At 39.3% G+C, this 121,896-nt stretch overlaps 1 protein-coding gene and 1 long non-coding RNA gene across 3 annotated transcripts; one reads left to right on the forward strand and one right to left on the reverse strand.

The window, feature by feature from the left end:
* Positions 1–17,625: 17,625 nt before the first annotated feature.
* On the forward strand, positions 17,626–88,109 carry LOC129436099 (uncharacterized). 2 transcript variants are annotated; one of them, XR_012359244.1, is made up of 4 exons: positions 17,626–17,851; positions 17,934–17,975; positions 18,173–18,272; positions 87,809–88,109. It is a non-coding gene; the product is annotated as an uncharacterized lncRNA (long non-coding RNA). The 2 variants fall into 2 exon arrangements; XR_012359245.1 differs by lacking the exon at positions 87,809–88,109 and adding an exon at positions 19,524–20,038.
* A 1,127-nt stretch (positions 88,110–89,236) lies between these two features.
* c1ql1l2 (complement component 1, q subcomponent-like 1-like 2) lies at positions 89,237–109,947 on the reverse strand. The gene is made up of 2 exons (XM_055194002.2): positions 108,707–109,947; positions 89,237–89,682 (listed from the first exon to the last, which is right to left on the reverse strand). The coding sequence occupies exons 1-2, from the start codon at positions 109,316–109,318 to the stop codon at positions 89,503–89,505; spliced, it is 792 nt and encodes a 263-aa protein (XP_055049977.2). The 5' UTR covers positions 109,319–109,947; the 3' UTR covers positions 89,237–89,502.
* Between the last annotated feature and the right edge of the window lie 11,949 nt (positions 109,948–121,896).

Below are 121,896 nucleotides of genomic sequence, written 5' to 3' on the forward strand. Positions count from 1 at the left end.
TTTTACATGTATGTCTGCAGGCATGTGATTTTAAGCCTTGGCTTTAACAATGTAGCATTTGGAGTATGTTGCAGTTGACTGATCCAGATGGAGTAGTTTCCCTTTTCCTTATTTTAAACCTTCCTAACCTGTCAACTCATGTATTAATGAAGATATCACAAGCGACTTTCAATCAACTAGACTGCATAAACTGCCAATCAGATCACACAAATAGCCCACATCAATCAAATCAGCTTGAACCCGCCAGGCTGACTCTCCACGCTCACTAAACTTGCTCGGCTGGTTTCATTGGATTTGTCCGTTTTTATTTTAAATAGCTTCACTGGAACGGCATAGCGCTGTTGTCCATTGGGAGGGGAAATGGGTGTGCAGACAATGAAGCAATTTCGCTCAAATTCAGTGCTGGTGCCACGTCCTCAGTCACTTACCGGTGTGTTTGTGTTTGATGGAGCAAAGAGGATTTGCATGATGCGGTGAGTGAAATGGCGAGAGAGAAAAAAAAGCTAAATAGTTGAGGGAATAAGAAGAATATATATAAATGATGAGGGTTTGTGAAGCTAAATAAATTTTAGGAGTTTTAAGGCAAGATATAATCAACATGTAACCTCAGGTATGTGCGGACGCATATATGTCTTCCTTTAGATTGTCCACTGTATTGGTGAGCCGAGTACAAGGTATTGATTTCCTATTGGTCGATACGAGCTGGAGTTAAATAGCAAAAGGAGGGTGTTATGGGTAAACATACTCTTTTCCCATCTCGTTTGTCCTATTTTTCTCTCTTTTCTCCCTCTAGTAATCAGCAGTTTCATAAGCATGCACGGTGACCTTTTGAAGTCCAAGAGCCAACAAGCTGAAATTACAGTGAGCAGCACAAGATATGGACCGGCCTCCAGCGAATGAATAACGCAAGTAGAAAAGTATGGAGAGAGAGGAGTGGAAGGAGCAATGTTTGATTATTCATGATGATATAACTTGCCAAGACAGAAGGAAAGGGAGAAATTGGGAGTGAGGGCATACAGGAGGCCAGTGCTTATGGAGAAGTGCAGTGGCTTGTGGGATAGCTCCACATCTGCCTTGTAGGCCATTTTTCTCTTTTGTCATATTCTTAGATGTGACAACAGCCTCCTGGCCATCAAGTCCCACCAATCCTTTCCTGACAGTTAACACGACGCACATTCAAGGCGCGCACGCACACATATCCATGTTAACACTTTAAGCTTTTCTGTCTTTTCTCATCCCAGCTGTCGTCACTTTTTCATTTATTTCTAGCTTTATTCAAGGACAGATTAGACCAATGGCGCCTAAGCCCCATGGTTCCTGATTATCAGAGGCTTTTACCTGAGAAGTTAGTGGATGTTTGGAAAAAATCAACTGTATTGTAGATGTAAATTGTATTTTTTAGTCTTTAGTCTTCATGCTTGGCCCTCTTTAGCGGTAACATAGCGTGTCCTCTAAAAACTTAACTGAAGCTTTGTTTTATATTAATCGTGGTACATTGTCTCTTTTATAGCACATTATGCACCTGGTGTTTCAAGCAGCAACTACTGTATATATTTCATGTGAAGCTATAGCCTTGTGGGCAGCACTTTGAAATTTGATAGATGGGTGACCCGAATTCTAGTTCTGGCTCGAGGTCTTTTCCATTCCGGCCTGTCTGAATAAAAGCAGAATATGTCCACAGAATATAACTTGTTTTTTGTATCATTGTGATGCACTTTTCTTCTGATTTGGACTTTGTTTTGGGCTCCAAAAAGTCTGTTGCCCAAGAGACTTGCGTGACCATAATTCTTAACTTTAAATAATAGATAATGTTAATCTATTTCCATCCTAATCCACTTTATGTACTCACTCCATCTAGACCTCATATCGTTTTTTTCTCTTTTCATTTCCCCTTCATCACTTTACTCCCATGGCTCCTCATCCAATTTTGTTTTCTTCTTGCTCACTTTCTGACCACTTGGGGGCCTCCTGCTTATATCATATTAAACTATAAGAGTGAAATACAGTGTGTGTGAAAGAGAGGAAGACCTGTAAGTTAGTGTAATAATAAAAAAAGGGAATGCGGAAATAAGAACATTCAGTTACTCTGTGCAATTTATTGTAATTTTTCTCTGTGATCAATACAAATGAGAGCTGAGACCGCATCAGTCTGCGGCCCGCAGAGAATCATCATTTCAGGGTATGAAATCATCTCTCATCCATCTGAAAACGATGGATGGATAGATGGATGTTGGCGGAGACGTGTGTGTATGTGTGTGTTATCGTTTTCTAAAAGCTGTTCAAGAGGTGTCTTTTGTCTTTGTCACATCAGAGTGATTAATTTGTCTCTGGTTCTCTGTCTCGTCTACTGTTCTCAGTTCGAAGCATCTGTCACTCTCCACTTGACCCTGCCATCAGTCATTCAGCCCAATCCCCACTTCTGTTGACCTTTGACCACACCCTCACAGCTCTTCATCAGTCACTCACACACACCAACCTAAACACCTACTGATATAAAACTGACTGCAGCTGAATAGGTTTGTCTTTTTCTTATTTAATATGACTTTGATTCTGAATTATAAAGTAACCGTTATATCATGTTTTTAGTGCTAGCAGGCCAGGGTCTGAAAGCTTGAGGAAAAGGACATGTTAGATTTCTCACTAATACATTTATATTTATTATTATATTATATATATTATATATTTTTTTTCGTAGCAAAAATCACATATAGCAGAAAGTTGAAAAATGTTGCATTTACCTCACACAAGCGCAGCCATGTCCCCTGTTGCCATGGGAACGTTATGAAGTGACGTGATTATGTGACGTGAACATCATTCAAAAGCTGCAAACAGTTTTCACAATTTCCCACAGTTTTTGCAAATCCCCGCATATTCCATCGCATTTTTTGAGAAAACGTGCCGCAAGATCAAGGATTTTTGCACGCAGAAATCACAAAAAAACTCTGCGTTTTTCTGGAAGGACTGATTTACAACCCAGTGGGTTTGCTCTTTCCTTTTTGACCCAGTGCTGGATTAAAAATAACCTTTTTTTTATTGTTTAAGTCGAGTTTGTTGTCTTTTGGGGAACACAGTAAGATGTTGGCAGATTTTAAGCAGACAGTCTACTGATACTGTAACGACTGGTAGTTGACAAAAGTTTCAAAATGATTTATAAAGTCGACAGACACAGCCATATCAAAGGCCCCAATAAACATAGAAAAAGAAGCTGAAGGGTTGATCCATCACCGCCTTAAACTGCATGCACTACCCCGTGACTAGCAACGGCTGAGTGACGCAATCTTATTCATTTTAATGGAAGCTTGGCAATTTCCGGCGACACGAGAGACAGCATACGAAGTCCAGCTATTATAAACAAATGAGTATCTGTCCTCTCAGTAAATGATGAAAGATGGATGACGTAAACTCCACTGCTTCACTCTTAATAGGTATGTCTACATGCAACCAAATCATCTGTTAGTAATCGTATTGATGGCTCAATTGGATTGAAAAGCCTTCATGTAAACACCTTCATCAATATGATTGAGGTCGGATGCAAATTTCGATTGTATTGAAATGGGTTGTGTAGTCCAATCATTAGGAGAAAAGTACGCATGTAAACGTGTGAATTGTAGTATTTTCTCAGTTGGATGCAAATATAGCTTGTGCACATGTGCAGAAGAATTGTGCTACAGTTCACGTCTTATATTTACTTCTTATTTACGTTTTACATAATTTTTGTCACAGAAACACACAATAGCAAGGCAATGGCAAAATGCATTATTAAGGTAACGGGGTAACGTGCTGTACATTCTGCAGCATTCATGTCTTTCATGACATTACATAAAGCAGTAAAATACCATAGTGCCTTTGGAAAGGTTTGTTTTCTTTGCCCATATCTGAAAAGTTCTTAAGAACTTTCTCTAAGCTTTCGCAGCTTTGACTTAGTACATTTATCCAGAGATAAATCGTGATGAGAGATCTTGCTTTTTTGCGGACTTGAGATTTGGGGTACTTTTGGACTGTGAATAGTCATTGGGATGCTTTTGGGCTAGTTTTAATTGTTCATTGGACTGGTTTTGATATTTGAATCTGGCAACCCTGACTGTGTGCTTGTGAAAAGCGTGCCGCCAGGCCCTGAAAAGTAAAGCCAAAACGTCTCGATCGCCCCCTATTGCAGTCCTAGTATAGGTCAAAAACCCCGCCTTCCCCATGTTATTCAATTACACTTCAATTATCTTTTTTCCGAAGCTTGTTTCTGTCATTTACTGTAGTTTTTATCACGCTTATGTAAATTCAAGTGTTTGTTTTTAAAATAAGTTTGTTTTTAGTAAGTTATTTAATGCTATAAAATGGTGGTGTGACGTAATGATTGACAGCTGTGATATGCGCATTCTGCGAGAGCTAGGGCGGGGCCTTGATTTTGCTGCTTTACTTCCTGCTCACTACTACGCAGGACTGGTCCCAAAATCGCTACTGGGCAGACTCAATACCCAAGATGTCAGCGCCGTATCGGGACACTGGCGGCTTCACTTTTCACCAATAGAAGAGAGTAAACGGGCGTTGTCCATCTTTTTTTACAGTCTATGGCTTGCGCAGACGTTTGGTTTGGATTATATAGAATGTACATTTTAATCATATTGCAATGTTAAGGGTACATGTAAACTGTATTGTTGTAACCTGCAATCAGTTTAAATTTAGTCAGATTAACACAATTTTGTGCATGTAATATAGCCAATAGTAGCCGCTTCTGAAAGTTGCTCATCATGAAATTTTCAATTTGTCATGTAGCTGGACACGCCCACTTTATGTCGCCAACATTCCATTGAAGCGAATACAAATGAGCTCTGTCGTTGCTAGTCGTTGGCGCTGTGTACGCAGCTTTAGGGGGCGGCTGGCATATGTTTTCAATTGTTTCCAATAGAAGCGCAGCATTTTTCAGAAAAAAAGCCAGCAGCCGATGTTGTTTTTTCCACGCTAAGGGGGCATGCACACTGAAGCATTTATGCCCGCGCCTGGCACATGTTTTCTATTATTTCCAATGGAAGCTCTGCGTTTTTCAAATAAGCCAGCAGCTAGCGTTTTTTTTTTGCTCTAAAAGCTGGCGCTCTGTGGTTTTTCCACGTTCAGCGCTGAGCGTCGGGAGTTGAAAGAGATTCAGCTTTGGGTGAAAATCTCTGCTTGTCAATGTCAGTTCTTACACGGCCATCCAATCACAGTGGAGGAGGGGCGGGATAAACATCACAACAACCATTCGGCACATAGTTCAATGACTGATAAACAAAGCAGAAGTATCATAGCAACCAAAGCGCTTAGCTGAAATAAAGCTGGCAGTCGGCGTCCGCCTGGTGTTTTCAGCCGCGTTTAAAAGCTTTGGTGTGCACACCCCCTTAGAGTGTACGGTGCTGAGAGAAGCCTTTGATATTTAACTGTATTCATCTGATTAGTTTATCCTTCTTTATACTATATTTTGGTTCAACTGAGCTGTTCACTCTTGACATCAATTTTCTGAATTCATTCATCTTCTCTATAATCTCTAGTGGGTTTTTAGAATAGCAGATTTTTATTTCTTTGTACAGACATGGTCTGGGGTTAACATTATTTAATAAGGCTTTTAGATTGTAAATTCAAACATTTGTTTGCTTAAAAAAATGACATTTTTAATTTCAATGAAAGTTTTAACTTAATAATTACAACCACCAAAAGTGTGTGAGTTTATGCACTTGATGAATCTGACAAATTTCTAATGGCAACCATGAGTTATTTTTCTATTTTTATTACAAAGTAAAAATGCAAAAGGAAGAAAATGTTTTGATCTGTATTTTGGAAATAAATCCATAAAAAATGAATCAACTCTGATCTGAAGGTTGGAGGCTGTCAGAGGCTGATTTGTGGTCAGGGTTTACTTTTGGCAGAGTTACGGCGACAGACAGTTGAGGATATGTCTGACAGACTATCCCTAATGGAATCAAGACAATTTTGTTACTGTAAGAAGTAAAGAAGAAAAGATTTGACTTGCTACAACTTGCCTTCTCATATCTCTTTATTAAAGGATGTGCTCTTTATTTGAATAGTGATTTGGAAGAGCACCAGAAGGGCTTTTTCTTGGATTGTTCTCTTTCTCTGACATGTCTCTCATTCCAAAATCACTTTTGAGTTGTTTCCACTTTCACAGCTGTTTCCTATAGCCTGACTTTTTCTTTCCGTCTTCTTCAACTCTTCCGTTTTTGGTTTCTGTCATGCATCAAAGAGGCTGACATTTGTGATGAGAGTGGTCCCACATACCACTCCCTCAAGAAGACCCCGCTGGAACATCAGCTTTCTTATTCAACTCTTATCTGCCCCATTTCGGCTTCTTTCCATGGCAACGGTTGCCGAGTTAGTGAGCAGGAGCCAGGTCTCCAGCGAAGCCCAACCTTGCCTTAGACAGATGTCTTCTCCAAAATGAAAGACAGAAAGAAAAAAGACAGGAACACTGCTTGAAAGGGAAGCAAAGAAGATTTTGAGACTTTCTCTCTATTTATTATAAGTTGTTGCTGTGATTTTTTTTAATCTGAGGTTTCTAATTGGTGTGTTTATTGGTGATTTGTGGCTGTTTGTGATGTCTGAGAGAGTAGGAGATGCGAGGAAAGGCGCTGTTCTTCCCTGCAGAAATTTGAACTTCAGAGCAAAGAGAAACAGACTGACAGCTCAGAGCTTGTCCATCTCAGCTAAGAGAAGGACCCCTCCCAGGACATAACCCACATTTACTGCTATTTTTACATAAATACCTCACATTTACACGCACGAGTTTGTGTGCAAGCACACACTGTGCTCAGTGTACTTTTTATGGCCCTGCATCCTGCAGTATATAAACAAACAGGTAGACGTAAAATAAGGAAATATAAACAGCAACTTCATCCCAAATTATAATGAGGCACTTATGCTTATAACAACGGGGTGAAATTGCGATATCACGTAGTGATATTACGCACTACCCGAAAATAGTCCCCTGCCATTGAAAGTAACCAACAGGACTATTTTTGGGCAGTGTGTAATATCACTACACCTGCTGCAGCCATGTTACATCAGCAAAGTCCTTGATTATTACACCAGAATGAGAGTATAGTTCCTAGTCATATCTGCCTAGAAAATCACAACTTATACGTTTTTGTCGGTCTTAGTACAAGATGTAACTACAAAAGAGTCAATTTTAAATAGGAAAAATATCAAAACTCTTTGGTAATTTTTTAGGGCAATGCTAATGGTCTAATCAGATTTAATGGATTGTGCTAAGCTATGCTAAAAGTGCTAGCGCCAGACCCGAAGATCAGCTGAATGGATTTCAAAACAGTAAGGATATCTGAAAATTAATGTGTTTATCCTTTAAAACGTGTTACTTTTGCTAAGTTTACGCCTTTCATTTACACTTCACCACCGTTTTCGACCCTCATAAACAGATTCGTTCACAAACGCTGCAGACCCTGTTTTAGTTTGAGAACTCAGACGATACGCTGCAGTGTAAATGAACGTAGACGGAGTATTATTTAAACGAACAGCTGATGTTAACGTGACAGCGCATCATTTTCAAGTAAAAAATATTTTTATTCAGGTAAATGGAGGTTTGCAATGGAGGTTTTGTAAACAAAAATAGTAAACATCTACCAACCAGCTATTATAAACGCTATATCAGATTGTTTTAATGTGTGTCCCTATAGATAATGTCTGTTTTATATTAATGTTTGAGTATTGTTGGGTTTGAATATTGTTGTAATGTTGTTTATGTTTGGTTTAAATTTAGTTAGCTTATTACAAAAGATAGACTGTAATTTTAAACGCCATATAGGGCGTTGTAAAGGCCAATATGAAGGGAGAATTGTAATGGGTCAGACATTATTTACGAGTTTAATTTAAGTTTTGTTTGCGACTTTAAAATGAATTTTGTTTCATATAATTTTTCTCTTAATTTTAATCGATGTTTTGTTGATAAGTTTTTTTGAATATAAATTAATAAAACAATACAATCAACATCATATTAAGATTTAATGCTCGTTTAGCCGCTTGAGCTTTTTGCTTTTTCTGTGTTGCTAGCGGAGGACGTGCACGGACCTCGCACGCTTTTAAAAATTAACGTCATATTAATTTTTTATTAATTGATTGCACACTGAACAGCGACAGGTAAGGGAAGTTAAGTTATTGGTGTTTTTCTGAAGAATACAGTCAGTTCGTATGAAAATTTTCGAATGGACTATAAGATCATAAATATGAACTGCGAACAATGAATTATTATAAATATAACAGCGTGAAATGGCTGAAGAGGAACTGCCTACATTAAAGCAATAAGGAATAAGCATTTGCTGAAATTTATTTTTGCTTCAAGTTCGCTACTGTTTAGTACTGTTCACTTGAATGCTTCCTTTTTAAATCATAAAGACCTTTCTGTTTGGTTTATAACATCAACATGAACCTATTAATCACATTAATATGTTGTAGGGGGGAGCTAGAACAATATAAGACTTTCCCAAACACATTTTTATAGTTTCAAAAATAGTTGCCTGCAAGGATCCAGGTATGAATTTTTGTCAATATCGCACACCCCTAGGCTGCATAAATGCGCAAAGGTAAGCTATTGTAAGAGTAATAAGTTATTTTGCACTTTTATGCGCATGCCCAGTTACGTGCTTGGTCATGTTTCATGCGTTTATGGTCGTGTATAGTGTGGATGAAGATTCTTTTTAAAATGCCAGTATAAACGAGGATCGTTTTCATTTTAAAATGCCGTTTTAAAACGCAAATGCTAAACAAGGCCTAAGAATTCAAATGTTTAACTCTAGGGGAGCTGGAAAATTAACAGATTTTCACCAAAAGCGGAATGTACCTTTAACTAATCAGAATAGGTTAAGCAATTTCAACTTTTTTATAAGTTACAACAACTCATCACTAATCAAAATTCGAATAATAAGTTAAAATGGCTTGAACAATATACTTAAAAAATTGTAGGAAGCATCCAATTTTTTTCAGTGTATCTTTGCATTACCTATTGTTACACATCATTAACCCACAGTTTGTGTTCAGCTAAGCAAAGGAAGTCATTTGAGATGGAATGAGGATGAGTAAATTATAAGACAATTTTCATTATTGAGTGAACTACTCCTTCAAGGAAATGAAATTACTTTCATCCTTCAACTAACACATACAGTAAACAGCATAGCATTCCATCTCTCTCTTTCCATCTCTCGTTCTCTTTCTCTATAGGGAGTGTGTGTAGGATTACATGTGTTAATCTCAGTCACAGTCTGCCAGACTGAATGAAACGCCTCTGCAACTGTTGCCTTTATTAAACCCGCTCTGGAGACCAAGTGCTCACCACAATATAAAAGTGAGGGATAGACAAAGAAAAAAGAGAAAGAAACAGTTTGGTTTGATTCCTCTCCTCTTAGAACTTTCGCTCATTTTTTCTCTCTCAGCTCTGCCTTGTCACTCGCTTTCAGAGAAGTTGAGTGAGAGCTGTTTTTAAGGGGCCCGGGGACGGAGGGAAGCACACGAGAGACCGATCAAAGGAGAGAGAGAGAGAAAACAGAAAGAGGGATCCAGCGTGAAAACACAATGTTCGGTTTTCATAAAAGAACCGTTTAGTTGTGATGAGTCCAGGATAGTCCCTAAAATCCGGGCGTCTCATCAATTAAACACATGAGCAAAAAAAAAAGGAAACTTTTCTCCCTGCAGAGCCTCACAGTTTCAAGCCCTGCCATGCTACCGGGGACTTTTAGAGTTACAGAGCACAAATCCATCCTTCATTCAGTTTCCCCCCCAACCCTGTTATCCCCAATGTACTTTTCTTTCATTCCCAGTTTCCTGGTGCTGCTATTCCGGTTATCATGTGTTTTGAAGAGTTTTGCCAGGTGCCTCTGGCCTAGATGCAGGAAGAGGCCTACAGCCCGAGGTGGAGATAAGTGGGGGCCCAGGGTGAGACACAGGCTGGATGGATGTATGGACACAGAGGAGGAGACAGGGTGTTGGACGTACCTCTGAGAGCTTAAGATTTCACCCTAACTTCTTTTCTATTCTATCCACGCATTTCCAATCCATCTCGTCTTTTCTGGACCGGACTAACTGAGGTTGGGTGTGTTGGATGTAGCTCTTTTTGCCGTGGGATGTGGCTGCTAAGCTCTTGGTTGGCTCGGTGACCATAGCATGAATAGCATGCCCATGACTGAGCTGTCATTTGGCCACTGTCCCTCACGCCTGAGGAGTTTCGAGAACATTTCCGTGCCCAGTTCACATACAAACTTCTCACTTTCAGTTTGAGACATGATGACGGCCTGAAAGTCTCGCTGTCCAACTCGCGCAGATCTTTTTTTGCTTGTCCAATACATCTGGCATGTTGGAAAAGCCTTCAACTGATATACGTCTCTCAAACTCCTCCACACTTCAGGTGCTCAATGTACTTCTGGTGCAAAATTCACGTTTCTCCTGTTGTCTGTCATTGACTTCTTTGTTTATGTTGAATTCTCTCTATCTCTCTCTCATTTGCTTTGCTTGTTTCTTTCCACTTATCTGGGTCTGTTTCTGTTTCACAAATTACACATGTAGTTTTTTTATGCATTATAACTAGGTGTTTCAATTTGCATTCATTAACTCGTTTAATTCATTCAATTATTAACGCAATAAAACATTAACTATTAATCATGCCGCCTGACCCGTTCCTACCACAGAGCAATTCAAGCTTGAAATATCACCTTCATGTTTTGAGTCCACAGTCAAGTACAGCCTTGCTGCTACTGCATGCAATAATGTCTTTGAATTATCATTTCATATCATTTTTTTTTTCAGGAAATATTGATATTATGCCATTAGCTGTGATTAATGTGATGAATTAATCTGTCAGTAATTCATTTGATTTTTTTGTAATCATCAAACCTAATTACTTCATATTTCATTATATAGCTTATGTTCAGTTTTTTTGTGCAGTGATTCAATACTCCATATGAATCATTATCCATCATATCCTGTAGAACTTCACGAACAAGTTTATGTTCATAGTTTATACAAGAGGGATTTGGGAAATTTAGACAGCTCACATAACTGTGGAAAGAGAATTAACAGACAGAAATGGGATCAGTAGCTGTTTGATTAGGTGTAATGTAGTAGAGTAAAACAGTGTTGAGGAAAACACACACTTTTTCTAAAACTCAAACAAATCAAATCCCTTTTATTGCCATATACACAAGTGCAACAGAAGGTGAAAATCTTAGGTGCAATTCAGATCAACATAGCAGTCATAACAGTAGTGAGATCTGTAACAGTAATGAGACAGATATAAGACAATATTACGGTAGAGATCGGATATACACCTCTGATGAACTCATATCTATACGCATATGTAAATCAGGGGCATACAGTTCATATAAGCTGTGCATGCTCTGGATACTATAGGGCAGTGACAGTATTTTTCCACCCCAATGGTAATGCACCAATTCACCATGGTGGTGCGCTGGTTATAGAATGTGTGCGGGGGAGGGGACACACGCATGCACGTATATGCATGCGCATCGATGCATATAGGCTTATATATATATAATGCATATATTTTGAAATATAAAAAATTTAAACAAGGATCAGATATACGTTTCTTAAAAAATGTGCGTGTTCATAATAGGATTTCTTTTTCCGCCAGTGGGTGCTCGTCACAACATCAAGTAATGCTTAGGTTACTTAGCAACGGCAGACGCTCTGGAGTGCCCAAGCACTTTGAAGAAGAGAAATGTGACGCCGTCACGTTCACCGCGTGATTTTAGACGCCAAATGTGAAGCGCTTGAGCATAATTTGCTTGGCCATTTCGGTGGGTGCTCAAGCCGAGCCCTGAAGCACCCACGTGATTGGCGCCTATGTTCATGTTTATTTTAGTACTTCCATCCGTGAAACAACACATGGTTCAAATGAGAAACCTTATTGGGGTAATAATGGTCCCCATGCAAGCATCTCACTCATAATAAACCAAATACATCGTACAATCTTCACCAATCTTTTTTCGTTCAACTGTCTTATCATTTCACTATTACTTGTTTAAATATCCATATACTGTAACACAGTTATAGTGAAGGCCTTCATTTTCCAGGCTTACCGAGCCTCACCCTGCTTGTTTGTTAGTACTTTTTATACCACACCTGTCTTGTTTACACCTTGACCTCTTGCTTAATGATTCTGAAACCTGTAATGGAGTTGGTGTTTACACACTGATTTTTAACATTATTGTGATATGTATAATAAAGTGAAATATCTGTTTGTGTGTGTCTAAATATGTACATTTCTAGTTAACTGAAACCTTGGCTGTTTTTCAATTCCAAGAACGCAAAGAACAGACTTGCTTTCTCATGGAGATCGGTCTTGCCAGGCAACCTTGGAAAAATGAGAACACAGAAGCGCACTTGTGAGAATTAAGATGTGTGCGATCTTCCTGTTGGTCACCTGACCTCCCTAGATTCAACATCGCAACATTCATAAAGTGACAAACATTATCTGCATTATTTTATACATTATTTTATTTTTTATTATGTCATTTTGTAATGGCAAATACGTAAATATTTCAGATACCTTAAGAAATAAATAATATAATCTAAAATAAGAAACTCAATCAAGATTCAATAAAACATACATTTAAATATCAAATTTGATTCAAGTGTGATGTTCTCTTAAAGCTGCGTGGTGTCTCTTTTAAAGTGAACATAAATCTGCCTCCCACATTCATTACATTTAATTGTGTAAAATTATTGGCAAGAATAATATAATAATAATAATACTTACATCCTTAATCAACTTAATATTGAGCGCAACTTTAAATCTGTGTTAGTTGCTTAAAACAACATTTAAGTTGCCATTACTCAGTGTAATTAGCCTTATAACTTATTTTTTCACACCAGCTAAGTTTTGGGTATAGTAGTACATTTGCTTAGTTCGTTGAACATTATCTTACATATCAGAAGGCATTTAGCTGTCTTGTTTTGCAACCTGATAGCATTAAGTATTGTTTATTAAAAACATGGTATTTTAGGATAGTGTTGTGTAAGTAGTGGCCACATTTGAATCAAATCAAATAATGTGAAAAAACGTAGAACAACTTTATTTTTATGAGTAACTTTTTATTTTTAACACAATTTTCTAAGTACATCTATATGTTTGTTGGTTAAACTTAATTTTAGAAGTTTGTTGTGGGCAAATTTACTACCCTTTGTGTTGTTAGTGGCCAAAAACGCCCACTAAATTAAACTTACTCAAACTTATACTCTGTTTTTTTGCACAGGCTTACTAAAGGGTTAATGGTGCCACATGGTGATCAACAGTAAAAATGACAAATTTTACCTTTTTGCAAAAGGAAAAAACACCAACAATCAAGAATGCATGATAATAAGGTTTCATGCCTCTGCAATCAAAACATTTTGTTATAATGGAAGTCAATGAGGCAAAAATGGCCACAAACCATAAATGAGGGAGAAAAAAATAACATGTGATGCTGCACAAAAACTAAAAATGCATCGAAGCCAATCTTTTTACTAATCTTTTACATGTCCCAGACTGTGAAAAAGGTGAAAAAATCCAGTCCACAATTAATTTTTATATTTAAAATCAGTCATTTTGTGTTTTTTCCCCAAATTACTTATGAACCTGGCAATTGAAGAGTTAAAATCATGGAATTTTTGTAAACATTTGGTAGTTTTGATCAGTACTGAGGGTGATTAACACATTTATGCAAACAATTTGAAAAAAAAATCTGATACATTTTTCACCCCTTTTAATTTAGTGGCCTTTTTTGGCCAATAACAACATGAAAGGGCAGTGAATTTGAACAGTGCACAAGGGTAAACCCAAAAAGCTGTTGCATTATTTTTTTGTTAAGTGTAGAATATTCAGAAGTTTGTTATTTCTTAATTGACAGCTATTTCATAAATAGATTAAACAGCCTGTTCTCATTTGTACTTAGGTAGGTGTTACATCTCTCTTGGCTTTTTGCAGTATTATAGCATAATTATGTACATTTAAAATATAGTAAGTATACTTAAGAACCAGTATAGGTAGTTACAGAGATAAGAGATCTATTAACACTCGCTCAATGGTCTCATGCTGTTACATGATGTGTGTGGCAGAGCCGAGACTAAAATGGGGGCAAATCAAAAGATTTTTGTGGAAGTCTGGAGAGCAGAAATATGCATTTCGAAAAAAGAGGTAGACAGTGTAGAGCCGGTGAGAAGGAGAGTGTGAAAGAAAGCACAGTTGGCTCTTTTAATATTACAGGACCACTGATGCACATTTCAGCTCAGTGTCTGGCCTGGCCTTCTGTATGTTAGCTTGATAACACAGCCGAAATGCCACTCTGTTCTCAGGGAGCTGTGAATTAAACATACCTCTCCCCCGAGTGCCAGACTTTTCGTATTTTCTTATCTCTGTTTTTTTTTTACCTCATCTTCTTTTAAATTGTTGTAATGCTTTATATTATATATTTATCTGACACATTGTGTCAGTAAAATTTTACATATCACAAAAAATTCCCTAAATTCTTGGAAGTCTGCATTGTGTCACTATCATCATATGCTTTTCATCTCTCTGCGCCTGTTCTGTCGTTGGGATTTGCAGTATTGTTGAATTTCTGTGTTCATGTGCTATTTTGTGATGCTTAAATGATTTAAAATATGTGTCATAATGTTTCAATGGAGTAAGTGTCTGAAAGATTTTGAGCCGAGCATGCAAAATATCAATACTTTAAGTAAAGAGCAGATGACCAAATGCTTATGCACAAGGTGCATGTACAGTATATATATGTGTATACATATATGTGTGTGAATGCTATAGCTCTCCTGCTGCAAACTCTATTCCTGTGATCTGTAGGTAAAGGAGAGGCAGGGGAAGGATAGGGGGGATATTTTATTAATGTGGCTTGTTAATATTCCAGCACTGAGGGACGACTCCTGTGTCTCTTCTCCTGAAGAATGATGAATAACTCAACACCTCCACGGCAACCTCCACGGCAACTGACTCCTAATCATGAATATTCACAACCTGCCTGGCTGGGACGGCCCTCTCTGGACTGCAGTGATGAGAAAGAGAGAGCGAGGGGAAATTAGAGAGAAGTAAGTACAGTACTGTGTGTGTGTGTGTGTGATTGACTGTGTGTATACAAAGAGGGGTGTCCACAATACATATCAAACTATAATCAAGTTTTAGTCAACTCAGCTGTATGCTAATGTAAATTATGATTTGAATCTTGAGTTATGAAAGTTAGATTTTGTTAACATAGTCAAACTTACACAAAGTAAGGGGTCATTTTTGGGATGGGGGTTTGGGGATGTTAGGCACTGTGATATTGCATAGTCATCCTAAAATGTTCTTCCTTGACTTGTGAACTGGAGCTGGAGTCGAGTAGAAACTTCGCGACTGAGGCATCAGTGGGAAGCACAACCTGCGCTTTTAGCGCACACCAGCGTGTGAAATATTCTCCCGAAACACTTCTTTCTTCAGAGGCCTTTCTCTTCTTGTCATACGATTTGTTGACACTTTTTCTCTTGCGAACCTCAGACATTTTGAAAAAACACGGTGAGAATGCGAGCTTCAAAGAATGGCTGAAGCCGTAGCCCACCACACATATACACCTCAAAGTGCGCATGTGCAGAAAGCTAACCTAGGGATGAGCACGTACGACGGCCTTAGGTCAACATATTGATGATCCACCCGGAAAAATAAATTCTTCAGCTATACCTTTAATGATATGCAAAAGATACATACGGCAAGGTAAACAATGACGTGAGTTATCGTGTCCAACATAAATTTTTTTTTTGGACTACAACAAACACACGAATTGTACTGTAGGCAGCAGTTTACTTCCTGGGGCCTGTACACGACGTCATAACCTTCTGTTAGCATTGCATTGTGAGCGAATCTTTCAGACATGGTAAAGAGCGTCACATTTCCGGCTGACGTCAGAGGTATTCAGGCCAATCACAACGTACAGATTAGCTGGCCAATCAGGGACACAGCGCTTTTCAAATCGATGAGTTTTGTAAAATATCAGTGTTTGAGGAAAAAAGTATATCTGGAGCTACAAAAATTTACAGTATGTGGAAAATAATGTGTTTTTTAACCATAGACCACGCGAACACATTGTATTACAGGTATACCAAATACACAAAATAACACTGTTTTTAGCGAATAAATACGTGCACTTTAAAGACGTTGTTTAGTGCATACTGTATGTGGTTATTCACCTGTCTGAAACCTCTAAAATGATAGCTACTACTAAATTGGCAGTTTGTATTTTTTGTTGTTGCTGTGTGCCATCTTTTTGTTGCTCTAGCATGAATCTTTTGTCTTGCTTCTTGGTTTTTGTGTGTGTAGTTGTGCTTGGATTCAACGAGTAGTGACTGTTCCACCAACCATCCTAGGGGGAATTCATGAAAGGCCAAAACTTTCAAACATGGCTGCCACACGACGTCTGGTTGTAAGGAGAGAAAAGGGCCATTTAGAAAGATAGGGAAGATACAGTAACTGGCTGTATGAGTCGGTAGATAAACGGCTGAGCTGTAATTTAAAGATGTGTCTTAAGAGAATGTGATGAACGGAGAGAGTGAGAAAGTAAATATAATCAACTCTTTATAGACTTTGTCTGTGAACACTCAATATTTCCTTATTTGATTTATGTACCTATAAAAGTTCGTACTGCACTCAGAAATTGAATTTTTAAATGAACCTGAAACGGTGACCCAAGCCAAGGGATTTTGTTGTGAAAGTACAGTCAATTAAATCTGAGTTTAAAGTATAAAATGCCTGCTGTTGTTGAAACACTGGGTATACTGTATATAAAATTATTATTATAAAAGAGAGTACAAATAGCCAAGTTCACCACTACACTTAAATGGATGGTACTTTACAAAAATTGTTCTTCGGAAAGCTTGGCCAAGATCTTCAAATTGTTTAAAGCAACACCAAAGAGTTTTTTTTTACCTTAAAATAACGTTTCCAAAAAAGTTTCAGTCGTTCATCCACTCGAAACAGGGTGAACGGCACTTTCACATTCGCTTTGTAGCCCTCTATTGGCCAAAACCGCACTAAAGAAGTTTCCAACCGTCGGGTCGCGGTCCTGTAGTTCGAGTGAAATCTACAAAAACTTGCTTTACGGCAGACCTACAATCCAATCAGAGCCAGCTATGCTCCAGTATTTACGACAGTGGTAATGGACAATTACGCTTCTAACCTGTAGGGGGAGCAAAGAGCAAAAAGTCTTTAGTGTTGCTTTAAAAAACTAGCAAGCTGGTTGACAGAGCAATGGTCACGCAGGCAAACTGTGTCCTGTGAATCAGAGAGGTTGGTTGGTTGAATTCATGGGTATTTGAGATTGGTCGATTAGTTGACCCTGCAGTGCAGACTCAAATGAATGCTGCTGAAATTATGGATGTTTCAACATCAACAGTTCAGAGAACATTGTGTGAAGAACTGGAAGAAATTATTAAGTCACCCTATAGGGTAGGAAAAGAGGCATTATAGGACAAATAAAAAAACTGGACATGTTGTAGTACAGACAGATAGCTAGATGAATAGATAGATAGATGGACTTATCTCACAGAAGCAACTTACATTTCTGGGTTGATGTTTTCTCCTGCTGTGCATGTCCGTTTCATCAGCTGTATCTGATCAGCGTGTGTTTCTCCACAGAGGATCTAGAACCCTGATCCCCGGCAGCAACAGCCCTATGACTTTCTGCAATGCTGTTTCCTATTACGGCCCGAGTATGGCGGATTACTGCCAGGAAACCAGGATAATGGTCGTCACGGCAGCGGAAATCCGCTTTCCTAAAGAATGGCACTGAGAGGCGTGAAGGCCAAATCCTCCATTTAAAATCACAAGAGACAGGTCCCTATTATAGCATCTTACCCTTCTGTATCCAACACTCTCTCTTGTTTTTCACTTTCTTTAAAGTTTACACTACTCCCAGGCCCCCTTCGGTACTTCGGAATGCTGTTTTTGAGTTAACTGGGTGAGTTAAAATTACCCACCGACCATCCTTAACTAATCATCACGGTATATTCAGAAAATGCAAATAATAGCAAAACGCTAAGAATGTTGTTAATCTGTTTGTACAATCACACAGTTTTGTTGAGGTCACAGGTTCTGCGGCAGCTGCTGGTGTTTATGTTATGAAAGTAATGAGCCGATCTTCACTGTCATTCACAGGATCTGCTACCGCCTTAACCTGAGAGCGGATCAGGTAGGAAATGAATGCAGGAGAATATGATGGAGCGAGAGGAAGATGGATGGATGAACAGTAGGAGCGGTAAGTAGTGCAGAAATGACTAATGACATGCCAGTCTTTAGTTGATGAGATAAACTGTCTAAGGCGGAGTTGGCACTGTAAATTGGTGACAGGAGATCGAAGGTATTCTCTCCAAACACAGTGAGAACTGCTGTTTTGGAGGAAAGAAAGATAAAAAACATACTCCAAAACAGCCTGAGATACTTACCGTATTTTCGGGACCATAAGTCGCTCCGGAGTATAAGTCGCTTCAGTCATTTTCTGGAAATGCAAATTATTCAACTAAACAATAGCACAAAAAGCAGGCTGAATAGGTGTCCGCACATGTTAAAGTAACATAAACGGCTATTTACACGATACACAATAGCATACAGAACATACCTGGCACGCATGAATAGGCTAAATTTACACAACAAGCCAAATCAAGTTCAAAAAGGTCCCAAAGTCAATCCGCATCACTGAATCCATTGAATTACATAAATACAGGAGCAGCATAGAGCGCACTCTTGCGGCTGTAGACGGTAATGGTTTCTCTTGGTTCATATGAAATAAGTTTGACGTATAAGTCGCACCTGACTATAAGCTCCAGTACCCACCAAACTATAAAAAAAATTCGACTTATATTCCGGAAAATACGGTATACTTATCAAGGAGACAGAGAAAGAGGGTGGAATACTGAGCACATGTCCAATCATTCTGCAATTTAGTTTTAATTTAAAAAATCTGATATATGGTAAAATTTATCCTAAGATGGATGACACTCCCCCGCTATTTATATTATAATCATATTTGCACCAAGCATGTATATTAGTGGTTGATCAATAAGGGCTTTCCACTGTTGTAATAGTTTCAGCATGGTAAAAAACTATAATAGATCCATCTAATCTCATTCTAGCCACTTTTCACTCAATCTAGTTAGATTAAGCTCATTCATATTTTATAATTTGACATTTTGCACACTCTGAGCTGCTTACCCATAATTCCCAGTGCAATAGAATAGTCAGGGTCATACCTAACGTTTTTATTTGTTGACGGAATGAGTGCTGTGAGTACTGCATGCGAGATAAAAAGACCCTTTGTTGCCCAGCAAGGTGCCTCCAACCGACAGAGTCAGATTGAGACAGTGGGAGAGAGAAATAGTGGTGAAGAGCTCTTTATACGCCTCTGGCTAGTGTGGAAGACACTCCTCATAGCGGTGACATTTATGGAAAATCAGATCTGAAGAATTTCTTATATCACTTCGGTGCCCTCTTTCTTTATCTCTGCAACTAGATTTCCACACCCGCTTTATATCTGCGGACCCTCATAAGCATGAACACAAACACATACACAGGAGCATTGATTGCATGTGTCCGATCTGCTCTGGGGAAAGAAGAGTCCTCATGGATTAGTTTGTACGATTGATCTTGAAGGAAACAAAAGCAAGACATTTCTCCTGCTCTTTCTCCATCTCTGTTTCGCTTTCTCTGAATCGACATCTTCGGATTAGTGGAAAGAATGGAGGGATGAGGAGTGGATAAGAAAAAGAGAGATGTGCTATTTTCCCAGGAGTTCTGGTGGATGGCACCACACCCGAGGAATCAGAGACAGAGAAACAAAAGCTCTTTTATCCCAAGGGAAATGTGTATGTGTGTGTGTATGTGTTAAAACTGCCTGCTGCTATTGGCCTTGGACTGAAGATGTTACCCTAAATGTGCTGGCTTGTGGATTTCAACAGGCTCACCTGCCGATAGGGAATTCTTGATGTTGTGACACTTGAGTCTTCAATATAAAGTTCCTCTCTGTAACTTCTCTTATTTTCTGATTTTTCCTCCAATATGACAGTTAGTAGCTTATAAGCCGTGATGCCTGCAATCTTGGAAAAAACTACAATACTGTGAAGCTATTGCTTCCTGAGCTATAAGCCACTTATAATATGAAGTTAACTCATTTAAACTCATTTAAATACCTTTTAAATATCTAGACAAAGACTAAATTAGGCACAAACCAATTTTAAATCAACCAAATGTGTTTTAAACGCTTGGAAACGCAAGGCGCAAGGACCGCCTTTTAAAAAAAGAGCAGTGCGACGCGGCTTTTTATATTGCTAGGCAACCAACGAGTCAGCTGTCTTGTCAATCAAATATTGAAGCGTGAGCGCTCTTTTGCTGTTAACTGTCATATTAGCAGAAACTTTAAAAAGAGTCTGACCTTGTTTGAGGGTGAGAGATGCACAAATCATGCAGGAGCGAGTGAGCGAGTGAGTCCGGTTCTTCAAAGCAACTGTAATCTTCCCTCACCACAACGTTAGGCCCGCCTCTCCCCTCATTCGATTGGACAATGGAAAGACGCAAATGACGTTGGCTGCTTTTACACTCTCAACACTCCTTCTAAAACACATGCTGCTCATCAAACCGCATGGCTTTCGGCCTGCGTAAATAGCGCGCATACGCTCACTGCCCATAGAATACCATTTAAAAAAAGGTGCTTGCAACTGCCATAAACGCGTTTGGTGTGATTGGCCCCTTAGGGGGTGTGCGCAGCAAAGCTTTATATGCGACTGAAAACGCCAGGTGGACGCTGACTGCCAGCTTTTTTCAGCTGAGTGCTTTGGTTGCTGTGATATTTCTGCTTTGTTTATTAGTCATTGAACGATGCACCCATTGGTTGTTATGTTGTTTATCCCACCCCTCCCTTCACTGTGATTGGACGGCCGTGTGACAACTGACATTGATGAGCTGAGCTTTTCACCCAAAGTTGAATATTTTTCAACTCTCACTGCTCAACGCTGAGCGCTGAAAAAACGACGAATGCCGACTTTCAACACGGAAAGAAAACGCTAGCTGCTGGCTTTTTTGAAAAGCACCATGCTGCCATTGGAAACAATTGAAAACATACACGGGCATAAACGCTTTGGTGTGCATGCTACCTTAAACTTGAACAGAGACATATACAGTATCCACCTGTTTCTTGACGTAAATGTGGGTGCCGCCATCTTTGAGCTTTACGGTTTATGACTTCCGGTGAGCCACTAAAGCTCATGGTAGTCTAAGGACACAAGTGTGCTGTTTTGCCTGGCTGTTTAATGTTTATTATGAAATCCAGGAAGACCGACATAATTTTTGCAGTTAGGGGTTGCCATAATAGCTAAAACAAATGCAGTAAATCTCTACAACACATTTGTTCTAACCGTATGCAAAAGAACGGAATGTGTATGTGGCGCACATGCACTCATGATCTGTATTTACAAATCCATCCAGTAAAACCTTTCATAGACACTTCCAGTAAACAATAAATACAATAATATTATGCTGATAAAAATATGCTGATTTAGCTGATTTATTTATTCTGCTACTATATATTGATACAAAAATGTGATTACAGTACAGAATATATACGACATAATCTACTTAGTTAATGTTTATAATAGTTCGTAATGTGTTTGCGCGTACTTTTGTTATGTTTTAAATGAAAAGCAAACAATTTAAATAGTAAGCAAATAATTTCATAAGCTCATGTCTCCATCTAAAGTTAGTGCGTAAGAAGTGTTGTAATAATATTTTCATAAAAACGAAAACAATACTCAGTACATGGAGTTGTTTAATATGTTTATTATGGTTTGTTCAAATAACTTACAATGTGTTGAATGAGAAAGATACTGCTGACTGTGTCGGACCGCGTGAAGCTTGACGTGTCGCCATAAACAAGTCCATTAAAAATTTTCGTTTAAAAAGACATTTTAAACCAGCTTCTGAAAAGTTAAAAACACAAAGTCTTTATAAATTCCATGTAAAAACACTCAACCGGCTTTCCCATTGTAAAGATACTGGTATGTCTCTGTGCTTTTATATTTGCGCATTGAAGACCCGTCACCTCCGATCAACAACACGAAATGATTGAATGAAGTCTCGGACCGGAAAGGAAATACGTTACATCACTTACTTCCGCGTTCGAGAAAAAGGTGGATACTAAATACAACAGGGTGAAAGTTGTAATTGGATACAAGGCAGAACACATCTTTAATTTCGTTAGATGGGTCTAGGTGTATGCAGTCATAAGCTTTTTGTTTAAATAAATATTTCACTAATCAAATGACAATATAAAATGCAACCTACAGTACAGGGCATGGGGTTTGCTAAAACTAGACTTTTCCAAGAGAGTGAGAGAAAGAGAGTGAGTCAAAAAATGTACCCAGCTGTTATTGGGGCAGTACCCTTGGTCCTAAAATATTCCATTAGGTACAGATATGTATACATTTAGTACCAATATATACCATTTAAGTATTAATGTGTACTAAAATGAACTATTTAGGTGTAAACCTGTACTTTTTTAAAGGGTGCAGCACCAATGACAACTGGGGTACATATTTTGATCATTTTTCCTAACAAAAAAACATGTTTGATAATTGTCTCAACTTGCTCAGCTGTGTACAGTACGTACGTAAAACAAACTAACACAAAAACCCAGCAGTGCAGCGATTTGTCAGTCTAAACTGGTGAACAAAGCTTGTTACTGCTTGAAGAAAAAGACTTCAGCATAACACCTCAGCCTGTTTTGTTGGTGATAACAGGCATTAAATCAGTTTGAATCTTTTTTAAACATGGCAGACAGGTGAACTGCAGCCGCCTTACTTGTGTCATACGCCTAGAAATGAATATTATTTTTAAATATCTTGTATCAAAAAATGATGCATTTTATATTTCTTTAATTTTATGCATTAAACATTTGCATTAAAAGCACGCCATAAAATCAACAGACAGCCAATGAAAAACGACTTAGATGTGTAAAACTCCAATGACTTATGAAGACAGATTGAGTGGCCTGTCTGGTTTGCGTGTTCGGTTCGGTCCGTAGAAATACGGGCCATTAAATGATAGGCCTTTCGCCATAATACACTCTCATCTTCATAACGAAGTACATTGACCAGTTTGTCACAACTGCCTGTCAAATGGGTCTAAATTTGTTGCAGCATCTATCATTTGGATTGAAAAGGCGAGACAAGCTGTAGTGAAGGATTATGGGTAATTGTCAAGCTGTTGAGGTGGCTCTCTCTTGACACATAGCAAACGAAGAGAAGAGAGCGAGCGAGAGAACGAGGGAAGGTACAAAACAGGAAGGAGACTGCAAATGAGGCTTGTTTCAATAACAGGATCGATGGGGTGCAGGAAAAGATGTTGTGCACGTCAATGATAAGCGTCGTCAGGCAAACACTGGAAGGTGTGGGAGACAGGAAAGGAGGGAGAGGGGCGAGAGACAAAAAGGAAGAATTAAGACAAAGTGAGAGTTGGAAAGACATGTTAGAAAGCAGAAAATGTGAATTGAAGAGGAGATCAGCATTAGAAATTGTTGACTGAGAACATGTTTGAGAGACCAAGGAAAAAGTGTACAGTCGGAAAGATGCAGTGCTTCATCAACATCACAGCTTTTATTGTATTTAATTTCGATATTATTTGATTAACCTGTCAGATGCACAGTCATGAGGGTGGAGTTTTAGTCTGTTCAGTTTAGTTTAAGGTTGCACTCACACTATCCAAACCTAACAAAACTGTGCCCCAGCGTGATTGCCCCCCTCCCTACTATCCCAGAAGCACTCACACTGAGCCTCATTGAAGTTGCATTTAAGCATATATGTGGACGTGCGCGGCGCGAATGTGCCGCCACAAACTGCAAGTCTGGAAAAAGACTGGTATGGTGTTCATGATTCTCAACCGGTGGATGTTTTTCATCGCTAAAAGGGAGTTTGGGAACTTATAGCAGAGCACAGATGACAACATGTTTACTCGAGACAGTGCAAGCTAGCATGAAGGTAAAGCTAATCTTTTACATTATAGCGATGGCGCTGGTAGTGACGATTCTCTCAGACCAATCAGTGATCTACAGTGTTTTCGCGTCATGTGTTGGTATCAGCTCGGGACGCTTGGAACCCCGACTGAGGTGGTACTAAAAAGTATCGGGAACTAAGTACTGCACCCAGTGAAAAAGCTCCCAAATGTAAGCTGATCCAACCCAAACCAACCATGGGGTACTATGCAATGGAAAAGCGCCATTAGAGAAAAGTGAGTGGGTTCAATATCATTGGTTTTAAAAAGTGGGTGGGTCTTGTCCCTGTCACATATATTGGTTCTGACGCCCATATCAATAATGGTCTAATATTCCCATTGTTCATTCTTGCATTTGTGATGACAGGCAAATAATTTGGTGTTGAAAACTTTATGCCTGATCAATGTAATTTCAACTGCTTGACAAGATGCACAGAATTGTTTTTTAAAACCAGCACCACATTAAAGTCTTGATAGGGCTCGTAGACTAAATAGACACAGGCCTTGAATCATCAATGCAAACAAATCAAGGGTCACAGATCAAGCCAGGCCATCGGCAGCATTCATTTTCAGCTGTAAGCATTAAGCAGCTGATGGCTGCTCCTGTTCCCCGCCAGGTCGCGGCAGCATTATCTTTTAATGCCAGATCACTCTTTACCTCTCAGCCTGTCGTACAGTCCACACTCCCAAATGCCACAGGCATTACCATCAAACGATTCCTGTCACCTCTCCCAATATGGGGGATTTGCAACAAGCCCGAGCTTATGAATCAAACAAACAAAGAGAGCGAGCGGCCCGGCCCGACGCGCCTTTGTAAATGAGCCGAGGTGTGGGGATGCAGAGCAGGTAGACGGGTAGCTGGTGATAGCTGTCATGCTGGATGTTTTAGCCCTGACAGCTGGCTGATTAGCAGGTGATGAAATGGGGGGAGCGAAAAAAAATAAAGGCGCGCGAGAGAGAGAGGACATAGAGCTAGGGAAGAAACAGCAATATGCACTGATCTGTTTGGTTTGCACGCCAACCACGCATTCGTCTCTTTAAAAAAATGCATGCACGGTCTGGCTTTATCCGTGAGTTCTGTCTCTTAGTATAGAAAATGACTACATGCAAGATGTTATCTGCCTCTCTCTCTCTGTGTACATCAAGTTAAGTTTATTTAAAGAAGTCAAGCACACTCAGTGCTGATGTCTGAATGACCTCTCCATTCTATAAGTGAATGCAGTTGTTGATTTGTTAGGTCTCTGATGGGATGTGTGGTAAGAGTGTTGTGTGTTGACACCCTGTCATGCAGAAATGATGTCCAGCATATCAGTTGTGTGTTTAGATGACACTGTGTGTCAGGAAAGGTTTTGATTAGTCGAGAAATGTCACTCAGCGATATCACGGTTAGATTTTTCTTGCAGAGAGCAAGAAAAGTTAAGAAGGCAAACTTGTTTTTGTGTGTTTGGGGAATGATGTGTGTATAGACTGAGTAAATGTATAGGATTATTTGTGAAATTATTCTATTTTGTATTTTTTACAACCTATCAGAATAGATTAAAGGTTCCGTGTGTAGATTTAAGCGGGCTCTAGCAGTGAGATTGTGAATTGAAACCTTTCGAGAAGCTACGATAGCCGCCACCGGACAAACATGTCATTGTCAGAGACAGTGTAGTGACGAAACATGCTTTCTAGATCAGTTTGTCCGTTAAGGGCTTCTGTAAAAACATGGTTGTGCAAAATGGTGACTTCCATGTAAGGGGACCTTCTGTAAATTTTAAGGTAATAAAAGCGTAACAGTTCATAAGGTGTTTGTACACCACTAAAAATATAGTTCTGCATATTATATTACATTTCTGTCGGTCGATCTATCAATTCTGGTATCCTCCTAAAAGTTACACAGTGCACCTTTAAATGTGTAATTGCATTTTGGTATAATAATATGTACCATATATCCTATAAATATACATTTCAAATATATCCTATCAGTGGCGGCTGGTGCTAAAAATATTTGGGGGGGGGGGGCGCATACATAAAGCATGAAATAAATTTAATGTGGGTTTATTATCAGCAATGAACTAATCAAGGTAATTATTCTCACACACACACACACACACACGCACGCACTCACGCACGCACGCACGCACGCACGCACGCACGCACACACACACACACACACACACACACACACACACACACACACCATGTTTTGTGGGGACATTCCATAGACGTAATGCATTTTATACTGTACAAACTGTATATTCTATTCCCCTTACCTACCCCATTCCCTAACCCCAACCATCACAGAAACCCTTCTAGTACTTCACATTTTCAAGAAACATCATTTTGTTTGATTTATAAGCTTGTTTCCTCATGGGGACATCAAAATATCCCCACAAGGTCACAAAAACACTGGTATTCCTATCATTGTGGGGACAATTGGTCCCCACAACGAGATAATTACCAGGTACACACAGAGACACACACACACACACACACACACACACAAACACACAGTAAAACTGCCTAAAACACAGACCAGTACATTGCAACAAAGTTGACCAATCCACGGAAAATACCGGATTATCTGAGCATCATGTCCACGCAAAGGCAGCTCAAATGCGCCACAAAATTTTGCCCAGTATATCACGCAGACTTATGAACCAAAAACAGGGAAATAATAAAAGGGCATTTGACTTACATAGCATCCAGCTAACGTTAGCCACTCTGTTTGCCATAAGTCCTGGGAAAGCATGTAAACTAGACCATGATTGCTTTCACTGATCAATACTGTATCTAGCAGTGGCAATCTGCAACACGGTTATGAGACTCTGAAAGATCCAATCACATGAGGTCAAAGGCATTAAAAACAATATTGATTCGCTTACAACATAAGTGGGAGGGTTTGGGGCGCACAGTCCTGCATCCCAGGGCGGATCCGCAACCAGCCAATTAGAGCTACACTTTTTACTGACCTACATAGACACTCATTAGGGGTTCGCCCCAGACACACAAACATGACACACAAACAACAAACTCAGTTTTGATTTTTTAAAATAAATTATAACATGATTAACGGTGAAATAGTATAACTAAACGATTTTATTTTGCATTAATTTGCATTATATATCTAACTTTTCTGTAACACTTTTCTTCTCTGGCCAACTTTGGGGGCAGCGCCCCTTATTGACCAGCCACTGTATCCTATATACAGTATTTATTTGCTGTTGCATTGCATTTACATTTAGGCATTTAGCAGATGTTTTTATCCAAAGCAACTTACAGTACAAAGAATAGGAAAAAAGTCATATGGAGGCAATAAAAGAAGTGCTTATATCAAGTTACTAGTTTTCATAATTCTGAAATAATACCTATAGAGAGAGAAAGTTAGTATTTATTTATTAATAGAAGATATAGAAGAGCAGTTGACATTTACTTGTCATCTGTCAAATTATGTAACAGGACCATCTGTGCTTTTGATCATTTTCTCTTACTGTCAGAAGATAGTGATATTGGTCAAAGAATGTTTTGGAGGCATGAAAGTTAATCTCCACCAATCTCCAAGTCTTCTTTTTTCCCGATTTCTGAGTTGGGCGTGTAATTTACAAAATCCTATATTATATCTTAATCACTTACTTGTTACCTAAAACATAACACCATTTTGAACCTGTCAGCAACTCCTAACAACTGTTAGCTAGGATTGAACACACTTTTTTCACAGTGGGGTTAATTGTAACATGCTGCGCAACAATAATGAAATGAAAACATGCAAATTCCTTTAATTAAATCCATATAAAAACTGTAAAGCCTCCCATATCAGGGGAAATACCTGACAATATTATGATTGTACGTGTAATTGTGCAGCGCTTTCAAAAATATTTATCCATATGTATCAATCCATAATATCAAATTCGGGGGAAGTTGTGGCCCAGTGGTTAGAGAGCCGTAATTGTATCCTTAAGGTTGCTGGTTTGATTCTCATGGCTGGCCAGAAGGGCCTGTTGCCCTTCAGCAAGGTACTTTTCCTGAGTTACACCCCTGAGGTGCTGCCCACTGCTCCAGGTGTGTGTGTGTTCATGACTTGCAGTGCTTGTGTTTAAGGGATGGGTTAGATAGATTTGGATATATATCTGGTATAGACAGATGTACTAACAATTTCCACCTCTAAGTGTATAGGTAGAATAGTGCTGAATGATCTGTCCAATAAACATTTTCTAGCAAGTGTTAAAACAAACCAATTAACCCCACCAGTGGTAAGTATCATTTGCACTTCTGTCACTTTTGGTTAACGTCCTGGGGTCCGACCATTTTAGGACAGAGGTTATGACATGTTCTTAAATTTGGTCTTTTTTCATTTGCCTAAAGCCCGGGATACACGATTGTTGGCTGTCCCAGACGAAAGATTGCCATTGTGAAACAATCGTCACGATTTCTGTCATCGTGGCTCTTCATCGGTGGTCCTATGTTGACAGTGAGAGAGGTTCAAAGACGGCGGTTTTCCCAGTTTTGCATCCAAAGATAGCCTACGATAGTTTTCTGACAGTGTCAGAAATTCAGTATGATCACCACACAGTGTGTTTGCTGCTACAACCTGCGTACTGGTATTTGTTTACCACGAGCGAATGCTGGTGACGTTGCGCTAACGTGTGACGCAGCCGCCGAAGCTTCCGTGTCATCATCGTACAGTCTACATCATGGGTCACCAAACTTAAGCCCAGAATACACTGCAGGATTTTTGCCCTCTTATAAGATCATTAACTTATCACACTGTATGACATGGATCGTTTAAACTCGGGTAGAACAGGCATGTAGACTGTACGATGATGCCACGGAAGCTTCGGCGGCTGCGTCACACGTTGCGCAACGTCACCAGCATGCGCTTGTGTTAAACAAATGCCAGTACGCAGGTCGTAGCAGCAAACACACTGTGCGGTGATCATGCCGAATTTCTGACACTGTCAGAAAACTATCGTAGGCTATCTTTGGACGCAAGACCGGAAAAACGGCCATCTTTGAACGATGGCAATCTTTCGTCTGGGACAGCCAATAATCGTGCAGTGTATCCCAGGCTTTTTTGTTCAGTGTAAGGACCATGCAGTTTGTATTATATGTAAAGAAAGTGTGGCAGTTTTCAAAAAATATCATCTGTGTCGTCATCATGAAACCCGCCACAAAGAGTATGCTAGCTAGCGAGGGTAAGAGAAGACAGGATTCGAAGGATGAAAGGCTGCACAAAATAATGTATTCCTTTGCCAAATTCAGGTAAACCAGGCTGCTGTCCGAGCTAGCTATAAGGTAGCTCACCTACTAGATACCCATGGAAAGCCGTTTACTAATGGGGACTTTGGCTGTGCCAGGCTAGTAATCTCTACTACACAATGAGGCCTGCTGGTGGGCATTTTGGTCTGGGTCATACAATTCTGTGTTCTATAGCTGACCAGGCCCCCCATCACAGTCAGGAACGATAATGTGGCCCCCAGAGAAAAAAGTTTGGTGACTCCTGGTCTACATTATAGGAGGGCAAAAATCCTGCAGTGTTTTCTGGGCTTTAAACATATTAGTGGCTATTATCACATAACACTGTATTCAGCACAGACTGTGCTACAATTATATGTGCGTAATGTGTGTGCATGTATGTATTTTTAAGTAAATTATGTTTATGCATGGTAGGTAGAAATAAAAATATCAAAAGTTGCTGAAATTAGGCCAAGAAACACATACTAAACATTTGTACACAATCACAAAAGTACTGGATCTTGAAGAGTAGGGAATTTGCTACAAAAAGATGTAAAAACCATTTTATACACTCATTCACATTATTTGTGTTTTCATTTGTAGAGATGTGTGTTGCTTGTTATAAAATATAATAATCTAGATCAATTATTGTTTAAATGAACCAAAAAAAACTAAATGTGTTAGGTTGTGCCAACTCTCGCCTATAATTTTTCTTCTTCCAGGAAAGCAGACCAAAATATTAGAGAGACACAATATTTGTGTATAGTGACCTAAGAGAATCTGAAAAAGTGTATTTTTGCATCCGAACATGTATTTTTAAAAACACTTAAACTTTCCAGGTTTTTCTGAACCCACTGTATGTATAGATACATGATAAAGAAACAAAAGGGCAGTACGATTTCTGTGGCTCTTACAGAGCATCAATAATTAGTAGGAGTGAGAAGATTTTGGGATTACGAAGAAGAGAAAGCTTCTCATCCACATTAAGGTGCCCATCAAGGAGTCTAAATATTAGGGGGTGACAGTGAACACAAGAAGGGAAGCAGAGTGAGAGAGAGAGAAATGGAAAGATGTTCATTCTTAGTGAGCTCAGCAGTGATGTCACAATACTTCACCATCTCTGACTCCAACCACCACAAGCATGTGATATGTGTTAACTGTATCATGAACAATCTCTCTCTCTCTCTCTGTCTCTCTCTCTCTCTCTCTCTCTCTGCTCACTTTAGACGTCCAATGTGAAGTCCTGTTCATAATTAATCTCTCTCTCTTTCTTTCTTCCGCTTGACCTGTTTGGCTACAATGAGTGCAGCAGGCATTTGTCTTACTTCTTTTCCTTGATTCTCTGCAAGCCAATGCTCACAGTCATTAGTGGAGGATACAGATGCCACATAGTCAATAATGAAGAGAAATGCCAAGTCGTGTGTGTTTTGGGCAGACAGTGAGCTTTCTACATGTCTTCACAGAAATAGTTGCTCACACATATTTGTTGTGATATTATGTAATATGACCTCCAATTTTGTTCTTATATCACTTCAGGTTTTGTTTTACTCAGAGTTATAAATATACACTGAAAAAACAACTTGTAAAATTTACTTAAAAAAATCCTCGTAACAATTTGCACGAACTTTTTTTAAGTAAAATGTACTGCTTTTTTATAAGTAAAACTTACCTACTAAAATCAAATAAAATTTACTTAAAATCGCATGATAAAACATATGTTAAATAATTAATTAAATGTTACTTAATTATTTTATTTAGAAGTTAGATTTATTTTATCGTTTAGGTAAAGTCTATTAGGTTTTTTTTGAAAATTGAAGCATTGCTGTCCTAATAATATTATATAAATCATATTTTCTGTTTGTTATTTTCTTTAACATATGTCTATGGACCCAGGTATTTTAGTGTTATAAATGGCATTACAACACACAATTCATGACTGACAACAAGTCAGTCATTGAACAAACTTGACTCTGAACAGAAACGCACACAAACTGTGTTTCTGACATGCTTTATTAGCACTGTGGAGAGAATTACAACACTATGTTCTGAACAGGCTTCATGTAAAGAAACACTGATCACGTAAACGGTGACTTCACAAAATTATTATTTACAACAAAACAACATCAATATATAAGAGCTTAAACTAGGGCTGGGTGGTATGACGGTATATTCCGTTATCGCGGAATAAAATGTCAGACGTAACAGATTTTTCTATTCCGTCTATTCCGCGGAATGCAAATAAGTGGGCGTGGCTAACGCTGCCCTCATGCTTGTTAGACTTAGTGTGACGGAGTAACAAGTAAAATAAATCACTCATAAAAAATAAACGAGTTATTTCTGTAATTTTTTGCAGCGAGACTCTCACTCGCTCTCTTTCTCTCCCTCTCTCTCTCTCTCTCTCTCTCTCTCTCTCTCTCTCTCTTTCTTTCTCTCTCTTTCTCTCTCTCTCACTATATCTCTCTCTCACTCTCTCTGTCTGTTCTAGTCCAGCACCCGGCCGGTCTCTTCAGTGCAGAGGTCTCTAGGCACACGCAAGGAGCTGCGACGCCTAATAAAAGGTTATTCTCAAACATAATGCTAATAGTTGTAATGTTTTAACTTTAAGCAAGCTAAGACAAAACTCGCGTTTATATCAGTGACACGTGCGCTGCTGGAGCGATGTAGTTTGACGCACCATTTGCTTATACAAACATATTTGATCGGAAAGACGAGAAAGAGACGCAAATGTTAAGGTCTAATAGTAAGTAAAGGGCGTCAAGACCTTAAAACAGACTTCATGATCATCACATCATAGCACCTGTCATATTTATAATATCTAAAGCTTCGTCTCTCATATTAGCTAGGTATTCATCCTGTCTGTAGGTTTTTGCATATATTTATACCTGTTCATTTTACATATTGCCTATTTTTAATGTAATGTATGCATCTGCTAAAGTTTTTGATTAAAATGTACTTAATTATTTTAGGACTATGTGCAGTGACTATAAAACAGTTAAATAATACAAGAAAATATCTAATAAGACTTACTATTCCCACACAGTTCATTTTTTTACATGAATTAATTGTGTATTTATCATCATTTTACTTAGGACAATCTAGTTCTCTATAAATGTTAATATTATTATGTAGCAATTATGAGAGTTAATCTAATAAATATTACTATACTAAAAAGTTCGTTTTTTCAGTGTACTTTTTTCAACATAGATCTGTTAGTTGTTATTTTTTCTCTTTTTCTGTGTAGCAATGAATTTTTCCTTCACAATTTTTTTTATTTTTCATCCCGTTTATAACTTTACAGACATTGCTGACAATAGAGCACTTTTCACACAGACATATACACTTTCGGGATTTGTTCGGGATCGTTTGATTTTTGGTTCATTCACACTGCCAATGATTTTCCGGAATTTGTGTGTGCGTTCACACACAGATACCGTAAAGATCCCGTAAAGACACGGGATGTGTTTAAAGTCCTGCACTTGATTGTTTTTTCTCTGCAGCATCTGAAGTTTGCTTATTATCCATTATTTCTCTCTCCAGAAACCGATGGCAGGCATTTTTGTTTATGATAAGGCTATAAAGGAGCATGTGATGTGCCATTCTAGTTTATGCTGGTGTGGTGAATTGCTCTCAGTGGATAGTGACAAGCTCCCTGATCTCTGCTTCAGTCCAGTTTGCAGACTTTCTCTTTGTGAATGTAAATGTGCATTTAACACCCCTGTTTTAAAAAGCTGAATGATATATCTTATTGCCATGTCGCACATGCATTTATGTTTATTATAAGCTCATAAAGCGCATGGTGCGCTATTCTTTTATGCTGCTGAATGATCTCCGCTTCGGTACGGAGAGTGACGAGCTCCCAGCTGCTTCAGTCCAGTTTGCCGACTTTTCTAGTCGTGAATGTTAATCTTTATAAACCCTTCATTTTAAAGGTCCCGCTCTTTCTGTGTTTTTGAAGCTTTGATTGTGGCAATATAACATGTGTTCATGTTTCACGTGTAAAAAAAAAACGCTGTATTTTTCACACAATTTACTTATCTCTATAGAGCTGTTTTCACTGTCCTCAAAACAGGTGGATGTCTTCCTTGTTATGTTAAGTCCCTCCTTCAGAAATACGTATCGAGTTCTGATTGTTTAGTTTGTTTAGTGTGTTGTGATTCGATAGCAGCTTAGCTTGCCGTTAGCTTAGCTGGCGACTGATGTATTCCTGTGGGTGGAGTTTAGTAAAAAAACTGTTCTAGTGACGTTATTAAAGCAGGAAGTAGAGGGCTGTAGTCCAAACTGGCCGTTCGCTGTAGACTTTGAAAGTTGAATTCTGTTAAAGAAAATATATCGCCTGGCAGTGAACTTTCAGCTTTATCATTTTGCAGGTATTATTTATGCTATTATAGCAGCATTACACACTAACTAGGGTTTAAAAATGGCATCAGAAAGAACGTGACTTTCAAAGAGCTGAACCATAACTTCATGTTGCCATGACACGTGCGTCCTCACTACGACACACCCGTTACGGCATTGTTTCTGCGTCTCATTCACACAAAGGGCTTTCCGGGTATCTTACGGCAATGTTACTAGGTCCTCTTTCCGGGAGCGATCCCAGAACATTTACAGGACGTCTGCCAATTTCACGGGTATTTTCTGGGACCAAAGTGCTGTGTAAATGAGGTTTAAGTGTGTGTAAAATTCTTAAAAAAAGTTAACCTGCCCGTGAATCCAGGCCTAATTTTCATAATCTAATAATGCGATTTTGAATCAATCACCCTCTTTTGCTCTCTCTTGCTCTCTGTGTGTGCGTGCTTGCTGTTTTCTTAACACATGCTCTGTTATGATAAGGAATAGTAGGCTTACCTCACACTAGTGTCCCCCATCTACACACACACACACACACACACACACACACACACACACACACACACACACACACACACACACACACACACACACACACACACACACACACACACACACACACACACACACGTGCGCGCACGCACACGCACGCACGCACACACAGTGTTGCTGTCAGGGCGCAAGGCTGGTCTGTCACTACTACAGGTAACGCCTCATTAAGCCCCATGAGGGTTAGGGTTAGTCCTGTCTGCCTGCGCCTAATTGGATCATCTCTGCATCTTCCAGCTGTTACGGGCTGAGGTGTGTTTGGAGCTGATGTGGGGTAAGGGCTCTGGAAGTCTCCAGAGAGAATCATGAGACTGGGTTTATGGCAGAGCATTGTGAGGAAACGACATCCGTTAGCCTATAGAGAGAGACAGGATCAAACTGCAGGTGACCAAAAAGGACCTGGAAAATGATCTGTCAGCATGTGCTGGATCCGGCATGAATTTGCTGAAGTGTGTTGGGTGTGTGGATTTGTTTTGTGTGTATAGCTTAGCTATCCACATGCTCTGCCCTTTACGCTGCTGTGCAGAGGGCGTGCAAGGATTGAGAAAAGATGGCTGCCCTGCGTGAAGGATTTGGGGGGCTGGGAAAGAGCAGCAATGTAGAGATGCAGAGAGGATTAGACTTTTCAACCAACTTCCATGTCAAAGTGAGATCGACACTATGCATTTTTATTGAATAGGTAGCAGTGGAGGTGGATTGAGACTCATACAGTGTGACTGGGCTGAGTGTAAATGCATCTGGCTTTACGTAGACTAAATAGATTATAACCTTAAACACTAATTGTTGTATGGGGCAAACCAGAGCATTCAACAAATGAGTTAAATTTGATATGATGTGGCAAAAGAATTATAGATCAGATTTTTATCTGTTTTGCAGAAGTCAGGTCTTTGCACCCCACATAAACTTTGATGCCCCTAATCTCATGCAGTAATTAGATTGAGGCTTTAGTCTGGATTCCACAGACGGGGTCACATACAGTATTTTAATTTTTCAGATGTTTTTATAGATGTTAATTTTATCTTGACAAACTCACACATAAAATATCTGGTGGCTTTTTTATGAAAACGCACTACACTTTTTTGTTTTTTGTTTGTTTCCTATAATTTCCTAAAATTATAATTATTTTCTTTTAATAGAAGAAAAAATTAGATGTTAAAAATACCCCACTGTTCACTTGTCTATCAGATGTCTTGTGGAACTGTAATGCTACGTATACACCAAACGCGGGGCATCGAGTTACTTCGTGTCATGCAAATTTTTTGCTCGAGTTGAATATTTTTATTACTGTGGGTTTACTCCAGACGCGAGTTCAACGATTTGATAAGATTAGATTACATACAAAGTCAATGCAAAGACGCGATTTGACGCGTCCTTGCGTGGGGCGGTGCGGATGACACAATATGAGCAGCACATTTGCCGTTTGCCGTGAAACACAAGCTATTCGCCTCAAACGCGTCTTTGCCCAAGTTGAAAAAATATTCAAATTGAGTAAAAAATTTGCATGACATGAGTTAAATCCCGCGAGTAATCTAGAGCGTGTAACGCGATGCCCCGCATTTGGTGTGTATGCAGCATAAGGCGAAGACATGTTTGAGGTGAGTAGCGCGTGTTTTCAGGGCAAATGCGAGGAGCGTCTGAACGCGTCTTTTGCATTGACTTTGTATGTAATCAACTCGTGCAAATCCTTGAACTTGCATATTTACTTAGATACAAAGTCAATGCAAAGACGCGATCAGACGCTTCCTCGCGTGAGGCGATGTGAATGACGCCGTATGGGCGGCGCGTTTGCCACGAAAACACGCGCTATTTGCCTCAAATGCGTCTTCGCCCAAGTTGAAAATATTCATCTCGGGCGAAAAATTTGTTAAATCCCACGAGTAATCTAGAGTGAGTAACGCGATGCAGCATGTTTGGTGTGTACCTAGCATAAGGTGTGATTTACATTTTGCGTCTTTTGCGCACTCAAGTTCGTTATTTCAAATGTAGGCGCTCGGTATATGCACTCATAATGGAAGCGACATGCACGTGGTGCGACACGCTCGTTTTTTCCAGGCGCGTTCGCACCGCATCGACATTAAAAACATTCCAACTTTTCAGAATGCCGCAAGCGCACCGCAGGTCATGTGACAAGCACCAACCGATGGACGCATTTTCCGTGAGGTTTTAGACGCGAAATGTAAACTGCCCCTAAGGGTTTCTCTGGATTTAAAGCTGGGAGTGGCTCTTAATACATAATAATGAAACATGATCTTCTTAAATGTATCTGCAATACAGATCAGTGATATCAAGGTTGAAAGTGATGCGTGAGACGTGAAAGTGTGCTCTCTCTCTCTCTCTCTCTCTCTCTCTCTTTCTGTCTCTAAACCTCTCATCTTTAGATACTGCTCTACTAATCAGAAAGTGATTGAAGAGGAGAGTCTCGGCCACTTTGAATATCCATTTTAGTCAATTAATGGCGTTTGTGACATTTGTGTGAAGTTGATAGGTGCTCAGAGGGGCTTCAAATGCCGGAGGGTGGAACTGAGCTCACGAGGCGATGCGAGAAAAGTAACGAGGGAGCGGGGGACGCGATTGATTTTGGTTATTGATTACTATTAGGATGGCTCTTTTGAAGGCTGTGCAGGTCATGCTTAATTGAGATGCCGGAACGAAAGTGAGATCGGATCGGGAGTGATAGAAAGAGAGAGAGACAGAGACAGGTAGAGCAAGCTTCTCAAACACACTCACACTTTTATCTGTTTTTCTGCTCTTGGACGACTGGGCCAGGCGGCTTTCTGCTTGAGTGGTGACAAACCCTGCAACACCTAACGCCGAAAATGTCACTTCGCTCCAATTAACCGGAAGGCTGCTGCCGCTGCCCGCATACTGTATCCTGTGCAAAAATTCACCCCGTTATGCCCAGCTTGCATTCATCAGTCTTACACGTTATTGTTATTTCCTTGCTCATTTGTATGTTAAGGACGCAAGATGTAGTTGCAGGCTCTTAGGACTGATCTAAAGTCAGTTGTGTCTGCTCTTTTTGCACCATCCCTACACCCACACAACCAATGGATATGTTCTCCTGTCAGTCTGCCAGTCCTTATTGCACTCAAGATGTTCTATGTTTGGGTCGTAGACCACCTTGGTTGTACTTTACGACCCGAACTGCCACATTCAAGATCCAGACAATGAGGCACATTTCAAGATGTGTAGTCCTAATAAACTGTCACTTTAAAACAGATAAACTCTGACTCACTCTGCCTTGAGTCTATCAACCCCCAGGCATCCGACAGTCAACCTCCATATTCACCACTTTTCTCTTTGCAGGGTCTGGCTGTGTCTCATTTTACTCCATTGTTCACTGTGTAATGAAATGGTAGGTTGTGGACACAAGTGGATAACATTTTTTGAATTATTTTAGCTATTCATTATATACAGACACTGCCGATGCGCATGTACACTCATTTAAATGTGGTGGAGCATTGCACTTCTTGCACAGTTTGCGACCGCATTTACAAGGCTGAGATTCTGTGTTTTATGCGCAGCTTGTGCGTGTACTATGGCGTTTTGGTCAGTAAGAAGTCCTTATCAATCTAAAATCATTGAGTCGGAGTCGTTTATAAAGTGCATTTATAAAAGCAACACTCGTTAAACAAAATCATTCAAAATATTGTTTATTATCATGAAAATACCTAAAACAATCTGAAGAACGGTGATAAAAATATTCTTCTTGACATTTCCTGGAATAGCGTTTGTAATGCTACTTTTTCTGTGGCACAATTGGAGTTTCTGCACGAAAGCGCCCCCTGGCTTTTGGATGTGGCAGCATTTCACCGTAATTCATTAAAATTCATTCATTGAGAAAACGCACATTCGCACGATTATTCGTTACAGCTCTAGTGTAAATAAAGAGTATAGAAGCACAAGAGGGGAAACTCAATAGAACGTTCCATTGCAACACCAGCGCCCAGCAGCAGCCCTACAAATCCGCCATTTTGGAATGAAAGCGACTCGGGAGTCAACTAGAAGGGATGGCAATATCAGCTACTTTGTACATTAAAAGATCAAATTCAAACTCAATGATGATTACACAGAATAACATACAATCAGACCAGTGATCATTAATCCCTTTTTACAGCTTATTTTCAGATATTTAGACAAGTCTTCCACTTTTATATAGGCTAATTTTACATACAAACATACCGACATAAACTCATCCACACATAATATTTTGGCTCCATATACATACACATACACACACATAATCCATTTCGAACAATTGAGATGTATAAGTAAAAAAACACACAGTTTTAGGATAACAGACAGAGCAGTGCATCATGCATAAGATTATCATGTTTGTAGCGGGATATAGGGGATTAATATGTACAAAATATATTTCATACCTAGTGGAGTTGGTAACTAATAATAATAGTAAATGTGTAAAGTAGCATAAAATAGAATTATATAATAAAGCAAGAAAAAACTACCTCAAATGTGTATATTTAATGATTGGATTCCACAACTGACAACAACAACAACACAACACAAGACAATGCAGCATTTCGTGTAGGTGTAGCAAGTGAACAAAATTTTAATTTGAGAATGAATTGGCTGTGAGAATTTTCATTCCAAAATGGCGGCCGCGCTACTGAAGCGCCACCTAGTGACTGTTTCCAAAAACGAATGAGAGTTTCCCCTCTTGTGCTTCTATACTCTTTTTTGTAAATCACTCAAAGTCAGTTAGACTGTAAGTTGTGTATGATCTAAAATGGCTCCTGGTTGGAACGTAAGACTAGTCACAAGACTTGTGAGAACCAATAATCGTGCCTGCCTGATTAGTATTTTAAGAGTTGACTAATTCGTAATAAATTCTATGAAGTAAATTGTACAAAAACATACGACTATCATAAAAACCAATAACCAAGCCCTTAATGTCACAGGCGCCAAGGCATCTTGTACAAAAATGTAAATGTGGTCATACAAATTAATACAAATAAGCAACCTCATAAAATACGTATGAATTGTCATGAGATAGCATTGACCGTGCCGCCATTTTGGATCATACACAACTTACAGAGTCTTAGCAATATGTTAATCTGCGTAGCTAAATTGTAATACATTCATGACTATTATGTGTGACTCAAGACAAGGTTAGCTTCAGGTCAGAGTGTTGGGCGTGCCGAAAGGTAGGGGCATGCTGCAAGGTAAGGGTCGTGCCAAAAGGTCTACATAACGGATTGTAATTGTAAAAGTCCCTTCTATTACTTTAAATATTGCGTTTATATATTAAAGAAATCTGTGGTGATATATAGGGATAGTGTCTTTTAAATTTTGCCCAACATTTTCTGAGACTTGAGTTCAGGGTGATCAGCGGCTTTTCACGAGTCATGAAAACGCTGACATTCACTAGCTCGATTTTTCTTTTGTGGTTAAATATATTTAGTTATATCAAATGGACAATCTGTAGTCTCATGATTCACTCATTTTTTCACGGCCAAATTGTTTTGGATGAGGTCTTTTACATAATACTATAGTATACGTTTTCATGAAGGACTTCCTTTGTACTTTTGACTAATTTTTTTAATTCCCTTTTGTACAAACTTATACTTTATAGAAGTATGTCAAATGTTTAAATGAACAGGGTCGCATGAGTACTGTTCTGACAACTATTGCAACTGCACATGCAGCAAAACCATACTGCCCTACAAAGCCAAACTCAGTAACTACGCATTTGGTCAAAATTGAGTTAAGGGTTGAAATGGGCTATGTGAGATGTGTTGTGTTTTGTGACAAAGTCTCCTGGTTCAATTTTGTCCCATTTGAGAGAAAAGTGCAGAGTTTTTTGTAAATCCACGTATATTTATATCATGTACTGTAGTTATTAAGCAATTTAGCAAACACACATATTTATCCAATAAAACATTTAAATATTAAAATGTACTAGCGAGCGTAGTAATAATGTACGCTCTGAAGAGGGTGCTAAGTTAAGCCAATGTCAGCTGACTCCCCAGAGGTTGAAAAAACCCTACTAGGATAAAACCCTCCTGGCTTTTTTAGTCAGGAGGGAAAAATCCTAGGAGGAAAAAAAACCCTGAGAGAAAGCCAGACACAGCTGATTCTGTAGAGGATATACTATATATTAGATACTATTTTATAAAATTTTATGGACAATAAAACATTTAAAATTATATTTATATATATATATCAACAGACATTGACTGGGCATCACGTTGAAGGAAGACCAGTAGATCAGCTGTTTGATGATCTTCACGGCAGCAGAAACTGGGTCCGTTAGTCTCATTGTCCTTGTGATTGAGGATGAGACAGAGAAAAAGAAACAAAAACCAATTAGTGTAAGGGCCGTTCGCATGAAGTGCAAGTGTCATACAGTTTTGTGGTTTAATATCCACTCGGTTCAGACAGGCTAACTATTGCGGCATAAGTAAATTACCCAGACGAGTTATGTGAATGCTTTGTTCCGGACAAGCTAACTATTACGTGATAAGTACATTTACTAGACAAATTATGTGAATGCTTTGTTAAAGAAAAAATTCTTTAGTTTTGACTTAAATTGATCAACTGTGTCAGTTTCTCAAATGTTTCTTGTAAATCATTCCAGAGCTTAGGGGCTAACTAGGAAAAGGATCAACCACCTTTAGACATTTTTAGTCTAAGAATAACTAAGTAACCAGGATTTTGTGACCGTATACGTAATGGGTTGTATTCTGATAGTAATTCTTAAGATTTAGTTGTCAACATTTCATGTTTCACAAGTTTGCATTTTCTTACCACCACCTTCTTTCTGTTTAAACGAAATTAAATATATGTATGGTCAAAGCTGATTGGCCAGCGCAGTTGCATCTTTGACCAATGAGAAACCTTTCGACACTTCTCTTACCTTGCTGCACGCCCCCACCTTTTGACATGCCCATCACTCCGACCTGCAGCTACCCATATTTGTAGTGTGTTTACAAGGTTGCGCATTAAAATGCACCTACTACAACACTCAGATACAATGTAAAAAAAGTTGAGTGAAAGTAAAATTTCAAGTCAACCTATCGCACACAAATTTTTGAGTAAGCTCAGCTAACAAGGACCAAAGTCCACCCAACTTAAAAAACTGCGTTAACATCACAAGTTGTCACAACATAAATATTTATGTTTATCAAACTAATAAGAAGATGATGTAGTTCAGCTAACTAAAATTACTGAGTAATGCCAACTTAAAGTTAGTAGTGACTTAAGTCAACTAAGATTACAGTACGACACCATTCCAGCATCTATCCATAAAGTTATCCACACACAATTTAGTATATCCAGTTCAACTAACCACACAGAAAGGTCTCCTGGACAAAGTCTTTGTCTGACTTAGCCCCTGCTTGAAGCAGAGACCTTTTTTGCTGTGAAACAACAACGATGCGTGCTAACCCACTGTGCCTTCCTCTACACTGAACACACACTTCTCAATCATGATAATAATAAACAAACATAATTCTTTTAAAATAACTCTAAATACAACATATAACTAACATTAAAGGAACAGTATGTAAGAAATGTATATCAATTAATCATAAAATGGCCCTGATATGTCACTAGACATTACGAAATCATTTTCATTTTGAAATACTTATATTACTGACAACAGTGGTCTGGCCAGGATATTGTCATTTAAAAAGTGGAGTTGCAGCCCTCAACTGATATTTATGTTGTCATTTTGTGTATTGGCCACCAATTGTGTAATTGCAGTACCAGTTTTAGCCACAAGTTTTGTGATTGCAGTACCAGTTTTGGCCACAATCCTACATACTGTTCCTTTAACAACATAACAACATAAATAAAGCCATCAAACCTTAAAACAGGCAACTTTTTTAGTAAATATTAACCAAAGAAGGGAACATTTCACAATGCATGGTGGGAACCATTGAGATCATTGTTTTTTTTAATTGGTTGTTCAGATTACTCAGTTTGGCAAGTTGGGTAAACGAGTTGGACAAAAATTTACATATCTAAGTCCAGTCAACAAAATAATATTTGTTAGCTGCATGATTATGCTTATTTCATTCAGTAAACACATAATAATAAATCGAACCCTTCAATTTACTTAATTATCTTTGTTGAAAGAACAATTTTGAAGTTGGATTTTTTACAGTGTATAAATTTCTTCTAACAATTGTAATTCAGTTACATCTCATGCACATTAACAATTAAACATAATTACATGTTTTATTGTCAGACGGAAAACGAGGCTTAATATTCATAGATTTTGTTTTACATACCTGAACCCAGCATTTCAGCATAGCAAGCAGCCAAGCTCACAGATTTTATGGTGTTATGGAGTGTTTTTATGGAATTTCTAGTAAAGAGAATGTTTTGACGGCCTAGAATGATTTTCAGAGACCCTTAAAAATGACCTTCCTAGGGAAATTCTGAGTGAATTCAGACACTCCCTCTGTGGATTTATCTATCTTGTTTCCTCTGTTCTTCTTTTCTCTCCTGCCTCTCTGGTTCCTTTAGCTCGGATAGCTGTCAGGGAGGGAGAGGAATGCTGTCACCATCAGCCCTCCCTCCAGAATGAAACATGTTAATTAAGGCGAATCAGTAAGCTGTTGCTTGAAATAAATAGCACCATTCTGAGATGCTCCACTGTGAATGCATGCAGCAACACCAAAAAAGACAACATGATCCGGGAAGGGAGGACGGAAGCCAGGCTGCAGCCGGCATTTACTCTTTGACAGTCGCGTCTTTTAATTGGTTATTCCTCAGATAATTACATGAGGTGTTGCTTGTAGCTGGAGGCAACCGGTACCTCCTGGTCTTTACAAGATTCTATAAATTCCTCTGCCCTTTGTTCGCCTGAGTCTCTGAGCAGCTGCTCACTCATGCGATTCTTCATATATTCAGTTAATCTTGAACTGTTTACCTAATGTCTTACATACAATTTTGAAGTTTGCTTAGTGGAGATTGGGGCTAGTTGTCACAAAGTTATGACATGTGTCTGTTAGTAGTTACGAGGAGTCAGAAATCCAGCTACACATATTTTCCTTTTATTCTGAAGTATTTTAACCATTTTGAGTATTTGACCACACATTTACTGTACGCATATAATGGTTGAGCTATGTGAAATGCGAAAGTACTGTATTAACCAAAGACTTGAAATAAATTCTCAGGGCAATAGCATTTAATAAATGTAAGGTAAAATAGTGGCTAGTTGTTACAGGTACACGTACATTTATGTTAAAATTAAATGTTTTAATTAATTTATGTTTAAAAATAGTTTTCTGTAGCCTCATTGTAGAGAGAATTTAAGCTATGTGCATTTACAGATATATTAATTTTCAAACAAAAACCTTCAATGAGAAAAAATTAGCTTAAATACCACATGTGACAACAAGCCCCGGTCAGCTTTAACTGTAGTTATTTTTCTTGATGTTTTTCCTTTAAAACAGCAGTCTGTCCTGTAACACCCAACACTTGTGGGTGTATATGGTACAGTAGGGGAGAGCGGGGGCGACAGTACCATTTTTCAGAAAAACTTCATTTTAAAAGATTTTTTGCTGTGGTCAATAACTCACAAGTGTGGTCTATCAATACAAGGTAAAATTTTGTAAAAATGTAAAACAACTTCAGTATAATTTCACTTTAAACATAAGTAGTGAATTGTTACTTTCGATCCCACCTGCAGGGACGAAAGTAACACACAGGTGGGTCAAAAGTAACACAACAAAACAAGATAGATTTTTGTGTTACACTTGTTTTTATTAAATATGCATGACTATGACCTCGTTAATATTTAACTGCAAAAATATTTTGTAATTTATCTTTGCAAAAATAATGAAATTACATTTTTATTTTAAATTTCAGTTTTATCAAATGTTTCAAAAGCAACAAACAGTACAAACTTAAATAGTTGAGAATAAAATATTTTTTCAACAGTTTGAACACTATGAAAATGAAATGAAATGAAATTAGAATAATATACATTTTCAACATATACAACAGTATTCGCAGCGGGACAAAACTAACAAGTGTTACTTTCGACCCGACAGGATCTCTTCACATTTAAACCTGATTTACTTTTATTTTTAAAAAATAAGAGAAGTGAAACTTCAGGATGTGTTAGGTCACTAAATAACATGCAGATTGATCAGTATTGTTGAAATCAGAAACACAACGCGAAAAAAATGACCGCTTTAGAAATTTACTTTTTATGGTTAAAAAAACCTGGATCTACACGTGGAAAACGGTGAGTAAATAACACACGATATTTGTCAAGTCTGTCAATGGTTTGTGTGCTAAAGATGCTGTCATAGTCTGGGATGTAAATGTTATCAGGGCTCAGAGAAAATCGCTTTGTTACTTTAGTCCCAAGTTACTTTTGCCCCAGTTCTCCCCTACTGTGCAAAAGTTCTTAGGCCACCACCACCAGACTTGTTGTTTTAGAAGTTTTAATGTCCATCCATATTTATTTTTCAATCTATTTTATTAAAATACAAACAGAAAATGCATGAAATATGTAACAAAAAATTAAAAATACAGTTTTCAGGACTAACTGTCTTCTTTAGGCATCGTCGGTGTTTAGTGTGACCTCTTTTAGCACTAAAAATATCTTGAGCGTTTTTGAGCATAATGTAAAAAGACTAATTCTTTAAAATTAGAAATTAGGGTTTAATTTTATTTAGGTTCAAGAGATCCTGCAGTTCCCTTTCAGTCGGTCACTACGACGTCACGTCGTGACCGACGAACCGGGAGCTCGCCCAGAGAGACCAATCTGCTTCGAATACTACTAAAACGCCAATGAACTTGGCATTGAGATATTTGCATAATGCTGGCGCCGCCCCGCCAGGTGCGTATATAAGGCGCACGTGCAAATAGGGAAATCAGCTTTTTATCGCTTCGAAAGCCGGCAGTATCTGCTACTGAGAAGCTACTTCACTCTGTTGGGATCGATTGCGGAAGTTGGTTGGACTGGCAGTACCACAGCGGACGCCTCGCAGTATTCCACAGGCTCTGCATCTTTTTTGTTTGTTTGAGTTTAGTGTGTGCGTTGCCTTCCCTGTGCGCATCATCAACTGAGCATCTGAGTGAATTTCCCTAAAAGAGTGATACGAGAGAGCTTTGTGCCTTGTTAAAGGCAGCCACTCTCTCGTATATCCGGACATTAGCGTCCTTTTCAGGATGGCTTTTCGTCCGTGCGATCTTGGATGCGGGAAGTATATGGGTCCGAAGGACGGTCACGAGCGTTGTCTTTCGTGCTTGGGCATCGAGCACGCTGAGGCAGCGTTCGCTGGGGGTAAGTGTTCTCACTGCGAGAACATGTCCCTTGTGGATTTGCGGAGACGGTTGTCTTTCCTCCGGGAAAAACGCAACCCACGTCCGACGAGCTCTGATCGCCGCCACGGTGCGGCTGTGAAGCTCTCGAAGGATGATCTCCGCATCACTGTGCTGAACCGGGCAGGGGATTCGTCCTCTGCCTCTCAGCCTCCTCATCCACAGCCGGTTGATGCGCCGATGGAAACTTCAGAGTCGTGTTCTACGATGTCTGTTGGATCTGTCGTGCCTCCCTCCGGGTCCACGGAGACCGCAGCATCCGAGGGTGGGCCCTCTACCTCTGAGGATCTGGATGTCCTCCCCCCTTCCGGACGGGTCGTGACGCCGGATTTCGATCCAGAGATGGTGGCCGTGCTCTCTCGAGCGGCGGAGACCGTCGGGTTGGAGTGGGTTCACCCCCCACAGCCCGAACCGTCCCGCCTGGATGATTGGTTCTTTGGAGCTGCCCGGGTTTCACAACCCTCTCCACCAGTGCCTTTCTTCCCCGAGGTGCACGAGGAGCTGACCAGGACCTGGAGGTCGCCGTATTCTACCCGTTTACGGCCGTTTCAGCCCTCCCCCCTCACCTCCCTCACCGATGGAGCCGCTAAGGGCTATACGGGAATCCCCCCCGTGGAGCGTGCGGTTGTGATGCCATTGTGTCCGGCCCCCGCTTCCCCCTGGAAGGATCGCCCAGGCCTCCCCGCCCGTGCTTGCAGACAGTCTTCCGGTTTAACGGGGGCTGCCTATCATGCATGTGGAGAGGCGGCTTCAGCCCTGCACGCTATGGCGTTGCTGCAGGTCCACCAGGCCAAGGCCTTGAGAGATCTGCACGAGGGAGGACACGACTCGCCTGTGCTTTCGGAGCTCCGGGCCGCTACGGATCTGGCCCTCCGTGCTACGAAGGTCACGGCACAGGCGATCGGTCGTGCGATGTCCACGATGGTGGTCCAGGAACGCCATCTGTGGCTCTGTCTGGCCGACATGACGGATGCAGAGAAGAACAAGTTCTTGGATGCGCCCGTGTCCCAGGCAGGCCTGTTCGGCGAGTCGGTGGAGTCGTTTGCCCAGCAGTTCTCCGCCGCCCAGAAGCAGACGGAAGCGATCGCTCAGATCATGCCCCGGCGCAAGCGACCTGCTTCTCGCCCCCCAGCGCCGGCGGCCCCGTCTGCTCCTCGCCGAGGGCGCCCTCCGGCGGCTGCCTCCGCCCCCCCCGCTAGAACGTCTTCTAGACCACGGAGAGGGAACAGCCGTCGGCAGCCCGCCCCGCCCGCACCACCCGCTTCCCGTGGCAAACGGAAATCGAAGCGGCCCTGAGACGGGCGACCTGGAGTTGGATGGGATCACTCTACGGGAGACGGTGACGGCACCGCTCCTTCCACCGGTAGAGGGCCGGGTGGAAAATCTTTTGTTTCGTTTTGTTTCTGTTCCGCCGGCTTCTCAGCCGGCACCCACAAGACCACAAAAAGAGTGCATTCCTATTCCTTCTCCAGGTCTCCAGAGGATCGAGAGAGATGTGAGCGGGCAGTCAGATGCTCTTCCTCCCTCTCCTCTGTCGCCAGTGGGTGTTCTGAGGAGTTCGAGCTCTCCCCTTCGGAGACCGGACCACCAGCAACCCCTTCGGAGTCTGCGTCCTCAGCTGAGGAGACCGGACGACCGTTTACCTCAGCGGGCTCAGGTCAGTGTCACACACACACATACTGTAGATGCTTATGCTGTCACGGCAGACGCACCGGCAGTCCCGCCTGTCCCGCCTCGCTGCCCCGCCGCGGGTACACCGGTAGTGCCGTTAATTCCTCTCGTACGGTCCCTGGGGGCTTGGCTTCAGCTTCCCAGTCCGTCTCGTTGGGTTTTACGCACGATCCGCCTCGGTTACGAAATTCAATTCAATCGGCACACTCCCAAATTTGCGGGCATACGTTTCACCACGGTGAAAGCGTCCGTTGCACATGTACTGCGTGCAGAGGTCGAAGTCCTGCTGGCGAAGGACGCAATCGAGCCGATCCCTCTTACCGAGATGAGATCGGGTTTCTACAGCCCGTATTTCATAGTACCCAAGAAAGGCGGCGGGTTACGACCGATTTTGGATTTGCGTGTCCTGAACAAATCTCTTCAGAAGAGGTCTTTCAGGATGATTACACCGAAACAAATTTTCAGTGCAATACGCCCCCAAGATTGGTTTGCAGCGATAGACCTGAAAGACGCGTACTTTCATGTGTCCATTCTCCCTCGTCACCGACCGTTTCTCCGGTTTGCGTTCGAAGGGCGGGCATATCAATACAAAGTACTACCGTTCGGGCTGTCTCTCTCTCCCCGTGTGTTCACGAAAGTGGTAGAGGCGGCGTTAAAGCCCCTCAGAGAGAGCGGTGTTCGCATTCTGGCTTACCTCGACGATTGGCTTATAATAGCGCATTCTCGGCGGACGCTGTGCGAACACAGAGATCTAACACTTCAACATCTCGCCCGTTTGGGTCTTCGGGTCAACTGGGAAAAGAGCAAACTCTGCCCCACGCAGAGGATCTCTTTTCTCGGTATGGAACTGGACTCGATCGATTTATCGGCGCGTTTAACAGAAGAGCGCGTCCAATCAATTCTGACTTGCCTCGGTTCATTCCGAGGGAAGAATGCGGTCCCTCTGAAACAATTTCAGAGACTCCTGGGGCGTATGGCAGCAGCAGCGGCCGTGACACCGCTCGGGCTGCTCCATATGAGACCGCTTCAGCGTTGGCTTCACGATCGAGTCCCGAGGAGAGCGTGGCGCGCTGGCATCCATCGTGTAACCATTACACCTGCGTGTCGCCTAACATTCCCCCCGTGGTCAGACCCCGCGTTTCTCAGGGCCGGCGTGTCCATGAGACAGGTCTCCCGGCATGCTGTTGTGCATACAGATGCCTCCGACACGGGTTGGGGAGCCACGTACGACGAGCTCACGGCTTCGGGGGTGTGGACAGCACCCCAGTTGCATTGGCATATCAATTGCCGCGAGTTATGGGCAGTATATCTGGGACTCGTACGCTTCGCTCAGGAGCTGCGAGGGAAGGATGTACTAGTACGCTCAGACAACACTGCGACCGTAGCGTATATCAACCGTCAAGGCGGTTTGCGCTCTCGTCACCTGTCGCATCTCGCTCGTCATCTCCTCCTTTGGAGTCAGAAGCATCTGAGGTCCCTTCGTGCCATTTACATACCGGGCTCGCTCAATACAGCGGCAGACGCGCTTTCCCGAGCGGCGCGCCCCGGCGAATGGCGACTCCACCCCCAGACGGTCCAGCTGATTTGGAGGAAATTCGGTCGAGCGCAGATAGACCTATTTGCGTCACCGAACAATACCCATTGTCGCCTGTTTTATTCACTAACCGAGGGCAGCCTCGGCGTGGATGCGTTGGCACACAGCTGGCCGCGGGGCCTGCGCAAATATGCGTTCCCCCCAGTGAGTTTAATAGCACAGATACTGTGCAAAGTCAGGCAGGACGAGGAGAGCCTTTTAATGATCGCCCCATATTGGACGACCAGGAATTGGTTTCCGGAACTAATGCTCCTCGCGACAGCCCCTCCCTGGCGGATTCCCCTGAGGAAGGACCTTCTTTCTCAGGGAGGGGGCACATTATGGCACCCGCGCCCCGATCTGTGGAATCTCCACGTTTGGTCGTTGAGCGCGCGCAAGGTTTAAGTGATTTGCCCCAGGCGGTATCTAACACTATTGACGCGGCACGAGCTCCGTCTACGAGACGGGCTTACGCGTTAAAATGGAACCTTTTCGTCACCTGGTGCTCTTCGCAACGCGAGGACCCCAGAGAATGCCCTATTAACATTGTGCTTTTATATCTTCAACATAGGTTAGATGGTAGGCTGTCACCGTCCACTATTAAAGTTGATATCGCCGCTATATCTGCGCATCACTCACTTATTAACGGCAGATCAGTGGGCCAGCATGATTTGGTTGTTAGATTCCTGAGAGGCGCTCGCAGGCTAAACCCCTCGCGCCCTCCTTCTATTCCTCCCTGGGACCTGTCCATGGTGCTGAAAGCGCTACAGAGTCCTCCGTTCGAGCCTTTGCAGTCTGCGAGTCTGAAGCTTCTATCCATGAAGGCTCTGACCCTACTAGCATTGGCCTCGGTGAAGAGAATAGGGGATTTACATGCATTCTCTGTTGACGATTCGTGCCTTCAGTTTGGTCCTTCTGTCTCGAGCGTGACCTTGAGACCCAGACCAGGCTACGTGCCCAAAGTTCCCACTACTCCCTTCAGAGATCAAGTGGTGAGCTTGCAAGCATTGCCTTTGGAGCAGGCAAACCCAACCGAGGCTTTGTTGTGCCCCGTACGCGCACTGCGATTCTACGTGGACCGCACGCAAAGCTTCAGGACCTCAGACCAGCTCTTTGTTTGTTATGGTGGCCAGCAGAAAGGGAAAGCTGTCACTAAGCAGAGGATGTCTCATTGGATAGTTGATACTATCGCCCTGGCTTACAATTTGCAGGGCATTCCTTGCCCCTTTAATTTGAGAGCGCACTCCACTCGGAGTGTTGCCTCATCTTGGGCATTAGCTCGTGGTTCCTCGCTAACAGACATCTGTAGAGCTGCTGGTTGGGCGACACCTAATACGTTCATTAGATTCTACAATGTTCGTATCGAGCCTGTATCCTCTCGTGTTCTGTCCTCACCAGGGAGGACACGGAGAGCAGACTCGCAAGTCGGCTTGCAGCCTCCGACTGAGGCTCCAAATTGAGTTTTCAGTATGGAAGGCTAACAGAGCAAAAATGCGTAATGGTTTGATTTGCTCTCTCCACTGCCTTGACAGCCTTTGTTGCGGAGCATTGGCTGTCAGCCTTTCACTAGTTGTATTCTTACGAACCTACGTGTTTGGCCAGGGCCCCACATTGTGTCCCAACGGGTTCCTTTGTGAGTATTATTCCGTGGGGTTAATCCTACCAGCCCACGTTTCCCTTAGCAGAGCACTGCTTTGCTTACACAGCCACGGCTGTCATTTATACCTCAACTACGGTTGACTTCGTCCACCATTAGCCCTTAACGGGGCGGTGGCTTCCGCAGCGTCCCTATACCGCTCAGTTAGGGCGCTTCCCAGTCGCTGGCACTACTGTGGGGTTAAAGGAACATCTAGTGCCCGGCCTTCTGCCTTGAAACCTAATTCTCCTATCCTTAAGTGGAACCGGAGGGCTTTAAGCAGACACTGGAAGAGGTCAGCCCCTAGTGGCGTTTTAGTAGGGTTTCCCAATTCGTCGGTCACGACGTGACGTCGTAGTGACCGACTGAAAGGGAACGTCTCGGTTACGGATGTAACCCTCGTTCCCTGAAGGAGGGAACGGAGACGTCACGTCTCGTCGCCACAGGTGCTGCCACCTGCTGTTTAGGCCGGTCACCTTCCGGCTTTCTCAGCGAACAGAAGCCGATTTCCCTATTTGCACGTGCGCCTTATATACGCACCTGGCGGGGCGGCGCCAGCATTATGCAAATATCTCAATGCCAAGTTCATTGGCGTTTTAGTAGTATTCGAAGCAGATTGGTTCTACTTGTGTGTTCAAACTGTCCACTGCACATCTAACTATATTAATAACACAGGAATTTATCACACATTCAGATTCAGTTGGACATAGTTTCCTGTTGTGAGTAGATCTCTGCAACACAAACAGACTATGAGACTGCTAATTAAAAGTGTTTGGTTTCAGTTTGGAAGTTTGATAGGTCATATATTAGCATCAAGTTTTTCTGCGCTTGTTGTTTGCGTAATTGTTCCCAATCGCCAGTTGCTTTTTGATATAGTCGTGTAAACCTCCTTGTAATTTCTTTTAAACAGTCTCAAGCTTTAAGCTTGAGCTCTAGCACCCCACCGTTAAATAAATGAGGTGTAAAATAAATACGTCAAACTTTATTTGCAGTTGTTATCTGTAATTCTTTGAACAGACTTTATTGCCACATCATGCAAAGGTCACATAGTCTTCAACATAAAGCATCTTCAGTCTTTTCAACCTCATTTCAATCTAATCTCACTTCAAGTATGTTCGCTGTTCTAAAGCTTAAAGTCAGCATGCAAGTGCAAGGTTATAATCATCATTTGAAACAGATATGGGTCGACACTACGCGAGCAACCAACCGTAAAAATTACAGTACTGTAAGAGCCATTTTTGCAGCCAGAATGTGATGCAAATGGCAAACAATCACACAGTTTCGTGGTTATTGTGATTTTAGGGTTGTTTCCGAGATTAAGTTATCTATTATCTAACACCCTTCTCTGCTAGATAGAGATAGTCTGAAGCTCACGTTGATGTTTGCTGCAGTGCCTCCTAAGATCCATCATCAACGGCATTGAAAAGGTTGACATTTTCATTTAGCAGATTTGTGTGGAGAAAGTAGGAGATAGGATTCGTGATTAGGCTTGTAATACTGTTACAAATGAGCCGGAGGTGGCTGGTGGAGCTCACACTTTGTTTATATGTCCCCAGCTTTGGAAGGAAATAAATTAAAGGATGTAAGAATTGAAATCGTAATGAGAACAGCGAGTTTTGCACTACCTTGTTTTCAGCGATAATTGGGAAATAACAAAGACAACCTTGTCAAACCACGGTAATTATAAAGAACAATACAGTGTTGCGCAGTGTGAACCTATAATTGGAGTAACCTTTACTTTTAGCCCTAAATCTGCATCTTGGTAATATCTGAACTTAAACAACTGAATTCATCTTATTTCTCGTGCAAAGCCAAAGCAAAGTTGGCCAACAAAGAGATTTCTGGAAAATATTGGTCTAGAGGGGAATATAACCCTTAATATTAAATTTAAACACTGGAAATGGCGCAAAGATATATTTAAATCATTTATTAAGAATGAAAAGCCCTCAATTGATTTTAAATGGAGAGAATGTTCCTTTAAAGATGGATGTTAGTTATGAAAAAGCCCTGAGGGGAAAAGATATTGCCGACTCTTTGAAACATACAGCCATTCACTACCTTAAATGAGGTGTCAGTTCTAATGTTCCTCTGCGGAGGAACTGGCTCTTCATACAGGTTATGTGTCCCAGTGTCTTTCCTCTCTCATCCTAATGGGCAAAATTAAGGACAGATAAGAAGTGGTTTATGACAAAAATTGTAAAATGATAGTGACAGTGGACAAAACGTCAGGTTAGTCTGTAAATAGCGAGATGCAGCCAACCGCGGACACCTTAGAGCGAGTACATTTATGAATTGAGACGGAGAGAGAATGACAGATGCACTGAGGTGGAAAAAAGAGGTAAGGAAGTAAAATTTATAGAGAGATATTCAAATGTGGTAGATGTTGATCAGGCTTATAGCCACCAGTCATCTTAGAGGAAGTTTTTACCTAATCAGACACAGGTAAGACTCTGGGACTTCCGTTAATTGGGGTTACATGCATCACAGCAGCTGAGAAGAGTAAACAGGGTTCGTACATGCAGATTACAGTAGCGGGGACCGGCACGTTGATCTCCTCCGGCTGTCGCTAATGCGCACCCTGACTGAGAGACCAGGGGTGGCTGATAAGAGCAGGAAGGATGAGAAGTGAAGCGTTTTGTGTATGGGATGATTTGTTTCTCTAATTGGTGTGAGTGTTTATTTTTGTCTGCTTATTCTGCTTATTTTGTTTGTGATAACACATGGATTTTGAACATTTGCATAATCATTACATAAGCTTTGAAGGAAAAGTTCACCCAAAAAGAAACCGACACTTTATCTGAATGAAAAAGTTAATTGCAGTAAAACCAGTGATAGATAAAGTACACAATGTACAGACAATAAAATTTGAACACATGCAATGAAAAGCATAACTCAATAATATGTTGAATAAAAAATCCTGACATGTGCAATACAGTGCACAGTACAAGCAATGAACGAGACGTAAAACCATGCAAACGCAGCAAAATACTTTTTTTTACAGAAAATATCTTTTCTTTCATTTTGGAGTATTGATTTTTCAAGTCCCAAAGTGTCAGCATTCAAACAGCACATCTTTTTTTTTTTTTTAAAGGGGAATCTTTTATTAAGAATATCACTTTTTCCTCCCCTGTCACTTTTTCACTCTTTAGTTCTCTTTCCTTCTCATTTCTCTTCTCTCTGTCTCTCGGCAACGTTGTCCATCTGGATTTGTTTGCATGAGGCTGAGGGGCAACCGAACCAACAACCTGTCTGATGAGCATCAAGAATGCCTGCATGCTCCGGCCCGCTCATTTGTTTACACGCGCACACACTCAGTCAGACAGGAGAGGAGAGAGAGATGTGCTTTCTTCACATGCAAAGCTTGTGCAGCTGCCTTGAGAAGCATTATAATTGGTATCCAGCAAACTGTCAAAAGTCTGCAAAGACTTGCACTCCATTGTATTTGAATGTAAGAGATGCTTGATCGATGATCGGGATTGATCAAGAGAGAAAAATGTACTGACATGATGTATTATTATGAGAGATTTATTGAACTGGATTGATATGTGCGTATAGACCGAGTTCTCTGGGGGAAAGCTGGACTGACAGAAGGTGTGGCATCCATGGCTGTGTCCCCAAAAGAGTGACGTATTTTTGTAGGCCAACCTCGAAAGTTAGCGATAATCCGAAAGTCTATGGGAAAAATGAATGGGCTTTTTGGCACAATTTTTATTTTTGACCCATAATGGGTAAATATTGGACCGAACACACCACTAGGTTAAAATTGACCCAATGCCGGGTTTTTTTAACCCAACTGCTGGGTTATTATACCCCATGCTTGCATAACATCAACCCAACATTGGGTAATTTTTAACCCAGCATGTTTCTTTTCAAATTTTTAGCCATCCATCATGGGTCAAAAATAACCCAGAGTACAAGAGAACCAGTGTCCTGTAGAGGTCTTCATGGGTCCACTTAGATCCCAAGACCGAAGGTCCGACACGAGACCCGATTGGGTTCGGGTCTAAAAGTTTCACATGCGCCTCGGACACAGGTCGGGTACAATAATAGCGGCATCGGGTCTCGGGTAATTTAAAATGAATGTATTTTTGCTGAACAGACCCGAGAAGATCCGAACTCTCTCAATGTCCTTTTCAAACCTCTCATCTGTTTGCCAAGAGCACTTGCGCCATTGTGTGGCTGGCGGTAGGTTAATTTTCGATGAGACAGACATGTCAGTTAATTTTAAATGTAGATTTTAGCGGTAACCTTGGTGTCGTTGTCAGATAACAAAGTAAAACGAATGGAGCAGCTCGCCAAATTGTTTGCGAGGCCAACGGAGTTTCTTTCCGTCTGACAGCTGCGTGTGAGTCTGCAGAATGCACACAGGTCAGTGCCATTTATATTCGGGTCTAGTCGAGTTAAAAAAATGGCCACTAGTTTGGGTCGGACTCTGGTCTAATTTTCTCGGGTTTGTCTCGGGTCGGGTCTTTCTTTAAAAAAATTATTTATGCACGTCGGGTTCGGGTATAAAGTGATTCGGGTCATTTCGGGTCGGGTACATTTCTTTGGACCCAAGAAGACCTCTAGTGTCCTGCTAACTTCTGAAGTTTGCCTACAAAAAGATGTCATCCCTGCAGCACTCTATGGGGCTAATCACACCAAATGCATTTTAAACGCTTTTGCAGTTAACTGTCACATTAGCAGAAACTTTAAAAAGAGGATGCTTGCTCTGACCTTGTTTGAGGGTGATGGGTGCACAAACACGCAGGAGAGAGTGAGCAAGTGGAGTCCGGTTGATCCAAACAACTGTAAACCTCCGTCACCACAATGAAAGGCCCGCCTCTCCACTCATTCGATTGGACAATGGAAAGACGCAAATGACGTTGGGTGCTTTTCCGCTCTCAGCGCTCCTTCAAAAGCGTGTGCTGCGACAGGCGGCAAAAACCGCAAGGTGTTTGGCATGCATAAACAGCGCACTTACGCTCCCTGCCCATAGAATATCATTCAAAAAGGCGCCTGCAACTGCCAAAAACACACTTGGTGTGATTAGCCCCTATATCAGTCCTTGTAGAAAAACGTTTTTTTTTTTCATTGTTACGAGCAAAAATCCTTGATCTTGCAGTTTTCTTAAAAAATGCGATGGAATTTGCAGGATATTTCTGCAATTTTATGCAATGAAATTGCGTGAACTTGCCAAAATTGCAGGAACTTGCAAAAACTGTTTGCAGCTTTTCATTGATGTTCGCGTAATTACGTCACTTCCTAACATTCCCATAACAACATGGGACATGGCTGCGCATGTGTAAAGTAAATGTAACATTTTTCAACTTTCTGCTAAAATATATGTGACTTTTTGCTATGAAAATGCAGGGATTATGAAATCATGCAGGCCTGCATATTTTGCGAGCACAAATCTGCAATCTATGCGGCATATTTAAAAAATGCGCCCCCCGCATAAATATGCGGACTTTGGCTGATTATGCATTGAACCATGCGATCGCATAACCCTGTTTTTCTGGAGGGACTGCTATATGATCCATGTGACATCATAAAATGACATATTTTCTAAAAATCTTTTCTTGCTTTGACAGCCATGATCACTATTTACAGTATTTAATTGTAAGGGCAGTAGTTACCTGGACATGGAAGAATTGAAGAACACTCACATTTTGAAAGACATTGGGGCAGTTTTCCGGACAGGGTTTAGGTTAATCCAGGACTAGGTCTTATTTATATTAGGACAATTAAGAAGTTTTTACAAACATACCTTACGAAAAACACTAAAGATGTGCATTTTGAGACAGAACAATGTCACCGATATATGTTAAAATTAGTCGGGGCAACATGTTTTTAAATTAAAGCAGTTTAAACATGCATTTTAGTCTAGGACAAGGATGGGCAACTTCGGTCCTGGAGGGCCGGTGTCCTGCAGAGTTTAGCTGCAACCATAATTAAACACACCTGAAGCAGCCAATCCAGGAAACCACCCCATAAAGGTTAGTATATAATTTCATTTTCGGCTGAACTATGTTTTTAGATAGGCCAATAGAGTTCTGAGAGTTAAAGAGGGAAGAGTTCGAGAAATGGAAGAACCAATAAGGAGCGAAAAAATACTTTTCTTTACCAAGCACAAACTGAGACTGAGAGCAGGGTGGAATATACAAAAGTTCAGATTTGAGGCTTCCCAAAAAGTAGCAGTAAATATTGAGAGAAAATAAAGGTGCGCTGAAGCGTTTATAGATGAAAAAAAGAGTGAAGCGGAAGGGGTTTAGGGGGCAAGCAGCCTGGTGTTAAGATTCAAGAGGAAGGGTTAAAAGGTGCAAAAGGTGAAGGATGTGTAGATGCCTAATGAGCTCACAGTCTGCAGACTTACACACACCTCTGCACATCTCCTGCACGCCTCACCTCTCCCGTATTGCCAGGAAGTGACATTCTTCTGTGCCTGCTGTCAACTTCAGTCTTTAAGTGATTTTCCTTTAGAGTTTTGTCCCCGTAGGCACACAAGTGAATGAATAAGGCGATATGAGTGATGTGTTTGTTTTTCATTAAACAATGAGGAAGAATTATATTACGTCCCCCTGTTTTATCGGTCTATTGATGTATTGATGGTAAGTTCCCTGCTCTTTATGTTTGTACAGACATTTCTGTGGGTGACATTTGCAATGGATGAAAAAATCTATAATTAGGATCCAAAAGTCTGAGTATATTATAGGGTTAACAATACATTTACATTTACGCATTTGGCAGATGCTTTTATCCAAAGCAACTTATGGTGCATTCAACCTATACATTTTTTTTAAATCTATGACCTTTGCTTTGACGAAATGCTCTACCAAGCATGTCGCATATTTTTCACCAGTAAATAAAGGTAGTTATTTTCATGTTTATATGCTTTGTTAACGTAGTATATTTCATATTCGTATTTTAAGTGTTTTTTTGCGATATAAGAAGAATGGTTTGGATTTAGAGCAGTACTATAGTTCTTTTGTTTGTCATGTATGTGGTCTGATGGTTGTATTTTACAAAAAACAGGTCTGTCTATTGTTGTCCCGTGTCCTCTGCTTATAGTCTCTTTGTGGCCTGTGCTTTTCATTATCTGCACTTTTCATTTACACATACAGCCATCACTCTCTTTTTATCTAGATCTCAATCGTCATCTCTCTATTATGGTGGCTTTTATGTGTCTGTGCCCTTTGAAGACCCCGGTCGGCCTGCTTGTTCTTTATTTTCTCCACTTGTCACTGTCTCACTCACACGGTCGCTTTTTGTCACAGTCTTTGTGTTGCTGAAGTGCACTTTTGATGGGCCAGATCGCTCTTTTACCGGGACATTTTGGAACCGTTTTAGTCATGGGAAAATATTCTGCATACAAATATGCATTAAAATGTAAAAGTAGATGAGCAAGTCGGAATAATTCATGAACCTGTAGGTGAAGAGGACCTTGCTGAAATAACCAGTTTAAACCAGCTGGAACCCAGCTTGGTTGTTGCTGATAAAGGGGTCATTTGGTTCTGGTCTAACTAGTGGACTAGCTGGTTTTCTCCTAATGCTTATTGACTGAAAATCTCTTTCTTTGTTAGCCTTGTTAAAATGAAGACTGCAGGAGACACAAAGAATGTCATCATCCCATTATAGGGACCAGCATCCAAAACGTAACACATTCAGTCGTCAACACTGCCAACACAGAGGATGTAATTGGTTCGAGAATGTATTTATACTCAACGTGATCTCACGAGAATACGTGTGTATTTTTACTTTTCAGTGTTGTTGTACCATACGTACATACGTTTAAAATACACAGAAGGGTATAATTTCGACGTTTTGACAGAACTAATATGTAAATTATTACAAATTTGTATGCAAGTTATTCCTTTTCTTTATCATTAAAATGGCGTGCAGTGGCGTTTTGCACTCATATTAATGACATGTTTTCAGTCATATTTTCTGACTTATTTATTTAAGACATTTACCCATTTACCTAATGAAATGATTATGATAGTCAAAATTACACAATATTAAACAAGACTAACTGTTACATTTTAAAACTTTAAAATGTATGTAATAGGGCTTGGGTGCCGTGTTGCATTCTGGGACATGGCGGCCATGTTGATGGCCTCGCGAATGTAAACATACAGCAAGTTAGACGAGAAGAAGGAGCAGAGTTGGGAGAATGAAAAGAAAGAAAAAAAGTTGTGAAAATCAAAAGGATGTGGAATTTAGAAACGTTAAATAGGGAAGCCAGGGACCGGTATGACAAAATCGGAACTATTAACGATTTGGATCCATATGGAGAAAAATGAATAAATAGCCTTTTTAAGATAACGGCGTGGTTGTTGTGAGAGCACGATTTCATGCCAATCTGTAAGCAAAATCACGTACGACCTAGCTTCACAACTCTCTTGGTTAATGCAGTAGTTTTGTAGTACAAATTTTTGCTGTCAGCAGGGGGATAGCAACAGAACGATTAAAGTTGAAATTTTCCCGTATTTTGATCGCGTAAACCAGGAAATTTCCCTTATTTTCAATGTTGATTTAAGCTATATAAATTAATATTCAGATGTTATACTTCACTGTTGTATAAATGTCATTTATATGTCATGTATACACATTACTGAGAGGTTGAGGTTAATGTTTGGTTTCCTACATAGAATAAAACATAATGAAGTGTTGTCCTTATCTGTCATTTTTATGTAAATTGTTACTTTATTATTAATACAGCAATGGTTTACCATGGTTGAAATAATAACGGCAAATTAATCAATTTACGACAGACGACTGAGAGGGAGTACGTCTATAAACAGAGCACAGTAGTCTATGTAGCAGTAAAGAAGGCAATCAACATGGCTGCCATGCCAAGTATTGACGTCACGACGCCCAAGCCCTAACTATTTTTTAATATTTAGTTTGTTTGCCATGACACACAAAAACGTGTTTTCTCCTGCTGTCTTCTATGCAATGCGTTATTATTACTACTGAGCAATAATTATACCATAATACAACATAAATTCACAAAATAATATGTTACTTTTATCAATTTGCTGTAATCCACATCTTTAAAATTCATACGATTACAAGGAACAGATCCAAATTCAGCCGTTTATCCAGCGATCATGATCTGAATTCTCAGATCGCACATTCGTTATATTTGAATTCAAATATCATGGCTCAAGAAGCTTTACGACACATTGGTTTACGGCAGTGATATCAAAAGCTCATTGGCTCTTTGCGCGCTACGTGACATATTTGCGTAATTTTTGTTGGTGTACGTTTGAAATTTCAAATTTGAAATGTGCCGTGACAGAAGGAAGCCACTCTAAAAACAAACGGTGCTGTATAGCACCAAAAGTAGTTCTTTGCTTGTAATTATAGAAGAACCATTTTTAGTGCCATATAGCAGTGGTTTTCAAACTGGGGGCCGGGGCCCTCAGGGGGGCCGCGAGATGGTGCCAGGGGGGCCCCAGTTTTATGACATTTTATGAAATACATTAATTTATCATGAATTCTGTGTAATTAAACTTAAAAAAATAAGGTTACTAACCAAAAGCACTACTTTTTTGTATAATTTAATGTTTTTTTTTATTAAAATGTTGAGTTTTAGAACAGTTTTGTCAAAAATTTTCTTTGGGGGGCCGCGAAGGAATGCATCGTACACAAGGGGGGCCACACGCTGAAAAAGTTTGGGAACCACTGCCATATAGCACCGGTGAAGCACCTGTAAAGCACCTGTGTAGAACCATATAGGGGCCATATAGCACCACATATGGTTCTACATAGCAATATATAGTTCTACACGGGTGCTTCACAGGTGCTTCACTTGTGCTATATGGCACTATAAATGGTTCTTTTATGATTACGAGCAAAGAACCACTTTTGGTGCTATATAGCACCATTTGTTTTTAGAGTGTAACGTTCTCTTGGATTAATAGCTATAATACTTCTCTTTACTTTACTTCATATACTCCAGAGAGGACCTTGGCTACAGCACATCGTCATTTTAACTACTTTTGGTACTGATTTTAATATTTGCAATAAATAAGTTGTTTTGATTAGGCTTGTCTGTCTGTTATGCTTTTTGTAACAGTAACGTTACATGATTTTGATAAACTGTTTTGCGTAGGACTGTAGTGGCTTAAAATATCTTTTAAATGCTATATTGTTACTATTGTTACTAAAATGTTCCTACACATATCTGTTCGTTACGTTGCATAATATAAAAGAATACATTACGCATTTAAAGATTTTTTTATAAAAAGGGTTTGGGTTTAGGGTAGGGTTAAGGTTATCGCTAAAATGGTTAAAGGGAAATTATACAGCAATCTTTATGCAATGAAAGATACATTAATGTTTTACGTTTTTTAGCTGTAAAAACGTAATAATGTTACGTCTTAATGTTGTAAATACTTCTACATTGTACGTTTCAGCATCTATTTAAACGTACAAATTTTTGTTTTGTTTTTTGAAGTTACGTGTAAATACTATTTATTAACAATAAGACCAGGCTGTTATAGCGCTGTCAATAGATTACAATATTTAATCTAGATTAATCGCATGATTGCCATGAGTTAACTCGTGATTAATCGCAAATTAATCACAAATTTTCATCTGTTCTAAATTTACCTTAATTTAACAATTTTCAAGTTTTTAATACTCTAATCAACATCGCTGTGGACAAATATAGAAGCTTTATGCAAATGTATATTTACACCGGCCTGTTTATATTTTCGACAGAACCATCAGCATTTGTTTTGTATATGAATTTTCCTTTCAGAATACCCTTTTCTATCTCGATTTCTGTTTGCTGCTGCATCATTTGTGACCCGTGCTGGCAAATTGAGTTGGAGTGAGCAAATTTTCAAAAATGAGTTATTTCCATTTTGACTTTCTCTACTAAAAAACTTTAAAACAATGCATCTGACTAACGCCGTTAATAAAATTAGTGTAATTTTATTAATGTAATTTTGACAGCCCTAATTTATACTTAACCTACAGAACCAAACATACCTGCAATCGGGAGGTAAGTTCATCTTTAAATTCAGTTCTTATTATGTGAATTCAGATGCTGTCCTAATCTTTATGGCCGCCAGCTAAGGTCAACTTGCGTGTGCTCTCATGTATTTAAATGAGAGGACAAGAGCGAAATGGAAATAAAAAGGAGGGTGGAGAAACTAAATATGCCATCAAATCATGATTCGAAAGTAAATGTCCCAATATAATGTGCCAATAAAACAAAAATAGATTTAAGAGTTATGAAACCCATCTTAAAACCAATCAAATAGAACAACTGAGGCAAAGTGCCATCTACAATAAAAACAGAATAGGAATTTGACAAACACTCCTCGGGGGAGAGCACTAATACTTCCAGTCATGCCTAAAGGCCGAAGATCAGAGAATTCGATTATATTTAAAGCTCTATTTGCCCACTCCCTTCCACAGAGCTTCATCCTCACAACCTAAAGTTATGGCCAGTGCTCAGATTGAACTGAATTATAAGAAATGCTACTCGAAAATACTGTTTCTAAATTACCCCAAATCCTGTTTTAGATGTTACTCCACTGAACGCTTAAAAAGTCATTGTGTTAACTTGATAACAAGCTTGTAATTAAGAAAAGACAACATGGTTGCCATGGGAGCAAGTACTGTAAGTGCAGGCATTGCCAGTGAAAAGGAAAGGTGAAATTTCCCTTCTGTTGTTTAAGACATCAACCACAGATATTCATTTTGCATATTTAGCTTACAAAATCTGTGTACTTAACAAAAATACACTTTCTTTAATACAACATATACAAACGTAATAACGTATGTTAACATAATCGGAAAAACAATACTTTATATGTAAGTATTAAAAATAAAAACCTTGAAATTAATTGAACTACCGTATACCCACTGGAGTGTTTTCTAACCAGGCTGAGAGGACCACAGGGACAAAAGTGATAATGAAGATGTGTTATTGTAATGTGCTTATTAATTTATTAAGTGTGACTCTGTTCCTGGTGGCTGTCTTATTTAAGTATAAGCACTTTTACACATTCACCTGCATTAGCTCAGATAATTTACAATTGAAAAACACATTTTCTTAAAAAGCCTGTTTTACTGTAAAGAATATTAAAACCTGTTAATGAATTTAAACAACTCCAGATGCAGTGTTTTGTGAGATTTGCAGGTTATTAGGGTTACACTACAGAGATGACTACAGTAATACTTCTAAAGACTTTGTGGCATGAATGATGCTACAGTACAAAATGTATTGGGGAGAGCGGGGCACAAACTAGCACTTTTTGACTTTGGCTCTATTATTCAAAAAATATTTAAGTTAGATTAATAATTTTTTTACACAATCAACACACACATCTCTGCTACAAATGAACACTTAGGGCCCTATTTTAACGATCTGAAACGCAAGTTCGAAGCGCAAAGCTGCAAGTGACTTTGTGGGCGGATCTTGGGCGCTGTTGCTATTTTCCCAGCGGGAGAAATAACTCTTGCGCCAAGCGCAAATCAATAAGGGGTTGGTCTGAAGTAGGTTTATTATTCATAGGTGTGGTTTGGGTGTAACGTCAAATAAACCAATCAAAACGCTATCCAACATTCCCTTTAAACGCAAGGGCGCAAGTTCCATGGCGGGTTGCTGTTATTATGACGGATTTGACAGGCGCACGCCAGGAGCGGTTCACAGCCGAGGAGACCCACGTTCTTGTAAGAGCAGTCAAAGACAGAGAAGTTGTTTTGTATGGGGATGAGAGAAACCTGCCCAAATCAGCGTTGGTTAAACAGGCGTGAGAGGAAATAGCCACAATTGTCTCATCAGCTGGCATCCCCATCGTTGCACCAAGCGCTACAATGATGTCAGGAGACGGGGGAATCCCAAGCTTGCCAGCTTGTTGTGTAACGGGAGGTGGATCTGCCTCTACACATGACCTGACGCCAGCAGAGGACATCGCTGCGTCCACCCTCACCGCTGAAAGGGGTTTTTTTTGGTCAGTGGCGCAAATGTTTTTTGAAATTGCAAAATAGCATCAGGGATGGTTTGCGCCGGAACACGCTTTCTTTTTTGCGCTGAACCACCCAGGGAGCGCAAGTTCATTCCCTGGTTTGCGACGTGCGTCTGTGGAGGGAAAAAACCCGCTGTGCACCGGTGCAAAATACGAATAATACATGTGTCACTGACAAAGTCAATTGCGCTGGGTGAAAGATAGGGCCCATAAAGTTTGTTTGCAGGACCTGTTGTTATCGTACATTTACACCAAAAGTGACAGGAGTGTAAATATTACAACTTACATTACACCATAGGTGGAAAACCAACACCCAACTCAGAAATCGAAAAAAAAAACACAGGATGAAGAAATTTACACTCTTTGTTCAATATCCTAACCAAAACACATACAAAATTTTCACAAATTCACATGAGATTGTCTTCTGACAGTAAGAGAAAAAGACCAAAAGCACAGATTGCTCGGCCCTATACTCAGGGTTCCTACGGGTCCTTGAAAGTTTGTGAATCTGGGGTAAATAATTCAAGGCCCTGGGAAGTTTTTGAAAATATACATACATAGATACAGGTCATTGAAAGTGCTTCAATCTATTTTATGCAAGAAGTTTTCTGGAAAAAAACACCCATATTATTCCCTGTGTATTGTAGGATAATATCATACAATTTCTAGCCTTTTAAGCACACATCCTAAACTGTTCGCTTTAAATGCTTATATCTTCTGTATGCGAATGTTAATTTATACCACAATGATTTTTTTGCACAGTTGTTTTTGTTCCCTGAGAAGGGAACGAGACGCTGCGTCTCCCTTGCCATACTTCCTGCATCCCTGTAATGCCGTCTTTGGCAATATTTCAGATAGTGATATACTTCCTGACTCCCACGTCACCCTGTCTTTGTCGTTAAGCCTCATCATTGGTTAAATTTGATATACACATTGAGACGCACTTACCCATGGAGGCGACCCCAATGTGTCAACGGAGTGACACAGCGCGAGTTCCCTCGAAAGGGAACTGTAACAATGTATCTTTAAAGGTAACACGATGTAACCTTGCTCTCACCTGAAATGTGTCCCCACATTTAGTCCTTGAATTTGAGGGTATTAAACCTGGATAGTTCTTGAAAGGTCCTTGAATTTGAAGTTAACTAAGGCATGGGAACCCTGAAATAAGGAGCTGCATTACAATTAAACCCTGCTTTAGTTTGTGCCCCGCTCACCCTTATACAGCTCAGCAAACACATTTTTAATAAACCATGTGTAGATTACTTATTTTGTAAAGTAAATACTGTTACTCCAGAGCTGTAAAAACATTATTCGTTTGGATTGCAACCAATCAACTTGTTTTTTTTCCACAAAATTTCTGATCCAACTTTTCATCTTTTTACAGCGCAGCTCAACTAGTTGTATGACTGGGGTCGGGGCTATATGTTTGGCCGACCAATGTCAGACAGGGGGAATGATGGTGGTAAAACTGTCATTATTTTTGCTTGAGGTGCAAAAATAACACACTTCACCTTTAATGTTTTATCAAATGTGCATGTTTGTGTGTAACATGCTCCATCTGTACATGTTTTTCCTCAGCCCCATCTATTTAATTGCTATAATAAAGCCATCACACGCGTCAGCCATAGAGAGAGAGAGAGAGAGAGAGAGAGAGAGAGAGAGAGAGAGAGAGAGAGAGAGAGAGAGAGAGAGAGAGAGACTGTTTACAAGACTTCAGGAAGGACAGACATACAGTTCTCTCCTCTCATGTACATCTGGGCTCTCAGATTCAGCCAACCTCATATACTCAGGGACAAATGAGAGCTTCTCTTTTAATTAGTCCAAACATAAGGAGGCAGTCACCTTGTCACTGTTGGGCCTAAATCCAAACAGTGCAGCCAACAACTGAGAAGGTGGGAGGGGTGTCAGGTGTTGAAGAACACTGCAGGGGTTAAAATGATAGGGGTCAGTGAAAGGCTCCTTTGGAGAGCAGCTGGAGCATTCAGAGGACATGGATACGTCTCCTATACGTACTCATATATGTTAGTAAAAAAACAAGGAGTATTTTTTGGGGTATATGGGTTGTATGAAAGGTGTTTAGAGGTTGATACAACCTCATCGCAGGGGATCACATGGTTTCAGACTTGTAGAGAGGCATTTTTTGTGTAAATTAGCATATTTTATGAATCACCCACGCTGTTCTCGTGGTGGTGCTGCTGGGAGACGCTACCGTAGTTTGTTTCTTATAAATGGCCTGCAGAGAAAAGAGCTAAAATAGTATTCTGAGGTGCAGTTAAAAGGTTGCTTAGCCTCTTAGATAAATTATTTATCTGTAGCCGAGTCCCTCTGTTGCTTACACTTGGATTTCCACCTAACAAACACACGCGCGTACAATCACACATTCATACACATACAGCGCAACCAGTACTCCACTGGGGTTTTAGACTTGAACCGCTGATAGATCGTGTCCTCCAGACTGTTGTAGTTCCATAGAGACTTGTACAGAGGAAATATGTCTGTCTCTGTGCGCGGTTACACATTGTGTTCTTTTATGGCCCCACAAAGGGAAACAAATGTGCTCATCACTTTTCTCCTGCAAGTATGCATGCACATACTGTTTGGATTATACACTCACCTAAATGATTATTAGGAGCACCTGCTCAATTTCTCATTAATGCAATTATCTTATCAACCAATCACATGGCAGTTGCTTCAATGCATTTAGGGGTGTGGGCCTGGTCAAGACAATCTCCTGAACTCCAAACTGAATGTCAGAATGGGAAAGGAAGGTGATTTAAGCAATTTTGAGCGTGGCATGGTTGTTGGTGCAAGACAGGCCGGTCTGAGTATTTCACAATCTGATCAGTTACTGGGATTTTTACACACAACCATTTCTAGGGTTTACAAAGATTGATTTGAAAAGTGAAAAAAATCCAGTATGCGGCAGTCCTGAGAGCGAAAATGCCTTGTTGATGCTAGAGGTCAGAGGAGAATGGGCCGACTGATTCAAGCTGATAGAAGAGCAACTTTAAATAACCACTTGTTAGAACCGAGGTATGCAGCAAAGCATTTGTGAAGCCACAACACGCACAACTTTGAGGCGGATGGGCTAAAACAGCAGAAGACCCCACCGGGTACCACTCATCTTCACTACAAATAGGAAAAAGAGGCTACAATTTGCACAAGCTCACCAAAATTGGACAGTCGAAGAGCGGAAAAATGGTAGAGTCAGAATTTTGCGTAAACAGAATGAGAACATGGATCCATCATGCCTTGTTACCACTGTGCAGGCTGGTGGTGGTAATGTAATGGTGTGGGGGATGTTTTCTTGGCACTTTAGGCCCCTTAGTGCCAATTGGGCATCGTTTAAATGCCACGGCCTACCTGAGCATTGTTTCTGACCATGACCATCTCTTTAACCATCCTTTGATGGCTACTTTCAGCAGGATAATGCACCATGTCACAAAGCTTGAATCATTTCAAATTGGTTTCTTGAACATGACAATGAGTTCACTGTACTAAAATGGCCCCCACAGTCACCAGATCTCAACCCAATAGAGCATCTTTGGGATGTGGTGGAACGGGAGCTTCGTGCCCTGGATGTGCATCCCACAAATCTACATCAATTGCAAGATGCTATCTTATCAATATGGGCCAACATTTCTAAAGAATGCTTTCAGGACCTTGTTGAATCAATGCCACATAGAATTAAGGCAGTTCTGAAGGCGAAAGGGGGTCAAACACAGTATTAGTATGGTGTTCTTAATAATCCTTTAGGTGAGTGTACAGTACAATGCATGTTTACAAACCTGACCATGCCTGTAATTTAATTATCAGATTTGAAGCGTCAAAGTTGAAATCATCGATTTCAATCATGACCTTAATCTGGTCAATATTAAAAACATCAAGATTGTATTTTTCACAGAACAGTAAATCACAAAAAACTTACTCAAGCTCGGTTTTCACATACAGGGTCACAGAAATCATATGTGATGCTTTTTTTCTCTTTCGGTGTGTAAGTGACATTATATTATGCCTGTCTATAGATTTTGTATAGTGTAAACTAACACATGCATGCACAGATACAGACAGCCTTTATGAAGTAATGCAGCCTTACCATTCTGCAAAGATCACATTCTAGTGCAAAAGGTCATGGACTCCACCACTGCAGCACTGCAGTCCAGGCAGCTGAATCTCTGTGAAATGCAGTAATGTTTGTTTAATATGCACATCTGAATGTATGCTTTGTAATAATGCTTCTGTCTGCCAGATACTGTAGATAAATGAGAAAATACAGCACACAAAATTCAGGTTTGCACTTGTTTTATTTATATTGCATTAAGAAAATAACAGCCTTATAAGGTACAATCTGTAACGAATCTTATTTGCATAGAAAGGAAGTCTGTTTGCATTAAAAAGGATAATGGTTATTTAATATAAACACTTCATTGCAGTGCAGAATAAATTGGATTGTGGTTGGTTAGTGAACAAGACGCTCTGAAATGCAGATGCAAAATTAACACAGCTGTTTAATGAAGTATATTACATTGAGAAACAGAAGTAAAGAGGAAATGGTAAACAGGACAGAACATGATCAGTTTGTATCTCTTTGAGATAATAAACCACTAATATATAAGAATAAATCTAAGCATCACAATCACAGAATAAATATTCTTTATAAGTTCACCTTTTAAAAACCCACTACCCTCCAACAATCCTCACGAGTTGTTTAATGTTACTACAGTGTTAACTACAGTTACAGTGACCACTATGGTGAGTAAAATAGAGGAGGAGAGATGTAAGGAAAGGAAGTTTGTCAGAGAAATGACAAGGTTATGAGAAGGTGATGAATATGAGGCAAGTATAATGTGACGGGTGATTTAAATTAACAGCCAGCCAAAGTGTCTGTGCGCTAATGCCTGAGCAGTTAATTGAACTGTTGGTGACAAGGGAGGGGTGTGGGGACAGAAGAAAGGAGAAATATGGGTGTGAGTGTTAAAGACCCAGAGAGTTAAATGGAGTAATTAATAGAAATACATGCAGACATTCATAAATTGACTAATGTGCCTTTAGTGTGTGTGTATTTCTCTTTTTAAAGTAACCTTGGACACTTTAGGCCACCTACCATGGTTTTTCTCAATCATGTTTATCTTAAACTTCACAGCTCCACCAGAAAAAAAGTATGAAGAAACATCAAATTAGAACTATATTCATTAGAACAATTTATTGGATTGAATTTAATAATTGCATTAATGTTATGCAAGTCATAGTAGGTGCAAGTCTGTTATGTACTGTATGTTTGAGTAGGTGCAAGTTTGCTATTTATTTCAGAACTGCATCTGTTAATATTGGTTTGTTTAGATAAGACTAAAAATGTTTTCTTGTTTTTATTGAGACTTGTGACTTGTGACAGATCAGTGTTGTATCTACCTGTCGTATCTAGTCTTATTTAGGGTTCACACCAGACACGGTAGAGGCGGCAAGCGCGGGTAATTTCAATGTTTAGTCAATGTGAAGACATGTTGATGCATGTCTGGAGGTCTCGTGGCGCGAAAGAAGCCTCATTTGCGCGTCTAGTTCGCGCAAATGGCGCAAATTGAGCATTGCTGCGGAAAACGCAAGAGTTGAAAAATTTGAACTTTGGCGGAAAAAGACGCCGCATTAACCAATCAGATGCTTGCTCTAGTAGTGACGTGATTACAGGAAGCGAGCGGAGTCGCAGAAGCCCCTCCCATGACGCGAATTTCTGCGTGAATGTCTCGATGACTAGAAATTTCACGCACGGCTTGCACGCGCAAATGAAGCAGGTAAACTCTACTTGTTCAAACGGTGAATTTGACGTCTCAAACGCAGCTGGTGTAAACTCATCGTAATGCTGCGTTCAGACCAGCCGCGTTAGAGACGTCAAGTGCGAGTGATTTCAAAGTTAAGTCAATGTAAAGACACGTTGACGCGCGTCTGGAGGTCTCATGGCAAGAATGAGGCGTTTAGTGCGGCACGGTAGATGCGATTTCGCCTCATTCGCGTGTCTAGAATTTCACGCGCGAATGAAGCGAGTAAACTCAAATGTTTAAGCGCCAAACTACGCACAAATAGAGCGTTTTTGCCGCCTCTACCACGGCTGGTGTGAATGCACCACTAAACGCAAAGCCCCTAAATGCCACCATCAAAAATGAGATAATGATACTCTAAACCGAATGCTCTTATCACGCATTATATTTCATCAAATACTTTCACTTAAAGGGGACATTTCACAAGACTTTTTAATATGTTAAATAAACCTTTGGTGTCTCCAAAGTATGTGAAGTTTTAGCTCAAAATAACACATAGATAATTTATTATAGCATGTTAAAATTGTCCTTTAAATACAAATGAGTTGATCTCTGCACTAAATGGCAGTGCCGTGGTTGGATAGTGCAGATTAAGGTGCGGTATTATCCCCTTCTGACATCACAGAGGAAGTCAAATTTCAATGAGCTATTTTTCACATGCTTGGAGAGAATGGTTTACCAAAACTAAGTTACTGCGTTGATCTTTTTGACATTTTCTAGGTTGATAGAAGCACTGGGGACCCAATTATAGCACTTAAACATGAAAAAGTCAGATTTTCATGATATGACCCCTTTAAAATTTAATGCAGGTCAATCAGAAATAGCACTTTGTTGGCAGAATCCATTAAGAGTTGATAAAAAATGCACATAGAGGGTTTTGCATATAAGCTCTCAAAACGAGATCTAGAAGCTTCGAAACCTTAGAAACCACTGACACAGAGTGCATCTTTGTTTAGTTGCTGATAGCAGAGAAGAGCTTGACATTCTCTGTCATCTCCAGATATATGTGAAGCCTAATGGTGTCACTGTGCGTGAATGCTAAAATCTTGGAAAGAGGAGCAATGCGGTAGATATATGAGCAGAAACAGAGAGAGAGAGAGAGAGTAAAAAGGACATGCGAGAAGATGAGAAATGATTCCTTACGTGACCTTTACGTTAATACGGCGACAACTCTGGTTTTCTACTTATCATCCTGAATCACATACAACATGAGAGGGATGCAGACAGCTGTGAATGCTCACATCAATCTGAGTGTGCACGCGTGTCAGAGAGCTTTGAGTAATGGCAACTTTTTTTTGGCTGATGCTATGTGATAAAATCACATAAAAGCTGAAGCTTGAAAGCGTGTCAGTGGAGATGACAAACAAACACAGATGAAGAGATGAAGTTTGGTTGAGAGGTGAGAGGAATAGAAAACAGAAACGGAAAAAACGGGATGAATTTGCTGACCGAGACTATTGTAGTTCAGTACATTATTAAAGTAATGTAAAGTTTGCCAAAAAATGATTGCTTACTACAGTAGTAAGTTAGCACATCATTGTATGTGCAGAGGGTTGAAATGTATACTTAATGTATATACTTAATGTATAAATCAAACTTTCAAATACCTGTAATGGTGAATGTTTTATTTGTGTGAGCCATTTCTCACAAGTGCCTGTACAATTAGCACACAAGGCAGAGCGCAGCAAATAGCAACTTATTTCAATTGGTCCCTCGGAGAGTTTAGCTTGCTAATGTACACAGCTGCGCTGAGGACTTCATATTCAGGTCCATTCGTTACTATGGAGCGCCACATGGCTCTATTGACACTGTTTATGCTAAGAGAGCACAACAGATTTGTCTGCTGTCTAAATTACTCTATGAGTCTTAGATTACAGTAGTGGAAGAAAACCGCCTGATCAGGGGTATACACAGACACAAATTATTCCACAAATACTGCTGGAATAAGTCAATGGATGAATGTATATCTTCATTGAGAGGTCCAGGAAACAAGTTGCCAGCAGTTAGCATAACGATTAACGACCAATCGTTGTTGCTGCTTAATATGAACAAACTTGTTCTAATTCTAAGCAATTAGAGAAAATAGACCACACACACACACACACACTAATACGCTAAAATGAAGTCTGCGTCCCCTTGAGGCATTTACTGAATTTGGCTGACTCCACCTCATTCACAGGACAGAACTTGCTTACATGGATATGCACGTGTGTATGCATATGCTTTATGTGCATATTTGAAATACAGCGCAGACAGCAGGATTGCACACTGTATTGTCATTGTAAAACATCATTTGTTGTATTTGGTTATCCAAAGCAACTTAAATGTGTGTTTCATGTGAAGACTCACACTATTCATTGAATCACCAATGCGGAATTGTAACAAAAAAAAAAACGTAATACAGTATCATTAGTATATTCATATTCATGCCAATATAAGATGAAAAGCGTCCTTTCCTTTCCTTTTGAACCAAATATGTTGCAAAAAAATATGAGTGGATAAATCGTTCTTCTAAGAGTTTATTTGTGGTTCTGATGGATTGTGTGTGTGTATGTATGGGTGTGTGGGGGGGCTGATGATGGTTGGAGTGCTGTTTTGGCCTCAGGTTTCTTTAATGGTAGCAGTGATCTGGAGCTAATGGCAGCAGCACTGAGAATGAAGCACGGATGTGAGCCACAGACATGCTCTGTCACAGGTGAGGAACGCAGCGGCTGCCGTCAGGCCCCAAAGAAAAGCCCCTGTGTCTGTCACTGAAAAGTCAATTTACCTGCTACGTCTGAGCATGTGGGATTATAGGAGAGGAATGAGACCCAGAGCTACAGAAAGAGAGGGAGAGAAAACGGGGAAAAAGCCATTAAGTCGTACAGGGGCCTGAGGTCCACTTTAGTGTAATAGTTTTTTACCCTTGACTTTGTTACACACACATACACACAAATACACTTACTGCTTCTGTACCCCAAGTGCGTTTGTGGTCCTGTTCTATTTTCCAATTCCCATCTTACCCACACACACACACAGAGTCACATATACACAGAGCTTTACTGGAGGAAACGGGGATATGACTGATTAAAATGTGCATAATTATCAGACGGCTTGCTTTGGGTCTCAGATCTCAGTAGGATCAGAAATTCAGAATCCGGTTACAGATCAAGCATGCATCTTAGCCTGATTCTGTATGTATGTGTGTGTGAATACAGGCTGACTCCATTGATACTTCTGAGGAATGTTGTCTATCATACCGAGCACACACACACACGTTTAATTGTAAATGCACATTAGTCATCAGTTTCAGACATAATGGTAGTATTAGTGGGAGTGTGTATAAAACATTTGCATGACATTTGCTGTGTCTGGCTCATGTGTCTGGACACTGATGCATTAGAGCAACCTATATCACTTTTAATGAACACACACACTCTTTTTTGCTGCTTATCTATGTCTTTAACTTTTTGTTATGTCTTTTTTTGTTGCCTGATGGATTCAGTATTAGAAACACATTCATGTGTTCTTCACATTTAATTTTTTTGTGTTATCGCTGTCCATGGTGCTGAAAGTCTACAGCGTACAATACTATTCGGCACAGATTGTATTTGAAGAACTCAGATGCAAAAGCCGCTAAATGTCTGACTTGTCACCCGTGAACATATCAAAATTAAATCCGTATCCGCCCGGACCCGTTAATATTTGGCCCGTTACCCTACCCGTACCCTGCATAAATCACGCTAAAATCATTCCAATTAAAGTGCTTCATTTTTTATCTGGTACCTCTCTCAACATTACAACAGCGTCATGAATGGGCTAATGAAACAGGCTAAAGTGCACTTTGTTTTGCGCCATTCAAGTAGCCTACCATCGGCACAAGTGGAACCTGATAACTATACACAAATAGACCTATTAATAAAAAAAGACCAAGAAAAAAAACAACCTACCTTCTAAGAAAAGACGTTCAGCTTCCGGCTATCAACGGCAAAACTTTATGCAACTCCTGCAATGCTTGCTCCTTCTATGTACGAGAAGAATCAACAAAGGTTGCGCACTATCGCAGTTGTGGTGACGTGATGGGTCAAATGTCGTTGCATGTGAAATGGTAAATTGGGGTGTGCACACCAAAGCTTTTACGCCCGTGGCCGGCGCATGTTTTCAATTGATTCCGATGGAAACTCTGCGTTTTTCAAATAAGCCCGCGCTGAGCGTCGAGAGTTGAAAGAAATTTAAATTTGGGTGAAAAGCTTAGCTCGTCAATATCAGTTCTCACACGGCCGTCCAATCACAGTGGAGGAGGGTCTGGACAAGTATCACAACAACCAACCGGCTCAGAGCTGAAGTATCACAGCTAAAAAGAGCTGGCATTCCGCGTTTAAAAGTTTTGGTGTGCACATCCCTTAGACCAGGGGTGTCCAGACTTTTTTGTGTGGTGATCTACTTTTAAAATGGTAAAGCCGACAAGATCTACCTGCTAAAAAACACAGTTACATTTTTTAATGGCAATTTAAAAGCGTATTAGGGCTATACTGCATATCTCTACATTGAATTTAAGGCTGTCCCCATTAGGCTACTCCATTCTTTTTGAGGAGTTAAAAAAGTCCTTGAGTACATGTCAAGTACTGCTTAAAATAGCGGAGATGCAGTTCAGTGAAACAAACTAGAAAAAGACAACAGTATCAGAAGCGTATCTATCTATCTCTCTCTCGTTCATTTGCTCTCTCGCGCACACACACACCGTGCGCATGGATCCGCTCCTGATGAAGGCACGATTGCGCATCCTGGTAAATTTCGGAAATTAGACGACTGAGCTGCAGCGGGCAGGCATAAGATTTATAAAAAGACATTTGAGAAGAAAGGCACAGTAACTCAAAAAGTCTTGCGTGTTTCACAATTAGGGGCTAATCACACCAAAAGCGCTTTAAACGCTAGGAAACGCAAGGCCCGACGAACTGCCATTTGACAAAAGAGCAGTGCGACGCGGCTTTTTATACTGCTAGGCAACCACCGAGTCAGCAAAAACCGCAAGGCGCTCAGTGCGCATAAATACGTAGCGTGCAAACGCTCCCTGCCCATAGAATATCATTCAAAAAAGCGCCTGCAACTGCCATAAACGTTTTTGATTGGCCCCTCTCATAATGCCATGATGCTTTGCGATCGACGTATTGGACACCCCTGCCTTGGACATACAAATTTTGCACATATTTTCATTTGCGCTACTACCCGCCCCCACGGAGTTAATTATCCGCACACATCCCCGCCCGTGAATTTTGGGAATGTCACAGTCCACCTGTTTTAGACCTTTTATGCGATTTTTCGATTAATGTTTTTTTTTTAAAACGTGTTTGATTCAGAATCGATTCTTAAAGAGCAGAATCGATTTCCCCCCCCCATATTTTTTCTGCACACATTGAACGTAAGATTAACGTTAATCAAATTACTAGTCTTATTCACTAGATGTCATCTTCTTTTTTGCCTTGCGCGATGTTACCAAGGAGCCTATCATTCTTTCATTCAGTGCTTAAAATGGCGGTCATAGGTGCTTCATCGACGTTGATGCCACCTTCACATAAAAAGTCAGAGGTATGGCATTTTTTAGATTTCGCAAGCAAGACGACGACGATAGTGTTGTGGCTTTTAATTTCGTTTTATTAATTACCCACTTGTAAACTTATGTTCACTGTATAATTTTTTTTATTAATATAATATTTGTATTAAATCTATAATCATTGAGGTGAATCGAGTATAAAAACCGACCCGAGAATCGTAATCGAAAATTGATTCGAGAATCGAAATCGAACCGATTTGATAGCTTGTGAATCGATCTGGAACATCTGAATCGATAACCAGCCCTAGTACCCGACCCGTTGCAGAACTCTGGTATGTAGTATTAAAAACAGTATAAAGTATAAGCTGAAGTCTCAAGTAGGCTATTTAGGGTAAACTCCCCTTCCATTTTAGCAATAGCAGGCAGCTGCAGGATCTCTTCAACCTAAATGAAATTAAATCCTAATTTCTAATGCTAATCGAATGACTTCAGGACTTCAGTCTCCTTAAAAAAGCTCAAGATGTGTTTCGTGCAAAGAGAGGTCACACTGAATTCTGACTGATGCCTGAAGAAGACACATTTAGTTTTGAAAATTGTTTTGTTTTTAATTTTGTGTACATATTTTCTGTTTGTATCTTAAAAAAGAGTGAAAATAAATATGGACATTAAAACTTTGCTAAAACAACAAAGCTGGTGATGGTGGCCTGAAGGGGTTCGCACACCAGATGCGGAGCTCAGCGCCGTTCTAACGTATATTTTACATTTTGTAGTAGGCGCTGTCTGACTAGGCTCGCGCTATTTAATGTGCACTTCTGGTGTAGGAAACCTCTGAGTTGTCGCTGTGTGTCCGGTGTACGACCAACTTAAGACTTTTGCACAGTACTGTACATATTTCACAGAAATGTGTCACACCTGTGGTGCATGATGGGCAGTCGAGTCTGCAGGGTCTCATAACTCGAAACGAAACAGAAATGGCATGAGGATGCAATTTGACAGTCCAGTATTGTGTGTGATCTTCAGTTGTTAAGTGTGTGATACCCAATTGACACAGATGTGATACCTACAGTAGCATTTAAACATCTGTTAAGATGTTAAAAGTTGTAAAGTAAAGCATAATCAAGCCTTAAGTTAATCTCAGCTCAAAAGAAGCAGCATGCAAAAGATGATGTCTGCAGCTGCCAGACAAATAAGTTGTCTTCAGACCGACATTTCTAAGACTTGTCCTTGACCTTTGTGCATCAGTACATAGAGAGTAAAAAGAAAGTAATAAATACTCAGTTTCAGTATCAGTCTGACAGCTCGTGCATTGATTTTAAGCATGTGCCCTGTTAAGAGTTCTGCAACAAACCATGAAACAAAGGTCATTGTGCTAAATCTGACACCAGCTGTGAGGGTGTGCGTTTGTGAGTCAGTCATCAGGAGGGTTGTGTTGTGTTGTGCGTGTGTCTGATAGAGTCAGGCAGTGGGTCAGTCAAATGCCCAACTCAGCATTTCTACTAGCCGAACACTAATATGATTTAGCTTTATCCTGGGGCTAAACCCAACACAAAGGGGATGAGACAGAACATGTTTTTAGAGGAGGTCAACGGTCTTCCATATAACTCTAAATTATAGCCATTGACATAGGCATGTGCTCACATAATCAGATTATATATTCTCAGGAGAACCAACACACAAACTAATTCAAAGTATACACATATTTTTGTTCATGCAGTTTAAAGGCCGTATTAAAACTGTTCCACCCACAATATTTTTTATATTTATCTAAATTGCAAAGCTAACAAATGATCACCTGCATTTAATTTGAATTTACCTTGAATTTACAATTAATTTAATATTTTATCTCATTTAGACCAGTGAGGAGTTGCTATAAATTATAAGAATACATTTGAATTAGTTTAAGTTATTTCAACTTTATTTATAGCAACTTCTCATTAGTCAAGAAAGTTGAAATTAATTGCAAATCCAAGATGATTAAACTTAAAAATGTAAGTGCAACAAGGAATTTTTACACTGTAGTGCAGTGTTTTACAGTGTTCATAGCACAACAAGAAAACACAGAAAACAAGAGAGATTTTAATCATACTTAAACAGTATGTAGCTTTTCTGAGACTAGACATTTGACATTATCCAGCCATTAGTTGAGTCCAGTCCAGTAGATCTACAATTAAACTTATCATAAAATATTTGGTATATGAAAACTTATAAGAAGTAAAAAGACACACAATTTTATAAAAAACAAAAACAGATATTCATAAAAACTGTATGACCAGACTGATCTTGGCATTGAAGGGATAGTTCACCCACAAATGAAAAATGTCAAGGCACCATAAAAGCACCACAAGTAATCTATAACAACTATAGGGACGCAACACTGAAAACTCTAAGAAGTTGACTGAACTCATTTTAATGAGTAAACTCATTGCCTCAATTAAATTAAGTAATGGTTCTCCCAAAAACTTATATATTAAAGTTCCCCTAACTTGGAGTTTGTACAGTGTACTTAAACAATTAAAGTAATATTTCAATTTCTTAAAAGAAAAATCCAGATAATTTACTCACCACCATGTCATCCAAAATGTTGATGTCTTTCTTTGTTCAGTCAAGAAGAAATTATGTTTTTTTGAAGAAAACATTGCAGGATTTTTCTTATTTTAATGGACTTTAATAGACACCAACAATTAATACTTAACTCAACACTTAACAGTTTTTATTCAATGGAGTTTCAAAGGACTATAAACAATCCCAAACGAGGCATAAGGGTCTTATCTAGATAAAACGATAAAAATAACAAATATACACTTTTAAAGCACAACTTCTCGTCATGTAGATCTGGTTGTGATGCGCCAGCTGACCCCACGCAATACGTCATGACGTCAAGAGGTCACAGAGGACGAACGCGAAACTTCGCCCCGGTGTTTACAAGTGTTGAGAAAGAGGACCGTTCCGACGTTGTTGTATGTGGAATGATACTAATTAATGTCTTTGTGTCAGTTTATTGTTTACAATGGTCCGCAAATGTGCGTTTTATATATGTAACACGTGACCTCCCTACGTCACTACGCATTTACGTTAGGTCTCCCTGGACCGTACCTAGACGAAAAGTTGTGGTTTAAAAGAGCATATTTTTTATTTTTCTTGTAAAAAATGACAATCGTTTCGCTAGATAAGACCCTTTTGCCTCGTTTGGGATCGTTTAGAGTCCTTTGAAAAAAACTGTTATGTGTTGAGTTTAGTGTTAAGTGTTGGTGTCCACTAAATCCATTAAAATTAGAAAACTCCTGCAATGTTCTCCTCAAAAAACACAACTTCTTCTCGACCGAACAAAGCAAGACACCAACATTTTGGATGACATGGTGGTGAGTAAATTATCTGGATTTTTCTTTTAAGAAAATTGACTATTCCTTTAAGTTCACTTGGTGTTCAACCTTAATTGTCATTTAAAGGACAAGTTCGGTATTTTACACTTAAAGCCCTGTTTTCAGATTGTTTATGATGAAATAGAACGGTTATGGAGATATGATGCTGTCCCTAGAATTTTCGGGTGTTTGTTCTATCACCTCCCACCTCTACAATGGCTGCATAGGTGCACTAGAACAATCCTTCCTAAAATGCATTAAACTTTCGTTTACAAAGACGTGAAACTCAGCGAGTTGTCAGGGGTCTTCACTGATATGCTCACACAAAAATCGCCGCAAAAGACGCTTTCCAACAGATGCTTTAGCATTTGTTGTAAACTTGTGGACCTATTTTTCCAAACGCCTCACACCCGTATATTCTTCCGCTGAGAGCTTGAATAATAGACACTCTAGCCCAGTTGGTGGCGATAATCTGCCTTTGCCAATTGCAAGAATACAAATAAGGTTCCCGGCGCGGAGTAATACCGTACCTCACAGCCCATCTAATACAAGTCAATGGAGTTGGACAAAAAATATGATAAAACCTGTTGGAAAGCGTCTTTTGCAGCGATTTTTGTGTGAGCATATCAGTGAACACCCCTGACCACTCAGTGAGTTTCATGTCCAAATTTCAGTCAAAACCGTTCTATTTCATCATAAACAATCTGAAAACAGGGCTTTAAGTGTAAAATACTGAACTTGTCCTTTAACTTTATATAACAATGTAAAGTTTTCAGGACTGACTCTATGTCAACTAATAAATGAACTTAATACTTAACAGAAGCACACAACAAACTGCACTGTTCATGTGTAGCTTCATTATAGAGAAATACAATGAGTTAAATGTGGTGCATGCATACCAAAGGAAACACTGATCACCTAAACAGTAATTTACAAAAAATAAATAAGAAGAAATTGTATTATCAACTATACAGGATGTCCTATCAGTTGTTATTCTTTGAAAGATAAATCATTCAAAATTTTCAGGTGCAAGGGCTTATGGGTATTCCTCACTAGCATTTTGAACTGATAATCTTAAATTAATTGCACTTGATTTTTTTTAAGTTTATGGTTTATGTAAGTTTAAAGTTAAAGTTGAATGAACAAAGATAGTTAAGTTATGGATCCAAAATGCTAAATTTAAGTCATAATTGCTTGGCTTTTTGAGTACAAACTGCATTAGGGCTTTCAGTGAACAATGTATGGTTCTATAATCGGTATCGGTAAAGCAATTTTTCTCACTAACAGACATTGGCTGATTGTTTAAAAACAAATCGTGATTAAGGCTGATTCATTTTGGGCAATCAAAAGGGCTGGAAAAACATATTAGGACACATGCTGTGTGATTATTTTGTATTGGGTGACAATAGCAGCAGGATTGCAATCATTACGCACTGCACTGCTAGCATTTTATGGTTTCAAAATTTAAAACAAGACGTAAAAGCCGAACTATATATCTATCAGTATTGGCAGATTTCATTTTAAATAACTTCATACCGGCACAGAAACTTTATATGTGCATCCACACATACAACCTATACACTGTATAACAAGTTTTCTGAAGCCATACAACATCTTTGTGTGATGAGTAGACTACCATTTAGGTCATTATTCTCTGAAAATCTTGATTGTCACCCATGGTCACCACACAATTTCACTGTACGAAACAGTAGCTATACATTCCGCTATAAAAAAAATCACAATAAAAGAGAGAACGATGTGGGGTTTGTGGGGGTGAGTGAATTTTCATTTTTGGGTCAAGTACTCCTTTAACCCGTTTTTATACACAACCATAAACATCTATGGATGTCATCACACAACAACAAGATTAAGGGCAACATGCACAGGCATGAATGAGAAGGAGAGAAAGAGATGAAGCTGGCCTTTATCAGAGTCAGCGCTATCAGCGCTTGCCCTTTTCTCCTTCAGTAGATTGTGTACGCTTTGCTTAAGTCTGTTGACAGTGCATGGAGAATGCGGGATATGTCCGGATTATGCTGGGTGATGGGGCTCGCTTACTCCAAACACACACACACTTGTTTTCATTAGGCACGGATGCTGAGAGCTCGTATTAGATGTTGACCTCCATTATGAGCGTATGCGGCCGAGCGTCAGGCTAAGCGCATCACGCCTGCTCCTTTCGCAGCCAGAAATGCTGCAAACAGACAAATGTGCATAATAGCTTGCACTTTGGTAATGTCAAGTCAAATTAGAGCATGGTCAAACTCAACATTGGGCTGCTGTGCAAGGTTTCTGATCTCTGTGTCTACACACACACACACACACTCTCTTAGCTATCTGAATAGGCAGATGTATACATTCTTATGTTGTTTTTATATACAGCTAATTGTAATAGCTACAGTCTGTACCATAACAGAAAGTCTTTTGCATTTTCAAGAATAATAAATAAATAAATAAATAAATATAAATAAATAAATACTCCTAAAGGATTATTAGGAACACCTGTTAAATTTCTCATTATTGCAGTTATCGAATCAACCAATCACATGGCAGTTGCTTTAATGCATTTAGGGGTGCGGTCCTGGTCAAGACAATCTCCTGTACTCCAAACTGAATGTCAGAAAGGTGATTTAAGCAATTTTGAGCGTGGCATGGTTGTTGGTGCCAGATGGGCTGGTCTGAGTATTTCACAATCTGCTCAGTTACTGGGATTTTCACCCACAACCATTTCTAGGGTTTACAAAGAATGGTGTGAAAAGGGAAAAACATCCAGTATGCGGCAGTCCTGTGAGCTTGTTGATGCTAGAGGTCAGAGCAGAATGGGCCAACTGATTCAAGCTGATAGAAGAGCAACTTTGACTGAAATAATCACTCGTTACAACCGAGGTATGCAGCAAAGCATTTGTGAAGCCACAACACGCACAACCTTGAGGCAGATGGACTACAACAGCAGAAGAGCCCACCGAATACTATTCATCTCCACACTAAATATGAAAAAAGGCTACAATTTGCAAGAGCTTACCAAAATTGGACAGTTGAAAACTAGAAAAATGTTGCCTGGTCTCGATTTCTGTTCAGATGGTAGAGTCCGAATTTGGCGTAAACAGAATGAGAACATGGATCCATCATGCCTTGTTACCACTGTAAAGGCTGGTGGTGGTGGTGTAATGGTCTGGGGGATGTTTTCTTGGCACACTTTAGGCCCCTTAGTGCCAATTGGGCATTGTTTAAATGCCACGGCCTACCTGAGCATTGTTTCTGACCATGTCCATCCCTTTATGACCACCATGTACATCTGATGGCTACTTCCAGCAGGATAATGCACCATGTCACAAAGCTCGAATCATTTCAAATTGGTTTCTTGAACATGACAATGAGTTCACTGTACTAAAATGGCCCCCACAGTTACCAGATCTCAACCCAATAGTGCATTTTTGGGATGTGGTGGAACAGGAGCTTCGTGCCCTGGATGTGCATCCCACAAATCACCATCACTGAGGCGGTACCCTTTCAAAAAGTAGACCTTTGCACCTATAGAGAGTGCATATTAGTGCCTCAAAGGTACATATTGATACCAAATGTATTACCTTTTAAAATATATTAGGAACTTTTGAATGGGTACTGCCCCAGTGACAGCTTGGGTGCATTTTTGGACCATTTTTGATTAGTGTATTGATATGCACAGTATGTATACACACACAACCATTCTTACACAAACTATTTTACACAAATTGGACAAAATGCAATAATGCAAAAAATAAATGAAATGAGCAATAGAACAAAACGAAGAATAGATAATAGTGTTGGCACTAATAATGGGCCTTTGCATTTCACGTTTGAGTTTTCGACTATATTTGGCACAAATATAGCTTCATGATAAAAAGAGGAATGGATTAGGAAGGGATTAGTTTAATAAAATTAACTGGAGTCAAACCCCCACCCTCAAGTAGTTGTATGCAGCATACCATGATCCACATTGCCTTGATTTGCGATGCCCACATAAACACGAATAGTCTTGCGATGACACATCTGCCGTAAAGCCAGAGGCAAACACTCCTGCTTTGTGTGGTTACCAACATTTCTGTTTGCAGAAGGCTGTGCCATAATCACAGTGGGTTCAGGAGGTGTGTGGAGTGGATGTATGACACTCAAAGTCACACTACTAGATATCTCTCTGTTTGTGTTGCTCTCTTCTTAAGTGCAGTGTGTTGTACTGAAGTACAAAAACACAAAGACTGCCTTGTTATATAAGGAGTTTTTGAGGAATGTTCGGGGGCGAGTAAATTAGAGTTGGCCATTGAGCTTTTTGTTGTCATAAGGATAAATCATTTCTCCAATCTGAAATGTCATTTAATATCTACTGTAGACTCTATAAATACAGAGTCTTAATATTACACAAAGATTGCATTAATATTTACTTTTGCCCACGGTTTGATAAAAAAGTTACTTTAGATGTAAATTCGATGAACTTTCAAAGTGCAGATTTACTGGAAAGTGTCTAATATGCGAAGATGTGTCTTTGTCTCATTTGCTTAAAGTATTTTTGGGCCGCAGGGTACGCAAACATACATAGATTTATTAAGAAAGATTTAGTAGATCTTTAACTAACCAGCATGTCGGGGCACTGTGGCCTTTTCAGCCGAGAGAAATTGATGACCAAACCTCGGCCATCATCGTGGAAATCAGTGTCTTTTGACATGTGTGGCTTGACCTTTGAGTCAGAAACTACAAGGAAAGTCACCCAACAATGAGTTTGTCTTCCACAAACTATTCCGTCTCTTGTCGGCCCTGTGAAGGTGTGTGAGTGTATTATTTGAGATTAGTGTGGTAATTGAAGATCTGTGGTGCGATGGGTGCATTGCCTAATTGGGCAGATGGCTCTGTCAACTTCCCTCAGTGATGCAGTGGCCTTTAAGCACAACACACACACACACCCATGCACAGACGTAGTTATCATTTCCCCTTTTGCCTGCACCATCAGCCCTTTCTCCCAGAGATAAACCTCCATCTGTTTATCTGAAAGGATGCCTGAAGATTTGTATGGGTGAGAGTGAGTACATTAGAAGTTCCCTCTGGCCTGCATAACTGTACAAGGCTGTGTTGTGTTTTTTTTTTCATGGGACTCTTGTGAACATTCAAGGCTTCGAGTCGGAGCAGTTTAACTCAAGCCCTGTTGAATCCTATTGTTACTGCGTGTGTAATCCGCAGTCACTAATCTTCGTTCTTACATATCTCTCTGGAATACTTGATAATGATTGGTCAGTTGTGGCGTTCAGTGGTCAAATATGTTTGCATAATGACTGCCTAGTCGTATAATTGATCGATACCCTAGGTAACCGTTTTCTTACATGGTTAGCTAGCTTCATGTCTCTCTGCTCTTTTCATTCTAATAAAATAATTCAATTTAACTCAATAATTCATAACTCAATATTTCATGTCTGTTTATTTATTTATTTGGTAAGCAGCCATGCTATAATTAAAAATAATGTATAGGCCAATCTGTCATTATTGTGAAAGCCCTTCAGGATGATACAAAAAACTACCAGATCACCTTGATGAGGTTTATTTTATGATAATGACTTGCTGACTATAAATTACCCCGTGGTTATTTTACAGTGCACCTCTTTTGCTTTTAAGCTATGATGGTAGTTAATGTGGCACTCGTGTGGTTATTAAACATTTTGTAATTAATGATACTGAACCGAATATCTTGTTGGTCATTTTTTGATTTATATGTGTGTATGTATGTATGTATGTGTGTTTACATGTAAAATTTGTAGAAGACAAATGTGATAAATCTTCACACACTGTATCCAGTGAATGTACAGTAGGTGCCTGCCTACTGCTACCGCCGTCTTTGGCATGTACCTGTAAAACTTACTGTGTATACAGTATAGTATATGTTGTATATACAGTAATATAACCACAGTAATGTCTGTGGGTGTGCATGCTTGGACATGACAGTAAACATGTGATAGCAATAAAATCTGTTAATAAAATAGCGTTTCTCTTGCCGTACTAAGTAGTTATTTATTTATTTATTTATTATCTTTATTTGTATTGTTTTCCAGGAAAATATATAAACTTGAAACAATATAAATGTATATTTCAGAAATGTGATATTTATAATAAATTAATTAATTATCTTTGCTGCTTAAAAAGCCAACATTATTTCCAAGTAAATAAATAAATATGGTATCATGGTAAGAAAAATACATTGAGTCTGTGGAAGCTAGGTCAAAATCTCATAATTAAGAGCAAAGTTTGATTTTTACTATGACTTTAATCTTTGACATGACCTTACTCAATATTAAAGATATCAAGGTTATGTTTTCACAGAATGTTCTTTAAATAAAGTAGTATGATTGTAAAAATCCCAAAAAATTACTTTGCATGAGCGCATACAATTATCATTGAATGTCTTATTTTATTCCTTTTAAAGTAAATTTTCCTTGTACCGTTTAGTTTTACTAGACAACAAGACAAAATACTTTTTAGCAGTACATCAGTGGTATTGGGCCATGTGTACCGCTTGACTTATCAGTGAATCTTTAGCTCCTCTCAGGCAGTTGTTCTTTGAGTTCCTCAGAGCTGGATTGATGTCTGTCTGACAGTCTCTTTAAACTGCTCTGTGATCAGACTAAACTGAGAAGCTCTTTGATGACTGTTTGGAGCTGAACTGCTCTCAGGACAATTGTCTGGAAGTGCAGCAGCTCTGAGAGGTTAGAGCTTGTGGAGGAAGAGCGCAGGATATTTGTAGCTGTTGCTTTATCTTGTTTTCCAGTGGCTCCCCAGAGACCCCCAAGTACATGATGTGGTAAATAGCAGTTTTGTTGAGAGAGAGAGAGAGAGAGAGAGAGAGAGAGAGAGAAAGAGAGAGAAAGAGAGAAATAGAGACATGATTTTATCAGACCCACTATGCTGATGTTCATTAAGGAGAATGTAAAGTAAGAAAATGCGCACATGTGGATCAGAGAGAAGCAGATGGGAATGGAAGGAAAGTGAAACAAATACACAAACTTTTTAAAAGGTATTTTACAAAGTGGCTAATTCATATTAATTCATGCGACCAACTTCCTAGTTTTTTGTAGGATTTGCTTTTGCCCCTGTGTGGTGGGTTTAGGGCCGGGTTGGACCACCATTTTTGTACGATGCACTTTGCACAAATTCATACGAATTTTCCAACTCGTCAAATATGTACAAATTCCCATGAGATCAGGTTGGGTTTAAAGTTAAAACAGATTTGTGTATTCACTAATGGGTTTCTAAAATAAATTTATAACAAACAAAACACATTTTACCTTATATACAAAACTATCTTTTAGTATTGATACACATCATTATCCAACAATGCATGCAATAGGTGGTAGTTTTATTTTGCCTATACACTGAAAAAAATATTTATTCAATTTACTACATTTTTTAAGGTAAGTGGTTGCAATCAATTTATTTAAGCTACATTTATTAAACAAAAGTTTTTTGTTTTGTTTTTCTTTTTTTTGTTAACCAAAATCTTCTATCACGATAGGATTCATTTTATATCATGATAACGATATGTATCACGGTAGGGTTTTTTATAGTTTAATAAGGTTTTTCTGTTATTTCTAATACCATAAAAATGTTCATAATTCTCACAAAAACCTTATACAAGCATAAAAGGAAGATAAAAACAAACAAAACTCAAGCTTTCTAAAGATAAACAGTCAATGATAAAGGAATGATAATAAATATAATAATTATGTATGTGTGTATATATTTTTTATTTAAGGTTGAAAAGTGATTTAGTCAAGAGCAGTGAGAGATTTTCTCTTAATGCTGTTTAATAAACACGAGTGACAGACAGGAGCAAAATTAGGGTACTTCCCCTTTAAGACCGGATCTAATACACTTTTACACATGCGCTTTCTCTTTAAGCTGTTTACTTTCTCTTGAGCCATAAATGGTCGTGTTTATGAGCATACTTGCAAAAAATTGAATTTTGACGCATATATGTATTTAAGGCCAATAAAGCCGGAAAAATGCTCACGAGCTTAATGAGCAGCGGTTAGGCGACTTGCACGCTCCTCACAGATAGAAAGAGCAGCGTCTGCGTTTCTTGTGCGATCAGACACAGAAAGAGCGCACGCATATAGATCTGTTGTTTGTGTTTCAATGGCTTAAAATAACTTGTTTTAAAACAGAATACATGTACAAACGTTACGTTTCCATAACCATGCGCACATGAGCGTGACGTGGGCGCGTAACCTCGATAGAGACGATAGTCCAAAATCTCTACCGGTTGACAAATTTCTACCGGTTAATTATGTCTACCGGTTTATCGCCCACCCCTAGTTAACATGTAGCTTAAATAAATTGATTGTGCAGTGAGATTGCAACCAACGGCTCAGTCCACTGAAACGCATAAAGAAGCTACGGTAGCTGCCACAGGACAAACATGTTGTTGTTTAAGACAAAATACAGTAGTGCCTAGGGCTGTCACAATGATTAAATAATCGTCTCATCATGATAGTTTGACATCATCGCGATAATTTAAGATCACCGCAATGATTGCATATCTCTCTAAAAACAAAAGGGGAGCTGCAGTGCCTGTATTAAACGAGACGCAATACATTGCAAAGTCATTCATACAGTGGAAAAACAGCATTTAAAGAATGCTGCAAAGCTTTGATAAGACGTATGAACTGGCAGGTAAAACATACATCTCCAAAACAGCAATTCCAAATTTGTAATTCCAAATTTTTTGGAAGTAAAGGACGCTATTCTTAAGGATCTGTAAAGAATTGATTTTTTAGCAGGCACTACAGACATGTGGTCCAGTACTAATATTACCTTAGTTGGTGAAAATAATTTCATGAACAAACAAAAAAATGTATGAGAATTAAATGTCAAAGCAATAAAACAGACAATTAATCGTCATAATCGCCACAATTTAGTAGGCAATTAACCGTCCGCCAAATTTCATAATCGTGACAGCCCTAGTAGTGCCAAAACACAGTTTGTCCGTTTAGGGCTACCGTAGAAACATGGCGGCACAAAATGGCAACTTCCATGTAAGCGGACCCTCGGTGTATGTAGATAAAACATCTCATTCTTAGGTAATAAACACATAACAGTTCATTATGTAAGGTCTTTATACACTGATAATATAGTTATCTAGATTATATTGCATTTCTGTCAAGAGATCCTTATAAATGTTACACACTGCACCTTTAATATTAATTCAGAGAGATTCTGTTAGAGGTCTCTTATCTTATTTTCGATTTAGATTTACTCAGAGATATTTTTGTGTTAAATATATATTTATGTAAAATAATGTGATGTATTGTCACATGATAGATTATAGGACCCCAGGAAGAATAGCTTTTAGAGCTTATGCCAAATAAAACAAACACACAAACAAACTGATACAAATGTAGCTTGAATACACTGTAAGTAGCTCTGGAAAAAAGGTCAGAGCGGGTCAGAGGTAACAGCTTTTGTTTTTGTGCTTACTTGTACAGAAAAAGCCATCTGATTCACTTGAAAAGCAGTATTGTTAGTGCCTTGAATTAAAAAAAGCATAATTTCAGTTTGTTACTTCCTTCATAAATTTACATTAAATGTAGAAAAACTTAATCTAGCGGAGTTATCTCAACATTTGTTCCAACCAACCCCAGTCACCCCTAGTGACAGTAGCTTTTGTGATAAAATAATTAATCTCACCACATGCGAATCTGCCAACAAATCTCTCTGTCTTTCTGTCTCTCTCTCTCTCTCTCTCTCTATGTCTGTCTATCTTTCTCCCTGTCTCAGAACATCAGCACTGGCTGTTTAAATGTGTCCTGGGAAAGAAGAGATGCAACAGAGGTGACAACGTGAACCAAGCAATGAGGTACACGCACGCAGTCACACTTAATGAAAGCTTTTGTTAAGTCTACAGCTGTGTTGTTTTCTGTGTGCTTCTGTGAGTCGGGCCGGGTGACAGGTACAAGATAAAAATAGAGAGACGAGAAAAAATCTAGAGAAAGAAGAGATAGTAAACATGAATATTCGATGCCTCCTTTAAACCGTTCTGATGTCATTTTAAATACCTAATGGATTAAATTGCCTATAATGCAATGTTATATCTGAAGATTTATGCAAATGGTCTTCAAATTATCCACGGACTGTTTTCTCGCATTGTTAAGGGAAAAATATAAAGCATTACACCACAGACACAAAATGTCCCATTTGTTATTTAAATTTATTCAACATTTCCAAAAGATAGAGTAGGACTGACAAACATAGCATAGATTTATTTAATTTACAGCTTGGTTATTTCTTGTATATCTTCTCTGTAGAGGCTTAGCTAAACGTGTCTGATGCAATCTCATTGGCTCTATATCACATCATTGACTGGCTAAAGTATAGAACATTTGTCAAACCAATAATGTGGCAAAGACAAAATACAGTTCATGCTCTGGTGTTCGATACACACACGCACACACATACGCACATGCACGCTCACAAATAAATCTCATTTGCACACATTCATTCGCTCAATAAGAATAAAATACTGTCGCATAAATATTCTCACTGCTGACTAAGTGACAGGTGAAGCCCCTCGACTTTTCTCTGTCCTTTATTTCTCCCCACATACCCACCACCTTGCAAATATTTCTTTGAATCAAAAGTAAAATGACTTGTACTTCTCAGATGGGAACAGCAAAAGTGCTGTCGTACTAAATATCACAACTGTTTCTTCAGGGATGCAGGGGGTAAAGATTGCGAGAGAGGGGAGTTTAGGGTTTAGTGCTAATTGACATTGGTAGTACTTCATGGAAATAGGGTAGCAGGTTCAGTTGTTTCATATACTTGTAAGGAGCAACATTCACCCACAAAGGTTATCAAGCACTGCAGTGCCAACAGATTACAACACATACCAAATAATGCAAAACAAACCCAGTGACCATCAATAGCCAACAGGGGGAGCTCTGCCCAATGTAGAAGTACAGAGAAATTGAATGCACGCAAGCTTTGTAATTAATTAACTACATTACTTTTTGTTTAGTTGTTCGATTTTAACCCAAGCCATCAAATTAACATCATTTCTTCCACAGTTGGGGGGGATTAGGGATATTTTTTTTCACAATAGATTTCTGCAGGTGAGAGTCTTACACACACAGTGAAGAAGGACGAGATCTATGCCAGTCACTCCTGAAATCTTAAAACAAGAAAGACAAACTGTCTTTTTTTAACACATGAGAGAAAAACACAATTGGATAACTTGTTTATTTCCTTGTCTTTCTTCCATCATCAATGCGATTCAAAGTGAATCTACTGAACTCTCGTTCCACTGAGTCTGTCATTTCAGTCGGATGAAACTTTTTCAGCTGTGAAAACTGGCACTCAAGTATGTGTCAAAGCAATGGAGAAATTCTTGTAAAATAAAGAATTGGGATGATAAATGCTCCATCTTTCTTTTCTCTACGTCTCTTTGCCACTTCTGTTTCTCTCCTCTCACTTGTTCAGTCAGCGTAAAGAATGAAGCCGGAGAAGGTGCTGTATTTGTTGTTGTTGCCCCCGTGGGCTTTGCCACCATCCAATTTGATGTAGACTTCATCACCAGCGTCTAGATGTAGGATCACACTGTTAGAGGCGTAGTCATAGTTCTGATCAGCGTCTTGAGCGATCGCACTGGCACGTACCTATATGAGAAAGCGAGAAAAAAAGAAAGAGGTTTAGTAAATAGGCAATACAGAAAAAATATAATGTCCAATTACACAGTGGTGATCTGTCTAGGTTACATGCACATACAGAATTTTTACTGGGATCACAGTGGCAGTTCTTAGATATTCGGTAACACTTCACCGTTTACTCATACCGTGTTCATAAGACTGACATATGACACCTTCACAATCATGACATGACATGTGCTATGAACATGAAGAAGATTAAATGCATGTTTTTGACAACTGTCGTTAAGTGTCATTCGTTATGTCATTTTTAATGCAAAGATGACATTGTTTTGATTGTCTTTGTTTTGAAAACTTGACATTAACCAATACATCATATCTTGTCATGACAACTTGACATTCCCAAAACAACATAACTGACAATTTTTTACCAATGATACAAATATAATTTGTAATTAAAATGTCATTAAGTGTTATAGTTTTATAACAGCATCATGAATATTTTTCTTGACCTCAACTAGTGGTACAAATATAATCTGTCATTAAAATGTCATTAAGTGTTAATAATTTGTCAACTAGTTTTATAACAACATCATTAATATTCTTCAGTTCATACAGTTTTTTAAGTTTCCTCCATGTGTTTAATAATATTATTATTCAATGATAATAATAATAATTTAAATTGATAAAATTATATTTTATTGCATTTGGAGACTGATTCACCAAAAAATAAATGTAAATGAAAACATTACAATAATGGGTTAAGTCATGCAGCATTGGGTCCATATCTCTGGAAAAACAGTTAACACTACCATGGAGTCACTTGATAAAAGTTACTCGGTACACTCCCCAAGTAGCCTGCAGCCAAATTCACGTAAAAAAAAAGATTACACCCTCCTCCTCTTTTAGTTCACGCCAGCGAGCGAACGCTGGCCCAATATTGATCCTCATCCTTCCTTTTATTCTGTCACTCTCCTGTTTTCTCTTTCTGGTCTCCTCCGACAAAACCTTACACTGTAAAAAAATTCCGTAGAAATTGCAGCTGGGTTGCCGGTAACTTACCGTAGATTTAAATGTATGTTTTTTACTGGCAACATTTTGTTCAAAGTTAAATGAACATCAAACATTTACAAGTATTTTTCTTTACAAAGTAAAACTAAAAAAACTGCATCAAACAAAACTTTCTGGGAAACACAATCTGGTGCAAAAAACAGAAAAAGGTTGATAATGATTTCTGATTCCCAGAATGCTTTGCAAGAGGCTGTTATTGTATAGTTTTATTCTGTAAAGATAAAGACTTGTTATAATTTAAAATTTATTTAATTTTGAACAAACTCTTGCCAGTAAATAACATAAATTTAAATCTACGGTAAATTACCGGCAACCCAGCTGCAACCACTCACGTCTGAATTTGACGAAGTGGAGGAAGTGACATATGCCGTAAAGCAGTCAAATTGTAATTCTTTTTATGCTCTGGTTACTACCCGAAACCCCAAGTTTAAAAGTACGAGTAAAAGCAATACAGACCCTGTCAGACTATGGTAGACATGTCATGCAACCTATTTTAAGTCGATGTACCATCACAAGGGTCTTGAAAATAAATTATAAAGGTTGAAAAACAAAGTGTCTGACTGTTAACTATAAAAAGCAAAGCAGCTTGTTTTCATTTAAATTCAGCAAGAAACACTCAGAGGAGCGAAATCTTGGCGCCACTAGTGTTTTGAGGTCAGAGTTCAAATCTGACGGCCAAGCATTTATCCATAATCTCTTTCTTGTTTCTATCTACAATTCTCAATAAATTATTTACACTGCTGAAAAACAATTCACATTTTGAAATTTGCTTTACTGCTAAAAGCATAACAAATAAAGTGTATTTCATTTCCTATTTTATTTCATAGATATTTTATTTTTCCATTTTATATGCTTCTATAACACTTTTTTATTCAACTACAGTAGCACTACTACTGTTGTTTTACAACAGGCTACCGCAAATTCAAAAATACAGTAAATCACTGTAAATTAAATGTTAATACCCATAATGCAATGCATATTACAGTAATGACCTGGAAAAGAAAATTATGGTATTTTACTGGCCATTTTGTGGTAAGTAACTGTAGAAATTACAGTTAAGTCTAACAGTGTTGTTTTTACAAACATACCTTACAAAAAACAATACTGGTGTGCATTTCTAGACAAAACAATGGCACTGATATATGTTAAGATATGTTAATGGAAGAAGTTTTTAAATTAAGGCAGCTCAAACATGCGTTTTAGTCTGGGACTAGGATAAGCCCTGTCCAGAAAACTACTACTACTGTATGTGTCCCACATTAGTCAGTGTCCCACGTTAGGGCAATTCACCCTTCACAGCAAGCTAATGAATAAAAGCTAAATTCAAAATTCATCTAGATCCATAAAATCCCCAACCTCTGCTAAATTAAAATCTTCCTTATTTAACAAAAATACGGATATCCATGGAGACGTAATTGCTTGACTCCAGGATGCTCTACTCTGGTTCAGATTGCCGTTAATAGTTACTGTTCACCTGAGCGTGCTGAGAAAAGATTGAGACGTGAACCGATTTAATATGTCTGGATTTGTTTGAGTATCACACGACAGAATTTAGGAAATTGCTGAGGATTTCAGTAATCTGTCGGGTGAATGAAAGTTCTAACTGGTGAAGGCATGAATATGTACAGCTGTGCATGCTTGGGTCTCTGTGTATGTGAACATGCTAAGAATTAAAAGTGACAGCCTGCCTTTTCTTTCAGTTCATTATCAGATGGAGAAAGTTGGACTTCGGATAAGTTACAGTAAGTGTTAATGCTAGAATGCTAGTTAAAAGGAAAGGAGTGAGGCATGTACTGTAAGTGTTTGTATTGTCGTGGTTCTAGATGACTTTTGTTCTTTCTAATTAAGATTTCTGTCTTAAAGGATTTCTCAGATCCAAAGAGAGCTCCGTGGGCAGAGGTGTTACAGCAGACCCCAATACACTATTATTATTAACACCAGTGTATGTGGGGGAGTGTATCGCTCCTACTCAGGGTAGCTTGTATTCACTGGCAATATTGATAATAAATTGAGAAAGAACATTGATTTGGGAAGGGGAGTGGTAAGAAAGGACTTGTATTAGTAAAATTTGAACATGTAAATGCAGCATCTGTTTTAACTGACTGCTCCTTATATGCATACTGACAAACTTTGTTTAGCAAGGGGAGAACTGTCTCATACCTTGTCTCATACTTAATTTCAAATAGCTTTTATTGCTTCAAGTCAAGTAACATTGTTACCTTGTAGGTGCTGGCTTTGGTTTACGTGCTTATAAAAATTAAATTAAAAAGTTCTCTTTATCTTATATAGACCGTGGGCAGCCAGGCAACTCGCTCAAAGTTTTGGAACAAAGTATGTTTGTGTTGCTTGAGTAAATGGCTGGTTTGATTATCCAAGCACACCTGTCCTGTTGAAATGTTAGCCAATGTTTGTGGCTAGGCACATGTGTGCCTCTGTCTAATTTCATTTGGGCACACAAACACGACGTGCCTGTAAATACCCTGGCAGAGGGGATTCCCAAAGGTCAAAGCCATATGGATATTTGGGCTGTGGTGGCTGAAGAGGGAAGTATGAGGCCGCAGTATTGATACTTATGGAGTGATGCAGTGATGGATTTATACACGTTAACTTATAAACAGCAGATTATAAATTTAGTAACAAAGCAAACCATAGAAAATGCAATTAAGAGAGAGAATTAATTTTATGAATGATCTGCCAATCGAAATTCTGCTGTGTTTTTCTGTTTTGTGCTGAGGCGGCGCCTGCCGGATCGGCTCCGTATTGATCAGACACGCTGTTTACCGAATATGTCAGTGTAAGAAGGCTGCAGGACATGAGTGACATTGCCTTAAATTTCCTGTCCTGCTTCAGTGTCGGTTTGCTGAGGCAAAGGGAGAGATTTGGAGCTCTCTGTAATCCAGAGACGAGCAGTATAGCACTCCTCAGGGAGATCAGCAAACACAGCAGAGACCTCTCATTAAGTTTTTATTGTTAACTGAATGACTGTGGGTGTGTCAGTGAGGGACTGTAATGTTGTCCTTAATTATGATGGACAGTGCAGAGAAAGAAGAAATCATATAACATGAAACAACTAGAAAAAGTAATGTAAGGCATAAAGGTTTAGGATTGTTGGATGAAGCCTCGTGACTGTAGAGTAAAGCGTTTGGTCAGATGAAAAGTATATGATTTGACAGTGTTAAATAGAAAATATATTAAACTGATGTGGTTGTTCTGAACTAACTTTACTTTTCTTAGTGGTTACATTTTTTATGATCCAACTGGTTTCAGGATAATGTTATATCCTTAAGCTAACACAACTGTACAGGCTGAGAAGCACAGGTGTTGTTCGTCATATTAACCAGGGATATATAACATTTGACAAACACAATCAGAATACGTCTCTCAAAAAAAATAAGATGTATCCGGAAACATATTTTTAGTTAGATTTTTTTGCTTGAGAAATGTCCATTTAAATTAATGCCACTTGCTTCGATCTTTTGTTCTTGTCTTTGAATATGATTGGATGAGAAGTGCTGACATATTTTCTCATTCACTCCCATCTTGGCATATATTGTGTTCTTCTTTTAAATAGTAAATTTCTACTTGCAATTCTTTCATCTGCCATGTCTTTCTTAAATCGTCCTAAAACATTCAATTCTGGCAGTATAGAGAGGCTGAGAACAGATGATCAATGGCTCGGGTAAGAAGAACAGCAGACGGCTGGTGATATAGTTTATATGGTTTAAGAGAGACACATACTGTACACTGACCCTTTGACCGTCTATCCATCATCCTTACTGCCCCACCCCATGCCCTCTGTTCTTTTCTCTTTTTTATTTATTTATAGTATATATTTATTTATTCATCTTATCCATTTACCCAAAGTCTGTAAAAATATTTTTTAATAAAAAAATATAGTTTAATATGGAAATTACACAACCTCAACTCTCTTAACCATAAAGGTGTGAAGGGCTCTTTGCAGTGAATACCATACTGTACAATAACTGTTTTTGAAAGAACCTTTCTTATAGGAATTGTTTCTTTTCCCCCCTTTTATTGCCTGGTAAACCACTATAAATAGCCTTTATTGTGAAGATTGACAAATTTCTCCCCACCCACAATCCACAAAATGTGACATTTTTTACCTGATACAATAGAGAGATCAGGTAAAAATCAATTGATGTTAATCAGAACCCAAACTGAATGAATTTGTCTATTATAAAATCATTTGTAATCAATGTTTGTATTCAAAGATTTGTAACAGTCTAACTGACAGGGCGCGAGGTGGTACCAGGGGACTCAATTTTATAAAATACATTAATTTATCATAAATTCTGTATAAATTAACCTACACTGTAAAGAATGTCTGTAGAAATTACAGTATTAATGGGTATTACTGGCAACAAGCTGCCAGTAACTTACTGTAGATTTTACATTTTTGTTATTTACTGGCAACATTTTGTTTAAAGTTAAATGAACATGAAACATTTTTTGACTTTATCTTCTACAGTAAGTTACTGGCAACCAGCTGCAAAATTACAGCAAATTTTTTAGAGTGTAAGGGGACACTGTAAAAAAATTACGTAGAAATTACAGTGTTATTGCAGCTGGGTTGCCGGTACCTTACCGTAGATTTAAATTTATGTTATTACTGGCAACACTTTGTTCAAACACTTTGTTACAGAGTAAAACTGAAAAAACAGCATCAAGCAAATAATTCCGCGAAACAAAATCTGAAGCAAAAAACAGAAAAAGGTTGATGATGATTTTTGGTTCCCAGAATGCTCCGCATGAGGCTGTTATTGTATAGTTTTATTCTGTAAAGACAAAGACCTGCCAATATTCAAAATACATCTAACCTTGAACAAACCCCTGCCAGCAAATAACATAAATTTAAACCTACGGTAAGTTACCAGCAACCCAGCTGCAATAACATTGTAATTTCTACAGAATTTTTTAATATTAATCAGTTTAATTCAAACTCTAAGTTTTATGTCATGAATTTTCTTTAGAGGGGGCGTGAAGAGATGCACCCTACACAAGGGGGCAAAAAAAGGCAAAAAGTTTGTGAACCACTGAGCTATACAGATGATTGGATACAATATTTAAATGTAGAGCTGTCAATTCATTTAAAATGTAATCATATTATTTATATGATATGCAAATTTATAAGTTTAAGTGATCACAATAATATACAGTACTGTGCAAAAGTCTTAGGACACCATCACCAGCTTGGTTGTTTTAGCAAAGTTTTAATGTCCATCCATATTTATTTTTAACTCTTTTTTTAAGATACAAACAGAAAAAAAATTCAAAACTAAATGTCTTCTTAAGGGATCAGTCAGTATTTAGTGTGACCTCTTTTAGCACAAAACACATCTTGAGCTTTTTTGAGGAGACTGAAGTCCTGAAGTCATTTAATTAGAAATTAGGATTTAATTCATTCATAGGATTTAATTTCATTTAGGTTTAAGAGATCTGCCTGCTATTTCTCAAGTTGAAGGGGAGTTTATCCTAAAAACTTGACACTTCAGCTTATACCTTTACACTGTTTTAAACACATTTCCTGTATTTTCTGGTTGTATTCTAATAAAGACACAATAATTATATATGATCATCACTATACAATTGCAAAAACAACAAATCTAATGGTAGCATGGTGGCCTAAGACTTTAGCACAGTACATCAATATGTACTGTAACAAGAAGCCAAATTCAAGAAAAATGAATCAATTTTAAGGTGCTGCCTTTGTTACTGTAACTCCATCGAAAAAACTCACAAAAAACAGTTCTTTAACTTCAGGGTTCATGATCAAATTGTATTTTTTGTATAGTTAATAGCACTAAATTAACACAATTAACTGACAGCCCAAATAACAAAAATAATATACATGTATAAAAAACTATTGTGGTCACTATAAAAAGGTACTTATATGTACCATTTAGGTACAAATACATTTATGAACTTTTTAGGAAATGTGTACTTTTTGAAAGGGAACCACTCCTGTGACAGCAATTATTCTGACATTGTATAAAGTCCATATTTAGAAATAAAGTTTGCTTTGGACGACACTTTTAATTGTGTAATGCAACAACTGTAAAGCTACTTTACTGTCTATTGCTTTTCATTATCATACAGTATAAAGTATATAGTTGGTCAAATGGAAGAAGTCTTTCCTTTACCCCACCAAGACGACTCTCTGCTGCTCTGACTTTCTGTTTTATTCTCTTTCTTTTTTTTCCAAGTCATTGTTTACCTTCTTGATTAAATCTGGTGAGTCTAATATCGATGTGCAAACAAAGGCTGCTATTCTGAATCCATGCCGATGTTCGTCCGGTGCATATTAATATCAAATAATCCGCCTTTAGCAGTCACAGCCCGCGCAGTGGCCTTATTAAAGGGTGAGCTCTTAGTGCCCAGGGAGCGCGTGGGATATGCTGAAGAGGATTTCGATGAAACATGTTTTAATCTTTTTTATTTTTAATATTAGCCTCCTCTGGGAGGCCGGACTTCCGTTGGTGGCTGCGCTTGGATATCATTTCAGACTAATTAAAAAGCAATTGAACCGTCATTGAAGTCTAAGCTTGTAAAGCTTTTAAAACTCTTATAAAGATTGAATGACAGAGGTTGTGTTGTGGCTGATTTACAATATTGTTAGAGTGATTTTATTGGCACAGCCCAGGCCGGAGCAACGAGGAGACATAAAAAAACAAAAACGCGCGGAACATTTCAATTCAGCGTAAACAGATATCAAGCACTAAGACGGATACATCAATTGCCTCTTACGAGTACGCTGTAAATATTTCATTTATGATGCCCTCCAAGCATCTGCGTCAGCTGACTCGTAAACAAAATCATTAAGGAAGATGGTCACTGCGATAAACTTCAAGCTTTACCAGGGAGAGAAATGGCAGGAAAGGAAAAGGACTGTGGGGGGATATAAATGAGGTGGAGGGGTTTAAGCATGAAACATGGAAGTGGAGTTGGGCAAAGTCAAAGAATGAGAGTCCAATGACAGCGCTAGGCTTTAGGGCTGGGTTACGGGGACAGGCAGCCTGCATTTAGCGTTTTATACACACAAAAACCGACGGTCCTGCTCTGGCACGCAGCTGTTTCGTAAGACAGTCGCAATGAATGTATGTCACTGTGCTCATAGCTGTTCAGATTCAGAGTCATTAAATGTTTTTTAGACTTTCAAAGTCGCACTCCTCTGCTTGGCCATGACTGAGACATGAATGTATAGAAATCACATTTCAGCCATAATCTTGCATGCTTCATGAACTCTCAGAAAATGGCACAAAAACTGGGGTACATTTGAACCTAAAGAGCACCTCAAAGGTGCATATTAGTACCTCACAGGTACATATTGGTACTTCACAGGTGAATATCTGTACCTTAATGATACATATTAGGACATTGTGTCCCAGTGACAGTATTTATACCTTTTCTTTCTTTTCTTTTCTTTTCTTTTTTTTCTTTGGTTCCAAAACGCGATCAACGGCATTTGAAAAAAAATAGTTACCAACAAAATCAGTATTGTATGAGGTCAGTATTAAAAAATAAATTCTTCATTTTACGCAAAATCCGATAACCGCTTTTTTTTCAAACCGCGACAAACGCCAGTCCTCCTTCTCTGCAGAATGCAATAAATCCGCTTAACCAATCACAGCGCGCCATTCCACACATTGTAAACAGTAATGGTGGTGCTTTGAATACACACAGAATCCTAGTTTTCCTCATCTACTTTGTACTTCATGATCAACAAACAAACATAAAAAATTTAATTTTTGATGGCATTGATAAACCTGTGGTGGCTTTCTGTGGCAGGGAAGAAACGTAAGCCATCAAAATCTAATAATTTACATGAGAGGCACTCAGGGGGAGGAAAAATGCCAGCTGTTGCTTGTTCTCACACGCCAGGATCAAGCTTCTGTCATGCTAACACATTGACCCCAGGGGATCTTATGAAAAACTTTCCATTATTTTACTCTAAGTCAATTAAAATCGAGCAGGACCAAAACATTTTACAGCTGATCGCCGTCAAAAAAAAGTTCAGCGACGACGTCCCAAGGATGACAGCAGCAATGACAGTGTTCTTAATGTTACAAAGTAAGTGTTTTAATTAATGCCATTAATGTTTATTTTTTTAATCAGTGTATACCACTAGTCAGCTAAATGAATATAACATGGCAAAGATGAATGCACATTTATATGTTGATTCAATAGATTTATAGCATTTAAAAAAAATCTTGTCATGGATTTATTGCATTTTGCAATATCCGTTTTTATAATAAATCTTTGAAAATCTAATTATTGATTTGAATTTCTTATGTTTTTATAACCTAAAGATGCTATGTGAACGTTTGTAACAAAAAAATAGTGCTTTTCATCTTGTCATTAACACATTTTTACCCAAATTAGTCAAAATGGATTTATTAACTCTTCATTTACACCTGGAGGGAATTATTTTTTCTCCTATTCCTAAATCTGCAGTGACCTCAATAAGGAACCATTCAAACTGTAGTTTGATAATCAATAAATTGGTAAACCATTCCGACAATATTTTAATTTAGAAAGTCCAAAAAACCTGTTCGAAGACGGCTGTTATTTTTGCAATTGTGTTTGGAATTTATGGCACAAAAATGACATTTGATATGTTAAATGACATTTAGCCTTCAATTAATTTACCTCATCACTGGCTCAAAATCTTAATAGAGTCAATGAGGGGATTATTTATATATATACGCTGAGAATGAAAAACCAATGAATCTTCTCACAGACATCCACAGCATCTCTCAGCCAGAGCCTGATCTGTCTCACTGTGATATTACTGTAAATATTTCATGTTTGGAAAGCAAACTAATCCTGACGGACACATCATGCGGTCTTCACGTTCCTCTGTTTCATTCTCTCTTTCTTTAATTTCCCTGTGAGTGACACCAGTTGACTCCCCGTACTCCATTACGGGATCTTATTCAGTGTGTGGTACTGCGGTTAAATTGAAGCATACGCCTGGCTCTAATTATACTTAAAAGGTGGATTGTGAGCTGCATCTCTGATCAAGGCTTAGCGGAGCACTTCATTCAGCGCTCAGAGAAAAATCCGCTCAGAGAGACGAGATGAAGCCAGATGCTCGTAGGTTCGGCAAAATTCCTGAGGACATCTGAGACTTCCATGTACTGCTTTTTCACTTGGGGTTATTAGTGAAGCAAACCTGATTAAGGACTAGATAAGTTGTGGAAAACAAAAGTGAAGGTGCCACGCTTTCATTTCCATCTGTCGTGCTACCACGCAGAGACGACCGGAGAGATTCATTTACCCAGATGCTCTTTGTCTTGTCAGCGATCTCCAGGAATGCTCGGAGAATGATGATATGTTTAAACAATAATTAGAAGTGTTTGAGGAGAACGGACAGAGGTGTTTGCACAGGGAATAAATGACAAAAATATTTTGACGTGACTTCAAAAGTGCCCCTAATGAAGTTATAATAACTGAGAAGGAGTTTAAATAATAAGGTGGTCCGCTGATGGTCATGATAGACGAGAGCCAGCTGGCTACAGAACAGGATGCCAGAAACTCATGCCAGACCAGCTTTTCTTCAGTTGCTGACATTTATGCATAAGAAAGAAAGCCAAGCCTACTCATACACACAGTTTCACTCAGTTATTGGGTTGCCACAGCTTTCATATCATGACTGTTCCAGTCATCTGTGATTATTGAATAAAATCTATATATTACACTCAGAAATGGTCCTTTCTAGCTGAGCATACCTTAAAAAGTTATATTCACTAGACATTTTATTATTACTCTATTGATTTCCAAAATTTCCAGGCCTAGAAATCACAATTTTAAAATCTTTTTTAAGTTTTTCATGACCCTGTTATATCCTGTAGAGAACACTCTTAAAATAAAGATGCCTAAAAAGTTCTTCACAGCGATGCCATAGAAGAACCATTTTTGATTCCTTAAAGAACCATTTCTTTCATACCTCTTTATAGTCTATACAACAATATTTCACTGCAAAGAACCTTTTGTAAAAAGTTTCAATCAGCAAAAAACTATTTCTATGGCATCATGAATCACCTTTATTTTAGGAGCTTTGGTGTATCTACAATACAAAATGCAAAAAAATCAATCTGAAGTCCTGATTTTCCTTACGTTGCTTAAAAGAGCAATTTGCATAGCATAATTTCTTGTGTTCATCAAAACAGCTCTGCATTTTACTACATCTGCAGTCTTTTATAACCCACCATATATCCAATATCTATGACTCCTTATAAAATATTGACTTTGACTACCCATCTCATCCCCCAAAAAGTCTGCAGCAAATACCTTATGTGAGCTTAGCATTAGCTAAAAACAAAATGACTGGAGAAGGATAAAGTTGCTTATTTCACTATAAATAATCCCCCATATTGGTTGTTAAAAAAGTAAAAGTGCATTACATTAAAGGGCCCATATTATGCAAAATCCTCTTTTACAAGGTATTTGGACATAAATGTGTGTTGGCAGTGTGTGAACACAACTACCCTACAATGAAATGTTTAATCCCCATTAAATCAAAGCAGTCTCATTAGATATGCTGTTTGCTTTTCTTGTTAATGTGATGTCACAATAACAAAGACCTGCCCACAGCCACTGACTGAGTGGTAAACTTTACACAAAAGCTTTTCAAAACGTTGTAGCAATTATGTGGTTAAAGATTATATTGTCCCAGACTGTATTCACAAAAATCAGATCCAGAGGCGGCCATGGCTTTTTTTTTTGAGGGCGCTCGATGCGAAGTTCGTCACAACATGTATGTAGCCCGTCATGTGTGTGGTTCGTAATTTCAAAATATTTGTTCTGCGCCTCGAGTGATCCTATGTGCATCACGTGTCTTGTCAAAATAAGTGCCTGCTGCAGACGCGTCTAAAGGGTTTATGATAAAAGTGACGCTCACGTTTGCCAGATACTCGCATAATCTTATGCGTAATCTTAAGAGTTTACTGTTAAAGGAATAGTCCATTTTCTTAAAAGAAAAATCCAGATAATTTACTTACCACCATGTCATCCAAAATGTTGATGTCTTTCTTTGTTCAGTCCAGAAGAAATTATATTCTCATTTTAATGGACTTTAATGGACACCAACACTTAACACGTAACACTTTTTTTCAACGGAGTTTCAAAGGACTCTAAACGATCCCAAACGAGGCATAAGGGTCTTATCTAGCGAAATGATTGTCATTTTTGACAAGAAAAATAAAAAATATGCACTTTTAACCACAACTTTTCGCCTAGGTCCGGTCCAGCGCGACCTAACGTAAATGCGTAGTGACGTAGGGAGGTCACGTGTTACATATATAAAACGCACATTTGCGGACCATTGTAAACAATAAACTGACACAAAGACATTAATTAGTATCATTCAACATACAACAACGGTCCACTTTCAACACACTTGTAAACACTGGGGCGGAGTTTCGTATTGCGTGAGGTCACGCTGATGCTTTCAAGACCGGAGGAATATGAGAAGTTGGAGTTTAAAAGTGCATATTTTTTATTTTTCTTGTCAAAAATGACAATTGTTTCGCTAGATAAGACCCTTATGCCTCGTTTGGGATCGTTTAGAGTCCTTTGATACTCGATACGTGTTGAGTTAAGTGTTAAGTGTTGATGTCCATTAAAGTCCATTAAAATGAGAAAAATCCTGCAATGTTTTCCTCAAAAAACATAATTTCTTCTCGACTAAACAAAGAAACATTCAACATTTTGGATGACATGGTGGTGAGTAAATTATCTGGATTTTTCTTTTAAGAAAATTGACTATTCCTTTAAGGGAGTGTCTTGCGTGTATTTTGTGAACATGAGGGTCTCTTTTATCATAAACGGTTTTGACGTGTGTGCAGCAGGCACTTATTTTGACAAAACACGTGATAAACATGGTTCACATGACGCAACAAATAAATATTTTGAAAACACGAGCAACACACATGACACTCCGAACACACATTTTGAATTTGCGCCACTCGGATGAGCAGTCACGAGCCCCCACTGATCAGATCTATTTTTAACTGAAAGCATTACACAAAACAGCACTTTTTTGCTCCGCCCAAATAGGGGTATTATGGACATGCTATAACAAATGATCTGGGGGGTATTTTACACTGAAACTTCTACACACAGACTTATATTACATCTTGCAAAAATGTACCTAAATTTTGGCCCTTCAAATAGTGTTCATTCATCCAGTAGCACAGGTGAGAGGAGCAACCCTCAGATCCAAATCCTTAACGCACAAATAACAAAATAAGGTTCAACCAAATATGCCACCATTACTGATATATATATCTCCTAAAAACACATTCCATTTAAATCGATGCATATTTTTAACATTTCAATATTAAGCTTCTTAGCCAACACATCTCACACTGAGAAAAGAAGCTGAGCACCCAAAATCCTAGAATCGCCCGGGGGCGCAAAATGCCCTGACCTCTAAGCTAAGCAGTCAGTAAAGAGCGTAGCTGCATAATGAAGCATCACACAGTGTTATAAAGCATTATTGTGTGATAGAGTGGTCTCACCTCTTCTCAGTACCATAATGAGCAGAGTGCAGTAATTCTGGTCTTTAGGGAGATTGAAGGAGAGGGAGAGAAAGATGAGGAAAGGGAGCGAGGGACGCGAGCGAGGGAGAGACGCATGGTTTCTGCTGCGGCATACATTTTTCATGAATTGCCCTATTCATCATTTGGCGCTGGGTGGATGGCTGTTATCTTACAGTAGCTGTTGTTTATTTTCTGAGGTGAACGAGGTGTTAAACACGCACAAGCGTGCGCTGACTAATTCAACCGGGTAACCGGGCTGAGGGCGGGAGTGTAAGCGGAGGGAAATGTGGGTGAGCGCTGTGTCTGAGTGGAACAGCTATTGATGAACATTGACGAGGGCCAAGTTGAGTCCCTCGAAAAGCATTGGGTGTGCATGTCTGTGTGTGTTCAAGCTAATAAATGAGTGGAGAGGGGGAGTGTGTAACACGGTATGTTTGTGTGTGTATTTGTGCTCATTAAAGATGAAGAGGGTCTCCTCAGTCAGTCAGTCAAAAACAGAGACACAGCTATTTTGGTGCAGGTATTCTACAGTACATACAGTTACAGGTATATACGCCACAAAACAACACAAACTAACAGCACAACCGCTAGTGTGGTATTTGACTGATGTGCATTTGAGGAACACTGCGGAGGTGTGGAAGGAGTAGCCTAAAAGTAAAGTCCCATGTCTATAAATAAATGATGGATTCCACCGTATAGCGCTTGCTCCATGTCACCCAGACACATTTGACACGTGTGGCATTTCCTCGCAGCACAGGCAAATCTAGCGCTAATAACCATACAGCACCCAATTAGACTGGTTTTAATGTTCTGCTCCACCGGGTGGCAAATTTAGTGTCCAATTAGACATCAGAACAGGGGCAAAGGCCCCGCCCCAGCACCTCAACAGCTGATTAGAGGCAGAAATGAAGAGCAGGAAAAGTGCGTTTGAGTGAAACGCAAGTACACCCACTAACTCAAATACAAATTAACAAGCTGTTATTGAAGAGCACTGCTTATTGGACTTGTTAAAAGATGGTTTGGACACTTTCAGGAGATCATTTTAAGGATAACAAGTTTCGGAAGAATGAATCTGAAAAGACTGAAAGATTTCGTATATTTCACAGAATGCACTGTGACCAAAATGACTATTGCACATGATGTATGTCTATTTGTCATGTTTCCAAAAATGATTAATCTAGGGGTTGTTTGGCCTCCAGCAACATGTTACCTGTCTCCCTCCATCCGAATACAGATGAACAACATCCCATTTATGTAGCATGTGTAATTAAACAAGTTATTTGCGAGGCACTAATAACCGAACATTGAACCCTGTAATTAAAAACACGCCTATGAAACACATTTTCCCTGTTCCAGATGGTGAAGTGTGTTCGTCTGGTTTGTTATCTGGATACACACATACACATTTACTTTAAGTATTGCTCCTACTCCTATTACTCATAATAGCACATTTTATCAATTTTTACATAAAAATGATCTGTTACTGTTTTTTTATCTGTTAAACTGCTTAACAGCAATTAATTGATATGCCTTCTGTTTTTAAGGGCGCTATATGTTTACTTGCTTATGTAATAAAAAACTGAGAATGACATGAGGTAAAAACAGAAAAGGTGTGTCATGCAAAATACTGCAAAACTTATTTAGTGTATAATATGAAACAGCTGTAAACCAAACAAATGAATCTTTGTATTGTGTGTCTGTGTGTGTGGTCTGAGACAGCACGATTATTCAGAAGGAGCCTCTTGAGAAACACAAAGAGTGCCTGGATGCATTCGCTTATAATGAAGTCAGAATGGGTTTGGTGGATTAATGACAATATCAACAGAAGGAACACAAGGACAGGTGCCAACGCAATCTGGATGCAGTTCAAAGTTTTTAATTACGATTACAAAGAATCCTTGGCAGTGTACACGCGCCTTTCTTTCCCCAGTCTTTTATTTTTCACTCCCTTCCCCTTTCCTTTATCGCATTTGAAGCGGAATTCCCAGCAAAGCCGTTAAACGTGTAAGGCCAGTGGAATTTGAAAAGGAAATCATGGGCATCTGTACACCTCCATCTGGCAAAGGTTTTCATTTGGGGAAAATGTTTGGCAAATTTAGAACAAACTTACTGTGGGATGGAACGAACAGGACATGTTGAAATGGATTAAGCGAATTGGATTCTGTGTATGCGTGTGTGTTAAAGCTAAAACCAATAAAACAAAAGCGAAGCTCCGGTCCAAGACTCAGCGCTCACTGCAATCTCACCAAAACACAAATATTCCTTATTTTCTTTCTCATTTACTCATACAAACACACATAGACCCTTGTATGTGTCTGTATGGTCAGTGTGGCCACTAGAACAATAGAGGAAGTCCACAGGGATACAGCAGACTAGCTGAAAGTCTGTTAGTACGCCATCACTGCCATTGAGAAACACAACACAGCAACTAAAAGTTTCTTTTAACTGTTAAGGACAAATGTGTGACTCTGACAATCCCAGATTTTGTACTGTATGTCCACTCTCTCTACACACAAACATATCTCTGAAAAAGCAGTTTAATTAGTGAGGCAGTAACCATTTTATACAGATTAGCTTAATCTCAACAGGAAGGCCCATCGCCTATGTCTGCCTAAAGTGTCTGTAAAGAAGGTCTCTAGAGATCAAGACCCATTGTGTTCAACAGACGGTGCTTTACGACAACATATGCTTTCCTTACCCAATGCTGTTCGTTCACACACTCCATAAATGCTGTACTGTGCTTCCAACAGTTTTTGCCTGCTCTTGCCTTTAGTGCGCTGCTTTTATGGTTTTGCTTAGACAATCTAGTCAGGGCACAGGGAAAACAAAGACATCTAAAACAGCAGTAACGCTTCTCCGGTGACAAACTTTTACAAGTGCGGAGGGTACACATTTAGGCTACAGTACTTGCAGTCTCTACGGGACCACTTCTTAGTGGGTGTTGCTCTCTGATCTCTGCTTTACTTAGCAGGACTCATGGATAATAACTCTAATTTTATTTATTATAGTAAAAGTGCAGTAACCATGTTTTAATTATAGTAAAATTGCATAGTTTTTGGCACACGAATTACCATGGTTTTAAGCATGGTTAGACAGTAGGTACTGTTAATTTGTGGTTTGTTGGTTTAATTTGTAGTAAAACCATGGATAATATTCATAAAGGATAAAATACGTTTTTGAGTAGTTTGTTAGACAGCTTGGTTTGATCCAATGAAGAAACTGTAATTATGTTTAAATAAAGATAATTAAAAGAAGGACGTGCAGGGACGGTGAGGCGAGGGAGAGGGAAATGTGAGATATGTTGAGAGAAAACAATTCCAGAAATTACAGTAAATGTTATCTTATATCCACTCTTTATATCAGCTGTTAAAAGTCTTCTCTTTTTGACACTTTCTTTGTGAAAGCTAAATTATTTACTTTAAGAGAGACTGATGGATTTATCTGAATATATCTTTCGGAATCTCCGGTTGCCGCGGCAACGGTGCGTCCTGCGCGCTGACCTCCAGGTCGCAGAGACACAAAAACATTCAGGTGCTGCCTGCTTCTCCCTCTCGCACCTTACAGTTAAATATAAATGTTGACAGATATGCTGTTAAGCTGTGGGTCGCAAATGGGAAACATGTAGGCTACCTGTATGTTCTTTTAATTCATAAGGGGGCATAGAAGTTTTGGAGTTTTATTAACTCATAATAAACATTTACAGTGTTAATTGTACGTAGGCCTGAAACACGCATAAAATAACGCAGTTAAATGTTACTGCGTAAAAAACACCAAGGAAGCACAAAATAGGCTAACCTTTACATTTAGGCATATCAGAAGGCGTCGTTTTGTAAAATAAAATTTAAATAGCCTATATCTACAGTAAATATGCTACAGAAATTATTTACTCTTGGTAAGACGTGCAAACACACATTTATATCGTACTGAATCTTTAAATGAGAGCATTTAAAGTGTATTTTATTACGCTCATCAGTTTGCTTGATTTTATTGTTGTTTGTAAGAATACATTAATTTCAAGCAGGCTAAGGGAATTATCATTTAAGAGGCTGAAAAGTCAGATTTAAGTCATACTTAAGTCAAATTTAAGATGATTGTAGCTACCTGATCAGTGGTCTAAAATAAGATTGATTTATATGAGTGTGATTATAACAAGCGCGAAATGTCTGTACAAACATGAAAAAGTTAATAAAACATTTATATCGCTAATAGCCGTGTACATTGGATATACATTGAATTTATTCGTAGCATTTATAACATTTACAATCTAGAAATATACTTTGAAATGTAAATAATTAACTTGGAGAGCGACTGACACTATCCTGAACTCTGCGAACGGCGCGTGCACCTGAGAGAGTACCGCGCTCTAAAAGCTCCGAATGAATACAGATGTCGGGTGGGATATTTTTAGTTCTTACACAAACCATGCACTTGCATACTTTATTATATCATCACAAAAAAAGCAAACAAAATATTGATCATCTAAATTTATTTAGGACTAGAAAGAGGGGTAAAGGCTGAGTGAAAAGGAGAGACGACAATTTCTGATTTCTGATAGCTACATTTAGAAAACAAGAATGTCACTTGCCTCTCTGGCGTTGTGATTTCAAGTTCCTGAAGTTTTAGGATTTCGCATGCGCCGCCAGTTTTTGTGCGGTTTAATGCACCCCTAATAGGCTACCATACACATTCCAAACTACAGAACCAAAACACCCCGTTCCATTCTTTGTGGAAAAAAACCAAACTCATGCTGTCATGAAATTAAATAAAACAGAATAAATGAATCTCTCAATTTCTCCCTTTACCATCTCTATTAAAAACATAGCCTTATAATAATGAATACACTTCAGAAAAATATCTGCATTAATAATGCACGCGGACGTTTAATTAAACTTTAAAATGCGCGGAATATCTGACCTTTATTTAAAAAAGTTTGTACCGGCAATAAAGTTTATTATCAATTCAATAAAAGACAGAGAATATATCTGTCCTCTGTTAGAGGGGACGCGCACAATGTCAGCGCGCTTTCAGCGCGTGTGTGTGTCTCTGCAGCTGTGGGAACTTCACCCGCGTGCTCTGGGGGACCAAAAACTCACAGCAGCTGTTAACGCTTCTTTCAGTGGTTTCACGAGAATACAGAAACAGAGGAAACGAAAGGATAGAGAGGACGTGAAACGTCTCGATTGTCCTCTGTGGGGTCATCATTAACAGTTTAATAAATTCAGATACGCTCTGCGAATACCAGCTTAAACCACTAGCGCATAACAACAGAAACATGTACCACAAACATAAAAGAGACAAAAAACACAATAAACATAGGACATAAAAAGAATACTAATCACAAATTATCTTCTGAAGACAAAAGAGCACAGGTGCATGGACAAAAGGGAAAATCTGGCACGTACCTGTCCGTTTTTGCACAGGTCAGCCCACATGCTGGTTCCATCACCACCTCTCATCAGGACGTGGTAGATAAAGAAATACGTGCCAGGTACACTGCAGATAAACTTGCCTGCACTGCCATCATAATTGTTGCCAAGGTTGGTGACTACATCATCAAACTTGAGGATCTCATAGCCCTCGTGTGGATTCTTCAGTCCGGCGTAGAAAGCCACTCTTGGGTGTGTGTTGTACGTAACTGTGCTGATAGCTCCGTCATCGCCCAGGCTCAAAACCCCGCTTCGGCCCCTGTCCCCCCGGTCCCCCGGAGGCCCCATCGGACCCGGGGGCCCTGGCTCCCCCGGTGGCCCCGGAGGTCCGGGTTTGCCCGGCCGGCCCGGCTTCCCCTGTGGCCCCCGGAGGAGCGTGGAGGGTGGAGGCATGTTGCTGTGGTCGGCCAAAGCCTCGGCCTCGGCCTGCACAGAAGAGCCAGTGCTGGTGATGCCCGTGGTGGTGCCCTTGTTCTGGTAAGGGTCGCACACCATTCGACAGGTACCCAGCATCTCGTAGTGGCTGTTGTCATTGCTCACGGAGCTGACCAGCACGGGGATTAGCACCACCAGCACCAGCACCAGCATGACCCCAACGGCGGCCGCCACCAGGGTCTTCCTGCCCAGGCTGAGGCGCGGGAGTGGCTGGGCAGCCAGCGTGGGTCTGCCGGGAGCCGAAATGGTGACTGCTGAAGAAGAGGAGACCCGCAGAGAGAGACAGATAGATAGAGGGGTGCAGGGGGTCCGGGGGATAGGCGACAAACCCTAGGATCCCAGGTGATTGGAGGAGTGCGTGAGGGAGAAAGAGACCCACATACACAAACTCTCGCACAGTTGCCCAGCTCCGTTCACGTCTGGTTTGCTTAGCTGGCTCACTGGATGCGTTGGGCTGGCAGGAGAGAGGTCTCACACAGATCCCACATCCGCTCGCTCACACACTCAGTCCACACATACATACACACACATGCATGCACATGCACTCACACGCTCTTCCAAAAAGTTGATCCCATTGCCTGGTAGAGGGAATTGCACATGATAATGAAAAGAATGAGGGATGGCAGAGGCAGCAAAGAGAAAGAGAGGGTGAAGTGAGCGAGTGAGTGTGCGCATGAGAGTGAAGGACAGCGAGTGAAAGAGAGAGAGAGAGCGCAGCAGATGTAGAGGAGAGGAGGAGAGACAGGGTATGTTTGCAGAGGCGTTTTCTCAGACTGAGGGTTTTATACTCACTAACCCTCCCCACTCTCACACATTCTCTCTCTCTCTCTTTCTCTCCCTCTCTCTCTCTCTATCCCTCCCTGTCATAGCAATACAGCCAGGGGTGTGAAGCAAAAGTAGCCCAGAGAGGGGGACAATAAAGCAAAATATGAAACAATATGGACAAAATATATGGAAAATATGAATGACAAAAAAAAGTTTGATGTCTACATTTTGACACTAGTCATAATATAAAAGAAGTTCAATGTTCAGAGCCATCATATGGAACAAATATTTGTTTTTCTTGGTATTTTGCATTCATTGGACCATGAAAACATACTTAAATACTAAGAATAAAGGACTTTCTTTTCAATCCAAAAAGACAATTTTTCAAAACAAAGCTACAAAAATGGTTTAGTCTGAGGTCAACAGAGTAAACTGGTTTGGTATTCAGATCCTTGACACACCCAGTCAACATGAGTTAATATGGATGAAGTAGGATGATGTCACCATTCCTACCGCAGCAGAGGAAATTAAAGAGTAAAATGTGTTAAAGACTGGAACCTTGTGCTATTTCTATAACATATTTTGCACCTGCACAGTGCATACCCTTTCTTAGGGTTCCAACGTTAGAAACAATAGCTGAAGTTTATTATTTCCAGGGTGCTTGATCATTTCAGCCCGACCTTCACATTTCAGCACAGGTTGTTTTCTGAACCTGTCACAATGTGATGTAGGCTTTGCAAAGAGGCTGCTATTGAAGGATGGGATGGCTTAAAATTATATTGAACTTGACAGCAAACTTGCAGAGGGTGAACATTTTCAGAACAGCTCTGGATCTTATTTTACATGTAAAAGGTTGTTTACATAGATGTCTTACATGCACAAATACAAAAAAATACCCATTCTGTAGGGCAGAGATGTTGGTCAAAAACATTCAATTTCAAATAGAAACACCGGTAAAAAAATAAATACAGTGATCAAATGTATCATTTGACACATTTAATAAAAACAACCAACTTTCAAGTGGTACACATGTGGGTGATTCTCATGAAATCTAGACTTAGAAGGTGTCTGGCAACAGATTTTTTTTAAAAAAAGCCCTTTAAGTTATTTTTTTGCACATATAAGATTAGGGCTGAACTTACTATAACCATTATTTTTAGAGGATTTAAAAAATATTTCCTATAGAATTATTTAAATTTTTTAGATTATCATTATCAAAAATTATCATTACCACAACATGATATTACATTAAATATATGCATTTACAAACTGATGTTTCGGTAATGAGAACTAAAAAGTTGTCTAGGTGCTATGACAAACAAAATTTCAAATTTTTTCTGGAGAGAAAAATAAGAACTGCTTACCTGGTAGCCATCTTGATTGTCACAGTCAATTATGTCCCTTTCAACTTTTTTTTGTGAAAATGTTAGTTCCTTGGGGGCTTAAACAATGATTGAAAATTGTTGCGGAGGATGAGAAAATTTTTCTTGGACACATTTGTATTCCTTATTATTATCTCTACATTTACCAATGATCACTAAATACTACATGTTTCTTTACTGTAAATGTTTATAGTATAACATGCACTGAAGCTTTTTATTTTTTAGATTTTTTAATTATAAATATTTCCATGTCAATGAACCCAAGTCCAGTCATAGACACGTTGCGGTAATGAAAATTTTCCCCATAAATGTGGAAAAAACAACAAAATTGGTTTGTATGATGTCAAATGAAAGTATGTGCAAAATAGTACATGAAGAGATGTTTGTAACTGTATGCTTCTTATTTTGATACTCTTACTTTGCATTTACATTTTTATCAAAATGTTTCATGACACCTCATAAGTCTAATTTTGCGAGAATCACGTATGCTGTCCATGATTCATTGAAGTTATTGGTCTGAACTTCAGGCAGGTGTATCTACTGAAACCAATGTCTTGGTGCTGCTCTTCTTTACATGGTTAATTAAAGTAGTGTCTAGAGCTTTATACAATTATTTAAAAAGAAAATGAGCCATTGAAGGGACATTATGTTGCTGCATGTGTCAAGAACAGCTTAATTTTTGTGAAGTTTTTTTTTTTACTTTAACTATTATGAAAATTATATTAGATTTAGTATTACAATAAGATCTTTTCAGGAAGAAAATGCACTTAATGTTCCTCTTTGTATGTGTCTTTGACTTTGAGTGTTTGTCATAGAGAGTCTTATTGTATTTCACTTTTTATCCCGGCTGCCAATAAAGTGCCCTCCTCCTCCTCCTGCTGCTCTGAAATGGTTTGTTATTGGCCTGTTGCGTTTTTGTGCATGGTGTCTATCGATCCAGTTCTTTGATTGAATTATGGTTCCTGCGTGGAAAATAAAATCCATCTCCGTGGTTTATGCTAGACAGCTGACATTTTTTACCTCAAGGGCTGGTCACTGGAAAAAGTCCTGCAAGCTTCTCAGCACATCAAATGATATACCATGCAGCAGTTGTGTGATGTAAAGAGTAGGTTAAGATTTCTGTTTAAACGAATAAATAATTCATTTATTCCGCTATTTGATTGCAAATTAAAGGCGGAGAGACATTCAGCCTATGAAGAGTAAACAGCGATGTGTGAAAGATAAAGGAGCAACGAAAGACTGATATGTCAATAGATAGAGAAAGGGAGAAAAATGCATTGAAATGGAGTGTGATCTAGTGTGAGCAACACAGTGTGGTAATATATGGCTTGATGATGTTTTCATTGCCTTTGATGGGCTCAATAAAGCAAGTGTGGTTGAAAAGAGGCAGTCGTGGTGATGTTTAGCGTTAGATGACTGCAAACATTCACACTGCTCAGTTCAGGTGGTGTTCCAAGATTTTAATAGGTTGTTATAGCTAGATGCCTATAGTTGATGAATGTTTGCTGAATGTTGCTATCAATCCAAAAAGTTAGACTTTCAATTTATTTGAATAAAAGTGATACCAGTAATACAGGTAAACTGCAGTCTTTTAAGTTGATTGATTTGACCGTTTATTTAGGGGTCAACGACAAAACAAGCTTCTAAATAGCCTACGTTTTATTATACTTATAAGGGTGGTTTCAGACAGGTATTAGCTTAAGCCAGGACTAGGCCTTAGTTTAATTGGGAAATATAACTAGTTATAACAAACATGCCTTACTAAAAACATTACTGGTGTGCATTTTGAAGCAAACCAAAGGGCACTGATATATTTTAAGATATGTCAGTGCAAGTTGTTTTCAGTTTGGACAGCTCTTTATTTTAGTCTAGGACTAGTCTAATCCCTGTCTGGGTAACCGCCCCATAGTTTTTTAGTCAGAAACAATGTTTAAAAAATTTTGTTTATTAAACAACATTCAAAATTTAATTTTAATTATTTTTTACACAATATTTTTGGTAACCTCCTTAATGTTAAAAAAGTGTCATTGTCTACTTGCCACATAAGTTTTAATTTACTAAAACTAATATTATTCGCTAAATTATTACTGTAGCTTTTTAAATTTGTTGCACTTAAAGGAATAGTCTATTTTCTTAAAAGAAAAATCCAGATAATTTACTCACCACCATGTCATCCAAAATGTTGATGTCTTTCTTTTTTCAGTCGAGAAGAAATTATGTTTTTTGAGGAAAACATTGCAGGATTTTTCTCATTTTAATGAACTTTAATGGACACCAACACTTAACATTTAACTCAACACGTAACAGTTTTTTTCAACGGAGTTTCAAAGGACTCTAAACGATCCCAAACGAGGCACAAGGGTCCCATCCAGCAAAACGACCGTCACCCCTGACAAGAAAAACAAAAAAACATGCACTTTTAAACCACAACTTTTCATCTAGGTCCGGTCCAGCGCGACCTAACATAAATGCGTAGTGACGTAGGGAGGTCACGTGTTACAAATATAAAACGCACATTTGCGGACCATTGTAAACAATAAACTGACACAAAGACATTAATTAGTATCATTCCACATACAACAACGTCGGAACGGTCTTCTTTCAACACACTTGTAAACACTGGGGCGGAGTTTTGCATTCGTCCTCTGTGACCTCTTGACGTCATGACGTATTGCGTGAGGTCAAGCTGACGCTTTCAGGACCGGAGGAAGATGAGAAATTGTGGTTTAAAAGTGTATATTTGTTATTTTTAAGTGTCAAAAATGACAATCGTTTCGCTAGATAAGACCCTTATGCCTCGTTTGGGATAGTTTATAGTCCTTTGAAACTCAGTTGAAAAAAACTGTTACGTGTTGAGTTAAGTGTTAAGTGTTGGTGTCCATTAAAGTCCATTAAAATGAGAAAAATCCTGCAATGTTTTCCTCAAAAAACATAATTTCTTCCTTTAATGTTTTTTATTTCTTTGTGGCATACTGTAGAAGTTGCACCATTTGACCTTCTGGTTGCACCACCTGACTTCTAAACCTTTGCATTTAACAGACTTCTACCTGAATGCTGGTGTAAGCTTTTGCCTGTAGTATCAAATTCATTAATCTTCTTTTTAAACACAATTCAAATGTGTTTGATGTAACATTGGTTGTACCACCTGACAGGAAGTGTAGCAGTCTATCCATTACATTAAAGTAGCTATTTTATTCAGTATTTGAGAGATGTTTACAGTTTATTGTTAACTTCTTAAAAAAGGCCCATTGCGGTTGTACAACCTTGACATTTGAGAACATTCAAATTGTTTGACAAAAGTTTTTTTAAATAATTTTTTGGCCATTTTTGACTTTAATTAACAGTGAATTGAGGACAGGAGTACAGGGAGGAGAGAGGGGTATGGGATTGGCAAATGACCACGAGCCGGGAATCGAGCTTGGGTCGCCGAAAGTGCGAAAGCACATGTCGGAGAGCTGCCCAATACACCATCGGCTCCGACAAAAGTTTTTTAAATTATCCTAACATCCCAACATAGGAAAGGTTTCAAACATAATCTCAAAGTATCTTATTTTCAATTTTTTATCATTTAAGCACCATTTTTTAGCGTGGTTAGCCAGACCTACATCAAGATGTAAGGTCTGGCAACTCTTCACACAAACGGCTCAATGCAAGGGGCGGGATATAAGGTTGTCCCTCAAAATGCCTCTGTACGCAATAGGATAGCGCTATGACCAATCAGAGCAACGAAGAAGGTGACGTATGAGTCCCCTGCGTTTCCCCACCAGTGGAGCTAATTGGTATATCAAACTTTTACCGTAACCAGTCGGCAAAACTCCAAACAAATCTTTCTTGCTTAAAAAGGACTTCAGTAGGGTTATTTGCTCTTCTCTCAAAGAAAAACATAAGTCTAAGTCCTCCAGAGTCGCGGCCAAAGCCGCTTCAAAAGAAAGCTGTTCGCCAGCAGCAGCAGCCATTCTTTGTTTTCAAGTAGGAACCGTCGCAGGCAGCTCTGTCGTCATCATGTTAAGCCCGCCCCACAGACGCTACACACGATGTGATTGGCCTGACCAAATTTTGGTTTTTGGAGCTGTTAAGTGTATTGTGAGTGCCTAGACTAAACCCTGGCAGCAAATATATTTTGCGGCCGCTAGGGTGCGTCTAGATTTCTAGGCTACCATTTTTTAACAGTTGCCTTAAACTGCCAATTTGTACGAATAGTTGAGATACCAAAACAAAGTTGAAATATATTTCAACTATATAGGTTTTATAAATAATGACACACGTCATAAATCTATCAAGCTATTTTAATAGTACAAAATTCCCCTTGGACACACAAATATGCATCATGTCATTGACTCCCCAGACACCTACAGTATAGAAAGTGTATTTAAGCACTTGGACAGATGGAACGGATCTGTTTATTTGGCCTTTTGATCTGCGTGCTGTTAGGAGCCTAGCACATCGAGAAGAACTCATATCCCCACCTACTGAAGATTACACACCATTCGTCCACACCACGCAACCAGAAAAGGTCTCAAATGGACTCTTTCACATTCATGTTTGTCATGGCAACCAAATAAAGTGGGCAAGACAAAAAGATCTAAGACGTGAAGTGGCAAGATGACAAACCCTTAAGGGCTAATGGTTAAAAAACAAACAAAAAATAAAAAAATAAATAAGACGAGCTGGACTTTTTGGACTCTTAATACCTAAAAACGCATATGACAAGAAAGCAAAATAGTTAGCATTACAGACACACACATACACTCCTTATGTCTTTGATTGCTTCCCTGCATCCTTCCTGACTCCTGCCTTATCAAAGAGCTTCTTTCAGAGCAAAGCAGAGAGAGAGAGAGAGAGAGAGAGAGAGAGAGAGAGAGAGAGAGAGAGAGAGAGAGAGAGAAAATACGCTGTATTTTGTGCCTAATAAATGAATTTTAAGTAAAATTGTCTAATGAAAATAGGAAACCAAAACCAAATGACAGAGCAAAGTAAACACATCAGTTGTCTTTGTAATATTGAAAGCCAACAAATCAAGAGCTCAAGTATTTACAGTAGTACACATACTGACACTTAAGTAATTGTATTAGAATAGAGAAAGTTTCAATAGAGAAATAGAGCCACCTTCAAATCAGTCTCCTACAGTATAAGCACCCATGCTGCCTTAAAAAACAGGTTGGTTACTGTATATAGATAAAGCTACAGTATGTGTATGTATGTACAGGATGTAAGTGTGTTGGTGTGAGGGCACAGTAAGTGAAAAGGCAAGAGGAACAGGATTCTGAATAAGAGATTTCTTTTACCCACGCAGAATAAATGGCTGCCACTAATAAACACAAACACTTTTTAGGTTGTCAAAGCGAGACAGTTTTACCCGAGCTGAGCGATTTTACAGATTGAAAGACGCTCTATTTGCAGGACATGCTTTTTCTTTTACCTGTAAATAGAAATCTAAATGTAAGACATAAGCACCTGTACCGCCTCTGTGCTCTTAAATGGATGCAGCACTCTACTCCTTTGCTGTTCTTAAGCCAAAGACAACTGCACAGGTGCATATATAATGGCATTTCAGAGCTATAACTTGCTTCTTATTTACTAACCATCTGAAATTCAAAGTTACCAGAGGTTAAATGGACCTTAACACTGTTAATGGTTTATTGTTATTTTTTCATTAATACAAATATGCTTCTATTATGTTTAAAGGTGACAAAGAATGAATTGAAATAATATGTTAAATTGTTTTCTGACATCTACATAGAAGGTATGTGACACTTTTAAATGCAAAAATTAGACATGTCCATTTACAACCCAAGGATTTGGTCTATTATTACCTTATTTAAAAGGGTCATGAATAATAATGTTGAGCTCTGCTCTGATTGGCTGTTTGTCAGAGCAGCTCTTTTGAGTACCTCTGTAGGCCCTATTTAAACGATCTAAGCGCATTGTCTAAAGCAGGGGTTTTCAAACTTTTTGTATGTGTGGACCACTATTTGTAATCAAGAATTTTCCAGACCACCTCATTATACTTATAATGAAATATCTCTACTCAAAGTCCTGAATTAATCTGCACCTCTAAATAGGCTTACTAGCACTAAAACTATAGGTCATCACAACAGTACAACAGGTTTGTTAAAAGAAAGTTTACTGCACAAAACGGCTGCCACATATTTTATTTATTTATTTATTTTGCTGTGTTGAATGTCATGGCCGAGCGCCACTGGCCTATTTTAGTAATCACACAATAACTTGACAATTTAATTTAAAAATTATATCAATATTCTTTATATACATATTCTTAAAAATATATTTTTTAAATTTTATTTTGCCTTTACACGGACCACCTGCAGTACCCTCACGGACCACTAGTGGTCCGCGGACCACAGTTTGGGAATGGCCGGTCTAAAGCACACAACGCACGGTCTAAACAGGCATGTTCAATTCCACTTTTGCTAATTTAACACCAGTTAAAATGTTTTTGCACCAAGCGGTTGGTCTAAAAGGGTTGTTCCTATATTTTCGTAATGAGTAATGGGTTTGTAATGGGTGTGTTTTGGGCATAACGTGCAATAAACCTCAGCTCTCATCCCCTTTAAAAGCCACTTGCTCTAGCACCATGCCGATTCCCTACCAGTTTAAGATTGATGTTAAAAAAAATGTGTTCTTTTCATTTGTATTGAAACAGTTATTTGGTATTAAAACCTTTCAAAGACGTTTTCTTTCAGTCATGGAAGTAAAATTAGCAGGCTTTTAATTGCTGTAAATGTATGGATAGCCTCAATCAGTGTTATCTCAAAATATTATTTACAAATATGCAAGAAAAGGTTTGTACTCTAAAAATACTTTATTTGTAACAAACAGGAGATAAAAAATGTACAAACATGTGGAGAGCCAAAACTTTCAGCACTCGGACAGCACCGTGGGGGTTTTGAAAAGCATGAAGGTTTTCATCCCAGCATATCCACGGGTACAAAGTCATTATATACTGTACAATAAATCAGTGGGGTAGCATTTAAAAAAACTTTTCAAAATAGATGCAATATTTGCATTTTTTAAAATAAAAATTAAATTACTTACCTGGTGAAGCAGCTCTTTACACCTTCTAACATCTCATAATCGGTCCTCATTTATGTCCAAGCGATTCAATAGCAATCTTTTACCTTTTAATCCTTTATTTTTTCATATTTTAAAACATTTATGTGCTGCTGCACATCCATTTGAGAAGCAAACGCGCTGTCGTCCCGTTTATAGGCGCATATTGCGCTCGTTAAATAACAAAAACAATATTGTGCCATTGACTTTAGACTTTAGAACAGGTTTTAGTTGTAGTCAATGGCGTAGTCTATTTTAGCTGCCTCAAAATAGCAACACGCTAACAATGTGCCTGAATACACCTCGTTTTTACACCAGAACCCCTATGCTCAAAAGACACTTGCGTCGCGCATTGCGCCCCAATGCGCCGGGTGTATGATATAGCCCTGTGTCTGTGTGTGGATGTTTCTGAGTGGTAATTATGTGTTTTTTCCCAATTTAGACCTGCAAAACCTAACTGTAATGTTGATAGTAGAGCTTTAGCCTAAACGCTAGCATAGAGCATTAACTAGCATATAGCGTTAACTCAGCAGTCACAACTTTGTTTTTAGCCTTGTGTGTAATTTAATGTTGGGGCGTACATCTCGGCTGTAACGTCACAGTCGGTGGTATGTTGAGATTGGCCTGTTTTCCAGCTGTCTTTTGCATGGCCGAGGTTTAGAAGAAGGAGGAAACAATCGTGTTTGAGGCTCACGATATGTCACTACCATGTACAGAGCTCGTATTATTTATCTATGCCTAGGTATATACAGTTTTACATTCTACGGCACCTTTAAATAAGTATGATTCTAGATTGTAAGGTCGTCAGCACATCATATATTGGGGAAATAGCATGTTACTAGTCTGTGACACTTATTTGCTCTAGACTTCAAATCTCCAGCCATGGTTTTATATCTTTTTCCATCTTTTAATTTTTCTTTTTTTTTCATCCATTCACTGCCTCTCCCCCACAGACACCAAATTCATTTTGTATGCAGGAAAATTGAATTTATTCATTACACCCTTGCAACATTTAAAAGCCACACTGATTGTGAAGCTGAACCCTCATTTGCAGAGGTCACGGTTCTCTTTTACATGTTTTATTGTATTTTTACACACTTTGGGTTACTTCTGTTGTACTAAGCTGGGATCTATGCATACTCTCGCATTGGTTTCATCATATCGCGAAGGTTTATTCAAAATCTGCATGATGTGATTTTGTCTTTTCCTTTCTTCCCGAGGAGACGCCAAGGCCACATATAACAGAGTCTCCATGTGCACTAATGAGTCACAGATTCGAGCCAAGAGAAAGGATAAATAAAAGTGACATTGCCTTTCCTTTATCCATCACATTCTTTCTCTGCAAACATCCCCCATCTCCACCCCCTGCTCTGCAGCCCTGCTGGCAAGGGAATGTGGAGCTGTCACTGGTTCTTCTGGTTTGTCATCCCTCTGGTTAAACTTGCCTGGAGGGCAGTGGTGGATAGTGACAGTGCTGCTAGTCATGATTACGGCTGGTCTCTATAGGCTGAAATATATAGGAGAAACTGGGCAGAAATAACTGTAATATTGTTTAACAATAAGAGGAACAAAAGAGTTTAAGCGTTGATAAAACGGCTTGTCCAGAATATTAGACTGAAGCTCTTTAGGAAATAACATAATTAGACCAGTATCCCGTTGAATAGATTTGGATTGAGATGTGGAAAATTCTTCCGTCTGCTATTAAAGTCAATGGCAACAGATTCACATAGTAAAAATGCCACTGAGGATCGTTATTCAGTACACAACTGAATAAACTCTCAGTCTCAAAAGCTCAAAAGATATGAGAACAGTTTTCTCCATTGCCCATTTCTTTTCATGTTAGACACTCAGCCCCTGTGCAATGTGGAGACAGCTGTCAAAATATATTTTTAAAGAAATAAATTAATAAATGAAAACTTTCCTGAGTATGTTTTTCTATTCGTCTCTCCTTTTATCTGACCCTGGGGAGGAATTGCAGGACGATTCCTGTCATCCAGGCGTGGGGAGACAGAGCCTGTCAGACTTCAGGCAGTACCCCAGCTGGGGTGCACTACGCTTGGCCTGGCCCCTATATGGAGCAGGCAGGGGTATGCTCTGGAAGAATCCAGGCACCCCAGGGATGGGTGTGGGGTGCACTGACCCGGAGGGAGAGCAGGGAGAAATGGGTAGACAGAGCGGGTGGTGCAGGCGTTTTTTAAGTGACAGTTCACCCTTTTAGGCAGCCAACTATGTGAGCGTAACCTAGCAGCACATCTCTCTAACGTCACTGCTTGTCCTCAAATCACAGCTTTTTCTATCACAAATATGTGACGGTACAGCAGCACATCACATCAAGAAATAAATCCAGAAGTAGTCCTGTTTTTACACATACGCGGGGGTCTGGATTTTTGTAACCGCATGTACTTTGTACATGCATCGAGAATGTAGTATGTTGTATCCCAGGAGATGCATTGCATTTTGTCGCAATGTGTATGCGTCGAATGGTTGTGTACATGTACGATTCAAGTAAACTACACTTTGCTGTGTATTCGATAGTGCGCATACGTTTGCATAAACGTGAAAACAGACTGTACTCTAGGCTTGAGTCCTTCTATGTGAAATAAACAGTCGTGTTATAGTCCCTCAAAATTTGGTTAATTTATTCGTGTCCATGGCACGAAATTCTGCTTTTTTCATGCCTTGAGCATGAATGTCTTTTCGTGTCACTGAGTTTCACAAACTGCTCAGTTACTGGGATTTTCATGCACAACCATTTCTAGGGTTTACAAAGAATGGTGACAAAACAGAAAAACATCCAGTATGCGGCAGTCCTGTGGGCTTGTTGATGCTAGAGGTCAGAGGAGAATGTGCCCACTGATTCAGGCTGATAGAAGAGCAACTTTGACTGAAATAAGCACTCGTTACAAACAAGGTATGCAGCAAAGCATTTGTGAAGCCACAACACGCACAACCTTGAGGCGGATGGGCTACAACAGCAGCAGACCCCACCAGGTACCACTCATCTCCACTACAAATAGGAAAAAGAGGCCACAATTTGCACAAGCTCAACAAAATTAAACAGTTGAAGACTTGAAAAACGTTGCCTGGTCTGATGAGTCTCGATTTCTGTTGAGACATTCAGATGGTCGAGTCAGATTTTGGTGTAAACAGAATGAGAACATGGATCCATCATGCCTTGTTACCACTGTGCAGGCTGGTGGTGGTTTTCTTGGAACACTTTAGGCCCCCAACTAGGCATCATTTAAATGCTACGGCCTACCTGAGCATTGTTTTTGACCATGTCCATTTCTTTATGACCACCATGTACCCATTCTCTGATGGCTACTTCCAGCAGGATAATGCACCATGTCACAAAGCTCGAATCATTACAAATTGGTTTCTTGAACATGACAATGAGTTCACTGTACTAAAATGGCCCCCACAGTGACCAGATCTCAACCCAGTTGAGCATCTTTGGGATGTGGTGGAACGGGAGCTTCGTGCCCTGGATGTGCATCCCACAAATCTCCATCA

The sequence above is a fragment of the Misgurnus anguillicaudatus genome, chromosome 19, assembly GCF_027580225.2.
Source record: "Misgurnus anguillicaudatus chromosome 19, ASM2758022v2, whole genome shotgun sequence".
NCBI classification, from domain to species: Eukaryota; Metazoa; Chordata; class Actinopteri; order Cypriniformes; family Cobitidae; genus Misgurnus; species Misgurnus anguillicaudatus.

Excerpts from the sequence above, each read along its gene's own strand:
- c1ql1l2 (XM_055194002.2), bottom strand. The coding sequence starts at position 109,318 with ATGCTGGTGCTGGTGCTGGTGGTGCTAATCCCCGTGCTGGTCAGCTCC. Across the intron at positions 89,683-108,706 it reads ACCTGTGCAAAAACGGACAG|GTACGTGCCAGTGCGATCGC; the intron begins GTACGTGCCAGA and ends TTTCTCATATAG.